Below are 108,586 nucleotides of genomic sequence, written 5' to 3'. Positions count from 1 at the left end.
CAGATAAAAAAAGCAAAAGCATCTGGCACAGACCATTTGCAAAGAACATCTCTTGCCTGAGAAACTTAATTGTTTTGTCAGGAAGAATTACTGGAAGAGGCCAATTAGAGCTGGATTTCAGTTCAGTGCCTGGCCTGATGGCCCCAAAGATTAGCACCCACACGCATCCCAGTGTCCCAAGCAGTGTCCCACCAGCTCTGGAGCAATGCCTGGGAACTGCCAGGGACACAGGGATGTGTCCTGGTTTGTGTAACCAGCAGCCATCCTAGGAGGGGTCAGGGTCCATTCCCAAACCCTGGGGACCCTGGAGCCAGAGGGGCTGGGCTGCTGCTGAGCAGGGAGATGTGAGAGCAGCCAAGTGAATCCCTGGAATCCTGGGATCCCAAGGCTGGTCTGTGGGGAACATCCTCTGAAGGGTCTGAGAAATCAGACTGAGGGGATTGACCCTGAGACCAGGAGAGGACAGTGAGGGAAGAGGAGTCCTCACCACGGTGGGCAGTGGGACCATCCCAGGGGCACCGGGCACCGTGTCTGGGTCAGTTCTGGCACTGGGGAGAGGATGTGCAGCTCCATCAGCTCCAGGAGCCAGGACCATCCTGGTGCCAGGCAGAGTGCCAGACCAGACCAGGGCCACATTCCAGGGAAATGTCCCAGCTCCAACCAGAGCCTGCAGTGAGCAGCTCAGAGCTCAGGGAGGTCAAGGTCCCAGGGTAAAGCCATTCTTCATCTTGTGCCCTCCTCTTCTGCAAACCTCCTTCATGATTTGGACCTTCTTTTACAGCCCTGCTTGGTGTCATCTCCCAGAGCCTCCAGCCCCTCAGGGACTGCCACAAACACGGCTGTGCTCCATCAGAACATTCCAGAATGCCTGAGGTGGGCCAGGCCCTGCAGAGCTGTCTGGTCCAGCCCCGCTCCCCCAGCACAGCAGCTCCAAGGCGATGATGATGATGATGATGATGATGATGATGACGATGATGATGATCCCTGGGGCCAGTTAAGTTCTGAACATACCCAAGAGCAAAGCCCCACCAACTTCTCCATTCCCACATTTTGTGACTGTCATGGGGGGAAACATTCCTTCAGGAGAAATTGAGGGGTTCCCTGTGCTGCCAGCCACAGCTGTCACACTGGCTGCTGGGACACTCAGGTTCAGGACTGCAGGTGCTTCCAGAACCTCTGCCCTGCAGTGCCTGGGGCTCAGGGCCAAGGGGAGTGCAGAGCTCAGCAAGGGCAGCATGGCAAGTTGGAGAGGGCAGAGGCAGGGAATGCTTTGGAACAGCCCTAATGGAGACATCCATTCACTCACAGGGACCCCAAGCATGAGTGAAACCAGGCCCTGGGGGAGAGATAATAGCACAATTACAGCCAAACTGGAATCCAGACCGTGGCTTGCCTGCTCTTGCTGGGGAAAAAAAGATGAAAAAATAACAAAGTACCTTTCACAAACACCAGGTCCTGCCTGCTGCACACAGCCCTGGGGAGCTGGTCTGTGGCAGCAGCCAGGGGCACGGGGTTGTGCCCACAACTGGATGGGGCTGGAGGCACTCAGGGTGGTTTGTGGGGTCCTTATGGCTCCTGCCAGCCTGGGGTGGATCCCACAGACTGGGGAGACAGGCCCTGGGGTCCCACACATCCCAGCACAGCCTGGGACAGGATGAGATGCTATTGCAGCCACGGAGCCCTGGCCAGATCCTCCCTGGTGCTTCCCAGCTCTGGCCTCTGGAGGGGAGCTGAGGCAATTCCCTCTCTTGGGCTGTGTCCCACAAGTGCAGAGATCCCTGCCTGAGCAGGAGGCTGAAGGCCCAGCCAGGAGGGAACAGGACACCAAGCCCCTGTCACTGGGTGCTGGCAGGAGGGGATCTGGAGGCATGGGGAGAAACACCGTGTCCCACACCCCACCCTCAGCCTCACAGCACCCAGGGACACAGCCCTGCCTCCAGCCTGGCTTGGCCTTCCCATGGGATGTCTGGGCATGAGGAAACCACTGCTCCCACCAATACCAGATCAAAATACCAGCAAACCCAGTGGCCATCATGTCTCCAGTGCTTGCCTTGCCCCCACTGCCGTGTCCATCCCACACCAGCTGAGGGCAGCAGGGACGGGCCCAGGGATGGCAAATCCCCCCAGGAACCGTGGAACAGGAGAGGAGCAGAGCAGCTGCTGGGCTGTGCTGCCCTCAGCTGCACATCTGGGGGTTCAGGCTCTCAGGACCTGCTCTGGGCCCTGCAGCCCCAGCTCAGCCCATGCAGCACAGCCTGGCACAGCCTGGCACAGCCTGGCACAGCCTGGCAGCCCCTCCGCAGGGCAGGACCCAACACACCAGCCTGGGAACGGGGCAGCAGGGGCTGCCAGTTTGGGATTATGGAGTGTAATCCTGGGATGTTGGACCCCGGCACTCTCATCATGAGACAGAAAACATAACAAATCCCTGGGAACGAGGGGTCCCTCCTGAGCCCAGACCCCGCTGGCAGCACTGGTGGGAGCTGCCCCTCTCTGCCAAGGCCAGGGCAGCTCCAGGGGGCACAGGCAGCCCCAGAGAGCCCCAGTGCCTCTCTCCAGGAGCACAGCATCCCAGGATGTGCCTGTCAGCAGCAGGAATGCAGGCTATAAATCACTGGGGCTGTGATGGGAGCTGGCTGCAGGCCAGGGCCGTGGCAGCCCCTCGTGCTCCCCTTGCCAAAGGGAACAGGCAGGGCACGGGGTGCTGGCGGCGCTGCCACCACACGCAATCCGTCTGCAATGCTGCAGCCTGGATCTGGATCAGAAAGGGCCAAAGGCTGGATGATTTAATTTTTTCATTTTTCCTTGCAGTACAGCAGGAAATAGCTGGGATAGTTACATACCTGGCGAGATGGCCGAGGAGCCAGGGGCCAAGAAACACAGAGGATCTGGCATGGCCCAGAGCATCTGTGCTGCACACAGAGCCTGCAGGCACCTGGGGCTGGGGGGTCTGCACACCTGGGAGGTCACAGCAAGGACCCCCAAGGCTCCAGGAACTGGTAGAGAGTGACACCAGCATGACCTGGGTGGCTGAGAAGCACAGAATCATGGGATGGTTTGGGTTGGAAGAGACATCAGAGCCCATCCAGGGACACCTCCCACTGTCCCAGGCTGCTCCCAGCCCTGTCCAGCCTGGCCTTGGGCACTGCCAGGGATCCAGGGGCTGCTCTGGGCACCCTGTGCCAGGGCCTGCCCACCCTCACAGGGAATAATTCCTAATTCCCAATATCCCATCCATCCCTGGCCTCTGAGTCATTCCCTGTGTCCTGGCATAGAAATCTTCTCTGACACTGGTAATTTGTGCCATCTTGACCCCCAAATCCTTGTTCTACCAGCAGAGCAATTGTCCTTCCCTTGCTGAGGCTGATCAGACCAGTTTCCTCCTGATCCTGGTCCTGATCCTGATCCTGCTCCTCCTTTCCAGCCTCTGTGGGGCTTCTCCAGCCCCTGCTCTCCACCAGGATCAGCCTGATTTTCCTCTTAAGGCATCTCCCTTAATGAGGTGGGTTGTGGGGGTGACTTTTTAAAAAATATCATTTCTTCAACAAGTCAGGCCCACTTTGAGTTGGTCCTTCAAGGTTTCTCACATGGCTGTGGATTCCAGGGTGTTGAGGATTGTGGGAACCACACCTGCACATACATTATAACAGCCCCAGGAAAGTCATGGTCCTGTGAAACAGCACCAAACCCCTTCCTGCAGTCAAGGGTCAGACCCATGTCCTTCCCAGCTGCCTTTCCAAGTGCTGGAGGAGGAGGTTCCCTGCCTTGCCCTGTTCTGAGAGAGTGGGGGAGCAGTGCCCAGAGCTCCCCTGCACTTCACCCCCAACAGCAGAAACCCAGCACCCACACAGGGTGACACAGCCTCAAATACTTTCCCAGCTTAGAGCAATTTTCATGGGCATCCTGAGCCAGAGCTGAGCCTTTGGCTGTGATAATCCTTGAGGTATTTTTCTTCCATGAACTCGAGCTGAACCCACCCTCTGAACACACGTGAGCTCCTAGTTTAATTGTTACTTGAGATAATCCACAGATGAGATTTCTTCAGATAGTGTTCAAAGTGCCATAAGACAAAAGTCCATCACCAGGCTTTTGGAAATGTGGGACTTACCCAGACTCCCTGTGCCTCCAGCCCAGCCTAGGCTGAGCTCAGCCCTGTGAGAGAGAGGACTTTACCTGCACTCCCCACTCAGCGTAGAAAAGGAAGGTGACCAAGCAGCCACCCCAGACCCAGGCATGGTCACACCTCCCCAGAACCACAGGGACCGCCCTGGGTCAGCAGGATCACCCTGGGTCACCTTCCCTTCCCTCTGGACCCTGGGAAGTCCATCAGCCACCCCAGCAGGCCGTGCTGCCTGTGCTCACACACTCCTGTTACCCTGTCTCGAATGATTTAAAGTTGTTTCCGCTGTCTGGGCTCCCCCTCCTTGTTCTTGAGATAATTCCCAAGATTTCCATTTTGCTGGATTCCTGGCCTCTCCCTGAACTTACTCCCTTGACTCTGTTTCTGCAGGAGCAGGACCCTCCCTGACCCAGGAGCTCCAGCGCTGCCTTTGCTGCTCTGCCTCCTCCAAGAGCCCCTGCACAGCCCCTGCAGCTGCTCTGTCCCTGCACAGCCCCTGCACTGTCCCTGCACAGCCCCTGCTCTGTCCCTGCACAGCCCCTGCAGCTGCACTGTCCCTGCACAGCCCCTGCAGCTGCACTGTCCCTGCACAGCCCCTGCACTGTCCCTGCACAGCCCCTGCTCTGTCCCTGCACAGCCCCTGCAGCTGCTCTGTCCCTGCACAGCCCCTGCACTGTCCCTGCACAGCCCCTGCAGCTGCACTGTCCCTGCACAGCCCCTGCACTGTCCCTGCACAGCCCCTGCACTGTCCCTGCACAGCCCCTGCAGCTGCACTGTCCCTTCAGAGACACCCAGCACCAGCCTGCCCAGCCAGGCGTCAGCACAGGCTGGGGAGCGCTCAGAGCAGCAGCTCCAGCCACCAAACCCAAGGATGCAATCCTCCAGCAAAGCTGAAATGCTCAGCACAGGGAGGGCAAGCCTCAACAGCCAGCAGCAATTGGCTGGCATCACTTCCAAAACAAGCACAGATGCCATCAGGCTCTAGGATGGATGAACTCAGGGGTGGAGTGCAAGTCGGTCTTTAGGGTCACTTCCAACCCAAACCTTTCTGGGATTCTAGGAACACTCAGTCCATGGTCATCATCACCCAGCCCACTGACACCTTCCCACTCCATTCACTCCAAATCCCTTGTGTAACTTCTCAGCTTGCTTTCCCTGCCTGGGTGACACGGTCCAAGTCTGGTGATTTGGTTCCAGCTGGAATTGGCAAAGCTCAGCTCAGGTTCAGCTTAGCTCAAGAAGGTGAAAATGGTTTGACCTCTTTGGCTTCACTCCCACAGGGGCTCCCCCTCAACTCCTCATTTGGGCAGGAAGGATGGGCAGGGGATGAAGCGGCATAGCGATTCTCCATCTCTCCTGCCAATGGCAATCTGTTGGGCCCACATCACAGCTGGGGTTCAGGGATGTCCCTGAGAAAGGAAAGACTGGTCTCCAGGAAATACTACCAGAGCCTGAGGATAAAACAAATAGCAGCAATTGGGCACAGCAGCCCATCCTCCTTCCTGAATATCTATAGAGTTGGAAGTTGGTGGAGGAAGTTACAAACTGCTTTTTAGGATTCAGATACCCAAACACCACCTCAGCCCTTGTGCAGACAGAGGTGAGGTGGCTTGACATCACCAAAGGTCCAGAAGTGCTTTAGGATCATCAGGATGAGCCCGACAGGCAAGGTCCAGACTGCCCTGGGATCACCGACATCCCTTGCAGAGCAGCCAGCTTTCCCGAAACCACTGAGTCATCTTTTACAAGTCACAAGAAATCCTTTGTTTATTTCTAGCCACTAATCCATCCACTCATTAATTCCTGCTCCAGTGAAAGTCTGTACCTTATTGCTGGGCTGGGCTTCACCGCAACTTCCACCTCTGACACCTCACCCGCCCTGTCCCTCGTTCTTCCCAGAAGGTGGCAGTCACTGCCCACGGTGCAGGGACAAAAGAGGGGAGTCCTGGGGAGGAGATCCGGAGCGGGGCCCAGGAGTGCTCTGGGCAGCCAGGCTGGTGGCAGGGCAGGTGGCCGGGTATCTGGGGACATGGTGGGGTGGGCTTGCATCGAGCCAGGGACTGAGGGGCAGCCACGCCTGGAATGGCAGGAGTGGCAGGGATGTGACCAGTGAGTGACGTTGTGTCCCAGGGTGGGAACAGAGAGCTCCTGGGGTGGACCTGAGGACACTGAGTCACAAGGGTGCTATTCCACGAAGGACTCTGAGTCAGGAGGGTGCTGTTCCACAAAGGTGATGAGTTCCAGAGGTGCTGTCCCAGGAGGGACACTGAGTCACTGGCCTGAGGTGTGCCAAGGTGTCGGTGATGTCATTCCCACTGCCTGTGGGAATGGGAACAGGGAGGCAGCACCCAGGGAAACTCAGCTGGCTGCAGGAAGGGCTGTGAGGGACAGGAGGTGATGGGGTGTGACAGAGAAACGGGGGACGTGGGGTGCGTGGAACTTGAGGTCTCTGGGTGTCTTGGGTATAGTCAGGATGGGAAGTCCCCAGTCAGGGGAAAGGAGCCGGTGACAATGGAGACAAGAGGGAACAAGGGGGAAGGGGAACAAGGAGTGAAGTCCATGGGCTGGGGGTGTGGATGTGGTTTGTGGGGCTGCTCAGAGGTGAGGAAGAGGCTGAGCTCAGCTATGAACTGCAGCCAGAGCACACAACTGTGAATGAAGCCACTGGCATTTGGGATGGGGATGAGGAGAAATGGGAATGTCACCAGTGTGGGAGCACCATGCCCCTATGAACGTGTGGAGCCGAGGGGCAGAGGGGGTGTGGAGCTCTGTGCAGCAGGAGCACAAAGGGAGGGTGGAGTCCATACGCTGGGAGTTCGGGGAAAAGGAGCATGAAGGATTTGGGACGCAAGAAGGATGAAAGCACCGCGCACTGGGGCGCGGGAGGGAGGGCAGCACGGCCCGCTGGGGCTGCAGGGAGGATGGGATGCAGGCGACACACGTGCAGGGGCTGGCACTGATGCAGGAGCAGGGGAGCGCTCTGATGCAGCCAGGGAGCGCTCCCAGCATGGCACGGATGGCCTCTGCTGCTGGCCCCGGGCACCGGCCATGGCCAGGGCCCTGCGGGTGACAGTCACACTCGGGGAATGGCCGGGACAGCCACACTCGGGAACAGCCGGGACAGCCACACTCACCCAGGTCACTCAGGGAATGGCCGGGACAGCCACACTCAGGGAATACCCGGGACAGCCACACTCACCCAGGTCACTCAGGGAATGGCCGGGTCCCCGCGGGTCGGGGACAGCGTGGCCCACTGGAGGCAGCACAGCCCTTCCAGCTCCTAGAATGAGTTCCGTGAGCCGCTCCTGCCGCGCCACCCACCCCGATCGCCACCCAGCTCTGCTGTTTGTCACCTCCTTGTCACCTGCCCGGAGCCGTGCGGGCCGTGGGACCAGGGCAGGAGGGTTGGTGACAGCAGCCCCGGGCACCAGCAGTCCCAGCCACGCCGAGATTGCAGACTCAGAAGTCGGGCAGGAGCCCAGGGACCCAGGCGAGCTCATGTGTCTGAGTGGGGCCCTGGAACACCGCGGGGATGGGGGTGAGGGGAGGAGCGGGCAGATTGCAGTCACGTTTGGATGCTGGGAAAGGAAAATGCTCCTTTTTCTAAGGATGTGAGTGCAGAGCAATCCCACCCAGGGTGTGTGAAGCCCCACCAGCCACCATGGCCCTGTCCTGCTGTCTGTCACCCCCTCGGCCATGGGGAGATCACAGAATCACTAAGGCTGGAAAAAGCCCTCCGAGACCATCGAGTCCAACCATTCTCCCAGCACTGCCAAGGCCAGCACTGCCCCATGTCCCCAAGTGCCACGTGCACAGGGCTGTTAAACCCCTCCAGGGCTGGGGACTCCACCCTGCCCTGGGCAGCTGTGCCAGGGCCTGACTGCCCTTTCTGTGAAGAAGTATTTCCTAATTTCCAACCTGATCCTCCCTCCTCCCTCTGTCTCCCCATGGGGGCTCTCCAGATCCCACCTGGCTGTCACCCCACAGGGTTTTCCTTCCCTGCTCTGCCCAATTCTGCACCCAGCAGAGCATTCCACCTCCACCTTGTGTGGCTCAAGTGCCCCATGGGATGGTTGTCCATGCTTTCCCAGCTCAGGAAATGCAGCAGACAGCTCAGAGGACCATGAAGGGCCCTTTCCCAGAGCTGGAAATGTCTTGGGATGCCCTGAAGCCATTCCCTGGTGCTGGTAGGCTCCTGCACCACCAAGAAACTGCAGTCAGGACCGATGCACAGAGATGCAGCTCATGACCGTGACAGCCTCCAGTGACAGTTACCATGACTGTCCCCAAAGTCCTCTGAGCCAGAAGCTGCCAAGTCCACGGTTGTCCCCCTGCAAGCATCTGTCCCTTGCCCCGGGAACACCCACACCACAGCCGGACCCAGGAGCTGTGTGGGCCACCCAGGAAGTCTCTGAGGCACACAAGGCCACGGGGCCGAGCATTCTGTCACTCCAGCCTGATGAAGAAGCTTAGGGATATTCCAACATTATTGGGATGTCCAGGGGGACAGCATCAGTCCCACCCCAAGGGCCAAGGATGTGCCAGGGCTGCCCTGCACAGGCCCTGGGCCATGCAAGCCCACCTGCCCACGGTACCAATGCCACCACACTTCACCTGGGCATCCAGGAAGCCTCAGAGGGGGGACCTGCAGGCAGGTTTGGTGCCAGGTGACATTGCCCACCCTGGAGATGCCTGGCCCAAATGCAGCACAGGCCTGGCCTTTGCCAACTCCTGTCCCAGCTCAGTGGCAGCTTTGGAGGTGAGGGCCCCACCTAAGCTATGCTTCCACCCCTACAGCAACTCCTTGGGGAGGGAGGGCAGGCGAGGCCCCAGCAGAGATCTGTGGGCTCGGGGGGCTCAGCCCCTGCCTTGGGGGCACACGTTCCCCCAGGTCCCTTCGAGGGGCAGTGGGGACACTCCATCAGGGCAGCTGAGCTGAGCTCCAGTGTCCCAGCACCCCATCAGGGCACAGAGAGAGCCGTGTTCCCTGGCAGGGGACAAGGACAGCGCCCCAAGGAACTGCACCATCAGAGAGGAACGTCCTGTGACCCAGTGGGAGCCCGCCAGCACCAGGCCACATGTCAGGACAAAGTCCAGCCTCACACCGGCACCGGCCATGGGATGCTCCAGCCTGCCAACACCTGCTGCCACCTCTGTCCCCTGCCCAAGCAGGGATGGCCCAGGCCATCCCACGCTGGCAACAGGCCCTGTGCAGACCCCAGCAGGGCCATGCTGGGCCCCAGCCAGCCCAGAGTTGTGGGGGTGGCACGGGGTGCAGGTGTTTGCACAGCTGTGCTGTGACAGAGCCAGCCAGCCACGGCAAGGGGATGGAGAAAGCACCGGCAGATTCGGGGCTGATCTGTACAGGTCAAGGCTGCAGAAGGTGAGGCCCAGTGGGCCCTGGGGCCAGCAGAGCAGGGACAGGGGGTGCTGGAGGCGCATCCTGGCACTGCTTCCTCGAGGGAAGTTCACTTAGTGGTGGCAACCATGGCGAGACTGAGAGAGTCCTTGCTGGAGGCCACAGCCCTCCCAAGGACGCCAAGCACGAGGGACAGGACTGGGCCCACGCTAGTGGCAGCAGGGGGGACAAAATGCCCATGGACAGTGGCAGGAGCTGTCACAGCACCGCAGCCCCAGCCCGGGAGCCATCCCTGTGCCTGGGGTGGGTGGCACGGTCGCTGCTGTCCCGGGCCGAGCCCTGGGCGCCCCCAGCCCCGCGCTGCGCTCTGCGGCTCCGCCAGGAACCCCGAGCGCGGCCGCGCCGGTCCGTGCCGCGGGCGGAGGGCTCCCTCTCGAGGGTCCCGGCCAGCACTGACCGACCGGCCGCGGGCTGAGCCGGCCCCGCCTGTGACACCGACAGGGCCCCAGGGAGGGACACAGGAGGTGACGAGGCCACCGGCGCGGCCTCGGAGCGGCCACCGGCTCCGTCAGGGCACCGCATTTTCTTCCCGTCATTAATTAGCAGCTGAATCCGTCACTAATTAGCGGTTGGATCCGTCTGTTTCGCTCTGGGAACAGCCGGAGGCGACGGGCACAGCTGTGGCTTGTCCCAGAGCTTGTCCCTCGGCCTCGCTGCGACACCAAAGGTTAACGGGGACTCCCGCAGTGACCTCGCCCTTGGAGGGATAACGCAGCTGGGTACGGAACCTCACAAACGTTGGGCACCTGCATCAGGCACTCCGGAGAACTGTGACCTGGAGGTGACATCCTGCCCCCGCCGTGCATCGCGCGGGGTCTCAGGGCTGTTCTTGCTCTGAGCCAAACCCCAACCTCACCCAGGTCACACACTGATGTCACCCCACGAGCTGCAAGGAGCCGGCCGCCATCATCAACCCAGCTCCCCGCTCCTCGCAGGAGCCAGCCCGCGCCTCTCCCTCCCCGCCACGGCCCGCTCCCGGCCCCTGTCCCCTGTCCCCACGGGGCAGCGCACCATGACCCCCGGCCCGAGGGGCGGCACGGACAAGCAGCAGCTGCCCGACAGTGCGTGGCCTCCTCCCCGGGGGCAGTCCCGGGTTGTCACTGCCGCACACGGTGCGACACGGCGGGCGCGGGGGGCCGCCACGCTGGGTGACGGTCGGAGTGGAGGAAGGAGATGCGGAGGCAGGATGGAGAACAGCGCAGCGCTGGGGCCGTGTGGGGCTGGGGCCAGGGCCCGGGCAGGAGGTGACCTGTCCAGGACACTGTCCCCGCGCCTGGGACACGAGTGACGCAATGGGCACTGACCCCTGCAGGTGACAGCAACAGGAACAGGGGACACTGCTGGAGACAGGCGCCCTGGTGGCCCCGGTGCCGCTCCCCGCGGGGATTCGGTGTCACGGCCCTAGGGTATTTAGGTCACCATTGCTGGACTTGGCCAGCCCCCCAGGATATCTGACGCCTCCCTGGGCCATTGGTCACCACTCGGACATTTGGTCAGGTCTCAGGACACCGGGTCCTTCCCCCCCCCGTTGCCCAGCGCACTTGGTCGCTCCCAACGCCCCGAGGGGCAGCTCCGGCTGCCAATGGAGCGCGGGGGCGTGGCCGGGGCGGGCGCCCCCAACCAATTGGCCGGGGCGGGGTCGCGTGTTCTGTGGGGCGGTCCTGGGCGGGGTCATTGTGGAACCTCGCTTGGGGGCGTGTCCTGGGCGAGCGGAGAAGCCAATGAGGCACTGCGGGCGCGTCGCGAGCGGGGGGCGGGGCCAAGTGCTTTAGGGGCGTGTCCGGGGCGGAGCCTCCGTCTCAATGGTGGCGGGGGCGGGCCCGGCGCGGGTCAGTCGGCCCGGACGGTACCGGGCGGTACCGGGATGGGGCTGCCGACGGCCGTGCGGGACCGCGTGGCTGCGGTGCACCGGGGCTCGGCGCTGCCCGAACGGCTGCGGCTCTACGACGGCTGGGCCGCCCTCTACGAGCAGGTACCGGGGACACAGAGGGAACGGGAACGGGGCCGTGGGTGTCCCCGCTGACCGCCGTGTCCCCGCAGGATGTGGCGGCTCTGGAGTACCGGGCACCGTATCTCGCCGCCGCCTCGCTCGCCTTCGCCTTCCCCGCGCCGCGTGCGGAGGCGCGGCTGCTCGACGTGGCCTGTGGCACCGGGCTCGTAGCGCGAGAGGTACCGGCGGCACGGGCCGGGGCTAACGGAACGGGACAGGGCGGGACGGGCTGGGGGTAACGGGGCGGGGCGGGGGTGACGGTGCCTGTGTCCCCGCAGCTCCACCGGCGCGGGTTTCGCTGCGTGGACGGCGTGGACGGCAGCGCGGGGATGTTGGAGCGGGCGCGGAGCACCGGGCTCTACCAGGAGCTGCGGCTCTGCGTCCTGGGCAGGGAGCCGCTGCCCGCGCCCGCAGGTAACGGGAGGGGGCGGACCCCGGGACCCCTCGGTGACACCCACGGGTGACGGGCCGGCACCGGGCGGGGGAGCCCCGGAGGGTCCCCCCGGTGATGCCCCGTGTCCTCGCAGAGCACTACGACGCCGTGACGGTGGTGGGGGCCCTGGGCGAGGGCCAGGTGCCGAGCACGGTGCTGCCGGAGCTGCTGCGGGTCACCAAGCCGGGTAAGGAGGGGCCGCTTCCCCTCCGCGCCGGGACCCCCGGCGTGCTGGGATGGGACACCGAGCCCCGGTGGATGCGGGACCCCCGCCGGGCTGGGATGGGACACCGAGCCCCGGTGGATGTGGGTCCCTTGCTGACCGCTGGGCCCGTGGCACAGCTGGAACACGGCCTTGTCCCTGCTGCATGCATGGGCGATTCACGGGGTCTCTGACCCTGCCCGCTGCCAGGGCTGGGCAGCGGGACAGGTGGCAGTGAAGGTGCTGGTGTGTGACAGCTGTGCTCAGGCGGGACATCCTGCCCATGTGCCGGCCCCTGTGCTGCCCATCTCTGCCTGCTGTCCTGCCTGTCCCCTGTCCGCTGCCCCGTCCGTGCCCGCTGACTCCGGGCAGGCTCTCGGTGCCTCCCCGTGTCCCCGCTCCGTGTCAGTGTTACCTGTCTCCTGTCCCGCAGGCGGCTTCCTGTGCCTGACGACGAGGAGCAACCCCTCGAACCTGCGGTACAAGGCGGAGCTGGAGGCCGCGCTGGGGCAGCTGGAGCAGAGAGGAGCCTGGCAGAAGCTGCAGGCCCAGGAAGTGGAGTACTGGGAGAGGGCCACCTCCGAGGAGGAGAGCACCCAGGGCACTGGCTACATCTCTGGGGTGGTCTACATCTACCAGAAGTGCCCTGTTCCCAACCTCGAGGAGGGCTGAGAGCTAGCATGGCTCTGGAGGGGGGGTGAGCACTTGACCCTTTGTAAAACAGAGCCCAGTGGCCCCCTCCTGCAGCACAGCAGCTGCTGGGGGCGGCAATATTCTGGGGGAATTTCCCCATTCCCTTCCTTGGTTCCTTCTCACCGAGGTCTGGGCTTGGTTGGGGCCCTTGTCTGCTGCACCGCACAGGGAGGGTCTCTGGATTCACCAGCATCTCCTGGGTGCCACCTTTAGCTCTGACATTTAGGTATTGACCCCAACACCTCACCGTTCACCATGACATCTCACAGACCCACATGGCTGTTCTGAGGCATGTCCAGTCTGGGATTTCTTCCCACTTTCTCCATCTCAGCACTCATGGTCAAATCTGGATCCTTCTCCATCTCCTACCCCCAGAGTCTTTAGCTGGGGACTGCTGGAGGTGGGTCCCCACTGCTGTGTCCTGTGGCCTCTCCTCCTCCCTAGGGACCAAGCCAGCCCTGAGGTGCAGGAGCCTCCATGTCCAGAGTCAAAGCAGCAACGCCAAGGTGACTCCCAGCTGGAGAGGCTTTCCAAGTGCCACATCTGCCTTGCATCCCACAACAGCTGCTTGAATCTCATTTTCCCACAGCTTTGTAGTTAATGTTCAGGGAGGGGAAATGAGTCTGGAAGGGATTTGGGGAGCTGGCAGCTGCTCCCCACCCAGGAGCCATCCAGCACTGCCTGCCCAGCCTGTTCCCCCAGCCCCTTGCTGGGCTGCCTTCACAATTCCTCCTCCACTGCTCCCTTGGGAAGTTTTTTACCCAAATCTCTTCCTGGAATATTTGTTTGTTTTGTTTTTTTTTCATTTTTCCCTTCCCTCAGACCTGTTCCTGCTTATCCTGTTCCTATGTTCCTGGAGAAGAGGTTGCATCCTTCCCCTCAGGAGCTGTTCTCAGTGTGAGGCAATGGCTGTGTCTGTCCCTGTTCCTCACCCAGGGCATCCCACATCTTCCACACTCACCCTCTCCATGGCTTTTGTCACCCTTCTGCTTTGTCCCCCATGTTCTGGGGTCCCTGTGCCCATCAGTCCTGCTGCTCCCTCCCCATTTGTCTCCAGCACTGTTCCCTGGGCAGCTGGGGGTTGTGGCTGTGCCCAGCCCTACACTTGCCTGTTCAATAAAGCTCTGTCCCTGCTGTCTGTTGGCTGTGTGTTGTTCCCAGAGCAGTGGGAATGTGCCCCCTCCAGGGTGGGTGGCCAGGAGCTTGGGAGGGGGGATTCAGCCTTTCTCTGGGGTCCCCTCCCAGTCCATGGGGGCTCAGAGCACCTGGTGTCCCCCCGTGCCTCTCTTAGCTCAGCATCCTCTCCCTGCCTCTGTTTCCTGCTGCAAGGAATACCAGGAGCTGCCTGACTGCTGCTGATCCCCCTGGGAAGATGGGGATGTTGTAGGTGCTGGAGCACAGCAGCTGGCAGGGCACAGCACCCCCAGGACGCGTCACCATCCTCCCCACACCGCGCTGTTCAAAATGAGCCCAGGCAGCCTTGGTGGCACCAGGATGTTTATAGTCCCTGCCCTGGGGAAGGGCACATGTGGGGACCGTGCTGGGAGTGAGCCAGCGTGCGGATGGGCAGGGGGAGGCAGTGCAGGGGCAGGGTGTGGCACGGGGATGCAGGACAGGGACAGTGGTGCTCTGCCTTGGGCTGGCACCTGGGCACAGTGGCTCACACATAGTCCTTCATGGCATAGCCCATTGGGCCGCAGGTTTTCACTGCCCTGTACTTCTTGGGGTAGGGGTCCTGCTGGGACTGGGATCCTGAGCAGCACAGGACGCCCCCACCGAAGAGCTGCAGGGCACTGGAGGCCCAGCCGATGTAGAGGGCAGCCCCCAGCTCTCTCTTGAGGGCCTCAGGCACCATGGGGTTGTAGAAGTTGCTGACGATGCTGTTGGCAGACCAGGACACAGGGATGAGCAGCATGATGCTGGCCATGATGAAGATGACGCCTGCCACCGCAGAGATCCTGCTCTTGGTGCCGCTGTCGTCCACGCAGCGGGTGCAGTCGGCTCCCGAGAGGGCGATGAAGAAGGCAAGGCAGGCCACGAAGATGGAGGTGACCACCAGGGCACGAGCAGCTTGCAGGTCAGAGGTGAGCTCCAGCAGGGAGTCGTAGGCCTTGCACTGCATCTGCCCTGTGCTCTCATAGACACAGTTCATCCACAACCCTTCCCAGAACACCTGGGCCACCACGATGTTGGAGCCGATGAAGGCCGTCACCTTCCACATAGGCAGGGCACAGGTGAGGATGGAGCCCAGCCAGCCCAGGGCGGCCATCATCAGTCCTCCCGTCTGCATCGTCATCATCGCCATCAACAGCTCCTGCAGGGACAGGCACGGGTGTCACAGGCACAGCCCACAGCCAGGGACAGCGTGGGCTTCGTCTGGTATGCCCTGCTCCCCCCCAGGATGGGAATGGCTGCAGGACAGCATGGGGGACACGGGGACTTGAAGGGCATGGGGACACGAGTGGCATGGGGCGGTGCTGCAGGACAGGATGGGGACACATGTGGCACTGAGGAGCCAGGCCCCAAGCAGGAGCCCCCGTGTGTCACACTGGCCCCTACACTGTCCCCACAGTGCAGCACAGCCTCTGTCATCCCCCCTTTCCTGGCCATGGCAAGAGTCAGGGAAGGCATGGCTTATGGGGGGCAGGATGGGGGGCTAGGTGGGCCCATCCCCCAGTGCTGCAGAGTGCAAACCCCCCACCTCACACCCATCCCATGGCCTGCCCTGGTGCCCACCCCCTGGTGCCCACCCCATGTCCCACTCCAGCACGGGTGCTCAGCCTCCCCGGCCACAAGCCTCGTGACAGGGGCACAGGGAAGGGCACAGGGCACGGCAGGGAAAGCAGCCCCCCACAGCACTCAGCACTGCCTGCTCCCGTTCTGGCTTTGCCCTCACAGCCATCCCACAGTGCCCTTTGGACCCAGGATCTCCTCTCCAGGAGAAAAGGGAAACGGATCAGAGCTGAGCTCTGCCCCGATCCCAGCTCTGGGGCTCAGACCTTCTGTGATACCATCCCAGAGAAGCCCCAGGAGCAGCCCCAAGAGGGCAAACCCTGGTGAGGAGCTACAGGGTCACCACAGATGGCATCCCTGGGAGAGGGGTGGCTGGTGTAGGGACACATGCTGGGCACACTGGCAGCTCCACCATGACCATGTGTGACTGCTGTGGCCCTGGCTCAGCCCACATCCAGCTCAGCCCCTCACGGAGCAGAGTTCACCCCTGGGTGCCGTGCCGTGCTTGGCACGTGGGACCAGCCGGGGTTTTATGGCCCCGAGCTCAGCGGGTATCGGTTGTGCCTGGCACACCCTGCGGCTCCTGCCAGAGGTTTCACCATCATTTCCCCTGTCTCGGTTTTGGTTTCTCCAGCCTCTCCTCTCCCGCTGTATCCGCACTCCTTACCCCAGCACCTTTTATCCCTCAGGAGCCTGATGGACACTCAACACTGGCCTTGGCATCCCCCGGGCCATGAAAGACCCTTTGGGCCAAAACCACGGCCCCTTCCCCCGTGCTGCAGGCAGGCAGGGGCCGGGGTGGTGGGCAGCATCCCAGGCACCCTTCCCCAGCCAGCGGGACCTGGCCACACGAGACATCCCAAACAGGGCCCACGAGCGCCTGCAGGGGGACAAGTGGTGCCTCCACGGATCCCCGGGGATGCTCGGCAGAGCCTTGAGCTCACATTCCCACCTGCCCACTGGCACCACAGGGTTACAGGCATGTTTTCCACCATTCCTGCGCCCCGTGAAGGGACTGAGGAGCTGGAAGCCTTCTAGCTCTCAGATCCAGAAGAGATACCCAGAGCTAGGCGGGGTCACCCCCGTCCCCCAAACCCCAAGGAAGGAAGGAAGGAAGGAAAGGAAGGAAAGGAAGGAAAGGAAGGAAAGGAAGGAAAGGAAGGAAAGGAAGGGAAGGAAGGAAAGGAAGGAAAGGAAGGGAAGGAAAGGAAGGAAGGCAGAGCAGAGCAGAGCAGCGCTTGCCGTGCAGGAAGCGAGATAGGCAAAGCAGCGGGCGCTGCCCACGCCGGCCCGGGGCGCTCCCGGCCGGGGCTCGGGAATGGCACCGGGGCCAGCGCGCCCCGACCCGGACCCGCCCCAGCCGGCGCCCGCCGCCTTCTGCCGGCTCGGGTGGGGAGATCGCGGCGGGACAGGCGTGGGACAGCCCTGCGCCCCGTCCGGCGCCGCCAAGGCTCTGTGCCGCTGTCACCCTCGGGCGGCCCGGGAGGGGAACGGGGAGGGGACGCCAGGGCTGGAACAGGCGGCGGGGATCTCAGGAGACTGCGAAGAACAGATCTGGGTGATCTCTCAGGAGAGCCCAGGGCACAGGAGCACCGGGCTGTCCCACCACCGAGGCGGGTGTTGAGAGCGCAAAGAACACGAGGCACAGCGGGGTGAGAGCAGCTGCCGTTTAATGCGGGAAGGCTGAACACGGGCAGGGGTACCGTGAGACTGCGCTCCCGCCCCGGGCGCCCCACGCTGGGGCCATGGATGGGGTCGGGTCCGGGGGACGCCCCCCACCATGCGGGGGCACAGCCCCGCTCCCGCCCCGCCTCCCCGACCGGTTTTCCCAGCCCGGCTGCTGCCGTCCCACTCCCAGGATAATGATGCCCCCGCCCTGGGGAGCTGCCGCGAGAAATCACACTCTGTACGGCCGCTCCGAGCCCCGAAAGTAGGTCAAAGTCATAATTTAGAGAGCAGGCAGGTGACAGCCCCTGTCACCCCTCAAGACCCTGCCGGGGTTTGCAGAACCACTACGTCCCTGTGACCACGCGGGACAGGTTCGCGGTCCCTATCAGCACCGACACCGCCACCCACCCCGAGGGACAGACACGTCCCGGGGAGCTCCACGCGGGGAAAGAGAGCCCCGTGCCACCCGTGGGACGGGCTCCTGGGAGCTGTGTCACCCCACGGCACACCCCGATACCGGGAGCCAGCTAATGCTCGAGGAGGAGATCAGGTGATGTCTCGGAGAAGATGCCTCAGCTGGGCGCTCCGGGGGGAGCAGAGCCCCCACCGCGGACAGCCAGGACAGGATCTCCTTGTCCCCTGTCTCAACCGAGATTAGAGAATCGGCTGCAACCCCGGTGGAACAAAGGCGGCTCTGTCTGCCTTCCCTCGCACCGCCCCGGCGCCCGGCCAGCCCCAGCCCGGCCGGGGAGGTTTTGCGTGTCCTGGGAGGTCCCTGCGCCCTGGAGCGGCCGGGGGTCCAGGCAGGCGCGGCGGCTCCTACACGTAGTTGCTGGCTGGCAAGGAGCGAGCAGCCGTGAACTTGGCGGAGTAGGGCTTCTCCCCGCGGGGGGGGCAGGTGCAGCACAGGATCCCCCCCCCAAGCAGCAGCAGCGCCGAGGCCGCCCAGCCCACGTAGAGGGACGAGCCCAGGTCCCGCTTCTGCGAGTCAGAGACCAGCGGGTTGTAGAAGTCCTGGATGATGCTGTTGGCTGACCACGAGATGGGGATGAGGATGAGGATACCGGCGACGATGAAGATGATGCCGGAGAAGATCATGACCTTGGCTTTGGCGGTGTCATCCTCCACACAATTGGTGCATTTGCCGCCGGTGACGGCCAGCAGGGTGCCCAGGATGGCCAGGACGATGGCCACCACCACCATGGCACGGGCAGCTTGCAGGTCCTGCGGCAGGGCCAGCATGGAGTCGTACACCTTGCACTGCATCTGCCCCGTGCTCTGCACCACGCAGCTCATCCACAGCCCTTCCCAGATGATCTGCGCCACCACGATGTTGTTCCCCACGAAGGCCGTCTCCCGCCACATGGGCAGCGCGCAGCACAGGATGGAGGCCAGCCAGCCGATGACAGAGAGGGCGATGCCCAGCACCTGCATCCCCATGGAGGCCATCGCTCGCCGCCCGTTCCCCGCCCGCCTCCCGCCGCGCAGTGCCGGCTGCCGGGACCATGGCAGGCATTTTATGCCTTTGCCGAGGGAGGAGCGCCGCCGCAGCCGCCGGCCTGCCGCCGGCACCGGACGGAGGGGTAGAACCAGTTTCCCGGGATTCTTCCACTTGTATTTCTCCCTGCAGTGATGACACTTAATATCCCGGTTGCTCCCACGGAGGAGGATGCAGGGGATTGGAACCAGGCCACCCAGGTGCAGGAGTGTATCCCATTGCTGTGGGCAGGCAGGACATCATGCCCAGGGCAGCACTGGGATGCTAAAGGGGAAGAGCCAGTGTCTAGGCACCAGGGTATCTCTGCCATCTCTGCCAGAACCCTCTGCTCCTTCACTTGGATGGGGTCCCTTCAGGCCTTCATGCCTCAACTTCCCTCCAGCTCATAGGCCAGCCTCTGGCCCCCCATGGCCCCATGCCGGGGGAGGAGCACATTGTTCCCTCTGGCTGCTGGGCTCCATGCCCGGCAGGACACAAGCGGCTCTTGTTTGCTCCTTGGCATCCATACCAGCACTTGCAGCCCTCCATTAGGCCTCGGGCAGGAGGTGCCACCGCCCACACCCACAAACCGGTTGGAGCGGCTGCCATTTCCCCACAAAGGAGAGACGGCACTGCCTGGGGCTACAGGGGGCAGACCCCAAACCCAGCTCACCTGTGCCCCAGTGCCAAGCCAGGGTTCACACAGCCACCCTCAGCCCCAGCTCTGCCCGTGTCCCACTGCCTGCGTGGTGGGGTTGGGTGGGTTGGGGCTACAAGGGGCAAATGCAGCCTCGAGCTGTCCCAGAGCCATACCCACTGATCCCACTGATCACATCCAGAGCCACACCCACTGATCCCAGTGCTGATGCCAGTACCAATACCAATACTGATGCCATGCTGATGCCAATACCAATGCCAACACTGATGCCATGCTGATGCTGACCTGTCCTCTTTAAATGCATGACTCCCACACGGGCTCCCTCCCTACTCCCTGCAAGCCCCTGCGCAGGCACAGCACAACACCAGACAGATGGCACAGACAGACGGACGGACATTGCACTGTTTCATCACCCTAGCTTAATCCTGGGCCCCAGGAAAAGATAAGAGGCAGTGCAATAATCTTAGTTTTCCTGAGCACTGGGTTACCATCACGATTCAATCATTTGTTCTTATTGCTTGGTGTGACGGACTCTGGAGCTGCTACTGCTCGTGCCAGGATGTCCCTGGGCATCATGTCCCAGTGTGGTGGGACAAGCCTGGTGGCCCATGCACTGTGGTGCCAGGAGGATGCCTGGGGACACCCACGTCTCACAGCAGACCCCAGCCTAGGGAGATGACCATAGTCCTGCCTGCCTGACCTGTGCCAGAGGAGCTGCCCAGGCTCCGTCCCTCTGTCCTGCTGGAACGCCCGCATTGTTCACATACCAGAGGGTCTACCCTGCGGCCAGAACCTTGTGGGCAAGGGCTCCCTTTAATCTACAAGGTTCCGGAGCATCCCCGCCGGGGCCAGACTCTGCCTGAGGCTTTCACCTCCCAGCCAGCTGCTGTAACCACCGCAGTGTTTGGGCTTGGAGAGAGGCACACGCCCGGGCGCGCGTGTGTGCGTGTGTGCGTGTGTGTGTGTGTGTGTGTGTGTGTGGCTCCCAGCGGCACGGTGTCCCCGCAGGCACGTGGGGACATGTCTCTGGGCTGGGGACAAATGGCAAGGTGGGGACAGGGACGGAGCATCAAAGCTTGAGCTGCTCATGCTCCCCCTCGGAGGCAGAGCAGGCGCCAGCACGGCATCTGACAGCCAATTACTGTAATTAATGCTGGAACGTGACATATATTCCACCTGGCAGTTGCCACGCAGGGGCAGCCCCTGTGCCCTTCCCCACATTCCCAAGTGACACACCCACCCGGACAGCACTGCTGGCCCCGTGTCCCCAGCACTGCCGGACAGACAGACACCAGCTTGGCACGGAGGAGCAGCAGCCGACCCCAGAGCCCTGAGGATGGTGGTGCAGCACAGGTGGGACCACCAAGTGCCTCAGGACATGCCATCCAGGACAACCACTCCACAGACACCAGCCCCACACGGACACCAGCCCCACAGCCCTATCCCAATGCTCATTGCCAGTGCATCCTGCAGGACCCCAGTCCCAGATTTTCCCAAGTGTCACCTGCAAGAACCCATGGCACAGGCACACGTCCTGGTGGGACCACAGCCCACTTGCCCAGCAGGAAGCTCCTCCACCCCAAAACAGGCTGCTCAACACACTCAACCCATCCTGAGCCTTCACCACCCAGCACCTGCCCCAGCATCCAGACAGCCGTGGATGCCCTGCCCCAAATGCAGTGGGATTTGCAGGACATGCAGGAGCCTGGGTTCCCATCCCTGTTACGCTGCACTAACAGGGTTTGTGAGGGCAGAGCTCCCGTTCTGGCACATCCATCAGGAAAACCTTCTGACACTTTTCCTGTATTCACCAGCATGGTGACACACTACAGCCCCTCAGCTGGGCAGTGAGGCCATTCCCAGGCAGGAAGGTGACATTAAACACAGTGCCACCACAATGCCAGGCACTGCTGGGTGCACAGCAGAGGCTGTGTCACCCTGGCCTTGCTCAATGTAGAGGATACCCCGCAGGGAGAGGGCTCGGGGCATGAATCTCCTGCCAAAAATGTCTTGGGGATACCTCCACCCAGGACATGAGTGTCAGTCCCACCTCACATAGCCCACACCACTGAGCCGAGAGCCCCTCATTCCCCAGGACCCACACATGGACCCACCAACCTGGCTACCTCAAGGTCCCAAAGAGGCAGGTGAGACTTGCCAGCAAATGATGATCCACCGGGATCTCTGGCTTCACATCTGCCAAGCAAGGCACGGCCAACAACCCTCCCACTCAGGCTGTGAGGAGCGGGGCAGCTTCTCCCCGCTGGAGGCTGAGGATTAGTTACCGACAGCCCAGAGACTGAATGTTCCCAAAAAACATCCTTGCCCAACATAAATCCCTCCGACCCACTCAAAAATGCACAGTCAGGTTGTTTGTCGCTGGGGGAAAGCAAAGTCTTATCGGGAGGGGAGCCGCACGCCGGACCTGTGGGGTCCCTGCAGGGAGAGAAGGGACCTTCGGCCTGAAGTCGCTCTGAAAGTCAAAACTCTGTCCAGTTTCTATGCAACAAGTGGCTCCCGACAGGGAAAACGCCCCTAAGCGCTGCCAGGGTGGTTGGCGAAGGGATGGGGGAGATGATGGATCAGGAAGGGGTCACGGCGGTGCAATGGGGGTGTCCCCACCGGCGACGCTCGGAGGAAGCGGGATGTCACGGCAAAGCCCTGGGGAACACGGTCGGATCTGTCGGGGTGGGGATGCCGGGGCACGGTCCAGCATCCCGCAGCGAACCCCCCGACACATCCCACCGGTCCGTGTCCCCGCCGCCCCCAGCCCCGAGTGCCGCAGCCGCCTCCCCGCCCCGCCGCAGACAGAGCTGCCATTGATGCTCGGAGCCGCCTCACCTGCTCCCGCCGCGCCGAAGGGGCTCCAACAATGGGCTGCCTGTGTGCCCTGGCCGGGGCAGAGCCAGCAGCCCCGCGCCTGAAATATAAGCAGCCGAGGCGGCATTTAGCGCCCCGGCCCCGCTGCCCCGGGGGAAAAGCGCCGGCATTCCCGACCGCAGCGGCGGGAACACCCCGGCCCCGCCGCACACGTGAGCGGGACGCGGCCCCGCGGCCCCGGGGCGGTTTCTGCCGTCACCTCCCGCGCACCCCCGGGTGCTGCGGGTGCGGGGATGGGGGATGCTGCAGTGGGTGCCCCCCTGTCAGCGCAGGTGTCCTTCCATTGAGGCCACCAAACCGGTGATGCTGCCGTGACCTTTGAGTCTGACATTTGTTCGGGGTCTCTGCATCACAGCGGAGAAAACCTGTTCCCGTGTCACCACAGAGTTCTTGCAGCCACCACACTTTGTCCCCATCCCGAGAGACTTGGATACTCCTCATCCCTCCCCAGCTGTGTGGAAGTGCAGAGGGACTGCGCTGGGGAGGGAGATGCAGTGCTTGGGATGGGGTTGCTCTCAGGAATCCCCCAGGGACGCTGGTCCTGCTCAGCTCCTCAGTAAACACCAGTGAGCTGGTTTGCTCACCACAAGAATGTGCCCTGCCGGGGGTGGCCAGCACCCCGAAACCCCGGTGATTTGCCCCTTCCTCCGTCGTGAGTCAGGCGGCGGCAGCTGCCCCAGGCCGGCACGACAGCGGGCACAGCCTGTACTTTGGGCAATTTGGGATGACAAAGTGGGGACGCCGTATGTGGGGCTCTGATTGCAGGCTCGGGGGCCGTGGTGTTTCACTGCCCTGTCCCACCCCAGCTCTGCCCCAGTAGCTCCTATCCCATACACCTGCCTTGAGTATCCCACTCTTCCCCTGCCCCACAGCCCTACCTAGAATATCTTCCCTGTCCCATATCCCTATCCAGAGGTATCCCTCTCTCCTATCTCCCACTCCTATGTGGGTTATCTTCCCTGCCCCATGCCCTGCTATTGAGTATTCCCATTGTTCCACAGACTTGGGGGTATAGCCCTGCCCCTATTTCTGTGCCCCACAGCCCTGTCTGGGGTGCCAACCCCCCTTCCTTATACCCCAGCCCTGCCTGGGGTCCCCTCCTGGCCCAGAGCCTTGCCAGGGGAACCCTGCCCACAGCCTCATGTGCACTGGGGCAGGGTGTGTGTGAGTGCACCTGTACCACTGCCTGTTCACCTCTGCTTCTGTGTCAGTGTCTGTCTGTGTGAGTCTGAGTCTGTCTGTGTGTGTGTCTCTGAATCTATGTGTCTGTGAGTCTGTCTGTGAATCTGTCCGTGTGTCTGTCTGTCTCCACGTGTCTGTGTGTCCGAGTCTGCCGCTGTGTGTCTATGTGTCCATATGTTTCTGTGCGCAGCTGCATGCCGGGGCGCTGCTGCCAGCAGAGGGTGTGTGTGTGCGTGTGCCTGAACCTGTGTGTGTGTGTGTGTGTGTGTGTGTATGTGTGTCTGTGTGTGTGTGTGTGTGTGTGTGTGTGTATGTGTGTGTGTGTGTGTGTATGTGTGTCTGTGTGTGTGTGTGTGTGTGTGCCTGCACCTGTGTGTGTGTGTGTGTGTGCCTGCACCTGTTTGTTTGTGGTGTGTGTGTGCTTGTGTGTGTGCCTGCACCTGTGTGTGTGCCTGAACCTCTGTGTGTGTGTATGTGTGCCTGCACCTGTGTGTTTGTGGTGTGTGTGTTTGTGTGTGTGTGTTTGTCTGTGTTTGTAGTGTCTGTGTGTGTGTGTTCACCTATGCACCTGTGTTGGTGTGTCTCTGCCTGTACGTGTCTCTGCCTGCACCCGTGTCTCTGTGTGCCTGTACCTGTCTGTGTGCCTGTACCTGTGTCTGTACCTGTCTGTGTGTCTGTGTCTGTGTGTGTGTGCCTGTACCTGTCTGTGTGTCTGTACCTGTGTGTCTGTGTGTGTGTCTGTATCTGTCTGTGTGTCTGTCTGTGTGTGTGTCTGTACCTGTGTGTCTGTGTGTGTCTGTATCTGTCTGTCTGTGTGTCTGTACCTGTCTGTGTGTCTGTGTGTGTGTGCCTGTACCTGTCTGTGTGTCTGTACCTGTGTGTCTGTGTGTGTCTGTATCTGTCTGTGTGTCTGTACCTGTCTGTGTGTGTCTGTACCTGTCTGTGTGTCTGTCTGTGTGTGTCCAGCTGCCCATGTGCGCACTCCCGCCCCCCGTGGCTGCAGACCCTCCCCTGCCTGCACCCGTGGGCCCCTGGGCAGCCCGGCCCCCTGTGCTGGCCGCTGGCAGCCCGGCCCTGTGGCAGCCCCGCACCGTGCACACCCAGTCCGGGGTGCCCCCGAGGGCCGGGACCCCCAGTGCCCCCAGCAAGGGCACGGAACCCTGGGGGCTGCTTGCACGGGCTGGGTCTGCCCCGGGTACCCCCGGCTGGCTGTGGGGATTTTGGTGTCCTCGAGGGGGTGATCACAGTACAGTGGGGTGGCACAAGCTCACCCAGCCAAGTATAGGATATTTTTGGGATGCCGTGGTTGGCAGAGGCTGGAAATGGGGGTATTGGGGTGTCACAGTGTGGTGGAGGTCAGACATGGGGTGCTGCACCGGGCTGGAGGTCAAGCTGGGTGGATATGGGGTGCTGGGGTGACAAGGGGTGACAACAGCTGACCCAGGCATATATTGGGTATCAGGGTGCTGTGGGGTGACCCCGCTGGCTATGGGGTTCAGGGTGCTGCAGGGCAATAGAAGGTGACCCACCAGATACTGGGTATCAGAGCACTGTGTGGCACCCACACACACCCCTCTGGCTATGGGGTGTTGGCATACTCTGGGGGCACCCAACCCCAAGCCCTCTGGCTGTGGGACATCAGGGCACTGTGGGGCACAGCCAGGCATTGCAGGGTTCCCCCCATCCCAACTGCACGGCGCCAGCTGCCAGCATCCCACCGCGCTCTTGAGTAGTTAATAAGTTGTAGAGGAGATTTTTGGAGCAGGCAGGGAACAGGTAGGAGCAAGCCTGTGTCCAGCAACCACATTCCTGGGGGAGGGGGACTGGAAGCACTGGCACTACCCCCAGAATGCAAGGCTGGGGGGGGGAAACATGCACCGCACAGCCATGGGGCTGTTGCTGTCAGGTCTGAAGGGATTGCTCATGCCTTGGGATATTTTTCCCTTTGCTGGGTGCCAGCTCAGGTTGTCAGGGTGATGCTGCTGGGCTGGTTACGTGCATTATCTGCTTCCTTCAAGGTCACAAGACTTGTGCAGGATGAGTAAAGATATTTATCAGTCAGTCAGAGGATCTCTGACTGTGCTCCAGTAGGGTGGGAACAGGAGGGGCCAGGCTGAAGGGATTCCTGCAGGGCCAGGAGCACCCACAGGTCCCCTGGAATGGTGACACAAACTCACGGCATGGCGGAGGGGTTGCACTTTGCACGGTGATGCAAAGGTGCCCAACGCTCACCGAACCCCAGTTAAACGTGAGCACTGACAACACTACAGAAATCAAACCCTGACCTGCCACATTTCCTCCAGGGGGGAAAGGTGAACCCTTGGGATTTCCAGGTTCACCAGACAGGGTTTGGTGGAAATGAGCACGGTGGTAGTGCTTCCTGATACCCATCGGCCGAAACCAGGCGATGGCCGTGGCAGGTGGCGTTTCTCCTCCTCCCGCCCTTCTCTGGTTACCCGGCGCCATCTCTGCAAACAAAGGGGAGGGTGTGGGACACAGGTGACGGTGACGGAGGAGCAGAGAGGAGCGTCCAGCAGCCAGCACCGAAACCCCACCCCGGGGCCAGCCCATATAAATAGCACTGCGCACAGGTGTAAGCCGATCCCCCGGCTGCGAGCGGCGGCGGGTGGTGGCGACGGTCTCGGTCCGTGGGTTCTTCTCCGCCATCGCCTGGAGCGCGTCACTGAACCGTCCACCATGTCGATGGGGCTGGAGATCGGCGGCGTGGCCTTGTCCGTGCTGGGTTGGTTGTGCAGCATCATCTGCTGCGCGTTGCCCATGTGGAAGGTGTCGGCCTTCATCGGCAACAACATCGTGACGGCCCAGATCATCTGGGAAGGGCTGTGGATGAACTGCGTGGTGCAGAGCACGGGGCAGATGCAGTGCAAGGTCTACGACTCCATGCTGGCGCTCCCTCAGGACCTGCAAGCCGCCCGCGCCCTGCTGGTGGTGGCCATCATCTTGGCCGTGCTGGGCTTAATGGTGGCCATCGTGGGCGCCCAGTGCACCCGCTGCGTGGAGGACGAGAGCACCAAAGCCAAGATCACCATCGTCTCCGGTGTCATTTTCCTCCTCTCTGGCGTCTTGACCCTCATCCCTGTCTGCTGGTCGGCCAACACCATCATCCGGGATTTCTACAACCCACTGGTGATCGAAGCGCAGAAGCGGGAGCTGGGCACCTCGCTCTACGTGGGCTGGGCGGCCTCCGCACTCCTGCTGCTGGGGGGGGGCCTGCTCTGCTGCTCCTGCCCCCCCAAAGACGACAGGTACCCCACAAGCAAGGTGGCCTACTCCGCCCCACGCTCCGCCGTCACCAGCTACGACAAGAGGAACTATGTCTGAGCCCCCCCAGGGTCCCCCGGCCCCCCTCGATATCCCCCACCCCACCCATCCACCCTGGGACCCTCATCGCCCTCCGTGGGGCCCGGGGGCGGCAGCGCCGGGGCGGGGGGGGCGCGAAGGAGGGGACGGGGACGGCTGCGGGGTCAGGGCCGGGCTGTGTAAATAGAGACAGTTTCGGTTAAACACGAGGCAGTTTCGGGTCGGCGGGAGAAGAGGCACTCGGCGAGGTCCTGCCATGCCGGTGGGGCGGGATGAGGACGGGATGGGGACGGGGCCCTCTGCTGTGTCCCCCCATCGCTGCTGGCCCGGCACCGTCTGTCCCTGTTACGCGTGGTCTGTACCGGTTACATTTGTCAATAAACGTGTCCTGTTTTGGTACCCGAGTGTCCTTGAGGTGTGCGGCACGATCGAGGTGGGCACGGGGAGGGGGAACACGGCGGCCCAGCCCCCCAAGGCACCTGCTACGGCGGCACTCGAGTGGCACCGGGCCGGGGACAGAGGGCTCGGCCGCAGCGCGCCGGGCGTCCCCGCTCGGGGTGGAGACCCGTTGTCCCCCCGCATTCCAGGGGCAGCTCTCCGGGAACGGTCGGGGCGGGAAGCAGCGGAGGAGCCGCTGGATGCCGCAGGGACACTCCCTGCCCGCAGTCCAAAGTCTGGGGCCGCCGGGGGGGCCGCGAGGCGCTTCCCTCGCCCGGGAGCCGCGCTGGGGCGAGGCCGCCCTGCTCGGCCGCTCCCTCCCGCCCGCCGCCACGCTCCAGCGGCCAGGGACAAAGGGGCAGGAGCCGCCGCAGGAGCGCGGGGCCGGTCCTGGGGAAAGCGAGGCCGGGGGCGGTGAGTGCGGGGCCGAGCCCACCGGTCCCGCTGTGCCTCCGGGCGACAGCGGGCGGAAGGGCCGTGCGGAAGCGCCGCCGCCCGCAGGGACCCGCCCCGCCCGGCTCACTTTCCCCGAGCCCCAACCCCCGTGCCCGCTGCCCGCTCCGGGGCCCGCGGGAGCAGCAGCGGGAGCGGCCCCGCCGTGACCCTCCCCGTGCGCGCGCTGCCGCCGTTCTGCCGCGAGGGGGCGCCCGCCGCCAGCGGGGCGGGGCGACTCGAGCACGTCGCGTCACGGCCCGCGCGCCGCCGCCGCCGCCGCCGCCGCCATGATGCTCCGCCGGCTGCTCCGCGTCCCCGCCCCGCCGCCCCTCCCGCAGCCCGCCGCCGCTGCCGCCCGCTCCGTGGCCACGTAAGGGCCCGGCTGCGCGCGGGGCGGGACGGGGGCGGCGGGAGCGGTCCCGGGAAGGGTCCCGAGGGGGGATCCCGCGAGCAGGGGCGTGGCCGCCACAAGGGAGCTGGCCACGCCTCCCTCAAACCACGCCCCTTGCACCCCCGTTCCCCACACGGGTGGTGGACGGGTTTGGCCCCTCCCCTGGCCACGCCCCCTTCCCTGCCTGCCCTTGGCCCAGCCTGGGCCGCGCTCTCAGTCCCAGCGGGCCAGGCTGTGCGGGGCCCAGAGGGTCCCCGGTGGCACCTCCGTGCTCAGGCAGGGCCATCCCCGAGCACAGGGCACAGCATTGTGTGCACAGGGCTGTGCAGGATCCCCAGTGCTGAGGGAGACTCCAGCCCCTCCCTGGGCAGCCTGCTCAGGGCTGGGCACTGCCCAGGGCACAAGTTGTGCCTCCTGGGCAGGGGCAGTGCTGGGCTCAGGCCCTGCCCGTGGCTCTGGTGCCGCTGCTGGGCCTGGAGCAGAGCCTGGGCCCTGCTCTGCCCCTCCCTGCACACAGGGACAGCCAGGCCTGAGGGCCCCTCTCAGCTGGGGCTCCTCTCCAGCCTGAGCAGCCCCGGCTCCCTCAGCCTTTGCTGGGCACAGAGATGCTCCAGGCCCTCCTCATCCTCACAGCCTGAGCTGGCCCCGCTCCAGGAGCTCTGTGTCTCCCTTTTCCTGAGGAGCCCCGGGCTCGACACAACACTCCAAATGTGCCTCACCAAGGCTGGGCAGAGGGGCAAGGCTCACTTCCCCCCTGCACCTCTGGCCATACCCCATTCCTGTCTCCCTGCAGTGCAGTGCCCCTGACCCACGTGGAGGTGGAAGGTCACAGGGATCGGCCACCCCTCGTCCTGCTCCACGGGCTCTTTGGTAGCCACAGCAACTTCCAGACGGTGGCCAAGACACTGGCACGCCGTGGTAGCGGCAAGGTGAGACCCAGGGCGTGGGGGGAGGCACAGCACACAGGGAGGGGTCAGGGTCATGTTGGGCAGTGCCTGGGCTCACACGCTGCTCTTGCCCAGGCAGGTGCTGACAGTGGACGCCCGGAACCACGGCAGCAGCCCCCACAGCCCCGTGATGACATATGAAGCGATGAGCCTGGACGTGCAGCACCTCCTGAGCCGCCTGGGCATCACCAAGTGCATCCTCGTGGGACACAGCATGGGGGGCAAGACAGCCATGACGCTGGCCTTGCAGCGGGTCAGCAGGCACGGGGCTGGGAGTGGGGTCACAGGCTCAGGAAGTTCCAGCGGGGGCTGTAGGAAGGGGATAGCACCTTCTGAGACTGTTCACCGGGGCTGGCTTTGCCCCCAGCTCCACAGGGACTTGTCTGTTTTAGGTGGGTGGTGTAAGCCTGGCTGCAGGAACAGGAGCAAATCTATGTCCACCAGGCCATGCTTGCCCTGTCCCTCCAGCACTGATTGTGAGGGAGCTTGGAGATCTGTGCTGAGGACAGCTCTGGGAAGGGCACATGGAGGTCTCTACTGAGACAGGAGGGAGCAAAGAGCCTCCAGGGAATCTGACTGGGAGTGGAGCCCTGTGCCCGCTCTCATTGGGGAGATCTTGGAAGATCCTGGCATCTGATCTCCCCTGCTTGTGTCTCCAGCCAGACCTGGTGGAGCGCCTCATCTCCGTAGACGTTGGTCCTGCCTCAACAGCCCCCGTGTCCGAGTTCTCTGCCTACATCTCGGCCATGAAGGAGGTGAAGGTCCCGGCGGGGCTGTCCCGCTCGGCAGCACGCCAGCTGGCCGATGACCAGCTGCAGCCCGTGGTCAAGGTAGGACATCCCATGGGAGATGGGGAGGATGGAGGGTGTCAGGACATCCTGTTTTGTTGCTCTTACTGAAGAGTGCATGATCCCCTTCCATGGCAGCTCCCACAGCTGAGACAGTTCCTCCTCACCAACCTGGTGGAGGTGGAGGGCTGCTACGTGTGGCGGGTGAACCTGGAGGCCATTTCCCGGCACCTGGCAGATCTCATGAACTTCCCTGTGTTCCAAAAGCCATATCCTGGTCCTGCACTCTTCTTGGGAGGGTCCGACTCGCCCTATATCAGGTGAGACTGGATAGAAGCGGTTCCAGGTCTGTGGTTTGACCTTTTGTGCTCTTTGCAGCTGCCAAGAGTGGGAGGAGCCCGTGGGATGAGGAAGGTTCTGAGCAAGGGCTGTTGCTCCAGCAGCCAGTGACACCGACACACTGGAGCAAGGGGGAACCTGGGGACCTCCTGGGCTTTCCCAGCAGGAAAGGAGTCATATCTGGGATCATCCTCTGCTTGGGGAGGGTGAGGGAAGACACCAGGAGGGACCTCTGGTCATGGCATGTTCCCTTGTCCTGCAGCTCCAGAGACTACCCAGAGATCGAACGTCTCTTCCCCAAGGCAGAGATCCAGTACATTAAAGGTGCAGGCCACATAGTCCATCAGGATAAATTTGAAGAATTCATCACTGCTGTCCTCAATTTCCTGCCACAGCTGTAGCACTGGGGACCAGGGTTTGTGCAAGGACCATGTGGGTCCCGAGGAGCTCTGGACAGTGATGCAGGGCTCAGGCTCTGAGGATGGGCTCAGCTGGGACTGGCTGCCCTCACTGCAGTCTGATCCTGCCTGCAAGACCTTCTCCCATCCTGATTCTCCTGCAGCCAGAGCAGAGAGGTACCTGCATCCTGCTGAGATCTCCTGCCACCTCTCAGGGAGATGGGGTACCAGTGGCTCAGGACTGTCCTGCCTGCACAGGGGTGTCAGGCACACGGAGGGGCAGGAGAGCTCTCTTGTTTTCCTGCTGCCAGACCCTCCCATGGATCTGGCTGTGACTTTGCAGAATGTGCAATAAAGCTGAATCCATGCCAAGGCAGAGCAGGGGTTGGATGTGGCCATGGTGGGCAGGGCATGTGTGGGGGGTATAGGAGGGGGTTCTCAGTTGGCAGCAGGGATGCTGGTGGGAGTTGACAGCTGGACTGGGCCCTAATGGGACAAGCTGTGGGAGCAGTGCACGTGAGACACAGGTTTGAAGATCTTTCTTGGCTTCCAGGGGAAATTGCAACTTTGCTCTATGCCTGGGGGAGTGTGAAGATTGGGGAGTGAGGGAATCTGCCTCCTGAGCAAGGAGCATGTTTGCCCAGGCTGTCCCAAAGGCAGGTGTTGTTTCATCCCTGTGCTCCCGACAATTTCTCCCCTCCCACCTGCTGTGCATCCCCCTGAGGCAGCATAACAGCCACCCACCATGGGCTGGAGGCAGAGGAGCAGGGTGTCTGCTGCAAAAATCCCTTTATTGGACAGCTGGTAAAGCCAGGGACAGGGCAGAAGTGACCATGGGGGTGACAAATTATCTCTGTCACAACTGGAGACACACTAACCATCTCTGCTCCAGAGCCAGGTGTCTGCTGCTCCCTGGGATGAGTCTGCTTAATTTGGGCTTGTTTGGAGGCCCCAAAAGGGAGGGAGGGCAGAAGACTGAGGATGCTTTATTCCAGGTCTGGCTGTAGTTGCCTAGCAGAGCAGACACCAGGGACTGCTTTGGAGATTTGCTGTGTTTCTGCAGAGCTGTTCTTGTCCCTCTCCCTCTCCTCTCCGGAACTGGGCTGCATTGGCCTTGAGTTTTCTACTATATTACTCTCAAATTCAAACACTTTTGCTCTCTATGTATTACTTTTTTCCTGTGAAGAATGTCAGACCAATAAGCTCCAGAGTCACAAGCTACTGAAATGAGGTCCTTGGGTGCCACCAGCCAGCTGGGGGTGGGGTCTGGCCCCAGCTATCAGCACACAAGACCTTTGGACTAAGCCACAATCTCTGGAGCCCAGGATCTGTGGGGGATTTCTCCCCACTCCTTCCTGCTGGCCAGGTACCAGGTTTGGGGCACAGACAGAAGGCAGCTACAAGGTGCAAGGTGAAGTGTCCCACCATGGCAGGAGATCAGTGGCCTGAGCAGAGGTAGAGCTTTCTAGAGGTAGAGCTACATTGTAGTCCATCCTTGTGATGGCATCTGCTGAGGGAGCATAGGGAAGCATTGTTGGACCTGGGGTGAGAGAGACAGCAGGGAGAAATGAGAGCAGCTCTGTTCTGCATGGGAAGGGCACAGGGAATTCAAGAGACATCCCAGGGGCACGTCCAGGCATCTGTCTGGTGGCACAAGGGATGCCATGGGCTGCACCAGCTCACTGGGCTCTGTGCCTGCCAAGTGTCAGGCTGCTGATGCCTCCAGAGATGCAAAACCAGAGCCCTTGCTGACAGCCTGCTCCCAAGGAGCCTGCCAAGAACAGACCTGTCCTGGCCGAGCTCTGCTCCAAGCAGGATGTCTGATCCTTGGCACAGCTGCAGTGAACCACAAACGCCACCTTTAGGATGACCTCTATGTGGCTGTTGCAGGCATGGCTTCAAAATTGCTCTGTCAGGCATTGGGTAGAAAAAGAGCCTGTTGGTGACCTGAGGGACACGGGATCTGGGGTGACAGATGTCCAGTGTGACTTCACTGGCGTCCCTCACTTCAACAGTGACTAATGCTGGGTGCCAGACCGGGACACTGGGGCACCTTCTCCAAGATCATTCTATTTGGCCCATCTGGCCAACAGCATGGAAATAGGACAGGGCATCCTAGGGAAGACACAAGTGATGTGAATATTTTCTTCAAACTTCTGCTTTCCTGTTCTCCCAGCAGCCACGATGGCCTGGAGCCATCTGAGACCCAGCAGGAGAAGCCAATTTGCACCGCAATGGTTCGCGGGGGAGATGGAATTGGCAGGAGAGGGAGAGCAGCAGGGCCGGGGAGGGTGGGATGGGGTGGGAGCCCCGCCTGCAGGGAGGGCGGTCACACAGCTCTGGCCCTGGTGCTGCTGCAGGGACGTGCGGGTGTCCTGAACTGCCGTCTGCCCTGCTCGTGGGGCTCCCTGCAGGAAAGGCTGGAATCAGTGACCTCAAAGATCTTTTCCAGTCTCATTTATTCCGTGATCTCCTGCCCTGCTCCTTGGTCGGCAGACCCCTCCTCCCCTCAGCCATGCCTGCTCCATCAGGGGGCTGGGCTGTGCTCCTGCCCTCCTCTCACCCGCTCTGCCCGCAGCATGCGGGCTCCTTCTGTCCCTGATGCCGCAGTACTCACTCAGGGGGTACTGCTGGATCCAGTGCTGGCCCTGGATGCCAGCGGGGGCTAAGGGGGCACCTCAGTGTTAGGAAAGGCACAGCAGAGGGCCCTGCAAGCAGAAAGCCCCTCTGTTACACTGGGAAGTGCCTGCAGCTAGAGGGGCTGATGCAGGGCAGGGCCCCTTGGGGGCTCCTGTTCAGGCCCAGGGAGGACAGCCACCCCCCAGAGCTCTGTCATCACAGGGTGGCACAGGGGTCTCGGGGCTGTGATACCCAACTGGCCCTTGCCTTTGAGCCTCAGGCACTCCCCAGGGCTGCTCCCGCATCTCACTGGAGGCTCTGGCCAGGAGCAGACCACAGCCCTTCATCTCTCACCTGAGCCAGCTCACACCCAGCTGCTCCAGCATCCTGAGGCTGTCACTGAAGATCTGGCTGGCCTTGGTGCCCTTTCTGGAGCACAGTGTTTGAAGAGCCAAGCCTTATCCATGTGCATCTTGCATTGATCCTGAACCTCTTCCACCTGACCGAGGCTCAGAACCCCTTGGGTCAGCAGGTTGTCCAGCATCCCACAGATCAGTGGGTTGCTCACATGCTCCACAAACTCTTTCTGCACATTCTGGAGCAGCTCCTCTTCAGGATGGCACCATCTGCCCCACACCATAGCTCCAGCTGCCCCACCACCTAGCTCCCTCCAGGTGCTGCCTCCTCCCTATCACCTCTCTACCTGCTCCACCGGCCCTATTGCCAACCCAGGGTGCTGCTCCCTTCTTCATTTTCCAGCCCAGAGGCTTTTCCTGCCATCAATCACCTCCCCCTTTTCCCACACAGTTTTCCCGGGGAAATTGCCCAAAGCAATGCATTTGCAAAGATTCAACATCTGCAGGACAAGGAGGCAGAGGTGCTTTTGCACCTCCCAGAGGCAGGCCCGGGACAGCCCCACTCACAGCTGGCACCAGGCAGGGATGGTTGTTCTCTGTCGAGGACCAACATCCCTTTGTCCACATCCCCAAACCCTCCAGATCCGTCTGAGGCTCATCTTTTCCAGAGGCTGCAGAGACACCGCCTCCGGCAGCAGCACCCGGGGCTGGGAGCGCTGGAACAGTGCCCAGAGAGCCCGTGGGGTCTCCCTCTCTGGAGACATTCCAAACGCACCCAGACGCGTTCCTGTCACCGCTCTGGGTGACTCTGCGTGGGCAGCGGGGTTGGGCTGGGTGATCTCCACAGGGCCCTTCCCGTTTCAGCTACTCTGTGATGCTGCCCGCGGGTCCTGGAAGGTAAAACTCGGGCTGTAGGAAGCCTGAGATTGCTCCCTGACCGCAGGCAGGCTGGGGATGTGAACGGCACAAGTAACGACACAGATCGGGAAACGCAGAGACGAGGCGAGGGGCAGAGGCCACCCAGCCCCGGGGGAAGCACAGCCAGGTAGAGAGAAGCAGCAGCTGCCCGAGGCTGAGTGGGGCCATAGAGAGGGGGGGCCTCACGATATCTTGACTATTCGGGGGCTTCCACAGAACGCGAGGCCTGGCCCGGAGGCAGCGAACCCGCACCACCCTGCCCCGGCCGAGGCACCGATGCTGTTCCCTGGGCGCTGCAGGCACCGAGGGGCTGAGGGCTCCGCCAAGCTCCGGGAGCCCGCGGGGGCTGAGGGGGACCCTGGCAGCGGGCGGTCACGTGACGGGCCGGCCCAGCCACCCCCATTCCCGCCGCCCGCCCACCCCGTCTGAGGAGCTGCGCCGCGCGGCCGCCGATTGGCTACGGCGGGACGCGCTGTGATTTCTCATTGGCCGTCGGGCGGCGGGCACCGCCCCCTCTCGTGTCACGGGATAGGCCTGGCGGGAGTGTGGGTAGGCGTGGCCTGGCGGCTGGTGGCGCTGGGCGGGGACGCGTTCTCTCTGCTGATTGGTCGATGGCGCCGGCGGTGCCTGGCGCTGATTGGTCGGGCAGCGCGGGCGGGCGGGGGGGGCCGGGCGGGAGCTGCACGCGGCAGAGGCGGGAGCGGCGCGGCCGGAGCCGGGCGGGACCCGCCGGGACAGGTGAGGCCGGGGCTGTCCGGGACTCTCCGCCCCCGCTCCCGCTCCCCTCCCGCCGCCCTGGCGCCCAGCGCCGCTCCTCGGGCCGCCGCCCGCCGCGGCCCCGCTCCTTCTCCCCGCCGCCCGGTGAGCGCGGCCTCCCCGGGGCCTGTCCGTGAGGGGCGGCACCGCCCGGTGGCAGCAGCGCTGAGGCAGCGGCCCTGCGGGCCGGGCTGCACCGAGCTTCCGTGGTGCCGCCGGCGGGCGGAGGCGGGGTCACAGTCAGACCGAGGACCGGGCCGCGGAGCTCCCGCTGGGGCCGGCCCTGCCCGCTCCGGCCCTGCCGCGGGGCCTGAGCCCTTCCCGGGCCGGGGCTGCGGGCGCGGCTCGCCCGCCTCTCCCGTCCCCCCGCGCTGGGGCCGTGCAGAGCCCGCCTGGCAGTGCCTGCGGGTGGGAGATTCCTGTGCCGCAGAGATCCGGAGTAGCGGCTCGGAGCCGGTTCTGTTTCGCGTGCGGTGGGGTTTGCTCGGTGCCCCCCTGGAGGCCACGCACGGCCGCGTTCGGAGCAGGTGCCTCCCCTCCGTGCTGGTTCTGTGCTGGTGTGGAACTGTGGCTGGCTGAAGTTTGGTGTGGAGATGGTGATGCAGGTTTGACATTTATTTAGAACCTCCTCAGCTAACTGTATTGTAAACATTGCTTTCCCTAAAACAGCTAATGTGATGCCTTTGGGATTTCCTGCTGAATTAACTGGTGGAATGAGCTCAAAATAATCCATTGTAAAATGAGGGTCCTAGGACATTATTGGGCATGTTATGTTAACTGTCTCTAAAGATCCTGATGGTGATTTCGGCAATGACTTGAAGGAAGCTGACAGGTAAAAGCTGAGAAACTGCATGAGCAACTCAGAGTTCTGAGTAAAAAGGGGGAAATGAGAATCTGACACTTTGGCCTGGTTAGTTTGGCACTGAACTTTGGGGAGACCACATATGTTTTACCAGAGAAAGTAAAGAAGTAGACTCTTCAGGAAGAGTCTGAAATGGGAGCAGAGAAGCAAGGGAGGGAGAAGTGGGATCTGTCCTGGGAAGCAGGAATTTTTGCCTGGGTTCATGAATTGAACACAGGGAGCTAGGCTGGAGGGGGTCTTTGGTACCTCATGAGGAGGAGGAGAGGGAGTGTTAACTCAGATCCCACAAAAAAGCTGGTGCAAAAGCTGCTGTGCTCAGCTTTGGTGGCTGTGTGTAGTTCAAAGCTGGTGGAAAGCTGGGCAGAGTTTGGACATGTATGAGGTGGGAATAAAGGTGAAAAAAGCTGCTGTGTGGTGCTGAGAGAGCTCCATCTGCATTCTCCAGCAAGAACTTGAGACAAGATCTGGCCAGTCTGCATCTGCTTGTGGAGAACAGAGGCTGGAGACTGGGAATTCAGTCTGGCTGGTCAGGGTATGTACATGGAATCCAAAATCTTTAGGTGATTGAGATGCAAGCCTGAGCACAAACTTCCCTAAGTCATGATGACTTTGTATTTGCTGCCAGCTTTTACATGGAGGCTCCATGTTTTTCTTTATTTTAATAAAAGCAGCTGGGCTCACAGTCCCAGGAGTTTGGGGGCTGCTCTGCTTGGGAGTCTGTGAGGTGGCTGTGGTGTCCTTAAGGGTGTTTGTTGGAAGATGGACATCTAAGTAAACTGGGAAATAAATGTAAACGTTTCACTTATACATTTCTAGGAACATCTGAGTTCCCCTTTTCTTTGCTGCATTCTCAGGAATCTGTTTATCTGGCTGTGACTGCTATTTAATTTTTTTGAGAGAGCCTTGGCTGGGACAATTTCCTCAGAGGAACCCAAACTGCTGTGTGTTTTGCGGCAGGGTCCATCCCATCTGTCTCAACAACAGTGTCATTTACCTGTCAGATTTGGTTGTAACAAGCTAAAAGGAAAAAAAAACAAACCCAAAACCCAAATCAAGGGAAGCTTTAGGGACAGATCTTGCCACAGAGACTTTGGAGAATGCTGCTGTGCTGGCTTTTTATTATGATCTCAATCTGCCAAATATGCACTGGCCTGCTTTTGTTTTTTGTTTACATGGGGCTTCTCAAAGTGTCCCTTGTGGCAGTGCTGGGGAGCACAGGGCTGATGTGAGCAGCCTTTCCTCAGCCTGGTGCCCGTGTCTCGCTGGGCTCTGCTCACCTGGAGGAGGTGCCAGGCCTGGGGGCCTCCAGTCTGCCCTGTTGGTGAGGATTGCTCTAGGAATTGGGCCCTCTCCTCCAAGAGATGTTGTTTTAGTCTGTGCTGTTTGAGACAGAGCTATTTCCATCCCTCTTTGCTGTCTCCAGTTTGTTTCAGAGGCTGCTGTCAGTGGAGGGAGAGGGTTGTTCTCAGCAATACTTTGGTAGGCGAGGAAAAAGGAGGGTAGAGAGAACTGAGATTGTTTTGTGGTGTGTGTGGTTGCACTGAGTGTGTGCAGTGGTGTTGGAAATGACTGAGCATTGTTTCACAGGAAAATCCAGCAGTGTCATCTAACCAAGGTTATTTTTATGAGAGAGAAATGTGAACAGGAGGAAAGAAATCAGTGTTGCATACTTGCACATCATACTCAACTTTCCAGGACATGCTCCCACAAGGAATTAATAATTATCAAAGAGTTATGAAAGCTGATACCATTCCCTTCCAAGGCAGCTCCAGCCAGCCAGTTTCCCGTGTGTTTTTGGATTTCTAGTGGTCTCTTACTGTGAGACTTGTCGCTCTTTGCAGAACTAGATCAGGGCCCTTTTTAGATAATGATGAATGGAGATGGGAGCTATTTAAAAAATTACTTTGCTCTCAGCAAATTAGCATAACACTTTAATCCCTGCTCATAATCACTGCCTGTTCTTCAGGAGGATGCTGGGGCTGTGATGGAGCAGGGAAGAATTTTGTCTGCTCACTTGGAGCACGCTCTGGGCCGGTGTAATCGCTTCCCTCCTGTTCCTCCCTGACATTCCCGCAGTTCCACACACTCCCAACAGCCCCAAAGGGCAGGATTTCCCTCCGGAGAGATCAGCTGATTACCTTATAAATAGCAAATGCCTGCTCAGGCCTACTTTCCAGGGTGGTTTGGTGCCTGTTCTGTCCAAAGCAGTGAGTACAACTGCATCTGCACGTTGTGGCCCAGAGCTGAATCCAAGGAAAGGGGGATGGTGAATTCCCACGTGGAAGGAACTGCCCTGGTGCAAGGTGCTTTGGCTTTGCAGCCAGAGCCTCAGAGGGGGACTGACAGGGAGGCTCTGGCAGCAGCAGTGCTGCTGGATGTGCTGGCACAGCTCTAGAAACCGGCTGTTTTCTGGGAGTGTGAGCCGAAATGGATCTGAGACATGGTCAGTGGCTGAATCGTGTTTGAAATGAGCCTGTGCTCCTGCCAGGACACCTGTGCTGCTACTGGGGCGCCCTTGTATCAAAGTCTGAGCTCTTGGAGTCCTCTTTGAGCTGCGCACATTCCCCCTTACCTATTTCCTTCCAACTTTCTTCTCTTTCTCTCTAGTTTAGTCAGTGCTGGGCTGCTGAGACATTCTGACACACGTGCTGAGGTTTGATGTGCAGCCTCTGGTCCCTCTGACATACCTAGTTTGCCTCTTCCCAGTGGGGTGGGCATGGTTTACATGGGGTGTGTTTGCAATGTCCTTGTGCACTGATCTGTGTGTGGTGGGTCTGGGAGCAGCCTGAGGTGACTTTCCACACAGAGGTGACTTCAGTGGGACAGAGCACCAGCAGAACTAATTGGACAGTTCCTGCTTTTAACAGCAGTAAGGCCTTTGTTGTTACTTATTACTTTGTATTGCTGTTTTTCAGCTGGGAGATGCCCTCAAATTTCTTCTTCAAGCGGGAGAAGCCTGCCCCAGGGCCTATCCCAAGAGAGGAGAGTTATGTGTCAGTATATTCTGTTTCAACATGTATCAAGTTTCTGGCCTCAGAGTTTTCCTTTTATGTTGTGAGCTTTTTAGGCGCTTTATTCCCTTTAGTCTCTGGTGGAGAGCATTCCTGATCTGCCTTCCCTCGTGGATCCTGTTGCTTCACTTCTAGGTGGAGTGTTTGCTCAGCAGCTGTGAGATAGAGCTGATCCCAGGCACTGCACACCCAGGATGGTCGGCTGACCCGGCCATGCAGGACAGAGTTCTGCTTTTGCCAACATTATTTCCTGGGGGACAGAAACACTGTGCTGTCTCTGGCAGGGGTGTGGGTCTGATCCTGCCACAGAGATAGGCACAGCACTGACAGGAGGGATGGCAGTTAGGATTATGGATTTCCTAAGCCTTGGGAATGGGGTTTGCTAGAAATAAGATAGGTGGCAATGTTCTGATAAAAAAGGACAGGCGACATGTTGGGTACCTCTGTCTGAGATGGAGCAAGAGCCAAATCTGGCTACTCTTGCTGAGGCTGCTGACCACTGCCAGCTCCTCCCTGCTTCAGAGGAGCCTGTGCCTGCAGCAGGGACAGAGGTAGACATGGCTCACAACTTATCTGCTCGGGGGCAAAGTCTTGTAGCTGAACTTAAGCCCAGAATTGCAGTGGGGTATTCTCTGGAGCTCAGCTTTCTGCCATTTCATGCTGTCAGAACAGCACTGGCTGGGAAGTGGAGTCCTTGTTCCTTTTCCAACTTGACCGGTTCTTCACTGCAAAATGGAATTGTGGAATTGTTCTCAGAACGTGCTTGGACATGGCACTGCCTGTGAGTGACAGCTTTATGGTAAGGACCTACAGTCAGTTCAATTGCTTGGGCTCTGCCAGCCTTTCCCTGCTGGTCCCTGCTGAAGCTGGGGATCGCTCCAAGCCAGCGAGGGTTGCAGTTTGCATTGTTCCTTCTGGAAACTTCAGAGGGTTTTGTTGGTTTGTTTTATTCTAGAAACTTGTTGAAGAAGATAGCTTCCCCCGAGTGGATGAGTGCCTTGTGGCAATCCAGCATGAATCTATTCAGTTGTCTCTGTTGTTTCAACTGTGCTGCCTGGATTTGCAATAATTTTTTTTTTTTTTTCAATCTTTCAAAGGACTCAGCAGAAGTCTCCTTATAGCAGGAGCATGACTGGCACACAGCACTCAGGGACAGCAGTGTGAGCCAGGTGGGATCAGTTTCACTGTTCTAATGGGAACGAGAGCAGTGCTGTCCTGTTTAGTGTCTCATTTATGGGGTCCTACACCCAGTTTGGAGAAGGTCTCAGTGAGGGTGCCCTGGGAGAGCATGGCAGGCTGCCAGCCTGGAGCCTGGCTCATGCCCATGCTTCCTGCAGCTCAGCTTGGCTGCCAGCACCACCTGGCAGCTTCACTGCAGGTGCCTTGTGACCTGGGGTGCTCAGGAGGATGTGAGGAGCCCTGAAGTTGTTGCTTCTCACCCCAGTCAGCATCGTTTGGGCTTGTATTCACTTCTGCTTTCCAGCCAGACAGCACCCCCTTCCTGCTCCCCCAGGTCAGGCCTGCAGCTGTGCCCATGCCAGAGGCACTTCTGCCTTCCTTCCCAAATGGCAGACTGAACTTCCCAAAGGCTAAAATGTTCTGTTCCTGCTGAAAACTTTGGAGCAAGCCCATGGCATCTGGACACAGGCCAAAAAGCCTGTGCTGCCCTGGAGTTCAGGCTTGGGGGAGTAGAAATGAGTCTCTTCAGGCACAGGGCCCAGGGACACTGAGGTTGGATGTGGGATGGAGCAGCCTGTATGTGCCAGGTCAGTGTGTGTGCTGGGATGGGAGGACAGCTGTGAAGTATTTGGAGGTTTGGTGGGAAGAAACACAGCGAAGTGGGAGTTGGTGAGCTCCTCTGGAAACACTAGAGACTTGTTTTTCAGGCTGCTTTGTGTGCCACTGAGGATGCTGTGTCTGTGGTACATTCCCAGTGACCTGGGGTATTAAACTTCCCTCTGGCTGTGCTGAAGTACAGTTCATGGTTTGTGTCCTCTTGTCAACTTTCCTGTGCCCTTGGGTAGGTCTGGACCCTTTTCAGCCATACATTCCCTCTCCAGTGCTGCTTCAGGGTTTCTTACAGCCCGAGACCTACATCCCCTCTATGTGGGATTTGTTTCATTTGATGCCAGAGTTCAGTGCTGCTTTATTTTTTAAAAGCTGTGGCCCTTGTGACTTGGGGAAGTGCTGCTGACTTCTGGTGTGATGTCTGTCTGTCTGTGCTCCAGGGCAGCCATTTCCTCCAATCCCAATGGACTGCGTGGCTGCAGAGGGATTAACTCTGGCTCTTCTTTCTGGGGTATCAGCTTTTCCTTCTGTGTGTTTGGATCCTTTGTGCTCCTAAACAATGTGCCTGGTTCTTCTCAGTCCTCTGCAAGTATCTGTCTCACCTGCACTGGGCTTTTCATCGCCTGGAGGGAAGATCTGCTGCTCCTGGAAAGTGCCAGTGCTTAATATTTTGTTATCAGGAAGTCTTGGCTTGTGCTTTTCATATCCACTCCTTCACCAGAAGGGGTAACTTCTCTAAGAAGAGAAGGTTCCTTGTGTCTACACCCTTCTCTAACAAACAGGTGATGTCTTGAGGCCGTGGAAGTGTGTGCAAACCCAGCCAGGGGCAGTGGGTGCAGTGAGAGGGAGTCTGGGCAATGAGAATTCTCATCTTGCTTGTAGCAAGGAAACATCTCCTCTAGACCTGGTTTCCACTGAGTGCCAGGGGCTCTGCCTGTTGCCCCTTTCCCTTCTGCAGAAAGAGGGAATAACACCGTGTGCAGGAGCAGGGATGAGTTGAGGTCAGCAGTGGCTCTTCCCAAAGAAGCTGTAACCTAGCTGAGCTGATTGGTAAGCAGCTGATTGGGAATTTTGGTACTGATGCCAGCTCTGACACTGCCAGCCTTGGTTGATGCTACAGCTCACACGGTACAGTGCCTTTATAAAGTAATTTTGTTACTATGTTGAGGGAGCTTTATCATACCCAGGATAACCATTTCCTTCCTCTTTGCACTCCAGCTCCCTCACTGCTGCCCTGCTCAGGGCCTTGCTGCCTCTCAACTCAGGTGAAATTACATTGGCCTCTGAATGTTTGTTATTGCTGTGCCCTGAGCATTTGTGTTTGGAAATAGCTGCCTGGGAAGAGAAAGTCCCTTGATTTCCAAGGAGAACTGCTGGTTTGTGCTGTGAAGTCCCTGTTTGCTAGGGGATGTTGAACCTGTGGTGCATCCTAAAGGGCACATAATGACAAGAATAGAGGATCTTTTCTTTAGAACTGCTGTGGTGAGGGAAGGGGCTGTGGGAGACTCCCAGGCACTGGAGGGGGGTGCAGAAATCCCCAAGGGTGAGTCCCAGGCATTCCCTGCATCTTTGCTGGATTGCACCATCCCTCAGGGCCGTGGCAGTGGTCCCTTCAGCAGAGCTGTTGCTGCAGCAGCTTTGCTTTGTGACAGCTCCACTTCTGCTCCTCCTGCACCTGGGATCCTTGGAGTGGTTGTCCACCGTGCCTGGTGAGGACAACGGGGGTTGTTTGGGGCAGCGTCTTTCAAAGGGGTGACCTGGGCACAGTTCATCTCTGCCATAAACCTTCTACGGGGATGCTGGCTGTTTCTGTGTGATGTGGTGATACTGGGGATTATCACCCTGGAAGAGCAGATCCTTTGTCTCCCACAGCTGATTGGGAGCACAAAGAACTGTGTTGGAGAGGAGCTTTGCTGCTTGCTGGAGGTGAGGAATGAGTCTTGGTGCAGGAAGGGATAATTAGTAGAGCTGCCTCAGGCTGAGATTTGATGGATGTAGGGAGGAGCAGGGGCTGCACAGAAACCTCTGCAGGACTTTGAGACAATACATGATTAGAAGAACTGAATGAATGGGCCTGAAGAATTGGTCACGTCCTTTCTGGTGCCTCTGGCTGACTCATACCCCTGAGTGTTCCTCAGGGAGCCAGTGGCTCCCAGCATCCAAGGTACTGTGCTTGTTACAGGGCAGCCTGGAGCCATATTGCAGGCAGCTGCCAGAGGGAATGCCACGGTAACGGCAGGCAGCCAGCACAGGCTGGAGGCAGATCCATGGGAAGTGGATGCCAGGGCTGGATGTGCCAGTGAGAGACTCATATCCCTCCCTGCTGTCCTTTGCACTTCCTTGGGCTGCCTCGAGGTTATATCTTCCTTACCCTGTTCTTTGCTCTTTCCCCTTTCTGGAATTGTAGAGTTAATCTGTCAGGGCTCTCCAGGGAGTGCCACTCTTCCCAACATGCCAGTGAGCAGATGGATCCCTCTCTGCTGTCTCATGTCTGCATTTCCAAACCAAAGTGGGTAGCTAAGCACCTTTGGATCTGGCTAAGATGATCCTAGACAGAGCCGGTTTTGTTCAGCAAGGAGATCAAATTGAGATTATTTTTTAATGTGAAGCTCTTGAATGCAGAGGTTCTGTGCAGATTTAGGTCATTAGGAAACTCTGCAGAAAGCTTTTGTTGCCATTGCTAAATGAGGCAAAAGAGGAAGTAAAAGTGGTTCTGTGCTGTGAAGTGGATTAATAGTTTTGTTTTATAATAAACTACAGACTTATGGACAAGTGAATCCCCCACCTCCCTTTCTCTTTGTTCCACTGTGTTGTTCCTTCTTCAATAGGTGTTTTTACTAGAGGAATTCCCAGAAGCATGAGAGGAACTGTTCTTCCTGTGAGCTTGTCTTTTATTGAAATACAAGAGGAAGTTCCTTAGACTTCTGTGAAAAGGTTCAATAGGCCTCATGGCAGAGGAAGTCACATTTTCAGCATGTTTTACTAATGACAAAGCACTCAAAACCAAAGCTGGAATGAGCAGCCAGTTCCTCCTTGGAATTCCCTGGGGAGCAGCAGCCCAGTGGGTAGGATCCCACTGCCCCTGTGCTGCCACTCCTGTTCCTCCCTACAGCAAAGGCTTCATACTGGAGCAATAGGAGCTGGGATGTTTCACTGAGTGCTGCAGCCCCAGCTTTCCATTCTGCCTGTTCTCCAGAAGCTGTGGGGCTGGAGCCCAGGATGCAGCATGGGCTGGAGTCCAAACACAGTGCTGGGGAAAGCCTGGATTCAGCTGGAATTGCTGATAGAGCTGCCACTGGGGTTGGTGACTGTGGGGTTCCATCAGTGCATGTCAGTGATGCACTGTCAGGAGGAAGGGAACTGTGTTTGGGCAAAGATGATGAAAATCCCAGTGCTTCCTGAGATTTGTCTTTGGGTTAGATAAGGTCTGATGCATTGCAGTCTTGTCCTAAACCTTGTAGAGGTAGGAATTTGATCCTTAATGAGTTTTATTATAGTCAATTATGAAGGGGAAGAAATCTGAGGCTCTGTTCCCTCTGTGAGTTGCAGCAGATGAGACTAAATCCTCTGGTACTCTCAGTACTGAGCTCAGCATGTGGCCACCTTCAATCCTCATGCTGCTGGAAGCAGGGAAGGGACAGGACAGCGTGTGTGAATTTGAGCAGCTCTTGCTGCTAGATAAGCTGGGCACTTGCTATATATATCAAATTGCCTTCTCTTACCCTGTATCAATTGGCTGGGGATTTCCCTTTCTGTGAGTGCCTGTGGAGCAGCCGGCGTGGCCAGGGCTGTTTTTAGAAGCAGTTAAGCTCGTGCTTAGAGAGAGCACGAGATGGGAGCACTTAAGCTCAGCTGAACTTGCTGACCTGCCTACATCCTTTGAGGTGAGGTTATTAATGAAAGCAGGTCAGTGTGCAAGGCACTACCTCCATGGGATTTGACATTGCTGAAGTGCAAACCAGTTTTGAAAGGCTCCAGATACTTGGAAATTGACGACCAAAGGCTCTGATTTAACCTTCTTAAACTTTGGGGGCTTGGGGTGGGAAAGGGGAGTTGTTAAACACCAGGTGAGGTTTTGCTTGGTTTTGGGAGGGATGCCACCTCCAGAAAAGCTTCATGAAGGCCAAGTTTCCGAGTTTGAGCTCATTGTCTGGTTGTGAAGAGCAGCTGTGGCAACACAAAACCCTGAGAGGGTTCCTTGGGAAGGAGGATGTTCAGGCTGTAGACATAACAAACCACCAGGAGACAGTGCCTGCAAACTCAGGGTTTCCATGGGAGCAAACAGCTCTGACCATGCTCAGGTTGGACATGCAATTGAAAGTGAGCTCTTAGCTTATTAATAACTCTCAAGGGTTTTCATCTCTTCTTGTGGTCTTCTGTAGCTTGATGGTAGAAGCCCTGAGCAGATGTTCATTGCTCTGTTTGAGAGGTTCTTCCTGTGATGGCACAATTATTGCAAGTTTTGGGGAGCAACTGGCTTTCCCCCAGGAGTGGGGAGGGGTGTTCGGCAGAGCTGTGTGTTCCCAGCCACGTTTCAAGGGTCAAGTGCTGCAGGGCCTGGCACAGGATCCTCCTAGTCCCTTGTGAGGAGGCTGCTGGGGAAACTGGGCTTGGTCTGGGTGAGTCAAGAGAATAAATCCTGATGCTTCCTTGTCCTCTCAGACCTGCTGATGGTTTCGGTCACAGCTTTTTCACATATGTGTTTATGTGGGTTACTAAAAGATGCTTCATTTTATTGCTATGGAAGAAAACTACCCTTGGAGAACACAGGCTTTCCTAGAAATTTTGCCTGTGGTGAATGGTGGCACTGGAGCTCTGGCCTGGGGTCTGCCTCCAGCCAGCAACATGAGCTTCCAGAGCTGAGGAGCCTCAGCCGGACCTGAGTGTGGCTGTCACAGGACTGTGAATCACAGCAGTGTTATTGTGATCACCTGCAGTAAAAGCAGGATTTTCTGCTTTCAGACACTTTCTATTGACTGTCCCAGGGGAGATTCCAGATCCTTGCAGGCAGGCACCACATTGAATGCCAGAGGTGTCCTGACTGCCCTTTACCTGGTTCCCCCCATCCATCCTGTCCTCTGGCTGCAGGAACCTGCCTCAGAAACCTTAGGACTCCTAAAGTAATGCCACATGGGTGTGTTTATGCACATGTATAAAATAATAATAGTTACATTTGTTGTAATAATAACAGGGCTGACATTGTGTTGCTGCTGTTTGGTTGAAATTATTTTAAAGTACCCACATGTTGATTGCCAGGGTGTTAGACATGGGTGCTTGGAAAAGCCCTGAGCTTGGCTGGGAAAACCTGTAGTGGGGTAGGGAGGGAAAGTGGCACGCTTCAGGACTTTGTCTTTGGATTTCAGAGCCTTTTGGTGTGTTTGGTCACATATCTCAGGTTTTTTCTGCAGTCACAAAGATTGCCTTTCAGAAAAAACTGTGGCTGTTAGAGACTCCCCAGGCTGATGGGAGTTAAAGGTGAATTGTCCGTGTGCATAATGAGAACGGAGTGTTTGCATAAAGACCAGTTTAGACTGCACTTCTCTGGCCTGGCGACTTGGGATGTGACCTCGGCAGTGCAGGCACCGTTTCCTTGAAGCTGTTGCCGCTTCCTTGCTGAGGCTGAGCTGCAGTCGGTGCCCGGTGTGGAGGGAGGGCCAGGCTAGCGTGAGGGGGAGCCCGGCCTGCACATCCCTCCCTGCCGAGCCGCAGGACGCCGGGAGCAGGGGGAGTCAGTGCAGGGAGGGCCAGGGCAGCGTGAGTGGGAGCCCCGGCTGCCACATCCCTGCGTGTGAGCCTGCACATCCTTCCCTGCCGAGCCACAGGACGCCGGTAGCAGGGGGAGCCAGAGCACGGTGTGCAGGGAGGGCCAGGGCAGCGTGAGGGGGGGCCCGGCCTGCCCATCCCTCCCTCCCTGCCGAGCCGCAGGACGCCGGGAGCAGGGGCCTGGATGGCAGCTGCGATGGGTCCGGCTGCACTGCTTTGGGTAGGGACCAGGCAATTGTTTGCACTTGAATAAAGCCTTGAAATGTCCCAACTGCTTTTTTAAAGAAAAGCAAACAAAGCTGGAGAACAACAGGCTGGAATTACAGGGAACTTTGAAAATGTTTGCCAAAGCTGTGCTTCCTGTCTCTGTCAGTCCCTTGGTTATGGAGTTCAGCTTGGGGCCTTGGCTTTTAATTCCTTCTCTGGCAGCTTGGGATGGAAGGCCTGTAGGGTGGGCATGGCACGGGGGCAGCAGCGCTCTCTCGGTCCGCGGCTCCTCCAGTGCCCCCGTGGAAAAGGCCGAGGGCTCTGTCCCTGTGTGCGGTGCCTGGGGCCAGCTGGGATGGGAAGGGAAGGGAAGGGATCCGTGCGGGGATGGCAGCGCCTCCGCCAGGCTCTGCTCCTTCCGAGCCCGACGCGGAGCTGGCAGGGGACCGTGCCCGGTGTGCTGCTGCCACCTGGTGCCACCGGCTGCCCCAGCCCCGGGAGGAGAGGGGAGATGAGCTGCGAAACTCCTGCTCCTGCCTCTGCTTCCTTCACCGTCATTGCGGTCCCCTTGAAACTCCGATCTCACTGTCATTAATGCAAACAGCAGAGTCAGCTGGCAAGCAGGCTGCTGAAATTAATTATGCTTAAAACCATTGCAGAGATGGATAGCAGTGCTCGTTTGCTGGCAGAGTGCTGGGCTCTGTTCTCTTCCCTCATTATCCCATACACCTTGATGGCATCTGGGTGACCCTGCTGGACCCTGCAGCTGGGGTCTGTCAGAATCTGCCTGGGCACCCCCATCTCACAGACTCACATAATGCAAGGTTTGAAAAGGACCTTAAAGATAATTTTGTTCCATCTTGCACATGGTATAAACTGTTTTCTGGCTCATGTGTGTATCCATCTCTCCTGAATCCTGGCTGAGCAAGATGTGGCAGAGGAAAAGATGGGGCAGACAAAATGCTGCTGGGAACATGGTCCTGGAGCTTGGATGCACCATAAGGATCTCCCCCTCCCCAGTTCCTTCACTCTTCTGCAAAACAAGTTGTCATTACACTGCTTTGACAGTGTCCCCCAGCTAAGCTGTCCCCTGAGCCTGACACAGAGTTGGCTGGCAGGTCTTGGCTCCAGGTGTATCCCTGGCCCAGCCTATCGAGTTCAGCATTTTTTAAATTTTAGTGGTGTTTTCCTCCTCTAAGATCTAGTCTTGTTTGCCTGTTTCCCCCTCCAGCTCTTTCCACACCCTCTTCTACATTACTGCATCTTTCCTTCCAAAGCTTCCACTGTTCTTCTATCCTCAGCAGTTCTCAGTCCTACACTGTTCAGCAGCACAAATGCCAAAACTGCCTGTACCCCCGTGCTGCTCCTGCTCCAGTGGTGCCTGCCCAGCTCAGTGACCCCTGTTCCCACCAGCAACTCTGCCCCAGGGTCTGCATTGTTCTTCCCAAGCTCTGTGATTTTCAGCTACCTCATGTGTTTCCATTTCCAAAATGACTCCTGTTCATTCTCCCTTTTGGCAGTGGTGCATCCATGGCAGCTCTGGGGTCCAGGCCTGCCTACAGCTGTGCAGGCTCAGAGCTCCTGGCAGAGCTGCTCTGGGTTTCACTAAACCAGAGCTTTGCTTTTATTGTGCATTAAGTCTGTGGCTGCTCCAGGCACCTCTCTGATTTCTCCAACCTTCTTTCCCCTTCTTTTTTACTGCAGAGGACCTTATTTCTTTAGAGGGGGAAGGACAAAATATGGTGTCAGCATTCCGTCCTGCCTCTCTGCATTCCTCCTGGCACTCTGCTCTTTTCCCTGCACCAGGCACAAGTTCTCCTCTGGTTTGTCTTCTGATCTCTGCCCTTGTGCTGTCTGTTCCTCCCTGTTGCACTATTCTTCTTGCCCCCTTGCTCGGTTTCTCAGCTGCCTCTGAATCCTTCTCCATGCTGTGTAGCTTCTCCCCTGTTAAAAGCAAAGCTCACCTTTGCTCTTGCTCACCTCCTATGCCTATTTTTTTTCCCCACTTCTATGATAAGTCTCTTGGACACAGCCCAGTCAAAGTGAAGTCCCTCATCTCCTCAGCTGGAACTGCTGCTGCAGAACCCTGAGCTTGGCTAAATCTCCATGTTATTCTCCCCACCTTCACCATTTGGGAGATTTGACTCCATGGCAGTTGTGCTCCTGAAATCCTGAACTCGCTCTGCCCATTCTCTCCTTTGCTCTGCTGCTCTTCCTTGGGGATTTGCTGTCCCAGCAGGGCTCTGGTTTCTGTCCTGTTGCCCTGTGTAACCTTATCCTCACACATCTCCTGCCCTGCTTTGCAGCTGGCACAGGCATATTCTGTCCCTGTGTGCCTGGCTGTCAGCTACAGGCCTGGATAATCTGTCCCTGTGTTCCCTGTGTCCCTCTGTGGCTGAGCCCAGCCTCCAGCATCCTCCCTGTGCAGCTGTGTGTGCTTGCCCTGGGCATGGGCATGAGGAGCAGCCCAGCACTGGCCACATGTGGGTGTTTTTGAGGGCTTTTCTCCTGCAGGATGGTGCTGTGCAGTCAGGAGCATTCCTGGCTATGGCACCTTTCCCTGAACCCTGCAGTCCTGCAGAGAGCTGATTTATGTGTCCTGGCCTGACCTCTTGGGAACAATTCCATGTTTGAAACCTGGATGTTCCCCCTTGGAATGCAACTGAAGCCTCAGTAGCCTTCAGGAAGTCATGATTAGTTTGAAACAGGAAGAAAAATGCTTTCAGGGTATTTTAATCATGACCTGACTCCTGGCTTGGACGACCAGGAAGAGTTTGCAAGTTGTGACCTTCTCCTGGTGGCTGTGGGTGAGGTGGGTGGGATGTGGTTGTGTGCCATGGGCTGAGTGAGGCAGTGGCCTTGCCTTGCTCTGTGTTGGCCTGAGGTCATGCCCTGGAGCTCAGGATGGGCCATGCAGGGTAATGGCAGGTGGCCTTGTCCCCTGGGGTGATTCCTCTTGTCCTCCCCACATCTCCCAGGTAGGATAACTTGAACATGAGAGGCAGTCTGTGAGCCCAAGTCACTGATCCTGGGAACAGGTGGGTGCTTGGGGTGTGCCACTATGGGCAGCTCTGCTTACCCAGAGCCTGTGGAGATTCGTGTATTCAGACCTGGATTAAACCAGCTATTTCATGGAGTTTTAAACACTCCAAGCAATAAAAAGGACAACTTTTCCCATAAGCTTGATGGAATTGATTCCATTCTGAAATTTCATCTACCAGCAATTGGATTGAGACCTGTACTTGTCAGCAGGACCAATACTTAGCATAAACACTGCAGTATATTGAAGAATTCTTTTATTTTATTATCATTGGGTTTTTAAGCTGCGTAGGTGAGTTGGTTTTGCTTTGGATCAGTATATGGCATTGTTCTTCGTGCTCCAAGTGCGCTGGCTGAGCTCTTGCAGTTGTAGCCATGGTCCCAGCAGTGCTGGGGACAGAAGTGCCACCCATCAGTCCCCTCTCTCATCACTGCTATTATATATTTTTGCAGTGGGCTTTTTGCCAGTTCCTGCTGAGCAGCTCATGTGGGGATGCCTGTGAGATCCGCTGATCTGGACTTCCAGCAGCCCTTCATCCATGGGTAATTCTTCATCCTGGAATTCAGCCCTTCCCCCTGGTTAGACCATATATTATAATCCCTCCATGCTGCAGAGCAATCTGAATACTTTGGCAACTTGTCACCATCATCTGGTAGTGCTGTGACATTCGGGGGCTCTGGTAGCCCAATCTTTTCTTTTTAATAGTTGTTCAGCAGTAAGAGTTTTGTTGTTGAAGAGCAGCTGGTCATGGCCATCATTAGAAACAACCCTCTTAGCTGTGATTTTGTTTAAAATAACAAAGACCACCCCATAAGATCTGCTTTGCGTGTAACTGTGGGGTCTGACAATTACATTTTTAGCCTCTAATTAGTGGGAGGCTTGAGATGGCTGTTTCTGTTTCACTTGGGATCACAGTAAGGCTAATAGGTTTCCTGGTTTTTCCCTTCTAACGCCCCCTGTTTAATATTGGACTTGTTCTTCCCCTTTAAGTGTACCAGGACCAACTCTACCATTTTAGCTGAAATTAAAGCAAAAATCTCTGCCTGGGGCAGATGCTGAGTGCACAGAGCTCTGCTCCAACTGCAAACAATGGCTGGAGTTTTATGAGCAATTAAAATTGAGTCTCCTAGCAGGGAGTGAGGAGCTGCCAGGGGCCACCCAGCTCGCCTGGGGCACCCATGGCACTCCTGCAACCAGGAAGCCTTAGCCAGCTCTTGCTCCCTTTCCCAGCTTCCCACAGCTCCATGTGTGTCCTGTGGGTCCCTCCCTCCTCCCCACAGGACCCTCTTGGTGCTGTGCTGGCAGTGATGGCAGGGAGCTGTTCCTCAATATTCTGTGTTCCCCACACTTGTTCATCCCACTGTGCTAGAGGCAGGACTTTCAGCTTTTTCCAGAGGTTCCTATAAATTCTCAGCACTGTGCTTTCGTTGCAGCTCCGTGAGACCTGAGGGATAGGAAGTGATTCTCCTGGGTTTTGACAGCCCAGTTGTTTGTGGGGATTGCTGCAATTCCCAGTTCCTGTCACATCCTGGCTTGGACTGCAGCTGAGAGGGGACCTGGGTGCTGCAGGCCAGAGCTGCAGTTTGGAAAGGAGCAGTCCTTTCCTGGTGTGTGTGTGACAGTCTGGCCTGGGATGAGGGCTGAGCATCCTGGAGGATGCAGGCAGAGCTTGGTGGTCCTGGCCAGGTTCTTCCAGCAGCATCTTCCACCTGCAGGGAACGGGGCCAGAGGTTTCCACACTGCTCCAGTCCCTCCCTCTCTGTTTCTCAGCAGGAGGGCCAAAGGTCCCTGGAGGCAGCAGAGTGGTTGCATAAGGAAGTGTGGTGTGAGTCACGCGAGCAGCAGAGCAAATGAAGAGTTTACAAGTGTTCTCAACTCTGACACGGCTTTGTTATCTGAGGGTTTGTCTCCGAGACTGAGAGTTCCAGAGGAGGTTACAAGCTATAAAAATGCTCAAGAGAAATTAATTATTTTCTCTACTTCCCACAGCCCAGCTGTGTCAGGTGGCATCACCTTACCAGCCCCACCAGCAGCACCAGTGCCTCCCTCCGGTGAGCTGTGGGGAGGGCAGGCAGCTGCTGGCCCCATGCTCTGCCTGTGACTGCACAGCAGCAGAAAAGCCTGAGCCTCTGGGCTTTGGGGTGACTCAACATGAAAAAACTCGACATGACCTATTGGTGTGCCAGTGACAGGACAAGGAGGAATGGGCTCAAACTGAAAGAGGAAATTTAGGTTCGATGTATTGGGAAGGAATTCTTCTCTGTGAGTGTGAGCAGGCCTGGCACAGGGTGCCCAGAGAGGCTGTGGCTGCCCCTGGATCCCTGGAAGTGTCCAAGGCCAGGCAGGATGGGGCTTGGAGCAGCCTGGTCTTGCCCATGGCAGGAGCTGGAACAAGATGACCTTTAAGGTCCCTGTTAACCAAAAGCATTTTGTGATTAAGTGATTCTATCTGTGTGTGAAAGGTCATTGTTCTCTTTTATCTTCTTTTTAGTGCCATCCTTTTTGTCTTGGCTTTCTCTGTCCCTGGTCCCTTCTTCATTTAATTCTGTAGCATCAGCCTCCACCTTGGCATAGCAGGTGGCCATCCCCAGCCCATCCCATCACCAGGATTTTAAGGAGAGCTTCTATCCTGGATTTTAGGGTAATCCAGCCTCTTGCATGCGAGGCAGCTCCTTGAGCAGGTGCCAAACCTGACTTCCACAGGAGAGGTTGGTGAGTGCAGCCCAGAGAGGTGTTGGACACCATTGCTGGGTGCAGAGCACCTCTCTCCCAAGGGCTGGAGACCCTGGCTAGAGGCCACAGGGGCAGAGCCAGCAGCCAGTGGGACACAGCAGCCTGTGAAAGGAAGATGGCCATGGCCAGCCCTGAAACAGAGGGATGCCTTTGAGATCCAGCACAGGAGCACCTGGAACTGCACAAGTGCTGGAGCAAGACTGCCTGGTGGCCTGGGCTGGGTGTCATTCGGGTTGAAGGCTGGAGGCTCCCCAGAGGTTCCAGCAGCACTTGGATTTTTGTGCTATCTCCTGGCTTTTTCTCGCATCATTAATCCTCAGGAACCCCTTCAGCTCTGCCCCTGCTCCCAAGCAGGAGGAAGGCCCTGGGGACACAGGAGCAGCAGCATTCCAGCAGGCTGAGCTCATGGGGCCAGGAGTCCTGCTGCCATGGATTGCCTTCCTCTTGGGCAGCTGGCTGTCCAGAGAGCTGGGGGATGGCAGTGAGGAGGAGCCTCCTCAGTCGTGACCAGCCTCAGTTTCAGTTTCTGGTCATTACTCACTTGTACGAGGAAGGAGCTGAGAAACTGCCCTGGCCATTAGCAATGATTGCATGCATTGGTCCAAAGCACACTGCAGGAACAGTACTCCTGTTGTTCAGTGTTGGCAATAATTCAAGTATCTTCAGATGTAGTGAAAAAAAGCATATTTAACATTTTTCTTTCTTTCTTACCTACAAACTGATTGTGCTTCTCACTTCACTTGCAAGTCACTGGCTGGCAGTGACTCTCCTGGTACCTCCTGCTGGAGGCTCTTTCCTCTGTCAAGTCTGATATGTGAGATTATTTGCTAAGTAGTAGGAAAAAAGCCTTTATAGTTCTAAAGAGCCAGACTGATCTGGGTTTGAAGGGTGATAGTGCACTGCTTGGTTTTTTCTGTTTTCATAGGAAATTTGATTCCCAATGTGTGGGAATCACAGTTTCATTGTTTCCTGGAACTTGGTGATCTGCTTTTAAATGTAAGGTAATGTGACAGAATGGTTTGGGTTGGAAGGGACCTTGCTTACCATCTTGTTCTACCCCCTGCCATGGCAGGGACACCTCCCACTGTCCCAGGCTGCTCCCAACATCCAACCTGGCCTTGGGCACTGCCAGGGATCCAGGGGCAGCCACAGCTGCTCTGGGCACCCTGTGCCAGGGCCTGCCCACCCTCACAGGGAACAATTCCTGATTCCCAACATCCCATCCTGGCAGTGGGAAACCATTCCCTGTGTCCTGTCCCTCCATGCCTTGTTCAGCTCTCCTGGAGCCTCCTCAGGCTCTGCAAGGGGTTCTGAGCTCTCCCTGCCTGGCTCCAGTCCTGGAGCAGCTCCATGGCCCCAGAAAGATAAGAATCAAATGCAGAGATCTATTGCACAAGACTGGAGTCCCTTCTGACCTGCCATGCCTTTCTGCTGTCCTTTCCTGTCAAGCGCATGGTGGGATGTGAGAGATGATCTGAAAGGCCAAGGATAACAATTCCAGCCTGGCACTGCAGGGTGGGAGCAGCTGCCTCACTGTGGGAATCACATCTCAGCAATGACTCCTCCATGCTGGCATTCAGCTTGGCCTTCTGATGTGTGTTTGACACCCGTCAAACCTGACTGAATTATGGGCTGGGAAGGAAATCCCTGAGCAAAGGAAAGCCTTGGGCAGGTATTCAGGGCTCTTCTGTAGCCAACACAATTCCTGAGTGGTGGAAGGAGGGGGATTCCCAGCTGGGATGTGTTGTGTGAGATGTTTAGATAATCTCCAATTGCACATTTGTTGGCATTTGTATTTCACCTGAGGAGGAGAAAGGTTAAAATTAATGGTGGCAAAATTTATGGAAGACTTTGAGCATTCCAGGAGTTCTGACGTGCTACAGGGAACTGGCAGAAGTCAGGTTGGGTTGGTGAGCTCTGAGCCATCCTTAACCCACACTGAAATACTGAAGATCCTGTTTAAAATGTTGTATTTAAAAACATTGGGACACACACATGCAGATTTCTGTGCTGTTTCACAGAATCCCAGAATGGTTTGGGTGGGAAGGGGCCTAAAGCCCATCCCACCCCCTGCCATGGGCAGGGACACCTTCCACTATCCCAGGTTGCTCCAAGCCCCATCCAGCCTGGCCTTGGGCACTGCCAGGGATGGGGGCAGTGGGAGGCTGCTCAGGCACAGGAGTACCCAGGGCTCAGCCCATCCCTGGTCCCAGCGTTTTATTGTAGATAATTCCATCCCCTCTGGGGGGCTGAAGAGCAAAACAGAGGCAAAATGTGGGCAGATGAGAGAGATGTTGGATCAGTCTCCAACTGATCTTGGAGACACCTGAAAGCTTTGAGGAAGGGTCTCTTCCTCCATGGAGTTCCCAGGATCACTTGTGGGAACTGTTGGAAAAGATCTTGGAGCAGGACCTTGTTCAAGTCTTGCTGCTTGGCTTTCCTCTTCCTACAGATGGCCCCCTGTGACCTCCCTCAAGCAGGGCAAAGCTGGCAGAAGGACTTGCTGGTTTTTCCTGGTACTTGGAGTGCTTGCATCCTGCCCCACCTCCCAGGCAGGACCCAATGGGTTTTAGAGGTGTTTTCCTCCCAGGACCACAGTGATCTTCTCCAAACACTCAAGTTCCCTGTGAAGGATCTTCCCCAGGTCCTTGAACCACAATGACCAAGCCTGTCTTCCTTCAGCTCCCTCCTGTGTTTCCCCCAAAGTGGGGGCTTTGTGCTTGGGGGGCACAGGCTCTTGTAGGCTTATGTGACAAGTCCTGGGTGCTGTGTGAGTGAGTGACCAAAAGGATTTGGTGGCTCCCCCTGATGCTGAATCTGGTTTCCAGCAGCTCCTGGAAAGGGCACAAAGCAGAGGTTGGCAGGGATAGGGAGAGACTGGGCACTGGCCTCGGGGGGCTTGATTTTTTTTCCCCTCTGTGTTCACACTGAAGTACCATTCCTGTAAATTAAATTTCTTAACTAAATTCGTGTAAGCTAAACTTCTGCTCTGGGTTGTCTCCTCTTTGGTGCAGGTGAGGCTGTTGCTGTGGAAGAACAAGAAGAGACTGAGCTGTGATTGAACCAGGAGGGTTTGGACGGTGTCTGAGGATGGTGAGTCCATGTCCTATTTCATCTCTACAGGATGGACATTGAGGAGTGGGAAGGGCCTGGAGCCCCAGGAGCAGCTGAGGGAGCTGGGCAGGGGCTCAGCCTGGAGCAAAGGAGGCTCAGGGGGCCCTTGTGGCTCTGCACAGCTCCTGACAGGAGGGCACAGCCGGGGGGTCGGGCTGTGCTCCAGGGAACAGGGACAGGAGCAGAGGGAATGGCCTCAGGCGGGGCCAGGGCAGCTCAGGGGGGAATTTGGGGGAAATTTCTCACTGGAAGGGTTGTCCAGCCCTGGCACAGCTGCCCAGGGCAGTGTCAGTGTCTCTGACTGGAGGGGTTTAACAGCCCTGTGCATGTGGCACTTGAGGACATGGGGCACTGGTGGCCTTGGCAGTGCTTTGGGGATGGTTGGACTCACTGATCTTAGAGAGCTTTTCCAGCCTTAATGATTTCATGGATCTGGTCTGCCTCTGTCCTCTCTGGGTGGCCTTGTTCTTTGTGTGTCCAAATCTTGTACTGCTGCTAAATGTAGGAGAAGAAATACAAGAATGGGCAAGATGAGTGCAACAGTATCGTGTATTATATACAATAATATAATAGAGGGGATTTATCACTGTCATCAAGATGCTGTTAACAGGAAAAATTTATTCCTAAATCTCTTATTGGAATATACTGGGGAAAAAAAGTAAGACTGAAACCCCCTTCTGTCTCCCTGTACTACTGACATAGTCATCCAGTTTTTGTGGCTTACTGATTTATTTTTCCTTTAAAACTTACTGCTGGGGTTTCTCATTGTGTTCCTCTGTCGCCTCTCAGTGAAGGATTTCACACCATGTTAATAACAGCTCTGGTGCCACCAAAGAAGCAGAAATTTCACAAGAATTAGTCACAGAAAAATGTGGTAGCAAAGAATCTGAACCACAGCCAAAGCAGCCAGATTGCTGATAAACTTGGATAAAGGGCCTCTAATACCACCAGCAAGAAATAACCCAAAATACAAGGGATCTGCTGGGAGGAAAAAGCTGGAGACTGGGAATGCTGAAAGATGTGCTGGGAGTGTCCTGAGGAGGGTGGTTTGAAGAGGGGTGATCTGCTTGTGGGCTGTGGGTGGGCAGAGCCTGGACTTGCTGCAGTGACACAGACCAGCACCAGCTTCGTGTTGATATGGGGTGCTGAGGAGAACTGCAGAGACAGACAAAGGGCTGGAAATTCACACTGAGGACATGAAAATTTAGGTTAAACACATTAGAAAAAAAAAATAGATAAAAATCTGGCAGAGTGCTTGAGGAAATGGTGACGTGTCCTGAGGGATTGTCCGCGATGTATTTTGTTAACAACTGGAATAGGAAAGGAAACGTGCTCTCTGCCTGAGTTAAGCTCTCAGCTCTAGTAGCTACACACTCAGCATTTTTGCTGCAGCCCCTGTGCTCATGCTCCCTGGTGCTGCCTCAAGATCTCCTGTGCTTCTGCTGGGAGAGCTGATCCCCACACTGCAGGGTGAGGAACTTAGTCTGGGCTGGGGAGGTGAAAGTCCTCATCTGTCAGAACCTGAGAAAGGCCTCACACTTCAGCTTGGAGCTGCCCTGGTGTCACCTTGGAGACCTGAAACCCAATGTGAGGTGAGAGGGATGCAGGTGTAACCAGATATGAATGAAAAAAGGGGAATAAACACATGGAAAATGCATCAGAAATCTCCCCAGGAAACACGGAGAGGCCAGACCGAGTGCCCTGAGGGGCAAGGCTGGTCAGACACCTGAGTGACAGGGCCCAGTGAATGCTGCAGGGGTTTGTGACTCAGCTGTGTGCCCTCACCTGGCAGGACCTGCAGCTCAGGGACTTGGTAATGCAGAAACTATTTATTGATGTTTTATGAGCCCTTGGTAGGTTTTCCTTCCATGAAATCATCAGGCTTTTAAAAACCAGGTGAATATTTTCAGCTGTGTCAGAGTTGTGCTGCCGAGCACCTCTTGCTTTGTTTTGGAACCAGCCCCGTGTTGTTTTGGCTGGTTTTGTATTGGGAATAACAATAAAGTGTCGTGCTGCCTGTGAGCATCTCCTCCCCTTTTGCAGATCTCCACACATTCCCCATAGACATCTGAAGAGCCTTTTAAATTCATTGTAGCAAAGCCATCTTTAGTTCTCATCACCCCTCCCTTGACCTGTGGTTTTTTGGGGTTTTTTTGGGGTTTGGAGTTTTCTGGGGACAGGGGTTGGGTTTGATTTGCTCGATTGGATTTTTGTTGTTTTTCTTGTTGGTTTTTTGTTGGGTTTTTTTGTTTGGTTTTTTGAGTGCAGAGACTGGAATTTTGGATTTACTAAAACATGAAAGTTTTGCTTTTCCCTGAACTCCTTTCTTGTGTCTGGACACACCTTACCCTGACCTGGCCCTGCCCACCCTTAGGTGTAATCATTGTTTGATTTCTTCTGCATGAGAGGGTTTCCTTATGTCATGGTTTGTGTCATGGTTTGACCCTGGCACAATGCCAGTGCCCCCATGAGAATACCTTCTCCCTGGTGTCTGCTGTGAGATGTGACCAGGAATAAGCAAAGCAGGCTCCTACTTAGAAATAAAGAAAACTTTATTAAATAAATTACAAGAAAAGAAAAAAAAAACCACAAGGAAAATTAAAACCTTATTAAAATCTGAACACCTGTTGGTGGCCACAGCATATCCAAAAACAAAACCTACTTCCTATCAGTCTCAAACCATGACACCTTATCAGTACCCTAAGATAACTTTACAGTTTCAAAGGATCTTCTGAGAAGGTTGGGTTTTTTTTTTTAAATATTTCATTAAAATGCCCCTGTGATTTTTTGAAAATTATTTTTTCATTTTGGAAAAAATAAACCAACCACCAAAAGCCCCTCCCATTTCACCCACTGTTTTGGGAAGAGACCATGGGCTTTTTGTCTCCCATGGCAAGGGAGAGAAAGCGACTTGTAATTGCAAGCTGTAGAAATAAGCACTTACCTTCAGCCCCTTACCTGAGCTTCTGCCAGCAGCTGAAGGCAGAGAGCTGATGGAAACTCCTGAGAGCCTCCTTGGAGTCCCTCTGTGACCTCTCCAGGGGGCTGTGGCTCCTCAGTCAGTCCACACTGAGTGCTGCCTTAATTCCCTGTGCTCAGGGCAGGCTGAGGCCACAGCACCAGGGTCCTGTGGTTAGCAAGGGCAGGCCCAGAAGCTTTGCCCTTACTCAGCAGCACCCCAGATGTGCCTCACCACCTGTTCTTCCCTTTCTGCTGCTCCACATTCGTGGTCTAGTGTTAACAGCTTGGATTGCATAACTCTTCCCACTTTTCCCCAAAACCAGCTGCTGATGGGGATGACCTTGAAGACAGAGATCAGGTTTAATCCTGATCTCTGGCTAATGGAGCCCCAACAAGCACTTAGTACCTTAATCCATTACTGAAAAGGAATCTGGCAGGTGGGTTGGTGCAGGTGCTGTGCTGGCACTCAGTGCCCAGCTCCCAGAGCAGCATTCCCTCTCCTGGCTGCTGGGATGCTCCCAGAGCAGCATTCCCTCTCCTGGCTGCTGGGGCACTGGCACTGTGTGTGTCTGGTTCTTACCCTGTGGAGGGCCCATGACTCACCCGAGGGGGGCGTTGGCAGCCACCCCTCATCCCCTCGTGCTGCTGCATGGAGTTGACAGCCCATGGCTTGTGCCCTTTTGTCCCTCTCCTCAAAGGTTTCTTGCTGCATATTCAATTCCATGCTCACCTCTGGGCACCTTTCTGAATGCCAAATGCAGTATTACAGGTCTATAAATTATTCTATCATCCTATCCAGATTAAAAGATGACACCCACCATCCTAGTCCTGATTTATGGGGTATAAAACAGTAACTTCTCTTTGCACAGGTTTAAGCGTTTGTTTACACCTCTGGCTCAGCAGCCTTTCAGTTCACCCACAAACCTCCCTAGCCTTTGAGGAAATTAACTATTTATGTAAGGGGACCTGAAACAAAGATGCCCTTTGTGCGACAGAAGCAGGGGAGGCAGAACAAGAAGTGCCTTTGGCCACAGCTCATCAGTCTCAGCATCAGCTTATGGAGAGAGAGAAATACATGTCTGAGGGCAGCTCATCTCACCCAATGTAGGCATCTGCCAGGCAGAAAGAGAATAAATTTTAACTTTTAGAATAAGATAAATGATGCAAGTCTCTCCAGTCCCCATCTTGCCTGGAAAAACAGATCTAGATAACCAGTTCCTAGTTTGATCTTCACTGAAAATAAATATTCAGACCTGGAAGGATCTAAAGTAGAGTATGCTGATGGCCCCTGTGCTGCTGGTGCCCCTGGCTGTCAGACAGAGCTACCCTGGCTCCCGCTGACTTCTCATGTCCTGGAATTCCCTTTCCAGGGCAGTCTCCTCCTCCTGCCAATTTTTCTGTCGGTTTTCTCCAGCTGGAGGCAGATCAGGGCAGTCTGTGCAGTGGATGTGCTACCAGGGACAGGGCTGTGCATGCACATTCCTGCCAGCCCTTGCCTTCCCTCCCCTCCATCTGCAGGATGATGGCCTGTGCTGGGGTGAGAAGAACCCACCTTTAATCTATAGAAGTGGTGGGTGTGGTGCCTTCTAAGAAGAGAGCAATTTTATTTGTGGTGCCAAAAAGAAATAGAGGATAAAGCTACGCCAGGGCTGGGAAGGGTGTACATGTCTGTGGAAGGCTGAGTCAGGTGTGCTGGCAGCTCCCTGCAGTGAATGGGACCAGTTTTTCTCTTAAAATCATGGAATGGTTTGGGTTAGAAGGGACCTGGCCGGGTGGGAATTAGCTACTCCCTGCCCCCCACTTTCTTGCAGAAAGCTGGAGCAGCCACTGGCAAAATGATTCATTTCAGGATGCTGACTGGCTCCAGACCACAAGAGAGATTTCAGCATCCTGATGCCTATCCCATGCTCCAATGCAGATTCCTTGGGCAAGTGGGAGCAGATGTTCCCTGTGAACCCTGTGCATGTAGGTGTGTCTCCATGAGGAATATCCTCTCCTTTGGAGGCTGCAGGATGGCCCCTTGAGTGCCAGTCCTATCTTTGCCAAGCACTGTATCATCTCCAAGCCTCTGAATCCCTTTTGGGACCTTCAGGAGAAGGCTGCAAGCTGTTTACCTGCAGCGTGGACCCAGGGATGTCTGGAGGGGTGGGAGGAGCAGCACAGGAACAGTGGGCATTGCTATGGGAGAGAAAAGGGGCAAATCACTTCCAGCTGCCCTTAAGAACATGCTGCCCACATAATATTCAGCTCCTCTTCCTCAGAACTGAGAAACACTTGTAAGGATGGTTGGGAGATGATGAAGGAGATTTCTCTCTCTGCCTACATGAACACACACACACTGAGAACACTCAGAGGAGCCCAGTTCTGTGAAATAACTTTCTCTTCCTCTGTGGCAGTGGAGAAGAGAGCCCAGCTGGGGTGGCATTTAGGAATTCCCTCTGGCTAAGCCAGCTAAGGAGTCTGGAGCACTGTGCTGGGCTGCCCAGCACCACTCCTGCCTTTGCCTGGGTCACTGGAGGGAAAGGAGGGCAGGTACTTTGGGAACTCTTGAAGGAAGTGAAAGCAGAGTCTGAATCAAGTTCCTCTTGAAAGTCTGTGAAGCCACTGAACTTCAGAACAAAGTTTCTGCTCTGCAGCAGGCTCAGTGCTTGGGCAGAAGTTTCTAAGTCGTGTGTGAGTCTTTTTCTGATACTAAAAGTGCAGAAATGTTTCAGTGAAAGCAGAAGTTCTATTTGTGGATGTTCAGGTCAGCTTTGGTTGGAAATTCAGAGTACTGATCTGACGAGAAGCCCTTTAACTCTGCACAGCTGCAGCTTAGGGAGGTTACAATGCAAACAATTCCTCTGCCAGGCCCTGAACTGAGCCTTACCCCTAAAAATCTTACTGTTGGTTGGAGCAAACCTCTTACCTACCTTGTCAGTGATTTTGTGTGTTACAGACTGGTCTTGTGCTGTGTGTGCTCACGCTCTGCCCAAGAGACTCCCAGACTTCAGCTGTTCCCCGAATGTGCTGCGTTGCTTTTCCCCTGATATATGTCAAAACCCCAATAAATATTGGCTTTACAGTGTTTCTAGCCACACTTTCTCTCTAGTATAAACGGTTCCTTCAGCTTTAGCTGCTCTGTCTTCTCTCAGCATTCCCTCCAGTGACCAGGCAAAGGTCACCTGCAGGGAGCAGGGCACCTCGCCTGCCACTCACTTTTGGCCAAGACAAATCTGTAACCTCATCCATAACCTTCTGTCCTTATGTGTAATCCTCTGTTTGTGTCCATAACCCTCTGTTCTTGTGTTCTGGTTTGTGAGTGCTGGCTGGTTCAGATGCCCGAGGATGAGCAATGCCTACCACCCACCCTCTGTGCTCCGTGTAAATGGTGGAGTGGGGCAACACAAGGGTGAGATGGGATTTCATGGCTTATCTGCAGCTGTGGCTGTGTGTTCCTCTAAGTCTTTAATCCTAAGTAGTGAAACTAGTGTAACCATGTGAGTCTGTGGGATTGTTTTGTCAGCAAGGGAGTTCATGGAACTGAATTTTGCTCTGCAAGGGACAGTGGGCAGCACGTCTGGGTGTCACAAAGCTGTCCCTTTAGCCAAGGCAGCTCTGAGTAATCTAATCTTGAACAATTTTGCAGAGAAATGCTGAAGTCTTTTATCTGAGTTGAGAAAAGCTCTCTGAGATCCCATTGGTATTGCTGGGGAGAGCTGTCTGTGGTGTCTGTGGGGCAAACACATCTAAGAGGAGCTCAGTGGCTACAGGCTGTGCTCTGTTTGGATTTGTGTTTTGGGAGCAAAAAGTTGATGTGATTTGAGCCAGATAGTGGGGCCTTTGAGGACTGATGAAGGATCAGGTTTTAATTTTGTGTTTTAACAGAGATTCTCCCTCTGGCTCAGTGGTGGGGGCAGAGCAGCAGCTGATGGTAGAAATGAATATGGGTTTGCCCAAGAAGCTGCTTCTGTGGTTCCTGAGATGGACTGGAACCTGGGAGCTGTTTGCTTCTGGGCTTGATGAACGGCAGGTAGTGAAAGTGAGCTCATAGGGAGGGGGCTGGTGTGGGGAGGTGGGTGCTCAACCACAGCATTTCCTATGCCCGTGGCCTTACCCTGTGTCTGTGAGCATTTCTGACGGGAGCTGGGGAAACTTCACATGGGAGCTAAGTGTCCAAGTGGTCAGCAAGAGGAGCCTTGTCCACTCCAGAGCACAGGCTCCAGCACACAGGTGCTGGTGGGAGCTAGGCACATCTGACTAGTCTCTGTGCACATGAAGCTCCTGGAACAGAGGACTTACAGTCTTGGGAGCGTTGAGTGGTGAGATGCAGCAGGCAGCCCCTTTATCCTCATCTCCCGCTTCAGGCACGGAGGGCTGCTGGAGGAGAGCAGGCTCAGGGGTGCAGGGGCACATCCTGGCTGAGCTTCTGGGAGCAGGGCCGGGGCTGAGGGCTTGGCATTGGAGTACAGGGCTGCGGGCAGAGGGGTCAGTGCTGGTGCCGAGGCCTTGGGGCCAAGGGCTTGATGCTGGGGTGGAGGGGTCGGCACAGGGCTGAAGGGCTCAGGGCAGAGGGCACAGGGGTGGGGCCGAGGGCTCGGAGCAGAGGGCGCAGGGCTGGGGCAGAGGGCTCGGAGCAGAGGCCTCAGTGCTGCTGTGGAGGCGTTGGTGTGGGGTCAGCGGGCTCGGGGCAGAAGGCTCCGTGCCGGGATGCCCGGGTGGAGGGCTTGGGGCAGAGGGCGCGGTGCCGGGGCACGAAGCAGCCCTCCCGCTATTGTTCCCGGCCCTCCCGGTGCCGCCATCCGTGCGGCACGAGGCAGGCGCCGGCGGGAGCAGCGCCATGGGCCGGGAATTCCCGCCGTGGAACGGGCAGCGCCCGCGATCCCGCCGCCCGCTCCATTTTCTGTCTCGCCCGTCACGGAGACGCTCAGATGGCAGAGCCGCGCTCGGCGGCCCTGGGAGGGAGGTGGAGTCTGCCCGTCCTCCGCCCGCCCTCCCTCCATTGTCGGCGGCGGCACCGGCACCTGCTCGGGCCGCCGGCGGCCGGGATGCTCCTGCCCTTCCCGGCGAAGCGGGGACGCTGCCGCAGTGCCGGGGCCGCAGCTCGCAGCCGGAGGGAGGAGATGCTGCTTGTGCTTGCCTGGCCCTGCTGCCGTCTCGGAAAATGAACATGAGTCTGCCAGGCCGCGTCTCCTGCTCCATGCTCAACTGCTTTGTAAGTGCTGCTTTTTATTCCCCTTCCCTCCTCCATGGAAGGGGGCCATAAGCCAGCTGCGCTCTCCAGCTCACATGCCGGTGGAGGCATCCTCTGCATCTGCCTGGGGGGAAGGGGGATCCCCTTCCCCTGCTCCCACATGCCGCCGGAGGACGCCGTGGGCCGTCCCCGCTGCCCTGGCCGGGCCCAAGGGCACAGCCGTGCCCGGCGCCGCGGGCTGAGCCCCGGCAGGCCCTGGCCGCTCTGCTGGGCCCCTCAGGCTCCGCGCCCTGCCTGGAGCTGGGGAATTACCGTGCGAGAGCGGCCGAGCCCCGGGAGCCCCGCGCCCCCTCCCTGGCCGCGGCTGTGCGGGACCCCTCCGGTGCGGTGCTGAGCTGAGCTGAGGGCTCCTGCACTCGGTGCGGTGCTGAGCTGAGGGGTCCTGCACTCGGCACCTTTAATACCTTCTGCGAGGGGGGGTTCCCTGCGCTGACCCTTCCTGCAGACCCACCCTCCACCCCTCAGGGCACTCCTGGCCTGATGGGCTCCGAGGGCTTGTGAAGAGCGCAGGGCGCTGCCCCCCGCCCTGCCGGTGCCGGGGATGGGGCTGTGGCGGGAGGGGATTCTCGGCCTCCGCCTGCCCTGTGCTGCAGGCGAGGAGGGACTCAAGGACACCCAGGCGGGGGGAGAGCTCGGGCCGCCCTGTTCCAGTTCCTGCTGCTCCCTGGGATTTCTCTGCGAACTGCAAAGTGAGGATGCGAGAGGATCTCTGCTTCCCGGCTGCTGCACCGGCACACGGGCATACACCTTCCCTTTGTGCTCCCCTGAGCTGGTGCCTCAGCCTTGGAGGGAGCCACTGGCAGGAGGGCCCCGGGCCCCCCGTGGTCTCCAGTGAGCATTGGCTGCTGCTGGAGCTGGTGCTGTGCCCTGTGTTCCTCAGAGCGTAGTGACAGGACCAGCGCCTTTCCCTCATGTTGAGTTTTGTGAAGGCTCTAACAGCATGTTACATGTGTGCAGGTTCCTTGGATGTGATGTGGGAGGGGTCTGGCTGCCCCTGTCTGAGGTCCAGGGAGCGCCTCAGGCCAGGCTCTTCTTGCAGGCACTGAGGTTTCAGGCCCTGTCAGAAACACAAGAGAATTCAGCATAATTTGAAATATTCCTGAGCCAGAAGGATTGGGATCTCCTTTTTTCAGGTTGAAATTGGGATTCTGGCTTGGGTGACATACCCAGAAAGATTTTTTATTATTCATTTTAAAATATTACTCAGTGCTTACAGAACACATTGTTTCCTGGTAAATAGTAGAGCCTAGAGCTAGAGAGCAAGCAGCCTTCTGAAGAAAACCTTCCCACACCAAATACATGTGGAATTAGCAGCATCCTGGACTCCCAGCAATGAGCATCTGCCGCTGAATGTCTGGGTGCCACTCCTTTGGCAGCAGTTCATTGATGTGACAGGGCCTGGGTGAGGGCTGGTGAAAATTGTTACCAATAGTTCACACCAGAGCTCAAGGAGCATTGGGACAATGCTCTGAGACACGTGGTGGGATTTGGGGTGTCCTGTGCAGGGCCAGGAGTGGGAATTGATGATCCTTATTCTTTCCAGCTCAATATACTCTGATTGTATCAGTGCATGGAGATTCTCGTGTTCCAAACTGAGACATACTCTCCACTTGTCAAGGATGGGATGTGCAGGTTCTGTGTGACCATCCTGAAGCCTCTGTGGGTTTTTTTGGGTGTCCATCCGAACAGGCTGGACATATCCACCTGCCCTGGCCTTGGTGCTGGCACCAATCAGTAGTGCTTGTAGTGAATTATGTGTACTGGGGTGCAGCTGTTATAGGATTTTAGGTTGTTCACAGTTGTATCTTCTCCTGCAGAAGATTCAGGCTCTTCCCAGACTTCTTTGGTGTGAGAGTGAAAAGAAAACTCCTAAAGCAAAGCAGTCCTTAAGAGGAGGAAGAGTAGGCTGACACTGGCCTGTGGATGGACACCCTCTGTGTCATGGTGTGTCTGCTCTGGTGCCACGTAACGGGAACAGCTGATGTGACAAGTTACTGTCACATCAGTCCCCCGTGGCCAAGGTGTATCTGCTTGGCTTTCCAAACACCACTCAGCTGGAAGAGGTGGCACTTGGAGGCTTCAGCATTTCACTGTGCTGTGGGCACTCTGAACTGCTGGGGCCTGGAGGAAGAACAGGCATTTCCATGCACAGGTACCCCCAAGCTCCTGGGCTGCCAAGAGTATCCAGCAGCTTCAATTTTTGGCTTTCACAGCGTGCTCTGGCCAAGGCTGTCTCACTGTGTGCTCTGTTTGCAATGCAGGGTGAGGAAGGCCCTCCCAGTTTGGAGTACATCCAGGCCAAGGACTTGTTCCCCCCGAAGGAGCTCATAAAGGAGGAGGAGTCACTGCAGGTAAGGAAGTAAAAACACCCAAACAGCTCTGGGATGTGGCAGGCTGGGCCCTGCAGAGCAGCTCTGCAGCCCAGCACGTCCTGGAGGCCCCGGGCTGGGGGCACACTTGGGGCAGCAGCTCCCTGTGCGTGGGGGCCAGGCCGGCTGTTCCCTGGCCCTGGCCCTGGCTGCCCAGCCCTGGCAGGATGCAGCTGGAGCTGCTGCAGTGCACAGCCAGCCCTGGCATTCCCTGGGGGAGGTGCTGCTGCCTGCCCTTGCCCTGCAGCGTGCATCCAGGGAGATTCTGGAACAGGGAGCTGTGCTCTGTGCAGCTGCACTGCCTGCTCTCCCCTCGAGCAGCTTGCCCCTGGCGTTTTCCTGCTGCATGGTGGCTGGAAGAAGGAACCTCCATATGGTGCCAGCCTCCTGCTGCAGAGAGCCCTGGGAAGAGCCCTGGGTGCTGTTGCTGCTGTGCAGCAAGGGCAGCATTCCCTCCTGGGAATTGGTGCTTCCTTTAACATCCTCTGCTCACCGTCCTGGGGCTGGAGCCAGGCTCACCTTGTTCTTGCTGCTGCAGTGCTTTGAGTTTGTTCTGAGACTGTCACTGCCTTGGCAAACAATGCTGGGGAAAAGGACTGAGAGCTGTTGGCTTGAAGGAACAGCTGCAGGCTGGGGGGTTGTGCAGGGTCAGGCCTGCAGGGCTTTGGGGGTGAAGCTGCTGAGGCGACTCTGAGCTGAGACTTCTGGAGAAGAGCACACTCTGCCTTAGTTTGCTGTTTGGAGAAGTAAAGTTCTACCCTCCCAAGAGTAATTTGCCTTCAGTAAATTGTTAATTTATTGTAAAGCAGAGTGTTCTAGACCAGCTTGGATGGGACTTGGCACCTGGCCCAGTGGAAGGTGTCCCTGCCCATGGCAGGACTTGGAACTGGATGAGCTTGGGTTGGGATGTCACTCCCAGCCCAAACCATTCCAGGATCCTGTGGCTCTAGAGGGATGCCATCAGTTGATAACAATCTGTATTGGGGCACCTTCTGGTTTATTCCAGGATTTCCCTCCCTTACCAGCCCCTTCCTGTTCTGTCTCCTTCTGTTGCTGTGTGAAAGAGCCATGTTAGCAGGAGAGACACATGCCAGATAAAAACAGCTCTGGCAAGCCTGCAGAAATCAACTGCAGAAATAAAGAGAGGATATTCTCTTAGGCGAATAATTAATATTTTTCAAGAGTGTTCGGACAGATGCCAGGCTAGGGTGGTTATTTTTGTACAAAGAAAGGAGAAGTTGTTAGTACACTTGTCACTTGAAGTTTGAAATTCAGGTTTCTATACCCAAGCCATAGAAACAACTTCAAAATAAAGAGAAGGTGGTCTGGCTTGTACTGGTTACAGTGTAATGGATTGTGTCATCAGCTGCCCTGTCTGGCAGGTTTCAGCTCTGGCTGAAATGATAAATTGTCCTGACATTTTGGGCGTAATTGGGTACCAACATCACCTGGTGTAGGTGGCATTCAGGGAGCAGGAGGAACCTGATTAGCTAAGGACAAAGAGGCCTGGTGAGTTTTAGGCTGTTCTGCCTTCTTTTTTTTTTAATATAAAAAAAGTCAAACTTGACTGTCTGCCAGGATCCCATGTTTTAAAAACAACTATGACGTGTCCAGACTGATGGGGAAAAACAGATACTTGATTATGGAGGTAACTTTAATGAAGCTTTCTTGCAGTTTAATCAGGACAAGCTTCCTCAGTCATATAAATAACTATACACAGAATCCCTGAGAGCCTTGTTAGCAGAAACTGGGTACAGCTTTGGTTCATTTGTTTACCTGGATGGTACTACTGAGTCTCACAGGGCATCTGAGGGCACCCCATGTTTAAATGGCACAGCAGGATCACTGTGTGACACTGCCCTGGGACAGAATCCCAGAATCACTGAGGCTGGGAAAGACCCCCGAGACCATCATGTCCAACCTGTGGCTGATCCCCACATTGTCACCCTGCCCAGAGCACTGAGTGCCACATCCATTTGTTCCTTGGACACCTCCAGGGATGGTGACACCACCACCTCCCTGGGCAGCCCCTTGCAGTGCTTCCCCATGCAGCTGGCCTCTTTCAGGAGCTGTGCAGAGCACTGCCCTCTTCTCTCTGAGCTGTCCTGCCGTCATGTCCCTCTCCACGCCTCTTGTGCCAGGGCTGGTTTCCCATCTCTGAAGAGCAGTTGTCCCTCTGTGCCCTGGCCCCCCTCGCTGCCAGGTGTGCCTGGCACACAGGTGATCCTTCAGGAGCTGCTGCTGGCTCTGTGTGCGGGGCTGGGCAGCGGTGCCCGTGCTGTCTGTCGTGCTCTCAGGGCATGGGGGGCACTTGGGAGATGCACTGTGGAGGCAGGGGGAAGAGTGGCTCTGGGAATTCAGTGCACAAGGTGCCTGTGTGACCTGACTGGTGCTGTCTCCCTTGCAGGTGCCATTCACTGTGTTGCAGGGTGAAGGGGTGGAGTACCTGGGCCATGCCAACGACGCTGTGATCGCCATCTCCAACTACCGCCTGCATATCAAATTCAAGGACTCTGTGATCAATGTGAGTCTGGCTCTGCCTGCACCATCACCTCTCCCAGGGTTTCAGAGCAGGGAGGGGTGGGAATACCCCGTTCCTGGGGGCTGTGGCACAGGAAGGTGCCTCTTGGAGGATGCCAGGCCTGGGTGTGCTGTTGCTGTTTGGTTACTGTATTTAAGTGTGAGGATGGGGTTTTCCTTTGGATAGTAATGAGGTCTTTCCTTTGGTGTTTTCTTTAAATTCAAGCAATGACTTTGATGGTTTTAAGGCTGTTGAGGTCTCTTGCAGGCTAATTTTAATGAGACATCTCACCAATGCAGAGTCAGACAGTGGGAGCTTGAGGCTTTCTCTTACTACCTTGATTTGCTGTCCCTTACTGCAGCTGTTATTTGGCTCGGTTACCTGTGCTTGACTGGATGTGGTTGAGTCAGGAACTGGCCCCAAGTGGGAGATCACCAAGGGAGAGAACAGAAATCAGAATAATAATCATGGAAGAGCTCTGTGCTGACTCATGGAGCTCCATAGCCCTGGGAGTGGGATTGTAGTTCACAGAAGCAGCTCGTGACTGGTGGAACTGTCTGCAGCGTGAGGAGCCTGCAGGCACGACTGCTGGGGCTGCTCTGGCCTGTGGTGTCATGCCCTACATCTGTCCCTCCCTTGCAGGTGCCTTTGAGGATGATGGAAAGTGTGGAGTGTCGGGATATGTTCCAGCTTCACATCATCTGCAAAGACTCCAAAGTGATCAGGTATCTGGTTTATTGCTGTGGTGCAGCTGCTGGTGCTGCAGGCTGGGACCAGCTCTGGTGGCTCCCCCTGTGATGCCTTTGGAACTGAGCTGCCCTTGGTCAGGGTTCTAAGGCTTGGGGCCGTGTTCCTTTTCCTGTCTCAGTCCTGGCTGGGTAAATGTCCCCACTAAGGGTGATTTGCCTTTGGGTTTGCAGGTGCCATTTCTCCACCTTCAAGCAGTGCCAGGAGTGGCTGAAGAGGCTGACTCGAGCCATTGCCCGCCCTGCCAAGCCTGAGGACCTCTTTGCATTCGCCTACCACGCCTGGTGCTTGGGGGTGTGTGTGGATGAGGAGGATCAACATGCACATCTCTGCCGTCCTGGTGAGCTCCTGGCCTGGCCCTTCCTGCACTGCAGTTGAGCTCTTGTTCATAAACCCTGTCCAGTTTCAGATTTGCCTCCCTGGGTCATCCTGTGCCTGGCCTAGAGATCCAGCTTGATGGCCATATCCTGCTGGATAAGAAGCATAGTTAAAGGAATTAGTAACAAACACAGCAAAAAACTTTCTGAACCAGCAACACAGAAGCAGCTTCTCCCTTTCTCCTTGAGAGAAAACATCCCATACTTAGGTTCTTTAATCACAGTGATAGAGACCTCAGGAAGTCTGTCCTGGAGTGGCAAACAGCATCAGTTTTGAGGCAGCCTAATTATTATGAGCCCATCTGCATCTCTTCACCAACACCCAAAAATGCTGTGACATTGCCAGGATCAGGTCGGTGGAGAGCTCTGGCGCATCCTCACACAGGATGAGTCCATGAAGAGAAAATCAAAGCAAATCAAAAAAGCTTTAAGTCCATTAAGAGAAAACCAGAGCAGTGCTGGTGCCCTCGTGTGGACTGGGAGTTTCCCTTCCCTGGAACACAAAGTTTGCTTGCAGTTGCTTTGTCTTATCGATGATGAGGGTGTTTAAAAACAGAATTAAAATGAGTGAGAAACCTGGCTTTAGAGTGAAAAATGAGCTTATCCTAGAGGAGAGCAACAGTAGCCTGAATCAAATGTCCAGAGACAGGTGAGATGGAGGGGTGGGGTTCAGTAATACAGCTATTCCAAGAGAAGCTGATAGAGGAAAGGTAAGCTTTGTCTCCTTACCATACCCCAAACCCCAGCAGAGATATTTGCTGTGTTTCCTTTAGGGAAAGTGTTTAGTGTAAATAAACTCACCGATTCAAGTTGTTGCTGCAGGATATGGTTGAGGTAAAGAGCTTTGCAGTATTTATTTATTAACCAGATTTGACACTGGAGCAACAAAGACATCCAGAATTAGTGAGGCAAGGCTAAAACATGAGAGAGGAAACCTTGAGTCAGCGTCTGAGAGCAGTCTGGAGGAAGGAACTGCCTCAGGTGGGTGCTCAGTGCTCCTTGCCATAGGGTTCCTGACACCCACTTTGGAAGCTGTCTCTGCCAGATGGGAAATTAACCCCCCATACACCCCCTTGACATGGAGAGGCTGTTTATGTGCCCTGAGATTAGACCTGTCTGACTTGACAAAACAAGCAGAACTTGACCCCGTGAGGGTCAAGTCTTCCTGGCTTCTGAAACACAATTATTTCTGCCATACAGTTGCCCATGAGTTTCTCCTTGCCAAAAAGATGCTCCCAGGGCTGGAGCTCCTGTGCTCTAGAGCCAGGCTGAGAGAGCTGGGGGTGTTCACCTGGAGAGGAGAAGGCTCCAGGAGAGCTCAGAGCCCCTGCCAGGGCCTAAAGGGGATTATAAAAAGAGGGAGAGATTTTCTGTAAGGGTGGGTAGTGACAGGACATGGAGGAACAGTGTTAAAGTGACAGAGGGCAAGGTTAGATGGGATGTTAAAAGGAATTCTTGAATCAGGGAATGGAGAGGCCCTGGCACAGGGTGCCCAGAGCAGCTGTGGCTGCCCCTGGATCCCTGGCAGTGCCCAAGGCCAGGCTGGACAGGGACAGTGGAAAGTGTCCCTGCCATGGCAGGGGGTGGAACAGGATAAGCTTCAGGTCCCTGCTGACCCAAACCTTTCTGTGGTTTTGTGCCTCTCTCCAGCCTGTGCCAGTTGCTGTGGAGTTCCACAAACAGATTCAGATTCCTGTGTGCTGTCAGTAACCTCCTGTGCTCTGTTCCCCAGGGGACCACGTGAGGTTCCGCTTTGAGATGGAGCTGGCGAGGATGGGCTTCGACCTGCAGAACGCCTGGCGTGTCTCTGACATCAACAACAACTACAAGTGAGTGTTTGTGTTTCATCACAGCCCCTCCCGCTCTCCTCTTGCCTTCCTTTTCCCTTGGTAATCCCCATGCGGAGCAGTGGGTGAGGCAAACTCCAGCTAATCCTCCTTCCTGGCCTTGACAGCCCCCAGGCTGATCACAGTATGAGCTGGATCCCTTTTCTTTCTGCCTTTCACATCCTGGAATTGGACAGGGAATACAGTCCAAACATCAGAGCTAGCAGGAACTGTAAATGCTGACTCAGGTAGTTTATCATGTGGTGGCTCTTCTTCCTCATGGAAAACATTTGGGAGTCTGCAGGTCCATCCATTGTGGGTTTGTCTTTCTGGTCAGTCCTCCTCTCTAAAATGCTCAGTTTGACATAAGAGCCACAGTTTTCATACACTCAGGAAGATGTTCAGCTCTGTGAGGGGCTGGTGTTAGCCAGTGGAGAGCTGTTGCAGGCTCAGGAGTCTGGGAATGAGCGAGGCTCGTTCAGTCAGAGCAGGAGAAGCTGAAGGGTGATCTGCTCCAGCTGCTGGCAAGGCATTCCCAAAGGGCATGGAGTAAAACTTCTGGCAGTGGCACATGGCAGAACAAGAGGTGGCAGTCCCAAAGTGCAGCTTGGGAGCATCACAATGTGGAAGGGCAAAGAGCATTCCCTGGGAACATGGTGGTGTGCTGGGCACGTCCCACACGGGGTTCTCCATCACTGTATGTCACATTTTGGTTGAGCCAGTGTTGAAAGTGTTCCCTGTGGGCATTGGGGTGGAAATCTCTGCAAGGTTTTCCCACTCTCACAGTGGAAGAGACCTTTTGCCACTAATCAGTGTTTCCAGCCTGCCTTCTGTTCTGGCAGGAGCACAGGACTCTTGGAGAAGGGCAGCTGCACTGTTTGCAGCAGGTGGCATTAAGCCAATGGGATTTCAGACTTTGATGGACGTACTCATTTGTGCATTTCCTATAAAAATCCTGTTCTTGAAACCACTGGTATCCCTGAGCCTTTCCTCTCTGTCCCAGCCAGTCCAGACATCCCCATCACCTATGGACTGGACAGTTCTAGGTCACTGGTTTCCTGTGGAGACCATGAGAAATCTCAGACACACTGGACTGTGGAAATCCCAGTTTTGGAGCTTGCTGCCTCTTCTCTTTTCCTGAAGAATCCAGGCCACAAGCACTAAATTTGGGGGGTGATTTCCATTTTACCTCTGCCCTGCTGACCACATCGTTGCTTTGGGACTGTTCACATGACTTTGCTGGCATTTACACAGTTTCTCCAAGGTTGTCAAATAAAAGTTGTTGTCCTGAATGCCTCTGTTTTGGAGTGCACAGCCTGTGGGTTCCTGCCCTAGACAGAGTCTCTGTGTGTAGGATCTTCTTCCCTGCTGGGTCTTGGGGTGTGGTTCCCTCTGACTATTTCAGGAAGTTCAGCTTCCATTGACCATCTGTGCTTTGCTTCATGGCCAATAATCCACAGCCATTAACCACATTCTCTGAAGACAGGTGTTTGATTTCCAACCAAACCAGGGAAGAAAGGACTTAAAACAAACCTCAGCAAGCTGGGTGTGGGCCTGGCTTTGCTTCCCTCCACCTGCCAAGTTCCTCCCTGGAGATCCTTGCAGGTCCCAGCTTCCTGCAGACATCCCAGGATCTCAGGGGTGGTGCAATTGCCTTGTGCGACTCAAACCAGTTCTCTCTTGCTGCTGGGGGAGTGTGGCTTTAAATCCTGCCCTGCCTTTTGATCATAACCACCTGCCTCTATTCACAGGAATCAGGTTACTTTTTAACTGTTTATAGTCCTTTTATCTTTTATTTCCCTGCATTGGCAAAACAGTGTTGTTAAAGACAGGATACTCCAAGGTAATGGCTTTGTTCCTTGTCTTTCAAGTCTGTTCTGAGATGTCCTTATCTGGGAACTATTATCTCCTTCCTGGCGACAGCCCTCATAAAGTGAGAGCAATACAAGTTTATAATAACCATTCCTTCAATCTTGATAAAAGTCTACAGTGATAATAAAATTATTACATGGTCTCTCCCTGGCTCTCACATCTTCAGGGGTGTTATACCCAGGGAAATGGGATCACACCAGCAGTGCCCATCTGGTCCACACAGGCTCTCTGAGGCAGTTGTTTCATATCAGCCTTAGCACTGGTGTGTTTGGTTCACATGTAGTTCCTTCAGAAAAAGGAAAACACCAAAACCACTTTGCCTCCAGTGTTGACGCTCATTTTTAAGTTTCATCTTTTTACAGTTGTGATTTTATTTAACTTTTGAGTTTATGAGGAGAAAGTTTGCCTGGAGTTCTGTTACTGCTTTAGCCAGATGGTGTTTCCTACTGGTCTCTGAGACTGCTCTTAATTCAAATTTTGTCTTTTTTACACTTCTCTATAAATTTTAATAGTATCCATACCATTGGAAAGGGATAATTGCTGTCCCTGCTTGGATTTGCCACAGGAACACGCGGACAGTAAGTCTGTGAGGACTGTTAGTGGCACATGTGTTTGCCTTCTGTGAAACAAGAACTTGGACAAGGCTCTCAGGGACAGGATGGGCTTGTTGGGGTGTCCTGTGCAGGGCCAGGGGCTGGACTCGATCCTCATGGATCCCTTCCAAACCAGAGTATTCATGGTTCCTCTCCCTCATTGTTATCTCTGTGCTAAGAAGGTTCTGCATCGATCCCCATTCACAGGTGCTGATTCCTGTGTTGTTCCAGCTGCCCTCTCCTGCCATCAGACCTCACAGTTCAAGGCTGTTTCCCTTTGTTGTCTGGCTCAGGCTGGTCCTGGGGCTTTCCAGGCCACCCCGCTGCAGGTGGTTTCTTTAGGACTCCCATTGTGGTGAAAAATGATCGTTGAGCTTCTGAACTATTTTTTATCTTCTCAAGAGCAGCTGTTTCCTAAAGGAGCATTCTTCAGCTCTGTGGGGACATACCTGTTAAAAAACACAGGCACACAAAAAATTTCAAACAACCCCTTCTGAAAATCTAAATTTGCCCTATCTGTTCATTCACTGATGTTTCAGGTAGCTCTCACACATGAGGAGTGACCTCCCTCCCAACAGCCATATTGACTCAAACCCCAAGTGCCCTAAACTTGACCCTTTGTGTTGTTGTTGCTGTTGTGGGAGCCTCATCCCCTCTAAAAACATTACTGAATCTACTGAGTGATGAATGCTGTAACAAAGGGAATTTTCAGTTATTCTGCTTTGGAGCAGCTTAGGTCCAAAGGAAGAGTCAGAGACTTGATGATTTTACTGGTAGCACCAAGAGACACCTGGGTGTGTCTGAAAAAGTCACCTTTGGTTCAGACCCGTGTGGAAGCAAAACAAGTCTCCCATGGGAATTTCTGCCCTTGCAGCCTTTCTGCTTCTCTTCCAGCCCCTGTGGATGCCATTACTGTCACTCCAGGGGTTGATAATGTTGCCTCAATGCTGTCCTGTTTCTCTTCAGGCTTGGGATTTGATCTGTGCACATTCTGGTGGATGCTGGTCACTCTGAGTATTACAGTGTCACTGCCACCTTCCCCTGGAAGTTGCCCACACTTTGTTCACAAGCTCAGCCTATTTAGGCCTTCCTATAAAGCTTGTACCCTGAAAAGTAAGGTGCCACAGATATCCTTCCTTGTATCAGTTTATAAGATACTGTTAAGCCAACAGAATTGCTTACCCTGGGTTTTCACTTCCTCTACTGTATTCCTCTGGAATTCTAGCCTAGAAAGACATGTCACTTTGTCTTCACCTTATTCCCTGTTTCTATGCACCCTGCTTGAATTTGGCTTCACTTCTTAAAGATGTCCTGTTTCCTACCTGAATTTTATTGATTTCTATCTTACTGTTTCCCTAAGGCTACAGAGTTTTAGTGATTTAACTCTTGGAAGATACACTCCTGAGCCTCTTCTGGACTACCACTCCCCAGTCTGTACTTTTAAAACATCACCCATGTTTCATCTGAGGTGCCAGGGAACTGTTTGCACTTCAGCAGAGCCTGTTCATGTATAGACTCAGCTATTCCAGAAGTTTCTCCAGACCTGAACAGGTGCTAACCCTCTCCCACATTCCTGCATCTTCAGTCATGCTTCACTGCTTCTCTAATTTCATGACCACCTTTACTTATGGAATCTCAGGCATTTCAGAGATGTCCAAGCCCAGACATCCTACCACAAATAACCTGGACTTCACCTTCTAAACTGACAGCTTTAATTTTGCTTCCTGAATTCCTCATCCTCACCCAGTTGTTTTTATTCCTTAGCCACTATTGCTTTCTGCCTGGGGCTCTCAGAGGAGCTGTCTAGACACTGGAGTGCCATTTTCCAGCGTGGCAGGCAGTTCTTCACTAGCACTATAAACTAATACTGAACTGTGCTTGTTGCCATCAGCTGGAATAGCCTGGGCTCAGGAACACCACACCACCCTCTGGAGCTTACTGGCTGGATCCTTTCACCCTCCTCGCATTGCTCCCCATCTGCCCTGAAACATTCTTGCTAAATGATGTGGGATAACCTTGAGCCAGAGCTGCTCTTTGATGTTCCTTGCCATGTACTCTCCTGGGCCTGCCTGGCTGCAGGGGCTCAGCTGCTCCAGCTCCCAGGCCCTGCTGTGTCTGAGCCTGCCCTTGGCCTGTGCTGGGAGCAGCAGGGGCAGGGCAGGAGCTGCAGGAGCCAGAAAGCCCCCCCTGCACTCCTGGAGTTTTGTGTGTGCCACAATTCCAGAATGGTTTGTGGTGGAAAGAACCTTAAAGCTCATCCCATTCCACCCCCTGCTATGGTAGGGACACCTTCCCCTATCCCAGGGTGCTCCAAGCCCTGTCCAGCCTGGCCTTGGGCACTGCCAGGGATCCAGGGGCAGCCACAGCTGCTCTGGGCACCTGTGCCAGGGCCTGGTCTCTCCACTCTCAGTGAACAATTTTCCCCAATATTCCATGTCACCCTGCCCTCTGGCAGTGCTCTCTCCTCTCACTGCTGGTGCATGTTCAGATAACTACAAGAATTTGACTTCTGGCACCCAACCAAACAAGCTATGATGTAGATCTCACTCCTGTCACTTTATTTGCATACCCCGAAGTCCCCACTGCTGAATTTCTGGGCAGATTTGTGTCTTCCTCACTGAACAATGTATCCTGTTCTCTCAGGCAGAAAGTGGTTGGCTATTCTTTACCAGAAGCTCTGTGTGTACCTGCTACAAGAAAACAAAAACTTAATGTAAATTATTGACTATTCCCCTAAACCCTCATGAATTCTTAAATCCAATTGTTGTTCCAAAGGTGTCCTGAGAAGTACTAGGATACTTAGTATGAGGCCAGAGATGAGGCCTGGGGTGAAAGGAGGCTGTCTTCTCTCAGCTCATTCCTGACAGCACATTTTGTCTCACTGTGCTGAGACAGATATGAGGAGGAAGAGACAAAATCCTGCAGGTTGAATTTGGGGAAATGTGAGCTGCTCTGGGACAGATTTTTGATTGCTCAGTCCTCATCTTGCCTTTCATGCTTTCTCTTCTCCAGACTTTGTTCCAGTTATCCCCAGAAGCTGCTGGTCCCTGTCTGGATCACTGACAAGGAGCTGGAGAATGTGGCTTCATTCAGGTCATGGAAGAGGATCCCTGTGGTGGTGTACAGGTAAATGCAAACCCAAATTCCCTCCTCCAAAGCCATGACAGCTGCCATGTCCTCACAGTCTTGCAGGGGCTTTGGACAGGGATGGCAGGAGAGCTGTTTATCCTTTGCCTCCTGCAAAGGAGACACTCCCAGGGCTCCTTCTCCCAGCACCATCTGCAGCAGGGTGTTTTCCAGAAGAGAGAAGCAGTGTTCCAGAACTGTCCTTTGCTGTTCTCAGTCAGATTTGAAGGTGTGGGTGACTTTCCTCCTACGGGAGATGTTGCAAGATGAGGTCAAATTAAAGTTCTCTCAGAGTTTCAAAATCTTTCCACACGTTGGTCCTTGTGTGGCTGCTACTTTGAAAAGAAATCAGAGCCAAAATGAGCCTGCTGGGTGCCTGTGCTCAGCAGGGTGTGCAGGCCTGGACAGACCTGGGAATGCCCAGATCTGCAGCTTCTCACAAGGGGCAGTGGAGGGGCAGCTCTGATCTCTGCTCTTGGATGACCAGGGACAGGACCCAAGGGAATGGCTGTGTCAGAGACATTTAGGCTGTGTCAGAGATTAGGATCTCAGGGCAAGGTTCTTTCTCCTGAGGGTGCTGGCACTGCCCAGGCTGCCCAGGGAATGGTCACAGCCCCGAGGCTGCCAGAGCTCCAGGAGCTCCAGGGATACCCAGGGTGGGATTGCTGGGGTGTCTGTGCAGGGCCAGGCGTTGGACTGGATGATCCTTGGGGGTCCCTTCGAGTTTAGAATAATCTGTAATTCTATGAAATATTCCCTGACCTGCCTTCCAGAAATAATCTAGAGGGGGTGCAGGAGGCCACACAGTCAATGGAGCAGGGCTCTGCAAAGTAGGGGCTGGTTCCTAACCCTAACCCTAACCTAAATGTATCTCCCAGGAGACTGATGTGTTTGAAACCAACAGCAGGCTGGTGGAAAGGGGCACCCAGGCAGTTGTGCTGTTGTAAAATGTACATTATGGTTTGTAGCCTTAGACTGTGTGTTAGCAGTCACCAAATCCAAATATAAAAATACCTTAAAAGATCAGAGCTCTATTGGAAAATAGGAAAGTCAGGAAGCAAAACCAGTGAATTTACAGGTACCTCAACTCTGCATCAGCACACTTCTTGGCTTGCTGTTGGATGTGGCCAAACACTGTGTGGTCCTTCTGGAGCTCAGCTCTGCAGCAGAGTGGGAATGAGCACAGCTTATCGGATGGAGCCTTTCCCTCCTTGTAGCCAGCTCAGCTAAGAAGTTAATTGTATTTGTGATTCCTTCTGCTAAAAATGGCCTGGTGCTGGAGCTTGTCCCACTGTGCCTACCCACCCCAGGGCAAAGCCATGTCTTTTTCCTACTCCAGCAATTATTTTGTTCCTTGCTTTACATCTCTGTAATGGTACCCAGTAATTTATGAGCTGAGTACAACCCTTTGCAGCCTGAGATCAGATTAGAAGACGCTGACAAGTGATGTTACAAGATGGGGCAAGTGCTTGCCCATGTGTCTCTGATTTTCATGCACTTTTTTTAGTCTTTGCCCTCAAGATTGAAGTCTTTGGAGCAGGAGGGTCCTTGAGGGTCAAGGCTGCTTTTGCAATGCCTTGTGCTGTGTGGAAATGAAAAGCCTGACACTCAGCTCCTCCTCCTCACTTGGAGCTCAGGAGAGAATGGATGGGTGCCTGCATCCCAAGGGACTCTGACAGACCTCAGAGCTTTTGGATAAGATTGATCTCACTGGGTCACAGTCAGAGCTGTAAAACATGACACCAAAGGTATCCCATTATCAGATTTCTTGAAAAAAGTATAAATTAGCTATTAAGTAAAACAGAAATTCAGGTCTCCATCTCAGTCCTCAGTGGAGATGCACAGGAGAGATGCTGAAGCCTCTAGGCACAATCCACTTCTAAAACAAGGCAAAGGATGCAATCAATTATTTAGCTAAGTAGAGAGGCAGACGGGCACGGTGTGGCAGTTCTGGCGGTGTCTGCTCAGCCACCTTGAGGAGACCTTGGGCCTGTGGCAGCAGGAATGCTCCACCCAGTGCTCAGCATCCCCTGCCAGGGGACAGCGGGCACTGCTCCACCCCACGGCTGAGCCTCGCTCTCGGGCTCTCACATCCTGCCACAGTGAGACAGGAGTTTATCCCAGGGATGTGGGAAATGGAGCATCTATACACACACACATCTCAGCTGGGAACCTTCAGGCTCAGCTCAGTAAACCCTCTCCAGGCTCTTTCTTGTGCATTAAGCCAAGCTCCTTGACTTGTCCAGGAAATAACAAAGATACTTGGGAGATAATAGAATCATGGAATGATTTGGGTTGGAAAGGACCTTGAGAATTGTCTACTTCCTGCCCCCCTGCTGCTGCCTTCCACTAAACTATGTATTAATCCATTGTGGAGGATTGTTGGAGGTTAAATGGCATGTGCTGACAGTATCAGATGTGCTCTAGCCTTGTGCTCAGAATAACTCTGTGAGGAAAAACTCAACTGATAAACTACAGAGGCACTTCATATTGCAGCTTTGGACCATGAAAGGGTCTTGAGTCATTTAGTCAAAACTAAACTGAGGATCCCTAAAGAATCATTTGCTCCATATTAGTTAAAACACTCTGGCACTTTCTGACATTCCAGTTTCAATAAAGAAACTTTTTCCTTTGAGAAAAACCTCCCCAAAACTCCCAGGTAAGAAAAGGCCTTAAATGGTTCCTGTGCTGGGGAGATGTGCAGGGAAGGCAGAGTCAGGTTCTGGTGCTCCCCTGTCCTGGGAAGCTCCTTGCAAGCTCAGCTGTGGTTTTGGTTCCTCTGCTGGCACCTGCTGTACTTTCTGCTTGCTGGTGGCTTCACACACGTTGGTGCTGCCACATTTCCTTGTTTACTGGCAGGTCACCGTGTCCCTTGAAGGTCCCCAGCCGTTGTTCAGTGCTCAGAGGTTTGTGTTACCAAGAGTTTTGTGAGTTCAGTGCAACCGTGGTGACACGGGCAGCTTTGCCCGGAGCAGCTGCAGTGCCCGCGCCCTGTCCTGTTCCCCAGGCTGCCTGCTGGGAGCAGCCCCTGGCACAGCACCTGCCCTTCCCAAAAACGTGCTCAAGTTGTCTGGGAAAGTGTTGCTTGGCACAGGCCAGGAGCTGTGGGTGGCTCACAAACAGGCTTGGATGATCACAGGCTGGTGCTTAAGTCCACACCTTGGCTCTGTTTCATTTACTACTATAAACAAAGCCTTTGCTGCTCTCTGTTATCCATCCTTGAGTGATCCTGAAGGCAGGAATAGATCTCCTGGGAGTGACTGCTGTGCAAGTCACCTTGCAAAACAGAGCAGCACTTCAAGTAAAGGGTCCCCACGGTGTTTTGACTTGGCCAAACATGAACATTATTTCTTTGGAAGGCTTCAGTTCAAAGTCTTCGTTGTTGTAATCTGTGAGATGTCATTAAGGAAGCTACATAAACTGACAGAGGGCAGGGTGACATGAGATATTGGGCAGGAATTGTTCCCTGTGAGGGTGGTGCGGTCCTGGCACAGGGTGCCCAGAGAAGCTGTGTCTGCCCCTGGATCCCTGGCAGTGCCCAAGACCAGGTTGGATGGGGTTTGGAGAAACCTGGGACAGTGGAAGATATCTCTGCCCATGAAGGGGGTGCAATGGGATGGGCTTTAAGGTTCCTTCCACCACAAGCCATTCCTTGACTCTGTGGTCTCCAGATAAATGCTGCAGGAGGGGTGGTGGGATGGTTGAGAATGGTTGGTGTGTGGGTCTGGTTCAGGGCTGTGGAGTTCATTTTTCCATCTCCAGGAAGGACCAGGCAGCAGGAGCAGCACCTCAGGGTGCTGCAGGTAACAAACGAGATTGGGATGCAGGTGCTCTTTCCTGGGGCATCTTCGGAGCATCTGCTATCTTAGATTTCCTACACCCATTTGGGAGAATGGGTGACTGTCTCATGGTCACTTGGTGAACCTGCCACCAAGTGTTGGAACCGGTTGGTAGTTCCACGTTGCACTGTGGCTGTGAGTCCACTCTTGGTTTTGTTTGTTGTCTAAGAGATACTTGTGTTTCTGAAACATGGCATGGCCATTCCAGTGCTTGCTTGTGTCTGTGCCACCTATCTCTGGAGCTTGGTTTAACTACATGATCCTTTTTGAGAGGAGTTTGTGTCATTTTAGGATGGTTAAGATGTGAAGCCATAATATTTTATTTCTTATTCCTTTCCCAGTAACTGTTAGCACATCCTTAACCTTCATGCTTCTCTTGAGCACTGAGTTGAGGCTTTTGAGAGCTTCCCAGTGACTTCAAAGCCTTTGGGATCTGCACCAAACTGCTCCATGTCACAGCTGGGGTTATGCTTTGATCATCTGTAAATACTCTTCACTTGTAATGCTAAATTTCACACTCTCTGGGTCATTCTCTATCAGCAGCTTTGTCACATCACAGTCCCTTCCCTTCCCAGGCCAGTTGGGAATGACTTGACCAGTGTGTTCATGTGAGAAATGCGCTGATTCCTATTTCAGATCTCCTCGTCAGTAAGCACAGCCAGGGTAGGGTTCACATTTAGGGGTTGTTGATAAACACCAGCTCAGGCCTCCACCCAGAAACTCCCTGGTCTGATGCCAAGTGAGCTCATCTTCCCAACTTACAGGTGATAAGTGAAATGGTTTAACAATGGGTCTGGAATTGGAGGAAGGAATAAAAGAAGGAGAGGACAGAGCAGCCTTAAAATCAAGTGGAAGGTGTCCCTGTCCATGGCAGGGGGGTCAAACAAGATGATCTTCAACCTCCCTTCCAACCCAAACTATTCCATGATTCTATGAAATAACATACTTTCCCAAAAAGTATTCCATTCTATTTCACAGAATGGAAAAGACCTTCAAGATCCCAAGTCCCATCTGACTTCTATTTATATATATTAATATATCTTGTAACCTATAAATATATAAAATAGATATTATTCTATATAGATATGACTGTATTTATAAACCAGAGAGAAGAACTTAAAATCATTATGGTTTAATTCAAGACTTGGGATCTTGAAGATCTTTTCCAACCTAAATGATTTTATATTATTGTAAATAAAAGTATGAGGCTGGTTTAGCCTCTGTGTCAGTGCTGAGGTGATGAAAAATGGTTGTTTTCACTCCTCGATGAGAGTCAGTGCTGTAGATGGAGCATCTGCAGCCAGGAGAGCTCAGCTGTGGCTGTGCACAGGGAGCTGTCCCGGGCCGGCCCCGCGCCGCGGGGGCTCAGCGGGCTCCGTGTGTGTGTCCCTGCAGACACGTGCGCAACGGGGCGGTGATCGCGCGCTGCAGCCAGCCCGAGATCAGCTGGTGGGGCTGGCGGAACGCCGACGACGAGTACCTGGTGACATCCATTGCCAAAGCCTGTGCCTTGAACCCCGGCGCCAGGGCGGCGGGCACCGCACCGCAGGCTGGGAGCAGCGACGGCAGCGAGCCCTGCGACGCCGACTTCGGTGAGATGGCTCCTGCCAGCCCTCCTCAATGGGGACACGGCAGAGGGGCTGCCAGGGCTGTCACAGGGCAGGGCTTTACCCCAGTGTCTGGGGGAGAACCTGGGCCCCATTGACTGTGGTGTGTGCTGGGCTCTCTGGGCTCACGGTGGCACTGGGGGGAGGTGCCAGGAGCTCAGTCCTTGTGTGTCCCTGCAGACTCGTCCTTGACAGCGTGTTCAGGCGTGGAGAATGCAGGGACCCCTCAGAAGCTGCTGATCCTCGATGCCAGGTCCTACACGGCAGCCGTGGCCAACAGGGCCAAGGGAGGCGGCTGCGAATGCGAAGGTACCAAGGGCCAAGAGCATCCCAGAACATCTTCCTCTTGAGCCTGGCAGTGGCTCTTAGGGCACAGCTGAGGACTGGGACAGCATTTTGGTGCTTGGTCTCTGGGAGCATGTTCCCACACGGGGATCTGGAGGGGCTGGATCAATATGCCAACGCCAGTTGGATGAGGTTCATTAAGGCCAAGTGCTCGGTCCTGCATTTGGTTCACAACAGCGCCACTGAAATGTTCCAGGCTGGGGCAGAGTGGCTGGAAAGCTGCCCAGTAGAAAAGGACCTGGGGGTGCTGGTTAGCAGCAGCTGAACATGGGCCTAGGTGTGCCCAGGTGAGCAGCAGGTCAATGACACCTGAGCTGTACCAGCAATAAAGTGGTCACAGAGCAGTGACAGTCCCTCTTATCTGGCCACTGGGTCAGTTTTGTGCCCATTAGGACAAGAAAGACCACAAAGAGGGAATGGAGCAGAGAAGGGTCTAGAGCACAGGAGCAGCTGAAGGAGCTGGGGAAGGGGCTTAGCTTGGAGAAAAGGAGGCTCAGGGAGGATCTTCTGGCTCTGCACAACTCCTGACAGGAGTGGGCAGCCAGGTGAGAGTCAGGCTCTGCTCCCAGGGAACAAAGCACAGGATGAGCAGAAGTGGCATCAAACTGTGCCAGGGGAGGTTTAGGTTGGATATGGGGAAAATTTCTTCAGTGAAGTGTTGTCAGGGCCTGGCACAGCTGCCCAGGGCAGTGTTAAGAGTCCCCCTCTGTGGAGGGATTTAACAGGTCTGTGGATATGGCACTTGGGGACATGGTGGCCTTGGCAGTGCTGGGAAATGGTTTGACTCAATGACCTTGGAGGTTTCTCCCAACCTTAGTGACTCCATGAACACCAGGGGTGGTGTGGGAGGGGTGGCTGCACTGGGGCGTGGAGGCAGTTGCTGCAGTCGCAGCAGAGTTGGATTTGATGACCCTTGTGGGTCCCTTCCAGCTCAGAATGTTCTGTAGCTCCCTAGCTCTTTCTAAATGTTCCTGTCTCTTGTATCAGAGTATTATCCCAACTGTGAAGTCGTGTTCATGGGCATGGCCAACATCCACTCCATCCGGAACAGCTTCCAGTATCTGCGTGCTGTCTGCAGTCAGGTGCCAGACCCCAGCAAGTGAGTGACTCTTCTCTAGCTGAGTTTGATGCCATATCTGTCAGTGACCTGGGGGGGGGGGGGTTTCCACTCTGTTTTCCTTTTTTTTATCCCAGGTTTCTAACTAAGAAAATGGAGGGATGGGAAAGTGTTCACAGTGCTTGAATGCTGCTAATTTCGCTCCATTAATCCAGAAGGGATTGTGGCACTGTCTCAGTGTCACCTGCTTGTGTGTATCCTCTGGGGGTTTCTAAACTGTGGGTGAATTTGAGAAAAATTAAATTTGGGGTTGGATTCTTTGCCCTTCTTTCCAGGCTCCCTGGGTCCTCTGGGACATGTTTTAGAAAAGATTGATTTTTGCTGAGGACTCCAGGAAAACTGAAGTTAAAATGGATTTTTTTTTTCTTCAATAGAGAGCTAAGCAACCATTCTTGCCTTTTTTCCCCTTTGCAGCTGGCTTTCAGCCCTGGAGAGCACCAAGTGGCTGCAGCATCTGTCAGTCATGCTGAAGGCAGCAGTGCTGGTCTCCAGTGCCGTGGACAGGGAAGGGCGTCCGGTGCTGGTTCACTGCTCCGATGGCTGGGACAGGACCCCGCAGATTGTGGCGCTGGCAAAGATTCTCCTGGACCCTTACTACAGGACCATGGAGGTAGCATTGTGTTCTGGTGCAGTGCATGTCTGTTCAAAGGCAGCTTTTATCTTGGAATCCCCGTGGAAAGGAGCAGCACTGCATTTGGGAATAAGCTTAGTGGTGTTTTTGAGCTGCTGTGGTGGGTGTCGAGTTTTCCCTGTTCTCTTCCTGCCTGTTTTGGGTGAACTGTTCCTCATTCCTCTGCCCAGCCTGGGGAAGTGCCGTGGGAAATACCATCTTGTGCTCAAAGTTCAGCTGCTTCCCTACTCTGAATTCTCTGAGCTGGTTACTGCATAGACATAACAACTGTTAGTTTGTGTCTGGAAACCTTCAACCCTGGTGAGCTTTGCTCCCAAACCAGGCACTGCAGTAGCCTCCTTCCCAGCCTTTACTGGTGCATGGGGCTTGCTTTGTCCTGCCACATGTCCTCGGCAAAGTCTCTGCAGCTGTTTTTCTTTTAATCACAGGGCTTCCAGGTGCTCGTTGAATCGGACTGGCTGGACTTTGGTCACAAGTTTGGGGATCGCTGTGGACACCAGGAAAAGGTGGAGGATCAGAACGAGCAGTGCCCAGTTTTTCTCCAGTGGCTGGATGCTGTTCATCAGCTTTTGAAGCAATTTCCCTGCCTCTTCGAATTTAATGAAGCTTTTCTGGTAAGAAATACATATGAGCAGAGACAGAGGGAAGGTCGTTATGTTTTACAGTACTGGAGTTGAAAGAAAAGAGATCTGCAGAACCTGGGACATCGTGATGTGATCACAGAATCCCAGAATGGTTTGGGTTGGAAGGGAACTTAAAGCCCATCTCATTCCATCCATCCCCTGCCATGGGCAGGGACACCTTCCACTGATCCAGATTGCTGTCTCCAGCCTTGGACACTTTCAGGGAAGAGACAGCCACAGCTTCTCTGGGCATCCTGGTCCAGGGTCTCACCACCCTCACAGGGAACAGTTTCTCTGTAACATCTCATCTAAATTTGTTTTCTTTTAGTTTAAATCTGTTCTCCCATGAAGGGGTGGTGGAGGGTTTGTATACTCTGGTTTTCCTGAATCCCTTCTCCAGTCACTTTCCACCCCAGGGAACTCAAATGCCAGCAGCAGCACTGGTTTGATTTGCATATCTCAGAGCTGTATGGGTCTGAAATATTTTTTAAAAAATAGAGGAAAAAAATTAATCTCTGTCTTACCAAAAAGACAGGACAAGGTTCTAAAGAGTCATTTGGTTCTAGAGGGATGGGTTTGGTGTCAGCTGCGTATTACTTTCCCTTCATTTGAAGTGATCCCTGTACTGCCCAGTGTGGAAGCAAGGACAGCAGTGAGGTCACCCAGGGTAGGCAGTGCATGAGTCATCCCAGAGGAGGGGAAGATGTCTCCTGCAGGCAGGAGCCCCCTTTTCCCCGTGGCTCTGAGTGTGGCTCCCCCTCCCTGCCGCAGGTGAAGCTGGTGCAGCACACGTACTCCTGCCTCTACGGGACCTTCCTGGGGAACAGCCCCTGCGAGCGTGAGATGCACAACATCTACAAGCGCACGTGCTCCGTGTGGTCCCTGCTGCGGGCTGGCAACAAGAACTTCCACAACCTGCTCTACATGCCCGGATCCGAGCAGGTCAGTGGAGCTCCTGACCCTGCTTTGCAGGCTTTTCCCCTGGCAGGCACTGGGGAGGGGCTGAAGGGGTTTCCGAGGCGTCGGGCTCTGACCACGCTGTCGCAGGTGCTGCATCCCGTGTGCCACGTGCGCGCCCTGCACCTCTGGACAGCCGTGTACCTCCCGGCCTCCTCGCCACATCCTCTGGGACAGGAGGACATGGACATCTACATGCCCCCCGGATCTCAGAGCCAGGACTTCAGTGGCAGGTGTTTGGACAGGTAAGAGCTTAAAGCTTCAGGCTCAAGGTGTTGCATACCCATAGATCTTCCTGTCCTTCTTGTAGTTTCTTGTAGTTTCTCTGTTGTTGTTCTCATCTTCCTTGTGGGAGCAAGAGCTCTGTAGCAGTGTTCCAGCCACTTAGAGAAAGAGTTGAGGTCCCTGCTGCACCCCAAAGGCAGGAGGCCACACTGTGGTGTTGTGCATTTCGGCTCCTGTAGCTGCACTGCCCATCTCCACCGACTGCTGGAGCTGTAATGAGGAATATTTCCCTGTCCTCATCTCAGTTTTGAGTGAAACCAGGGAAGTTTTGGGGGGTTTATTGTGAGATTTGCTTTGGTTTTGGGTTCTAGATTACCAAAGACAAGATCTATGGATGACCTGCTCTCAGCCTGTGACTCCAGCAGCCCTCTGACCCGCACATCCAGTGACCCCAACCTGAACAACCACTGTCAGGAGGTGCGGGTGGGCTTGGAAGCCCGGCATGCCAACACTGAAGGAGGTGAAGGTGCTGCAGTGACCACAGGAGAGGCACAGCCCAGGGAGGAGGAGGAGGAGGAGGAGAACCCTTCCCTGCAAGGCAGCAGCCATGCTGAGCATGAAGGACCGAGCAGGCAGCTGGGTAGCCAGTCTGCTCTGCCAGCCAGCAGTGTCCCTGTGGAGGTGGAAGAGGGAAATGGAACACTCATGGAGGAACTGGATTGCAGAGGTCCAGATCCTAATCCTTCTGGACAGGAAAACAGTGACAAGGTTTCCACCAGTTCTGGAAGGCATTTGGAAACCTGTCCTCAGGAACCTTTGAAGGCTGCTGGCACTGTGTCCAACAGAGGAGGCTGTCCTAAAAGAATCACCACCTGCCCAGACATTTCCAGCCAGGAGTCCCTGGCACCAGGCACCCATTCTCAGGACATCCCAGGCCCTGCCCTGGGTATCGCATGCCCAGATGCAGACAAGGGCAGAGGTGATGCTGGCCAGAGCATGCCCTTCGAGGAACCTGGCCAGCCGGGGAGGGTCCTGCTGGAGCAATGGCGCAAGCCCATTTCCCAGAGCCAAAGCAGCGAGTTCTCCTTCCTGGGGTGCAATTGGGACAGTTTTCAAGGCATGGTGACATCGCTCCCCAACGGGGAGCCCACCCCCAGACACCTCCTCTCCTATGGCTGCTGCAGCAAGAGGCTGAGCAGCAAACCCCTGCGGGCCCCAGGCCTGTGCCTCAGTGGGCCATGGTCTGGCAGGGAAGGTGGGAAGCCCTCGGCCTGTGCCGGCCATGTGAGCACACATTTCGGGAAGCCCAGCCGTTTGTGGCTGCCCTGTCACCTGAAACAAGCCTCTGGTCCCAAGCACCTGCCGCCAAAATGTCCCTCTCCCGTGCCTCCTGTGTACCCGGATGACGACGGGCTGCCCTTCCCCATGGATGTGATCCAGCACCGGCTGCGGCAGATCGAGGCCAGCTACAAGCAGGAGGTGGAGCAGCTGCGCCGGCAGGTGCGGGAGCTGCAGCTGCGCCTGGACATTCGCCACTTCTGCGCCCCTCCGGCCGAGCCCCCCATGGACTACGAGGATGATTTTGTGAGTACAGGCCGCTCGCACCCCACGCCGGGTCCCTGTACCTCTGTACACCTCCCTCTCCAACCCACAGCTCTCCATACCTTTTAGAGGGGGTGGGAAAGATTGTTCCTCTGTCAGTCGTGTCCCTGTCCTGGCCATGTCCTCCTCCACCCAGAGGTATCTCTGCTGCTTGAGGACTAAACTCCTACACACTCATGGATGCTTTGCCCCATGTCTGGGGGCTCGGGAGCCACCTGGGTGCCCCTCACCAGCGCAGAGTGTGTGGAGCAGGGCGTGCCCTGGAGTGTGTGCCCAGCAGCAGAGGGGATTGGTGACCTGGTCTCGTTTTACAGACGTGTCTTAAAGAATCAGACGGCAGTGACACGGAGGATTTCTGTTCGGACCACAGTGAGGAATGTTTGTCAGAAGCAAGCTGGGAACCTGTGGATAAGAAGGAGACTGAGGTATGTGTCCCATCATGGAGCTGTGATGCAGTGGGAGGGAATGTTTTTTGCAGCTGACCTGGGTGGGCACAGCTGCAGAGAGTGGTCTGGAAGTAAGGCAGTGAGCATGTCCTTGACACATCTCTGCTGCTAATGGCTCAGGTGGGGTAGGCTCACTGTGAGGTGTGGCCCAAAGCCACCCCGAGTTTGCCCAGAGCTGTCACTGGGGGGGTTACAGATGGGAGCTAACTGGTGTCTGCCCTAGGTCACGCGGTGGGTCCCAGACCACATGGCCTCACACTGCTTCAACTGTGACTGTGAGTTCTGGCTGGCCAAACGGAGGCACCACTGCAGGTAAAAATGTCAGCGCTCTGGGCCCGGTGTCACAAAATGCCCCTCTGCCAGGTCTGTTCCCTCCAGCTCCCAGGAGAAGCTTTTAGGTCTTTCCACTACATGCCAGGCCTCATCAGTTCCCTGCAGAGTTCCATTCTACATTGTTCTTGTTTCTATTTTTCCAAGGCCTTTGATCCCTTTCCTGGACAGCAATGAGTCCCTGTCAGCACTAGCAGTTTGCTTGCACTGCTGACCACAGTATAAAAAACACATTTACAATCCTCAGTCAGGCTGGTGCTTTGCCCTGACCTGAACCAGAACTTGCTGAAGTTCTGCTGTGGTGGTCTCAGCTCTCTTCTCACTGGTTTTCTTGCTCCTTGACAGGAACTGTGGGAATGTGTTCTGTGCTACCTGCTGCCATCTGAAGCTGCCCATCCCTGATCAGCAGTTGTACGACCCTGTCCTTGTTTGTAACTCCTGTTTTGACCATATCCAAGTGTCTCGTGCCAGGGAGCTCATGAGCCAACATATGAAGAAACCCATTGCCACAGCTTCCAGCTGAATGCCAGACAAAGGACCTGTCTAAGCCCAGCCTTTTCTCTCATGGGTTTGAAGGGTGACTCTGCCTCCAGCGTAACTGTGAAGGCCTTTGGTGCAACACTTGAACACCAAGCTGGAATGCACTGTCTGCAGCAGCCTCGCTGCTGGGCTGGAGCAGAGGAGCTCAGATCAAAGTTTGCTGTGTCCCCACCCCGGAGCTGGTGGGCCCGTGTGTTGTAGCCCTGATGGCCTAGGGCTGAGAGAAGATCACAACCTCTTCCTTTTGTGGTCTGGAAAGCAACATTTTCACAGCTGTTTGCCTGTGCAAAGTCCCCCCAAAGCAATAGAAAGGCATGTTTAGAACCACCTCCCCCTCCAAAGGCAGGCTGCTGTGTGAGAAGGAAGAGGACAAGCTCCCGATGGTCCCGTGGGCATTGGAAGGGCCTCAGCCTGGAGCAGATCTGTAGATTTTCTTCCCATGAGTGTGATTTGCGATCAGCTTGGTGAACAAGACTCACTAGCCATCACTAATTGATTTTCTCTCGGGCTCTGAAGAGAAATTCATTCCAGCTGAAAAGGGCTGAGCAGATCGTGCCCATTTTCAGGCTCCGCTGGGATCAGTGTCGCACTGGACTTTGTCCCTGCCCCCAACACCACGGGGCGATGGGAGATTGGCTTTTCACTTCTGCTCTGCCCCTTTGCTTTGTCTGCGGTTGTGCACAGCCTGGTGCTAACACAGGAATGGCACCCTGATCCTCTCCTGGCATGGAAACAGAACTCATGTTCCTGTGTTGCTCCTCCTCCCCTTTTCTGCCCTCAGCTCTCCACTTCCTACTGCTCTTTATCCTGAAAACTTGATACCTTGAGGGTATAGGCCATAATGTGTTGTTTTACCTCCTGGAATGTGCTGTCTGGTGTATGTGAGGGTTTCAGTCCAAATGCTGCTATATATTTCTGTGCACTTAATGTAACCCGAAGAAGGGAGAATGAAGCATCGATACCAAATTGGGGGTGGGAAAGGGTACTGGCTGACATAGACACTACGGTCTGTGCTTTTCACTTTAGGATGTACAGCTGCAGTGAGAACCATGACATGTGGCATTTGTTCAGTGGTGGAAACAATCTCTCTGACTTGCCCCAGTGCTACCTGAAACGCCTCTTGAATTTGACTTCTTTTTTTGTCTCCTTGTGCAGTGGTCAAAGTTCAGAGTTGCCAACTTGTAAATGCCTCTCTGCTTCTTCTTTAAACTAGAGAGCAGGAATCCCAACTCATCCTAAGGACAAAGAACTGGGTTTAGAAAGGAAGAATGGTTTATAAAGTGGGCTTCAGTGGGCTTGTAAGGGATCCCTGGATCCCTTGAGGAGCATCCATCCTGCCTCCTCTGTAAGGCATCTGTGGATACTAGTCAGGAAGAAGAGTTTGAAAGTGGAGCGTTTCTTTGCAGAAATGTAGGTTTTCTTTCCAATATATTCTGCACTTCAGGAGCTGAGACTTGGTTTGTGGCAGGGAGGACCTTGGTCTGCTAACAAGGCAAAGGACTTGACTCTGTTGTGATTTCCCAGATCTTTCAGTAATGGTTTGTCATCTCCATCAGAAGGAATGAAATAAGGACCCTTTCCTGCACTTTGACTTGTCAGCCTCTGGTTTTGTGTAAGTGAAGCTCATCATCTGAAGACCCTGTACTTAGACTGTGCTTTTTTTCCATACTGGGAACAAACAACGTGGCTCTGGGACGAGAAGGCACCTTGCTTCAGATTCTCCCCTGCCTTGTACCTTGCAGTCATTGCTGAACATGGAAGTGTGACCATTGGCCTGGCAGAAGGAACTTGGATTTGCTCCTGTTTTGCACATGTTGGAATGACTGCAAGTGATGAGGAAGCCAGAAACCAGGTACTGCTGGCCCTCCCATTCAGGCCATTAGTCCAAACTGCTTTTAGCTCTTGTGAGTCTCAGCGTCACAATGTGCTGGCCAAAAACTCCAGTCAGTTTGATGGCATTGTGACAAACAAAATGTGCTGTACAACTCGATACAGTCGAAATAAAATCTCTATATTAGTGCTGCTGGGTTTGGCCCCTTCTTTCCTCTGTGGGGAGTTCTGCTTGCCCAGGGGATTTCAAGCTGCTTTTCCCTTGATTAAGGTGCATTAGGGATTTAATATCCCTTCTCACAATCAGAATCACAGGTAGGGCACACAACACCTCTGCCCTCTTCCAAACAAACCTGCAGGATGTCCTTCCCAGGATAACCAGGGCCTTCCAGCCTCTCCTGTAAGAACTCAAGGAGTTGTTTTCTTTCTAAGGAAGCATTGTTAGGCAGGGTTCCCTGCTATGAGGAAAGGCTGAGAGAGTTTGGATTGTTCACCTGGAGAAGAGAAGACTCTGGGGAGACCATAGAGCCCCTTCCCGTGTCTAAAGGAGCTCCAAGAGAGGGACTTTGGACAAGGGACAGAGGGACAGAACACAGGGAATGGCATCCCACTACCAAAGGGCAGGGATAGAGGGGATATTGGGAATTAGGAATTGTTCCCTGTGAGGGTGGGCAGGCCCTGGCTCAGGGTGCCCAGAGCAGTTGGGGCTGCCCCTGGATCCCTGGCAGTGCCCAAGGCCAGGCTGGACAGGGCTTGGAGCATCCTGGGACAGTGCTTTGTCAGCTGGATGGTGCTGCAGGTCAGTTATACTTTGTGATGGAGCCAGAGAGAATCTCCTTGGAAGTCTGTCCTCAATTCAGAGATCCGGGGATACTGAAATTCAGCAGATCCCTGGTAAACTACTCCCTCAATTCGGCTCAGGTGTTCCTGTCAGACAGGTGATACCTAAAGGCCTCGTATCAGAAATGCGGGGAACAGGACAGTTTGTCACATTGAAATGTGAACCATTGTTCCTCACATGAGGTCAGCTCAGGAAACTGCTTTTGCTGGAGATTGTAAAACTGAGAGAAAGAAGGTGTTTAAATGAGATTATTTCTAGAAACCAGATAAATCGGTGAAATTATAGCCCTGCAAACCCTTGAATACAGATTTGTGATGTAAAATGGAATTGGTACTACCCAACTGACATGAGAATTATGAAGAGTTTAGAGGGGCGGCCTCTATACGGAATGTGCAGTCACTGCCCCGCGGAGGCTTTGAGGAAGTCCCCCAGGCAGCTGCTGACCCTCAGAGAGAATCCCTGACTGCTGACCCGAGGATGACACTGCTGACCCTCGGCAGGGCTCCAGCCCAGTCCAATCTGATTTGTGGTCAAACAGTCACATTAACCATGGCTGGCCCACATCTACCTGCTGCCCACCACAGCCACCACAGGTGTGACAGGCTGGTCACATTGAGACTGCCTGTGGCAGGACACTTGTTGGAGGTGCTGGTCCCAGCTGTGGTGGGTGCTCTGCCACAGCAACACTGCTCAATATTAGTCATGACCAGCATTTTTGCAGGAAAAGGCCATTTATTATTAACTTCCATCTTTAGCAGTCCCAATGTCATCTGGAGAGGCTGACTGCTGGGACCTGTTGGCTTCTTATCCCCAGCAGGGAAAATACCACAGCACAATTCCCCCATGCACAGTTAAAAGATAAATCATTATTTATAAACAGTATTTATTAAGTAACAAGCTGCTAGGACACTTGTGGCTAGTGTCACGTCAGCCTGGCCACCCCAGCGAAGGGCACTGAACTCTCCTGCTTATTAAGCATGGAGGGAAGTGTTATCACTACAGGAACATAAAGCCCTCGTTGCCAACACGTTCAACCTGAGATAATCAATATCTGCCGAAATGAGTCTGAACCCAGCACAAACAGGGACATCAAAGCCTTCCCCATCCATGCACCAACTGCCAGGAATCCTTGGTGAATTAACAACTGGGGCTGCGTGTGATGTGCCATGCTATCTCAGCAGCCACACAACAAAATAAACACACATTTCAGTGTAGTGACAAGCCAGGTCAGGCTGGCAAGGGCTGGGGTTACTCAGGTATGTTAATGGATAACACTGAAATGGCCGGGGATGTGGAGGAAGAAGAGGAAGAGGACGGTGATGTGTGGCCTTGTGAACTCTGTGAGTCCTGTGCAGGAGACAGTTCAAAGTGAGGGACACAGGCAGGAAGGATTTCCGAACTTTCTGTAGTGTGTGTCTGTTTTCAGTGATAGTTCACACATTTCTCTCCCAAAATCTTGGGCTTCTGTGAAAGTGAACTTGGGGTGCTGCCATTTGTTTATGGGACTTCTGGTGTCTGTCTGTCCCTAGATAAAATAATTGTCTGTAGATTAAAGATGCTGCACGCATCCTGCAGTATGTTTAAAGTTATCATAATTTGAAACAAAAAAAAGTTGACAAAAGCAGTGCACAGCTTCAGCCTCACCAAGCTTAGGCTGCTCATGCAGCTTCAGAATCACAGAATAATTAAGATTGAAAAAACCCTCTGAGATCACTGAGTCCAACTGTTCTCCATCACTGCCAAGGCCAGCACTGACCCATGTCCCCAAGTGCCACATCCGCATGGCTGTTAAACCTTTTCAGGGGTGAGGACTGAAATAAACAAAAGGGCCAGGAGACTTCTTCTCCTGTTTAATGCTTTTATTAAAAGTGATCAGCTCAGGATTGGGCGGCTCGGCGGGTCTGCAGCGTCCCGTCGTCTCCCAGGGCGACTCAGAGGAGGAGGATATGCGCAGCTCTGTCCACCAGGGGCAGAGCTAGGGGAATTCGGTCCTCGTGGGAGCCTTTAGGGATGTCTCCGTCAGATGTTGCTCGGTCTGGGTCTCCAGACCCCCCCAGTCCTGGCTCGGGGGATCTCGAGGACAGGGTGAGGAACGATGAAGGTTTCCCGCATCTCTGCAGGCTCAGCACTTGGTTCCTCACGTCCAGACATCACTCCAGTCTCTTAACTCTTAGGTGGCTCGTTGTTTTTGGGGTTTCTCTACGAGTTTGGAGATGGGGGTCCCACAAAGCATTCTGGTCTTGCGAGTCACTTTGCATAACCCCCCCCACCTTCTCAGGTATCTTCCTTATTCTGAGAAAGGTAAAACTTAGCTTTGGGCAAGGTCCCCACCCAGGAGAAGGGCCATTACTTCGCCCCAGCCAGGGCTTTTACTAATACAAAGACAACCATTAACGACAACGACCCGTGATTACAATAACAAAACACACAGAACTTGGGCAGGGCCAGTGGTCTGGCTGCCTTTTTGAAACTTTTTCTCATAAAAAATATTAACCGAGTTTTTGTTCATAACAAGGACTGCACCCCTGCCCTGGGCAGCTGTGCCAGGGCTGGACAGCAAATTCCAGGAAGGAATTTCCCCAAAATCCACCCTGAGGCTCCCCTGGCCCACACTGAGGCCATGTCGTCTCCTCCTGTCCCTGTTCCCTGAGAGCAGAGCCCGACCCCCCCGGCTGTCCCCTCCTGTCAGGAGCTGTGCAGAGCCACAAGGGCCCCCTGAGCCTCCTTTGCTCCAGGCTGAGCCCCTCTCAGCTCCCTCAGCCGCTCCTCATGGCAGCGCCCGTTTCCTGCCATATTACCTCAGCCCCACCCTCAGGGCGCTGAGCACCCCCGGGCCTCGGCCAGCGCGGGAGGGCGATGTGGCCTGAGGGGGGCTGTGAGGGGATGGCGGGGCTGTGAAGGGATGGCAGGGCTTTGAGGGCATGGCGGGGCTGTGAGGGCATGACGGGGGTGTGAGGGGATGGCAGAGCTGTGAGGGCATGGCGGGGCTGTGAGGGCATGGCGGGGCTGTGAGGCCCTGGCCGGGCTGTGCGGGCTGTCAGGGCATGGCGGGGCTGTGAGGGGATGGCGGGGCTGTGAGGCCCTGGCCGGGCTGTGCGGGCTGTCAGGGCATGGCGGGGCTGTGAGGGGATGGCGGGGCTGTCAGGGCTGTGCGGGCATGGTGGGGCTGTGAGGCCCTGGCCGGGCTGTGCGGGCATGGCGGGGCTGTCAGGGCATGGTGGGGCTGTCAGGGCTGTGAGGGTCACCCGGGGAAGGGAAGGAGTTGTTCTCCATGCAGGTGGATGTGCAGGTTCCCGGGTCAGTCTGTCCGTACTCTACAGGTCCGTGTGCTGCTGTGACGCCTTCACCCTGCTTCCTGCAGCACCATCCACCTTTAGGACTGGTCAGAGTATCCCAATCCTTATTTTTGGTTATTGTTTAAGAGCAGGAATTCCCATCTGATTCCTGAGGTGTTTTCTGTGGTATCTGTGGGACTTCATCTGTAATGTCAAGAAAATAGAACTAAGCATTTGAGAAAGCAAAAAACTAGCCTCAATACCAAGTTAGGAAGAATTTAAGTTAAGATTTGGTATCAACATTGTTAAGATGAAGGTGAGTAATTATAAACTTCAGTGCAGCCTGCTCTGCCTGATGCACTGCAGGGCAGTGGTTGAGCAAACCCTATGACAGGACCTTTTGATTTTTTGGCCTCTCTTTCTATGGGATGCAGCTTTAGGGAGCTTTGGTTCTCAGAGTTGCAGTTTCTAGAAAGGCAGAACAAGGCAAACATTGGGTTCCATCCGCAGCCAAGTTCCGACAGGGTGACAGTTCCCTGTCCTGATGATTTAGGCATGGCTTTGCTGTAAATGTGAGGTAATTTGAGAGATAAAAGATATTTTTGTTTGCAAAGCGTCAGTCTGTTCCAAATGTCTTGCAACATGGAACCTTCTGTTAAACATCCAGGAACAACTCATGTCAAGCAACTGTTCCTCCTAGCTTGGCATCCTGTGCTTTCTTGTTGAATGCTAAAACTAGACAATCATAATTTCCCTATCCAAAAGAAAAATATAAACAAGGGAATTCTCAGATGTCTGGTCATTCTCTGTTAATATATGGTAAAAATACTGATTGAAATAAAAATGTTTACTTTCTGCTCTTTCTGAGAAGGAAATAATCAGTCCTAAATGTTAACTCTTAATAGATTTTCAGGACCAAGTTGTATTTATTTAGTGAATTTTAATGATTTAATGTGAACTTGCAGAATGATGACTTGAGTTAGTTCCCATCGTAGAATCATGCAATGGTTTGGCATGGAGGGAACCTTAAAGCCCATCCAGTTCCACCCCTCTACCATGGGCAGGGACACCTTCCACTAGACCAGCTTGCTCCAAGCCCCATCTAACTTGGCCTATCAGAGGACAGAAAGAGGTAAATATGAGGCTGTTTTTAAAAATTCATTTAAAACTCCAGGATGAGAAAGCCTAGCTGCTGGATGAACTGTTTTGGTGTAAACTATCCTGAAATTCGCACTTGGCATGTGACATCTCTGCAGAAAAGACACGAATGGAGCTGTGTTTGTAGGAATGCAGCAAGCACAGGGATCCTGGGTGTTGCTGTCAGTGACTGAACAAATTTACTACAGCCTCTTATAGGAATCAAAGTGTCACAGCTTATGAGCTAATTTAATTAAACAATCAGCAAGAGAGGAAGTTAAGAGAAAAATAAAGAGAGTATCTACAAAATTGCAAAGTTTTGGATATTTTTGTCTAAACTGAACTAGTTGAGCTGACTGGAAAAAAAGTGGACTTTGAATTTTTATTCTTGAGAAACTGCTTTGTCATAAAGTGCTGTCAGGGTCACCTAGAGGATTTGGCCATTGCTCTTCCCAAAGTTGTCCAGGAGCTGCTAGCCCTGGAGTTCTGGTGAAGCCTGGCTTTGTGATTTCAATGGGTTTTTACCACGTTGTCAGGTTTAACACACATCACTTTGTGAATGACTGCTTTGCTTTAGTGGCTCCTACGCCGTGGGGTGTCCGTGCATTTCCGAGCACTGCTGACTTGTTCCTGAGGTTGGAGGAGACTGAGTGCTGCCCAGAGATGGGCTGGCACTGCCTCCTGCCCCTGCAGCAGCGCCGTGTGCTCGGGGTGGGGACACAGCCTGCTCCTGGGCCGGTGCAGCACAGGTGGTCCTGCTCCCCCAGAGCTTGTGCAGCCTCAGCCCCTCTTGGTGCCTTTCACTGCCTGGGAAAAGTCTCTCCCCAGCACTCGTTTCACTGGCTCATGTACCCCTTGCAGCACTGTGGACTCAGAGCGCTTTTATTGCTTTCTTTCCATGCTTTTACATAACAACCTCATCCCAGAGACAGGAACATTCCCAAACTTTCCCAGATAAAGGAGTTTCCACTCTGGCTGCACTTCAGCAATGGGCTCAGCCCACCTCCACTTCTGTTCTCCAGCTCTGCACATCCTCAGGGCAGGACTCAGGTCCATCAGGTATGAAAAGAATTTCTGTACTTGCTTGTTAAAAAGAGAGTTAAAAGTGGTATTTTTGCATATATTTCTGCAGTGTTCTGTCATGTGTATATCTCAAGTGAGAATTGGACAGAAAGTGGAAAGTCTAAGCAGAAGAGAAACCTTTGAAGCCAAAAGGTTCTCTGTTTGGTGTTCCTGTCCTTCCTCCAGATTTTGATCATTCCCTGGTGATTTCCAGACAGTCCTTGCTGAGGATTAAGGGCAAGGAGAAAAACATTTGTCCACAACTAGTCACTGTTAGGCTAACATTGATATTTTTTTAATTAAGCAAAATTAGGACAATAAAGAACTGATGACATGTTGAACAGTTCTTGGTCTCATGTTTTCCCAGGTTATGTTTTTAAAGGCAAAGATTAGTCAAAAATATTATGTAGAACAGTTCATTCTGCTAATATTTCTTTTTCTTGTCTAACTTTTTTATGTTGTATTTTTTATGCACTGAAGCGCAGAAAGTACAAAAATAATGACTTCTTGCTTTCATCCAAAATGGTTCTGCTAAAATTTTCAGTCTCACTGAAATATTTTTATTCTTCAGAAGAGAAGCTGAAACAAGTTACTAAAAAAAATTCTGTGAGGGTGGGCAGGCCCTGGCACAGGGTGCCCAGAGCAGCTGGGGCTGCCCCTGGATCCCTGGCAGTGCCCAAGGCCAGGCTGGGCAGGGCTGGGAGCAGCCTGGGACAGTGGGAGGTGTCCTTGCCATGGCAGGGGTGGCACTGGGTGGGCTTTAAGGTCCCTTCCAACCCAAACCATTCTTTAATTCTGTGATTTCGTGTATCCCTTAATCTCTCAGCTCTCCTTCCTTCTCTGCAGTGTTACATACAGAATGCTGAAAGCTTATTAATTCTTGTGTTCACATAAAAACATATTCCCTTCATCTTAAGGGCACAGCACCAAAATTAGCTTATTTGCAAAGTGATACTTCAAATATGTATTTCCTAAGTGAGGGGATTAAAGGATATATTTTCAATCTTATTCTCGACTCTTTTCATATCACCGTTGAAGTCTCAGTAAATTAATTCAAAGTAGAACTTTGTGAAAAGGTTTCTTTTTATGTGTGTTCAAACTCCTTTGTTGACTTCAGCAACAAGAAGATTTCTCTGGGTTTTTCACTGTGAGAGCAGTAAAAGAAAAGATGCCCACCTGGGTCTTTTAGAACATAATTATTTGAAGTTTAGTTCTGTTTGCTTTCTACTATTGGCAAAACCTTTGCTAGAGGTAGGGCTGGATCAGAGAAATGCAGTGAGGCTTTATTATCAGAGAATAACGAAAAATCAGTCAAGGGGCTATGTGAGAAATTGGAGTTATTGGTTCCCCCTGACCTTGCAAGTCCAGTCATGCCTTCAAATGCATCAGTGGCCAAGGGCTCTTTTGCCCAAGATCACCTTTGTGGTGAGTGCTAACCTCAGAGCAGTCGTGGTGCTCTGATTGATACACCCCTGCTAAGATAAATAATTGTCTTTGTATGCAGGGCTTAAAATTCACATGGCCAAAAGGGGATTCTTAAAATAAGAAGCAGCTGAAAACATCTGCTTTAACACAGCGTGAAGAGCACCACATTTTCCCTTGAGAAAAGCAGAATAGCTGCATTAGTAATGCACTTGCAAAACTCGTTGTAGGATTCATCTTACCTAAGATTCATCTGAATGTGTAATAGTCAGTTGGATGTGCCTGGGCTTGCACAGAGATTGCACAGAGAGTCAATGGAGAGAAACAGGCACCTCCCAGAGCTTGAATCACTCCAACTTTCTTAGATGGATGCCTTTGGAAGACAGTTAATTTATTTCTGATGAGCCTATTAATTCATCAAGTGTGCAGGGAGCTGACAGCTACCAGACCGCTGGGGCTGTGGCAGGAAGGCATTAATCCCACCTGGCTGTCGAGGTGCAGACAACACTGTCTCTCCCATTTTCTCTCCTTGAAGAGACTTTCTTCATTTCAGTGAAGAGATCATTTTCATTTTCATCAGTCCTTTGGTTGGTACAGAACCAGAACTTGCAGATTTTGTATCCAGACCCATTCCGAGTGTTCATTGATCAGGCAGGAACAGGCACAGCTGCATTCCCTAATTTCCTGCACAGCTTTGAGTTCTGTTAATCCCAGATGAGTAACTACCTCCCCTTAAGCATAACTTTTGGGCCTGACTTTATAAGTTCCCAGTGAAAGGATGGTCTTAAATTGCTTCCTCAGTATTTCCCATGTAGTGTGTGCTCGAGTGGGATGGGGGATGCTGGAGAGAGTCAGTCTTGTGTCCTTTGGCCCAGCTGAGCTGGTGATAATCCCTTTTTATGCCTGTTCCCACCCACAATGCCTGGAAATGATCTGGACATTCCTTCAATTTCCAGCAGATCTTTGGAGAAATGAGGTAGCACGTGCTATTTCAAGCTTGGAACACATCTGATGCTGGTCATGTTGGATTTGCATTTATAATTTAAAACCATAAAAACATGGAATGGGTTGATTTGGGAAGGACCTTAAAGCTCATCCCATTCCACCCCTGTCATGAGCAGGGACACCTTCCACTAGCCCAGAGTGCTGCAAGCCCTGTCCAGCCTGGCCTTGGACACCTCCAGGGATAGGGCAGCCACAGCTTCTCTGAGCAGCCTGTGCCAGGGCCTGCCCACTCTCATAGCCAAGAGTTTCTTCCCAAAATCTCATCTATCCCTGCCCTCTGGCAGTGGGAAGCCATTATCCCCTCTTCTGTGACTCCAGGCCCTTGTAAATAGTCTTTCTCCATCTTTTTTGTTTGCTCCTTCAGGCACTGGAAGGTCACAATGAGGTCACCCCAAAGCCTTCTCTTCTCCAGGCTGAACAATCCCAACTCTCCCAGCCTTTCCTCCCAGCAGAGCTGCTCCATCCCTCTGATCATCTTGGTGCCTCATCTGGACTTGCTCAAACAGGTCCATGTCCTTGCTGTGCTGGGACCCCAAGGCTGGATTTCTGGGCTTTCAGGTTTCCTAAGCTTGCAGGTAGCCCTGGGACCTGTGAAAAGCCCTCAGTAGGATGTGGGCCCCTCCTGAGTGCAGACCCCCCTAGGAGAAGTGCCTGGGGGTCCTGCTCAGCCTCATCACTGCACCATTGGACTGGTGAGAGCTCTCCCCTACAGTGCTGGGCTTAGTGTAGTGCTTGGCACGGGGCCATTCCCATCAGGCTGTTTGGATGTGGCAGCTCTGAAATGGAAGAGGGAGAGATTTTCCCAGTATTAACAGCCTCTGTGCCAGAGAGGGGAACTGGATACAGTCACTGGTAAAGCTGCAGCCTTTGTGTCTTCAGCTGAAGTGATGATTGATTTGTTCTTTACTGGAACACTGAGAGGCACAAAATAATATTGTCTCAAGAGGAAGGTGTCTGTAAGAATGTGGTGTTAGTGTTATCACCCTCCAGCTAGATTTCACATCCTTATTTCTATCCAATTAATCCAGCTTTTTCCAGTTTTGAGAAAGCAGAATTTAGTGAATGTCTGAATAATTCTCCATTGAACAGATCTCTGCTTTGAAGATAAGAACACTGGCGTTGGTCAGACCAAACTCCCATCCTAAAGCTCACTGTGTCTTTGGACAGCAATGCCCCAGGAGGAGGCAGGAGCACAGCAAGCAGGAACTGATGCATTCCCACAATGCCTCCAGCAGAGTGTATTTCCTCACTGGCAGGGGGCTCAGGCACTGGAAGAGGCTGCTCAGGGAGGTCTGGAGTTCCCGTTCCTGGAGGTGCCCAAGGAAGGCCTGGACATGACATTCAGCACTCTGGGCTGGGGAGAAGGTGGGGATTGGGTGCAGTTTTGACTCCATGGTCTGGGAGGGCTTTCCCAATCCAAATGATTCTGTGATTCCATGTGGGCTGAGGGAATTAATAAACCATAAGGTGTCTGTAATAGCCCTTGGTGTATTTAATTTCCAGGAGTTTGTTTGTCCCAATTGATGCAGACAGTGGCACATGCATGGCTGTGCCAAGGGCTTCACCATGGGGCTGTTGTGCCCAGAGCCACCTTCCCCTGTCCCTTGAGCCTCCTGCTTTCAGTTGCCACTTGGCTTTGGTGTGACTGGGTCTCCATCCATGTCTGTCTCATGGCCCATGGTTTTAGACACTTCTGCCTCAGTTCCCTCAGTTGCATTTTCTCTGGAATGGAGATCCTGCCCTACTTTGCTGTTCTTCAGGACAGTGGTCTGTCCACCATCCATGTGCCTTCCCTGGTATGTTCTTGCTAAGATGCAGGGTCCATCCAGAGCTTCTGTGGGCCCAAGTACATCTCCTTTCTGGCCCAAACCAAATTTGTTTGAAGGATGATCTGTTTTGTCTGGAAGAAGGAAGGAGCTGTGGTTTTTTTGTAACTTATCAGTAAATATTGATTTATTCCCTAAAATGCCATTCATCCCTGTTACCATAGTACTCAAAGGAGATCATTGTTCCCAGTCAGGTATTTCATGACAGCTGGTGAGAGAATGGGCTGTAGCTGGTAATTTCTCCTGGGTAGGTCTGGATCAACCACAAGCTCTTAGACAAAAGAGCTTAGAAGCTTCTCTCGAATTAAGAGGGCAGGATGAGAACATGAGAGTGAAGTCTCCTGGCTCTCTTTGTTGACTCTTGCTTCAATCTTGAAGTCTTAGAAATGAATTGCCACCTTCCCCTTTGATATCTCTGCCCTCAGCAAACACTTCCTTCAGTGGTTTTGACTTTTTACTTATAGCTTTTAAGAGCATATGATCTGGATTTGATGTCTAACACTTATCTCCTATTCCACAAGCACCTTTTCCCTTCAGATATTTCCTTTTCTTTTCTTAGAAGACTGGGTTTTTCTGTAGTATCTGTTTGTTTTCCCTTGGAATCATTCCAACAAGCTACAAGAAATTTCTCTCGCTATTGCTCACTCACTTTGACCTCACTGGAGCCCTTCAAAGGTTTCTTTTGTTGGTTTCTCAGGTTTGCTGGTACAAACACACTTTGGAGCTTGCAGTGAGAGATTCACAGATATCGTTTAGGGGTTTTGGCAGTATCCAGAATTGTGTTCTGTTCACAGGTCACAGAATGTTCTCAAAGATGCCCAGATTTCATCATAAAGCTGCTCAGAATTAGCTTTTGGGTAATGTGAGTCATTCCCACATCTGCTGCTTTGGAATGATGGCCACCAACTCTTTCTGTGTTGTTCAGCTCCCTGGTTTGTTGCTCCAAACAGCACAAAATTACAGCAACATTCTGTTAAAAAGGGCAATAGGCAGAGATATTAAAAACCTTCTTGGTAATCATAACAACGATCTCGTGTAAAATCACATGGAAGTGTCAGGCATTGCAAGTTAATTATCTGAGCTGTTTGCCATCTTAAGTTATACCTGTTACATTTACTGATTATTAACATTGGACTAAATTTGATTTCATCAAGGATTTCTCTCTTGCTCAGAACAATTGCAGAGTATAAAGACTGTCTGCCCTGCAAATAATGCCTTTGCCTTTAAATTATCTCTGTGTATCTCCAAGTATACCTGCAGAAAAGTGCCTCATCTACAAAGTTGATTTTTAGAATAAAATCAGTGTTTCATTTCACTGTGAATTCCCATTCCTATGTGAATCCACTTTCTGTGGCTTGCTGTGATGATAAAATCAAGCAGCTAAATCAAAGAGCTGATAGTAAAACACTAAAGACTGTGGACTGTGGTTATGGAGTTTCTATATGTGTGTAGATCAATTTTCCAATTTCATTTTTATTAGAATAGATATAAAATAAATATTACATATATATATACATACAATAAATAGAATATATAACATATATTAGAATAAATGTTTTTGAAGACAAAGAAATCAGTCTTCAAATCACTTGGGTAAGAACACATTTCTGGAATTTATTTTACTGTGTGACTTTTGAAATGTTAAATCAAAGTCAGCCATAGCACTCTGCAAACTGAGCACAGGTTTTAGGAGTCTGGTGGCTGTATTCAGATCCCTGAGCCCCCCCATGGGGTTGTTCAGCCCCAGCCCTGTCAGTGACCGTGCTGGTTCTGCAGCTCCCCTGCCATGGCAGCAGCACCTTCAGGGAGCCCAGGGAGCAGGGGAGACAGGGGAGGCTGCAGGAGAGACCTGGAGGCTTCTGCACTTCCAGAATAGAGGCTATAAATTTGAAAATGGATCTGCTTGAGAAAAGGGAAAGCATTGTGGGTCACAAATATCTATTTCAAAGAAGCCCTGAACATGAAACAGCAGTTCTGTAATTCAAGTGAGGTTCCAGGGCAGCAGCATAGTGGGTGTCCTCATCAGTGCAGTGGTTTATTCTTCAAAAGTTTTTTGCTTGACTTCACCAGAATTTATCTTAGTTAACGAGTCTATGTTTATCTTTGAAGAATGTCCTTGCCTGGACAAAAAGAGATTCTTTATTATTATGAAAAGACTGGGAAATAGCTCCACTTTTTTTCCCAGACAGCTTTTTGCAGCCCTGAGTTTCACTTGATGAATGGGAAAAATTATGGTGACTTTTGGAATCGGCCCCACCTCCAAGGTGCCTTATTAAAGAGAACAACAGGACTTACTCTAAATGCTTTATATCATTCCAAGTAAGGAAAGTGCTCCTTACTTGGAGGGCCTGGCTTATCAGATATCAAAAGATCTGAAGTGAAAATGCAAGGGCTTCCTTTTCTACTACAGCATAAAGCTTATCCTTTCTTTTCCCCTCACAAAGGACAAGCAAAGCAAGTTATGCTTATGTGTTTGAAAAAGGCTTGACCTACCCAAGCTTGATCATCCAGTTTCCTGCCTTGCAAATATCAACCTTTGTCTTTTATTCATGATTACTTTTTAAAATATAAGCTTATCCAAGTTTATCCAACCATATCCAACTTGGCCAGGGTATGGCTAGGATAATGTGTTGGTGTAAGGATGGGAATACCCAGCAGCCAGTCAAGCCATTGATATTCCAATATTTATTTTTCACCCAGTCCACCTTTGTCCTCTCACTTTCATCATGAGCTTCTTTTTCATCCAGAACTTCAGGATCAGAATGGTGGGAGTCACAATCACAGATCACAAACCTCAGAATGGATGTTTGAGATAGAAAATTATTCCAAAGCTTTTGGTTTAGTCATGGCAGTCCCCGAAAAGGTCTGGTTGTCAATGAAACTCCCATCTTCCCTTTCACCACTTTGGCTAAATTTGACCATTTTTACTCTTGAGCTCAAGTGAATAGCAAACCATCAGTCTTTTGAGTCCTGACTTCTGAGTCCTGACTTCTCCATCTTTTGTCACTTTTCATTGTTTTACTGCTGCCCCTGTCTCTTCTTGTCTGTCCTAGCTAGAGAAACTGAAAGAATTTAAATTGCATTTGGAGCACTTTTCAGTTTGAGATGCATGTGAGATCCTGTATTGCATCCCAGAAGATGACCTGTCCTACTGCAAGTGTGAGCTGAATGCCCTGAGAAGAGGCAGAAGAAGTCACAGTATGATGGGTTTGGTTTTGGCAGGGTGAGCTCATCCATCCCTGGACAGCTGAATTGGGAGCCAGGATCTTACCTAAAATTCTGCTGCTTCAGACAATAATCAGCCAATGAAGCAAAAGAGAAACCTTGTTTGTGGTTTAAAAAATACAGCTGAAAAAAATTAAATGAAAGGAACTACATTTAAACCCAGACCTCAAAAATATAAAAGTGGTTTGCCTTTAATGGAAGGACTTTGCTTAACTTCACCTCTAAACTTCTCCAATTCCAGCTTATCTCTTCCCCTCCCTTTCCCCCCTCCACAGGTGATGGCTGTCTGCAGGCTTGCTCATCTGCATGGGTCACAGCAGGACTTGACTTCCCTCATAGGTGATGCTGTGGCCTCCTGTTTTCATTAATTCATCTATGGAATTAGCTTTTTATTAACCATTAACTCAGCCAGAAAGTCTGAGGATAATCAGGCACTAAGGACTAATCCTTCATCCCTAAATCTCTTCCAAAATAAACCTGTATCTTAAGTATACCTGAGTTTCTCTTTATCATATTTATATGACTCATCTTTGTCAAAAGGAATTACCTTTCCAGTGTCCTTTAACTCTGATTTATCTCCAGAAGAAGGAGCAGGACAGAGACTGGTTTTAAAAATGGGGTTCATTGTTTCCCTTGGGTAGGACTTGCTGGTTTTGAAACTTCTCCTTGTCTTCTTTCTGCTTTGAAGGTTGCTCTATCTATATGAATTCTGCTAAAGAAAAAGGCCATTGGAGGTGACTGTGCCCTGTCAGCTTGTGATCACAGGAGAACATTTCAGCAGCTTTCAGACCTACTCTGTAATGACAAAAGCATCCTTGGGAGTCATCCCCCTGTAAACATGGACAAACCCTCAAAGAGGAAGAAAATGTTTTTGGCAGGTAACTGAGTGCAGGTGAATTCATGGTGATGAAGTGGAAGCTTTTAGAAGTTGTATTAATATTATATAGAAGAGTATTTTGAGATTTGCCACTGAAGGCAAAAATTTTCATTGAAAATTTACATAAATGGTGAGATTATTTCTGCGAAACAGATATTAAGTTTCTGTTTTCTGTGGAAATGATAATTTAATAACATTTGATTGTTACAAAGCATCCTCACAGGCTTATATTTGGTGGTGCCTGACAAGTTGCAATTGCATTTTGTGTACCTGTGCCTGCTGTTCCTGTACACCAGGTTTGCAGTGCCCTGTGCAGTGAGGCAGTGCTGGGTGTCCCTGGCATGGCACCAAACGCAGGCTCCAGGAGAGTGCTGGTCCTGTGCTGGTGCTGGAGCTGCTGGCATCTCCCTCAGCCTCATTCCCTGAGTGCAGTGCTGGCCAGCCCCAAACTGCCAGCTCAGATAGCCCCTGAGCTGCAGCTACAGAACTACATCACAGCATCATGGAATGGCTGAGCTGGAGGGGGCCCTAAAGTTCATCTCATCCCACCCCTGCCATGGCAGGAACACCTTTCACTGTCCCAGGCTGCTCCAAGCCCTGTTCAACCTGGCCTTGGGCACTGCCAGGGATCCAGGGGCAGCCCCAGCTGCTCTGGGCACCCTGTGCCAGGGCCTGCCCACCTTCACAGCCAAGGATTTGTTCCTAATATCCCATCTATTCCTGCCCTCTGGCAGTGGGAAGCCATTCCCTTGTCCTGTCCCTCCATCCCTCAGCAATACCCTTGCTCCATCTTTCCTATTGGCTCCTTCAGATACTGGGCATTTTCTCTGTTGCTGGAACGTGTTTGGAGTTTGGGGCCCAAATTTCCTTGCTAGGAACTGAAGGATCAGGTATGTGAGCCCCCTGTTTTGGGGAGAGATGGTTTGGTTTTGAGGGCCTATGTCTTGGGTAACTACTGAGAAGGCTGATAGTGGTCCTAGACATGAGCTGGCTCAATGACTGGAGTTTATTCTGTGTTGGGGGGCAATTCCGGGACTCTCTGCCCTTTTGTTTGACAGATTCTCTCTTTTTTCAGAAAAACCCTTTCTCTAACTCTTCTCCTCTTCCCAAACTGGAGTATTCAGTTATTATATTTGTACAGGTCTTCAGGAATATTTTTATATAACACTGTAAAATAATGCAAATGTAATTCTATTATTATGATACACATATTATCAATATATATATATTTAACACCGAGCAGACTCACAGAATGACAGAATTAGTAAAGTTGGAAGGAACTTGGGACATTGGTTTCATCTGGTGGGACTTATGAGTGGGACACATCTGGTGGCACCTCCGTGCTCAGGCAGGGCCATCCCCGAGCACAGGGCACAGCATTGTGTGCACAGGGCTCTGCAGGATCCCCAGTGCTGAGGGAGACTCCAGCCCCTCCCTGGGCAGCCTGCTCAGGGCTGGGCACTGCCCAGGGCACAAGTTGTGCCTCCTGGGCAGGGGCAGTGCTGGGCTCAGGCCCTGCCCGTGGCTCTGGTGCCGCTGCTGGGCCTGGAGCAGAGCCTGAGCCCTGCTCTGCCCCTCCCTGCACACAGGGACAGGGGATCCTGCAGAGCCCTGTGCACACAATGCTGTGCCCTGTGCTCTGGGATGGCCCTGCCTCAGCAGGGAGGTGCCACCAGGGACCCTCTGTTGTCCCTTTCAGCCTGTGCCATTCTGGGATTCTGGTTTATTTCTTCTGGCCAGTTTGAGGGCTGAGGCCACAGTTCAGACTGTGAGGACATGTACTCTAACTTTGTGGATTCTACTTTTCGGAGTTTGTGTTGTGCTTAATTTTGTAAGAGCTTGAGTTTCAATCTGGCACCCTCAGTCCTGAGTTACTAATGTATTACTACTAATTATTAATGTGTTATGTAACATGTTCAGGTAGTACTCACCTCAGCTTAGATGCCCTTTTGGGGTGGAGAAGAATAGTTATTATTTTATGCTGAAGTGATTACAGGGAAATATTGAGTGATGTTTGGCCTTCCTTCCTTCCTTCCTTCCTTCCTTCCTTCCTTCCTTCCTTCCTTCCTTCCTTCCGCCACTTCCGCCACTTCCGCCACTTCCGCCACTTCCGCCACTTCCGCCACTTCCGCCACTTCCTTCCGCCACTTCCTTCCGCCACTTCCTTCCGCCACTTCCTTCCTTCCTTCCTTCCGCCACTTCCTTCCTTCCTTCCTTCCTTCCTTCCTTCCTTCCTTCCTTCCTTCCTTCCTTCCTTCCTTCCTTCCTTCCTTCCTTCCTTCCTTCCTTCCTTCCTTCCTTCCTTCCTTCCTTCCTTCCTTCCTTCCTTCCTTCCTTCCTTCCTTCCGCCACTTCCTTCCTTCCTTCCTTCCTTCCTTCCTTCCTTCCTTCCTTCCTTCCTTCCTTCCTTCCTTCCTTCCTTCCTTCCTTCCTTCCTTCCTTCCTTCCTTCCTTCCTTCCTTCCTTCCTTCCTTCCTTCCTTCCTTCCTTCCGCCACTTCCTTCCGCCACTTCCTTCCGC

General features: G+C 54.3%; 6 protein-coding genes across 9 annotated transcripts; 4 read left to right on the top strand and 2 right to left on the bottom strand.

The window, feature by feature from the left end:
• The first annotated feature begins 11,362 nt into the window (after positions 1-11,362).
• Positions 11,363-13,995, top strand: METTL27 (methyltransferase like 27). Of its 2 annotated transcripts, XM_058817606.1 has the most exons (6): positions 11,363-11,511; positions 11,580-11,708; positions 11,808-11,943; positions 12,057-12,149; positions 12,598-12,861; positions 13,680-13,995. In XM_058817606.1, exons 1-5 carry the CDS (start codon positions 11,404-11,406, stop codon positions 12,834-12,836), a joined length of 705 nt encoding a protein of 234 aa, XP_058673589.1. In that variant the 5' UTR covers positions 11,363-11,403; the 3' UTR covers positions 12,837-12,861; positions 13,680-13,995. The 2 variants fall into 2 exon arrangements, with proteins under 2 accessions (XP_058673589.1, XP_058673588.1); XM_058817605.1 differs by having other exon boundaries at positions 12,598-13,995.
• A 522-nt stretch (positions 13,996-14,517) lies between these two features.
• Positions 14,518-22,261, bottom strand: LOC131566355 (claudin-4-like). The gene is made up of 2 exons (XM_058817607.1): positions 22,235-22,261; positions 14,518-15,171 (listed from the first exon to the last, which is right to left on the bottom strand). The coding sequence occupies exon 2, from the start codon at positions 15,160-15,162 to the stop codon at positions 14,518-14,520; it is 645 nt and encodes a 214-aa protein (XP_058673590.1). The 5' UTR covers positions 15,163-15,171; positions 22,235-22,261.
• Positions 17,520-18,707, bottom strand: LOC131566356 (claudin-4-like). The gene has a single exon (XM_058817608.1). The coding sequence runs from the start codon at positions 18,705-18,707 to the stop codon at positions 18,078-18,080; it is 630 nt and encodes a 209-aa protein (XP_058673591.1). The 3' UTR covers positions 17,520-18,077.
• A 3,832-nt stretch (positions 22,262-26,093) lies between the features above and the next one.
• CLDN3 (claudin 3) lies at positions 26,094-26,958 on the top strand. Its single transcript, XM_058817825.1, has one exon. It carries the CDS (start codon positions 26,153-26,155, stop codon positions 26,795-26,797), a length of 645 nt encoding a protein of 214 aa, XP_058673808.1. The 5' UTR covers positions 26,094-26,152; the 3' UTR covers positions 26,798-26,958.
• A 976-nt stretch (positions 26,959-27,934) lies between these two features.
• Positions 27,935-30,845, top strand: ABHD11 (abhydrolase domain containing 11). Of its 2 annotated transcripts, none has more exons than XM_058817928.1 (6): positions 27,935-28,019; positions 28,834-28,969; positions 29,063-29,240; positions 29,647-29,817; positions 29,914-30,095; positions 30,377-30,845. In XM_058817928.1, exons 3-6 carry the CDS (start codon positions 29,118-29,120, stop codon positions 30,513-30,515), a joined length of 615 nt encoding a protein of 204 aa, XP_058673911.1. In that variant the 5' UTR covers positions 27,935-28,019; positions 28,834-28,969; positions 29,063-29,117; the 3' UTR covers positions 30,516-30,845. The 2 variants fall into 2 exon arrangements, with proteins under 2 accessions (XP_058673911.1, XP_058673910.1); XM_058817927.1 differs by having other exon boundaries at positions 27,948-28,019; positions 29,067-29,240.
• Positions 30,846-35,107: 4,262 nt separating this feature from the next.
• MTMR4 (myotubularin related protein 4) lies at positions 35,108-91,566 on the top strand. 2 transcript variants are annotated; one of them, XM_058817624.1, is made up of 19 exons: positions 35,108-35,143; positions 55,580-55,658; positions 66,135-66,224; positions 68,650-68,766; positions 69,406-69,488; positions 69,684-69,850; positions 71,620-71,716; positions 77,191-77,304; positions 82,539-82,735; positions 82,931-83,059; positions 84,083-84,194; positions 84,627-84,822; positions 85,272-85,457; positions 86,238-86,408; positions 86,514-86,668; positions 87,020-88,232; positions 88,565-88,675; positions 88,920-89,008; positions 89,372-91,566. In XM_058817624.1, exons 2-19 carry the CDS (start codon positions 55,656-55,658, stop codon positions 89,547-89,549), a joined length of 3,408 nt encoding a protein of 1,135 aa, XP_058673607.1. In that variant the 5' UTR covers positions 35,108-35,143; positions 55,580-55,655; the 3' UTR covers positions 89,550-91,566. The 2 variants fall into 2 exon arrangements, with proteins under 2 accessions (XP_058673607.1, XP_058673606.1); XM_058817623.1 differs by lacking the exons at positions 35,108-35,143; positions 55,580-55,658 and adding an exon at positions 35,570-35,766.
• The last annotated feature ends 17,020 nt before the right edge of the window (positions 91,567-108,586 follow it).

Source organism: Ammospiza caudacuta, chromosome 20 (genome assembly GCF_027887145.1).
Source record: "Ammospiza caudacuta isolate bAmmCau1 chromosome 20, bAmmCau1.pri, whole genome shotgun sequence".
Taxonomy (NCBI): Eukaryota; Metazoa; Chordata; class Aves; order Passeriformes; family Passerellidae; genus Ammospiza; species Ammospiza caudacuta.
The sequence above is the reverse complement of the archived record's forward strand: the minus strand, read 5'-3'. Positions and strand labels throughout refer to the sequence as shown.

Coding starts and splice junctions, on each gene's coding strand:
- MTMR4 (XM_058817623.1), top strand. Junction 71,717..77,190: donor GACATCAACAACAACTACAA/GTGAGTGTTTGT, acceptor TCTCTTCTCCAG/ACTTTGTTCCAGTTATCCCC. Junction 86,669..87,019: donor AGTGGCAGGTGTTTGGACAG/GTAAGAGCTTAA, acceptor TTTGGGTTCTAG/ATTACCAAAGACAAGATCTA.
- CLDN3 (XM_058817825.1), top strand. CDS start 26,153: ATGTCGATGGGGCTGGAGATCGGCGGCGTGGCCTTGTCCGTGCTGGGT.
- ABHD11 (XM_058817928.1), top strand. CDS start 29,118: ATGACATATGAAGCGATGAGCCTGGACGTGCAGCACCTCCTGAGCCGC. Junction 29,241..29,646: donor TGACGCTGGCCTTGCAGCGG/GTCAGCAGGCAC, acceptor TTGTGTCTCCAG/CCAGACCTGGTGGAGCGCCT. Junction 29,818..29,913: donor AGCTGCAGCCCGTGGTCAAG/GTAGGACATCCC, acceptor CTTCCATGGCAG/CTCCCACAGCTGAGACAGTT.
- METTL27 (XM_058817606.1), top strand. CDS start 11,404: ATGGGGCTGCCGACGGCCGTGCGGGACCGCGTGGCTGCGGTGCACCGG. Junction 11,709..11,807: donor CCGGGCTCGTAGCGCGAGAG/GTACCGGCGGCA, acceptor GTGTCCCCGCAG/CTCCACCGGCGCGGGTTTCG. Junction 12,150..12,597: donor GCTGCGGGTCACCAAGCCGG/GTAAGGAGGGGC, acceptor CCTGTCCCGCAG/GCGGCTTCCTGTGCCTGACG.
- LOC131566356 (XM_058817608.1), bottom strand. CDS start 18,707: ATGGCCTCCATGGGGATGCAGGTGCTGGGCATCGCCCTCTCTGTCATC.
- LOC131566355 (XM_058817607.1), bottom strand. CDS start 15,162: ATGGCGATGATGACGATGCAGACGGGAGGACTGATGATGGCCGCCCTG.